At 33.7% G+C, this 113,135-nt stretch overlaps 9 protein-coding genes, 3 long non-coding RNA genes and 2 pseudogenes across 22 annotated transcripts; 5 read left to right on the forward strand and 9 right to left on the reverse strand.

Moving 5' to 3' along the window:
* The first annotated feature begins 6,916 nt into the window (after positions 1-6,916).
* Positions 6,917-12,637, forward strand: LOC105337453 (asparagine-rich protein). The gene is made up of 9 exons (XM_066080358.1): positions 6,917-6,941; positions 9,427-9,494; positions 9,664-9,813; positions 10,021-10,095; positions 10,419-10,565; positions 11,173-11,537; positions 11,665-11,755; positions 11,930-12,027; positions 12,148-12,637. The coding sequence occupies exons 2-9, from the start codon at positions 9,434-9,436 to the stop codon at positions 12,217-12,219; spliced, it is 1,059 nt and encodes a 352-aa protein (XP_065936430.1). The 5' UTR covers positions 6,917-6,941; positions 9,427-9,433; the 3' UTR covers positions 12,220-12,637.
* Positions 12,638-13,562: 925 nt separating this feature from the next.
* Positions 13,563-25,059, reverse strand: LOC105337465 (uncharacterized). Its single transcript, XM_034480380.2, has 24 exons — positions 24,953-25,059; positions 24,686-24,762; positions 24,054-24,311; positions 23,601-23,894; positions 23,462-23,491; positions 22,779-23,327; positions 22,659-22,682; positions 22,485-22,502; positions 21,775-22,335; positions 21,305-21,670; positions 20,989-21,123; positions 20,170-20,757; positions 19,522-20,067; positions 19,328-19,423; positions 18,603-18,896; positions 17,922-18,185; positions 16,868-16,939; positions 16,297-16,476; positions 15,845-16,093; positions 15,432-15,572; positions 14,298-14,629; positions 14,070-14,202; positions 13,891-13,979; positions 13,563-13,758 (listed from the first exon to the last, which is right to left on the reverse strand). The coding sequence occupies exons 1-24, from the start codon at positions 25,057-25,059 to the stop codon at positions 13,699-13,701; spliced, it is 5,463 nt and encodes a 1,820-aa protein (XP_034336271.2). The 3' UTR covers positions 13,563-13,698.
* A 458-nt stretch (positions 25,060-25,517) lies between these two features.
* LOC105337451 (protein PIF) lies at positions 25,518-30,974 on the reverse strand. Of its 2 annotated transcripts, none has more exons than XM_066080359.1 (11): positions 30,819-30,964; positions 30,556-30,630; positions 28,464-29,036; positions 28,215-28,337; positions 27,890-28,090; positions 27,598-27,789; positions 27,328-27,477; positions 26,697-27,067; positions 26,217-26,310; positions 26,032-26,123; positions 25,518-25,794 (listed from the first exon to the last, which is right to left on the reverse strand). In XM_066080359.1, exons 2-11 carry the CDS (start codon positions 30,626-30,628, stop codon positions 25,738-25,740), a joined length of 1,926 nt encoding a protein of 641 aa, XP_065936431.1. In that variant the 5' UTR covers positions 30,629-30,630; positions 30,819-30,964; the 3' UTR covers positions 25,518-25,737. The 2 variants fall into 2 exon arrangements, with proteins under 2 accessions (XP_065936431.1, XP_011440479.3); XM_011442177.4 differs by having other exon boundaries at positions 25,519-25,794; positions 30,556-30,659; positions 30,819-30,974.
* Positions 30,975-33,723: 2,749 nt separating this feature from the next.
* On the forward strand, positions 33,724-41,528 carry LOC105337448 (uncharacterized). 3 transcript variants are annotated; one of them, XM_011442173.4, is made up of 11 exons: positions 33,748-33,815; positions 33,898-33,959; positions 34,118-35,093; positions 35,366-35,672; positions 35,833-35,943; positions 36,114-36,305; positions 37,102-37,374; positions 37,571-37,806; positions 38,700-38,812; positions 39,105-39,165; positions 39,471-41,528. In XM_011442173.4, the coding sequence occupies exons 3-11, from the start codon at positions 34,173-34,175 to the stop codon at positions 39,570-39,572; spliced, it is 2,316 nt and encodes a 771-aa protein (XP_011440475.3). In that variant the 5' UTR covers positions 33,748-33,815; positions 33,898-33,959; positions 34,118-34,172; the 3' UTR covers positions 39,573-41,528. The 3 variants fall into 3 exon arrangements, with proteins under 3 accessions (XP_011440478.3, XP_011440477.3, XP_011440475.3); XM_011442176.4 differs by lacking the exon at positions 33,898-33,959 and having other exon boundaries at positions 33,724-33,815; XM_011442175.4 differs by having other exon boundaries at positions 33,735-33,938.
* A 1,984-nt stretch (positions 41,529-43,512) lies between these two features.
* LOC136273465 (uncharacterized) lies at positions 43,513-44,955 on the reverse strand (annotated as a pseudogene).
* A 409-nt stretch (positions 44,956-45,364) lies between these two features.
* LOC136274110 (uncharacterized) lies at positions 45,365-46,431 on the reverse strand. Its single transcript, XR_010712406.1, has 3 exons — positions 46,310-46,431; positions 45,785-45,898; positions 45,365-45,688 (listed from the first exon to the last, which is right to left on the reverse strand). It is a non-coding gene; the product is annotated as an uncharacterized lncRNA (long non-coding RNA).
* A 3,944-nt stretch (positions 46,432-50,375) lies between these two features.
* LOC136274109 (uncharacterized) lies at positions 50,376-52,211 on the reverse strand (annotated as a pseudogene).
* An 8,732-nt stretch (positions 52,212-60,943) lies between these two features.
* Positions 60,944-73,174, forward strand: LOC105337446 (uncharacterized). 6 transcript variants are annotated; one of them, XR_010712409.1, is made up of 11 exons: positions 61,052-61,069; positions 61,752-61,802; positions 65,642-66,298; positions 66,714-67,020; positions 69,919-70,029; positions 70,179-70,370; positions 70,506-70,775; positions 70,901-71,136; positions 71,766-71,878; positions 72,550-72,626; positions 72,790-72,834. XR_010712409.1 is itself a non-coding variant. In XM_034480385.2 (11 exons), exons 3-11 carry the CDS (start codon positions 65,642-65,644, stop codon positions 72,889-72,891), a joined length of 2,049 nt encoding a protein of 682 aa, XP_034336276.2. In that variant the 5' UTR covers positions 61,055-61,069; positions 61,752-61,802; the 3' UTR covers positions 72,892-73,174. The 6 variants fall into 6 exon arrangements, 5 of the variants coding, with proteins under 5 accessions (XP_034336274.2, XP_034336276.2, XP_065936458.1 ...); XM_034480385.2 differs by having other exon boundaries at positions 61,055-61,069; positions 72,566-72,626; positions 72,790-73,174; XM_066080385.1 differs by lacking the exon at positions 61,052-61,069 and adding an exon at positions 65,311-65,381 and having other exon boundaries at positions 61,784-61,802; positions 72,566-72,626; positions 72,790-73,174.
* A 1,264-nt stretch (positions 73,175-74,438) lies between these two features.
* On the reverse strand, positions 74,439-83,099 carry LOC105325662 (uncharacterized). The gene is made up of 11 exons (XM_034480386.2): positions 82,627-83,099; positions 81,861-82,539; positions 81,632-81,748; positions 80,835-81,148; positions 80,642-80,749; positions 80,347-80,500; positions 80,032-80,215; positions 77,639-79,200; positions 76,194-77,429; positions 75,443-75,961; positions 74,439-75,030 (listed from the first exon to the last, which is right to left on the reverse strand). Exons 2-11 carry the CDS (start codon positions 82,453-82,455, stop codon positions 74,762-74,764), a joined length of 5,058 nt encoding a protein of 1,685 aa, XP_034336277.2. The 5' UTR covers positions 82,456-82,539; positions 82,627-83,099; the 3' UTR covers positions 74,439-74,761.
* A 3,984-nt stretch (positions 83,100-87,083) lies between these two features.
* On the reverse strand, positions 87,084-91,290 carry LOC136273466 (uncharacterized). The gene is made up of 7 exons (XM_066077896.1): positions 91,136-91,290; positions 90,660-90,890; positions 90,513-90,557; positions 90,305-90,430; positions 90,071-90,196; positions 89,731-89,997; positions 87,084-87,217 (listed from the first exon to the last, which is right to left on the reverse strand). Exons 1-7 carry the CDS (start codon positions 91,224-91,226, stop codon positions 87,084-87,086), a joined length of 1,020 nt encoding a protein of 339 aa, XP_065933968.1. The 5' UTR covers positions 91,227-91,290.
* Positions 91,291-91,403: 113 nt separating this feature from the next.
* On the reverse strand, positions 91,404-92,470 carry LOC136273532 (uncharacterized). The gene is made up of 3 exons (XR_010711691.1): positions 92,411-92,470; positions 91,820-92,025; positions 91,404-91,555 (listed from the first exon to the last, which is right to left on the reverse strand). It is a non-coding gene; the product is annotated as an uncharacterized lncRNA (long non-coding RNA).
* A 208-nt stretch (positions 92,471-92,678) lies between these two features.
* LOC105325554 (uncharacterized) lies at positions 92,679-96,640 on the forward strand. Of its 2 annotated transcripts, none has more exons than XR_010712404.1 (3): positions 92,679-92,826; positions 94,762-94,919; positions 96,181-96,640. It is a non-coding gene; the product is annotated as an uncharacterized lncRNA (long non-coding RNA). The 2 variants fall into 2 exon arrangements; XR_899729.4 differs by lacking the exon at positions 92,679-92,826 and adding an exon at positions 94,062-94,510.
* A 1,800-nt stretch (positions 96,641-98,440) lies between these two features.
* On the forward strand, positions 98,441-100,558 carry LOC105325556 (uncharacterized). The gene is made up of 5 exons (XM_011425171.4): positions 98,441-98,631; positions 99,083-99,316; positions 99,432-99,572; positions 99,671-99,924; positions 100,178-100,558. The coding sequence occupies exons 1-5, from the start codon at positions 98,571-98,573 to the stop codon at positions 100,373-100,375; spliced, it is 888 nt and encodes a 295-aa protein (XP_011423473.3). The 5' UTR covers positions 98,441-98,570; the 3' UTR covers positions 100,376-100,558.
* On the reverse strand, positions 100,546-108,895 carry LOC105325557 (arrestin domain-containing protein 3). 2 transcript variants are annotated; one of them, XM_066080361.1, is made up of 8 exons: positions 108,832-108,895; positions 106,577-106,749; positions 106,301-106,420; positions 105,710-105,936; positions 104,472-104,654; positions 104,148-104,360; positions 103,870-104,050; positions 100,546-103,512 (listed from the first exon to the last, which is right to left on the reverse strand). In XM_066080361.1, the coding sequence occupies exons 2-8, from the start codon at positions 106,698-106,700 to the stop codon at positions 103,304-103,306; spliced, it is 1,257 nt and encodes a 418-aa protein (XP_065936433.1). In that variant the 5' UTR covers positions 106,701-106,749; positions 108,832-108,895; the 3' UTR covers positions 100,546-103,303. The 2 variants fall into 2 exon arrangements, with proteins under 2 accessions (XP_065936433.1, XP_065936432.1); XM_066080360.1 differs by having other exon boundaries at positions 106,577-106,766; positions 108,832-108,886.
* Between the last annotated feature and the right edge of the window lie 4,240 nt (positions 108,896-113,135).

The raw sequence follows: 113,135 nt of genomic DNA on the forward strand, positions 1-113,135 counted from the left end.
CCAGTGCACTTTTCATAATGATTAAATTAAATGTAGACATACATTGCACGCTTTTAGCCTGTAGAGATACGCCAGAAGTCTTGGTATTGAACTAACTCAACCAGTGCTTTACAAAGACCAGTGATTGATAATTCCATTTATCTATTGCTACAAAAACCAATGCCATATTTGATGTTTTGACAACCTTATTTTACCTTGACGGCTAATTCTAAAGCACCTATTGAACTGTAACATAAAAACCCTGAAAATATCAATGAATCGAAGGAATTAACAAAGAAAGTCTTAAGCTCTTAAATGTCAATATTAAATGAGTTAGACAACAGGTGTTTCTATAAACAACTTTAACATGTACATTTACAGGAAGTGAATTACAGCTTAATTATAATGAGATGTATATTATTTCATTTAGATTCAGTTTTAAGATGTGTTTTGATTTACAACCCTTTACAAAGGTTAATTAGCCACAAAGGCAGGTAGGGCATTATTACAGTTAAAAAAAATCCAACAAAATGCATAGAGAATGATGAGTGTGACATTTGTAGAGGACCAAATCGAAACCAAGACCCGCGGCGAGCATGTGCCAGCCAACTCCACACACACAAATATACAACTGTACTGCTACTGAGAAACCGCATCCAATTTCATAAAAAGGTTAATTGATTATTTGCGGTAAATACGAAAAACAGCTAGAAATCAGAGAAACAGTTCCAGGACATTTACATCTATATCAAACAATGCAATCTCACGCGTGTGAAGAATAAAGTGAGAAAATAGAGTGCTCGCCAGAGAAAGCCTTACTTTCCAAAGACACGGTTGTCCTTTGAATTGTAATACTTTAATGTAGTATTGCTGCTGTTTCCCGTCAATTGAGAGTCAGAAAGGACTTGGGTTAAATAAGCGTTAAATCTTTGGAAACGGAAGGTCTGCCTCGCATGAAGGACAATTCATTTTTTTCATAAATATTCGCGATTGGCTCCTTCACACTTCCATGTAGAAATCTCACCAATCACGATAATGCTTGCGCATGCCTATGTAAGTAACTTTCTTAACACGAACTTTGTGTACACATATTTTTACACTAAACTAGTTTTGCTTTCTCGTTGGTGCATGAAAATGGGAAATATTCATGAAAACGAGAAAACTTCCATAAATTGGCCAACGTTGCGAGACTGGACGTTGGTGTCCAGCAATTGAGTCAAATAAAATTAGTAGATATTTCATCACGTTTAACTTTATCGTAAACCTGTGTCATTAATGAATACGGATGGTGTTTTTAAAAGACAACAACTAAAATTACAACATGACACAGGTATTACAGAAACATTGAATGTGCACGTTGATGCATAAGATCAATCCTGTCTAGTTTATTCTAGAAAAAGACTCAATAGTTAATGTTTGAATTTAATTGTCATGTTTTGATTTTGATACAACTAATACTAAAGTTTAGTTGAATACTAGAGTTATAGACGGTTCATCAATTTACAACGATCAAATATTGTGCAGGAAGTATGAATGCTAGAATACAGGGAGAATGGCTTCCAACACTATCAACCCTATTCTGCTGGACGAGATGATAAAAAGATCGAGCTACAGGGTACATTGATTTGATTTGCATCTACTTTAACTTAGAATCAATTTATTCAGTTTCAACATATGAGTAGTAATAAAAAGAAATATATGAAACGAGAAATATAAATAATATAAATCAAATACTTGCATCATCCTGACATGTAATGAATTGATGGCAGTTTTGTAAGAAACATTGTTGTAGCTCTATCATTTCCCTAAGTTTACCGAGGTTGAATAATAAAGATTGATCTATTATTTTTCACATCGATTTAAATAGGTAAGTTCTGTTCATTCATAACATAAACCTTGTATTAAGAGTTTGTTACTATAAACACCAAGATGCTTTTAAATCAGGAAATGCGTGAATAGATTTAGATTGAAAAAGATCTACATATTTAAAAATTTATGTTTTAATTGGTTAACTGGTTAATTTCCTCGTATCTTATCGGAGTAAAAATGTTCGATCTCGGGAGCATTTAAACAAGTTTTGCACGAAAATGTTGGATTAGAAATAGGTCATTCACACGGAAATCTATTATATGGCAAAATACCAATATTTTTTTTCGCTTTTAATAAAAAAAAAACTACGTCGTACACATTCGTTTTGCTCGCCCAAAAAACGCAGTTCAGGTGGTGTGTGAAAACAAAGGGTCTTGTGATTTTTGTACAAGCCACTTTGATATCTTAATATTTGTATTTTATGCCTTCCTTTTTTCTGCATGACAAACACAAATATAATCCTGACGTGTATATAATAATATACCATGAAGTGTGTATGAACAAGAAGTGAAGACAAAACACTAGCTTATATCGCAAAAATCTTCTAAAACATGAAAAATATATACATGTAAAATACAAAATTATAATCATAAGAATAAACTTACATGATACACATTGAATTAAAATATATATATACTGTATATATATATATATATATATATACTGTAGATTCCTAATTAACCGCGAGGAATTAATATCCGCGTAAAATCGCGAGAAGCACCCTTCGCGGATTTTAAAACCTCGCTATAATTTTCTAAGAGTTCAAACCTATAAGAAATAAGGATGGAAATTCCGTGTTCGCGATTTTATATTCTCGCGATTTGATCCAAAACTGCCAGATCGCGGAATTAAGTACTCGCGTAATATAAGGAATTTACAGTATATATAAAACAGCGCAAAACTATACATAGAATGTGACAGTTAAATAGATAATCAATAATCAATAAATCTCAAACCTGATTTCTAGTATCTCATTATAAAGCTACACGACAAGTTTTAAATCAATCCAACAAATCATGCCAAAAAGTATGGAAAACAAGGAATGGACAGACTGACTGACAGACAGCGGTGCTGTACCAAAGTGTATCAGCTGTACTTTATTATTATAAAGTCCACACGAAGATCTATAGAAGTGAATTGGTTAAACAAAGTCAATAATTTCTATTAATTGTGTACACTCGTTATTAATCACAGTTTTATTAATCGACCATGCAACATGTGCTTCTTTTGTAAAGAATAGCATTTAACAACAATGCATATCAATAAACCTCTTTAAAGGCCAAACGTCCAGGATTGTTCACCGACCATTTGTTATCTCCTTCTGCCCCTTCATCCCCCTCCCAAGTTTGAGCTGCAAGTTTGATAAGTAAAGGTGTTTCTGATAGAAAATATAATTCCATTACAATATAAATAGTATCTGTTTGGGAGTGTGACAGTATATAAATAGTGCCTGTTTGGGAGGGTAACAGTTGAAATTGACACCCCGAGGAAACCATTGTCAACCGACGCGAAGCGGAGGTTGACAATGGTTTTCGAGGGGTGTCAATTTCAACTGTAATCCTCCCAAACAGGCACTATTTATTTTATTATACTGAATGTCTTAATTTTAGAGGTTTTTTTTACTGATTTTATATAGAAATGACGTGAATTCAACGGCGAACAGTACGCGCATAATTAACGCGCATGTAACAATTCGTTGTGTTACCCGTTTTTAAGTGTGTTGCTAACGCTGAGGGTAATAGAACGGATTATCAACTGCGTCTAAACCAATCAGATTTCAGTATTTAACATGAAAGTATAATAATTGATATTGACGCCCCGAGAAAACCTGTTACCCTCCCAAACGAAGTGAAGGTTGTCAATGGTTTTAAATCTCGGAGTGTCTATTTCAACTGTTACCTTCCCAACCAGACACAGTTTATTTTATTATACTGAATGTCTTAATTTTTAAAGAGAACTTCACTGCTATTATACAGGAATGAAGTGAATTCGACGACGAACCGTTCGCGCATAATTTACGCGCATGTGTAACAATTCGTTGTGTTACCCATTGCCAACTGTGTTGCTAACGCTGCATCTAAACCAATCAGATATCAGTATTTAAGAAAGTATTTAATCATTTCAGTTGCCTTACGGTGAAACCGGGTTGTGGGGGCTATATAGATTTTATAATTCGGTTTGTAAGTCATTTTCTCTTTATTTTACAGACTTTTTCGTCATGGTTTGGCGAATTTATTTCAGTCTTCCTGTATAGCTTCATAATGATGCCATAAAGTTTGACTTTCCTTACTTTTAATCATAAGTTATTTACGTAATTTATTTCTACACGTGAGTCTTATTTACGCTCAGGTTAAATTAGTGTTTCAGTAAATGAAGGTGAGAAAAGAGAAGATGTCCGGGACCTTATCGTACAGGTCCTACTTTACCATTCCATTCAACCGAGTTGGACGTGCTTTACCTCTTATCCACAGGTTAAAAGGTACATTCACGCCTGCGTCTGTTTACCCGAATGGACCAAATGAACCAAAATGAACCATAAGATGATGAAGAAATTTAATTTAAACTATATTTTTTATTACTAAATGGGATTGTCCTAAAATAAAAGATCTTAAACCGAATTTTCTCCAAACCAATTTAAGCAATTAAAACAACGACTTTTTTGAAATTGGAGGTTGTCGGTGGTGAAATGTACCATCAATAATATTGTCAAGGGGGAAGGAGGGGTGATAATTTCTGAGTTGAATTGATTTGAATTTTTCCAGTTCCATCGAACTTGTTTATAGATTACTAAAAAACAGCTGTTGTCAGAAAGAGAATACGTCATGTTATTGTGTAATCGATGGCTAATTTGTCATAACACGAATACACCGAAAAAAGTTATTATTAGTAGAATCACAATTAATCGAGGAATGAACTTTGTCGCATTGATTGATAAGTAGGACGTGTAAAACGGTTGTAGCTTCTGGGGGTTAGTCAGATGTCTCAATGAAACAAAACGTTTAGGGGATTTTTATTTAAATCAAGAGAGCAGAGATTAGGGGGAGGAGGAACACTTCCTTTAAGTTCGCCTTTTTTCTAACAATAGCGATCAAAGATGTGGTTTCTTCGGAAGTAAAGGATTCATTGCACCAAAAACTATCGAAAAATGGGGTTTTGTTCGGTTGAAATGGGAAGGTTTACCTGCGGGTTACTCGGTAATGACTAAGGTTGGTCGCATAGAACCGACGTAATCATTCCCAAAGGAAGAGAGGCACCAGAGAGCCGATATTGTAGACTACTTCATCAAAGTCCGGGGATACACCACATGCTATCGGTAGGTGCTTTAGTTCCTCTTCATAAAATTGTTGCTTTGTGTAGTGCAGAAACATAAATCATTATTTTAATTGAACAGATTCTTTTTGAGATTAGAAAGGAAGGAAAATCTTCAAAAAGATCTAAATTTAACAAGTTGAGTGAATATTTCTGTGATTGATATAATTAATTCATAGAGTCCATTTTGATTTTAAATAACATTGCTATACTACACGACTTGTAAAATCAATCAAATGGTTTTTATTTAAATGATGAAGTAATCTATCAAAATTCAAATATTGTCAACATTTACATTTAATATCAGAATGTAGTTCAAAGGGAATTATTAATCATATATTTTAATTTGTTGTAACGGAAGATTATGGCAATTTGAAAAAACTTGTTTACCAGTTTTCATAAAACCCACCAAAGTAGAGTAGCTACAATGATAAACTACACATCGCGCATGGTTGTGATTTGAATAGCGTGCAGCCAAAGCTTAGCGTTAATTAATAAGAATCAATATGTTTTATCATCACGAGAAGAAAGAGTTCTTAAGTAAAATATAAGTTGAATAATTTCTTAAAGATTTTTAAAATCAAATAATTTTTTAACATATATTTGTGAATTTCAAATATTTCTTATTTTTAGACATATTGTTGTATTTTGTTAGAGAAAAAGGAACATAAAATTAAAGGGAAATAAATCAACGATCACTCAACTATTTGTATAATTGTTCAACTATTAAAGCCATACTTTTACTCGACTACACTGATTCAAGTATAACTTGTGTCCGGTATCAATATTTCTTTCACATTCTGGCGATTTCTCTTTTACTTCTCTTTTCACAAAACATTTTCAAAAAAGACCACTTCCCACCGCCTTTTTTTAGTGACCACCTCAGTATAACAATTAACATCAAATCAACTTGTCACAAGTCACAACAGAAAATTATTCACTTTTTTAACAACCTTTACACCCCCCCCCCCAAAAAAAAAAATTCAAACTAAAACATTGAAGATTCTGATAAGTTGTAAAGTTTGTCCGTAGCGATCACAACTACATTACACACGACCAACAGCCGGTGTGCTGCGTATTTAACAGTTTATGAAACGGAATTTAATCCACGATTATACAAAAAAGAGGTTGTCTTGATAATTAAATTGTTGTACGTTTCTAACACTACATCAAATATTCTTGACGAGCAAAATTAGGTAGACTTAATAGCCTTCGTGTAACCTCCATTAAACTAAAACACCATTTCTCACAACTCTTTTTTAAATTTCAGATGTATGAAAAAAAAAATCAAAACAAAATGAAATTGCCTTTTCTTGCATATAATTTGCATGTAAATTACGCAATCCACAACTAAGGCGTTTTAATTAATGAAGGTAATCAGGGTTTTACATTTTATGAAGAAGAAAGCTGCCGTTATCTTTTCATAAACGCTTTTACTGTTATGCAAACCATTTGTCTTGTGCACTTTTGAAAAAGACAAATGCATTTTATTTTGTTGGACGTGGACCCGCTTCTCTGCTAGTTCACATTGTTTATATGTTTACATGTTTTGTTGACAAAGGGTCAATATTTGTGGTTTCGATACCTACGTCTGAACTGCGTGAATAAGCTGAAATCATGCCTGAAATAATGTGAGATCTATGGTCAATATGATAATTAAAGGAAATGACCTGGAGACGAAAAACGAGGGGGAAATATGCAGAGTCGGGTCGTGGTCTCCAGTAATTAGGCGACGTATGAACAAGGTGGGATTTCGGTCATTCGTGTTCGGGCCCTGTCATACGGTATGTTATATAAGATGCTCGATCCACTCGCCCGGTCTCTGTTCGCTCTTATTAGCCATGACATTCACCGAGGTTGCTTCAGTATTTTTGTATATACTGTAGAAGTTGTATGAATGTGACGGCGAGTTATTTATTGTCATCTGTGTGCGCTATACGTGACGAACCATTCTCAGAGCTCAACATGCCTTACTGAGACACGGACGCATGCTGTGAACAGGTGCCCGTGCATTCTTGATTGGAAAATTGTACGGTCCATTTGATTCAGTCTTCTTCAATTTTTATCTAAATTAGGAAGAGGGATAATAGACCTATTTGAAGGTAACCCTTTTTGACACAATGATTTTTGCATAAAAAATGGAAGTTTTCATTCCGTCAAATCTAGATGATTATTTTTGCTCGCACTTACTGCTTAGTAATCTGAAAAATTCAATTGCTTGCTTTTTTATTGTCGTTTGATTGTTGTTGTAATGAAACCCGAAGGGATGTAATGTGTGATGAGACATGGTGTCTTATTAGAGTAATTAAGAAAATACAAATTTGGATTAATTTTTGCATGATCAGTTTTGCAAAAGCTACACGTAAATGACCATGAAATGGTTTGTAAGATAATCAAAACCTTTGCGTTGGAGTTTATAAGATTTAGCAAGCAATAAAGAGTGTTTTCATTTCACTATAGTTTATGAAGTTTTACAACAATCAGGACATGGTATTCTTTTTACGTAAGGTTTCTATGTATTTTATCCGAACATGATAAAAAGCTCAAACAAAAAGACCAAATTTTGTGAGCATGACAGAAAAACCATAGAGCTCAAAATATATTCATGCTGTCAAAATTGTCGTTAATCTTGAAAGAAAATCAGCTGTTCAAACACACAATAACAGGTGTTCTCTAATTAGATATTAATTAATTTAGCTAAAATGGAAATTCACTGAACAAGAAATATTGTTTTGCAGTTAATGATGGTAAAAAGTCATTATGAGCTTTTTGTACGTGAATTGCTTGTCACAAACAGAAATGTACGCTAATTAATGTGCAATAAACATAAACTGCTTGTCCCTGTATTGTCATGTTTACGGCATGTTTACATATACAATCTGTAATACGTGCAGTATATGTATGTAAGGCTATGCCTGTAAATAGATTAATTTCTCGGAGATTAGCGCAATATAGGAACATTAAGTTCAGCATAACTTTGGTAATCCCAACACAAATTAATTTATGCCTGGAATGTGAATTAAAGAGAAACTTAACAAATAAAAATTACGATTAAAGAAAAATATAACCTGCTTTCAAACTCAATACATGTACATAAGAAGGTAGATACGCTTCTGCCATCAAATTTTTTGATCGAGATAGACTATGTTACTAGGGAAACTAAAAACAAACATTCAATCTAAATACATGTAACTGCGTTTTCCTTCTCAATTAAACGCATCATTTCTCAATCCTTATACAAATTTAAAATTAATGTGCACGTGCATTCTAACGTATTCTTCACCGGTGCATTTTCCTCAAACACAAATATAATTCTTATATTCTACGAATGTGTCCAGTACATTTAATCATATAACCAACAGTTACCGCAAATCATGGTCGCCGTCCATATACAAGCGAAATATTCACACATATTCCCCCAGGGTAATGAGAAGTACATTTATATGTTTATTTTTAGTTTGATCTTTGAGACAGCCATTAATTGTTCATTAAACGTATGCTTGACAGGAATATTATCACTTTTGACGGTTTTATGGCCTAAATATATACTGTTCACAAAGGCAAGCCCGCTCTCTCCTTTGGTTATTTAATTCATTGACCTGTATTTCCTTTGATTGATTTGCAATCAATTAAGAGAATTTAATTCAGTTGATCAGTGTACACCATTCGTTTAATTCACATGGTGATAGGTAAATGTTTATGTATCAAATATTTAAAAAATAAATCATTTATGCAGAAAACTTTTTCAGAGAGGTGTAATCTGCTTCTTATGATGCGAATGAACGTATTTCAGATAACCGATCCATATCGACCAATGTATGAAATATATGCACGTTGGAGTTTAAAAAAATTTAAGAAGGAAGCAGAAATCAATTTCTATATGATTAATGCATATAGATGAGCTATTTTTTTAAAGATTGGAATGCCATGAAAAATCTAGACTGGTAACCCACATATTCAATCACAGACAAAAAAATGTCATTGAAAGGATTAATAACGTAAAATTAATAACGGAAATTAAAAGTAAGAATGATGTGGTTAATAAGACTTTCAAGTACAAGTGCACATCGAACGGTTGACAGATGCTCAGTGTCAGAATGTTTTAAAAATATGCCAGCTCTGACAGACTGACAGACAGACAGGGTACAAATCAGGAAGCAACAGGGGAGAAATCTGTGTAGCTCAACTTAAATTCTCCGCGACTAGCGAGCAAAAAGAGCATTGGATCTCGGATACTAACAGTCTAGGTTTTATTTTGTTATCCAACAGATCAAGAATGTATGTTTTGGCTGTAGTGGTTGGGTCCCTCTTTATCGGAGCAGTAGACTCGCGAACAAGTGAGTACGACTGGCTTTCTTCCTGAATAAAATGGAAACTTCAGTGCAATGGTTGACGAAATTCACTATGAAAGTTTTTGTAAACACTACCTATTTTTACAGAAACGATTTAGTTTGACTAGGATTTTCTATGGTAGTTGCTGATAAATGCCTTTTCTTCTTTGAACAGTTGGTTGTGTGCTGGAATCTGTACCAGGGACCAGGAACCAGTTCACAGTCCAGGTGGTTACGACTGGACAATCAAAGGTTTTTGATTGTGCTAATGGAACCGTTTTCGACCAACAGGCGTGTGTCTGTGTCAACGATATGGACTATACCAGTAAGTGCAGTTCTATGTTTTATGATTATTAAATATAAAAAATTCACTGCCCAGAAAATTAAATAGTGTATGCTTTTTGGTAATATGCAACCCTTTCAATGATTATTGTTATAATGTGCATTTTACATGTGATGGTGACCGATTTACACTTGTCAGTTATAGTGATTGATATCTTTGTGGTCATTGCCAGTATGTTACTGCTTTTAGTGAGACCCACTGTTCCACCAATGAGACGGACAACACGAATTTCAGTAGACCCACTCGTCCCTACAACAAGACCTCGTGAGTATAAAAAATAAGAAAATATTTTTTTTTTACCAAGAATCTTCCACTTAGAATAGATTTTACGCTTCCTTACATATGAGAAAATATATAGTTCCACGACTGTCAAAAGCATTGCCACTTCGCCTATAAGCTGCACAAAGCTTTTACACATATATAGAACCCACATATACACCTTTGCTTTTCACAAATATTGCTTCGCCTGAATTCAATGAAACAAGTAAAAGATTTTCACCGTTTGTCTTCACAACTGCTGGATTATTGTTACGGACCACCAGGGTGATCAGACAGGTAAGTTGACCTTTCTTCAATTATTTTTGCAGCCTGCTTGTTTAAGCCTCACGTAGACCGACATTTTTACCTCGAGTTCATGCACTCGTCTTCTTGGAAGCCCCGTCCTTGTGCCTATGGCACGCTGTATAATGAGGAGGAATGCATGTGTATAGACAGAGCGCCCATATCTACCTCAAGTAAGTCACGTGATATGTCGTCACTTCCGCCATAGAGGAAGGAATGGGCGTAACTTGGTGGAGCTGTACTCATAACCTGTAGTGTTGCTCCTGTCTTACTCTCCTGTGACTTTTTCGACATGAAGAGACTGGGTGGTCAATGGTTTAATATATGCTATTACAAGTGCCTTTTTTAATTCATCAGGAAAAATATCATTTAAAATTTCTCGACATAAACTAAGAAAAGTTATAACTTTAAACATTGATATATCAGGAACGTAAAGTGTATACTCACTGCATATTTATAAAAGGTTCTTCTTTACCCGGAGGTTTGAATATTCCTTAAACAGCAATGACCATCCAACTCTTTTATCGACTCTTATAAATTACTTTTTCGTTGTTAATTGGGAATGTGGTTATTCTTGCATGCTTTGTAAGAAATACACGCACTTCACAGAAGTTTGCTGCTTGCTTTGGTGAAATGACATTATGATAATAGAGTGTATAGCTTAAAAGAGATAAAAAACTACTCAGTAATATAAATCAAAACGTCTTTTTAATAACTATTGTCTCTTTTCTCCCTTGAAAGACCCATGCTCATTTGCTGTAATATACCTTTTCTTTTCAGTATGCAGACCTAGTTTTGCATTAGATTTTAATTCCAAGCCGATTGCTGATTCTTCCAACATGCAAGTTTACGTACGGAACGAGGGCGTAGAATCGGTGGTGGATGCTGGCCAGTTCAACAAGCAAGCCCAGCTAAACATTCCCATGTTCTCATGGCTCGGGCATAAAATGACCGTCAAGTTCCGGTTCTTCGAGTGGGACGGCGGGGACAGAGAACAAACTCTGTTTGCTAACTGTCAGCACTCCATTGCTGGGAGGAGGGGCATGGGATCCATTGAGGTCATGCTCAGGAGCGCCACCAAAGAAGTCGTGTTCCGAATAAAAACCAAGGGCTCTGAAATGCGGGAAATAGCTGTCCCCTATCCTGTAAGAATTGTTCTGTTCAAAGACAAATTAAAATATTCTTCAGTTTTAATATAAATCGGATGAAGTATTTTTGTATATGTTCAATATGTCACACTATTAGATAAACATTCGGCGTTTTTAATTACAGACGAAAAGCTGGAAAAATGTAACAGTCACGTATGATGGGAAATATTTCAATGGAAAAGTGAACGACCGAGAGGCCACTGTACAAGTTCGAGGTACTTCATTACCATATATTGTGGCTGCTAGATTGTTTTCTGGTTGTCAGATTTTGTTTTGAAGTAAATGTCTCGAAATGCCGTTTAATTTTTATTAATATGCATTATAACCTTCAAAAGTCTACTAATACTTAATATTAAATAGATTGTAAATCAAGCATTCTTGATTTAAAGGTAATATAGAGAGTCGCTCAGAAGGAATCTATATAGGACAATGTCCGAGAAATGGACCTGGCGGGTCAAAGCGAGCATACGTTGGATATATTGATGACGTAAGTTTAAACAATATTTCGCCTTTGAAAAATAAATCTAGATTTTAAACACGGCTCTTCGTCCTAGTACATGACAGTTTGGTTTTTTGTCGCACTTTAATTGCTATTTTTCCGTTTCAGCTGAAGTTTTATAAGTGTGTTCTACCGGAAGTTCCTAGCCCGGAGTTATTTGTGGACAGAAATCCGGTCTAACGGTCGTTGACGGATCTTTCCCCCGTGTGATCGTCAGCTGACCTAGTTTATCCAATAGAAGTTCTCCAAGGAATTCCCATATCGTCACGTGGATGAACTATATTTATTTATAGAATACCGCGTTCGATTTTTCTAATGTTTATACTGCATGCCCAGTACTGATTCATTGGAACCGAAAATAAGCTGTTGTGTGTTGTCATGGCAGCGAGTTTGTGAGATACTCAGGTACATTACATGTCTGTTTGTTCGTATGTGTTGTTTATAATAGATGCACCAGTTCAGTTTATCAGTTCTTTGTTGTAGCTGTTTTATTCTGTTATTATTTAATTGTAAATATAACTGTTTGCTGATGATACCTCATTTGATTTCAGATAATTATATTTATCGCCATTTTCCCCATTAAAAATGATATTTTTTACTTGTTTTCTTTTAATATTTCTTTTAATATTATTTGCAACAGTTGAAGTGATATTATTTCATTTGACATTCTACACATCAATAATCAGGAACAAATTGATGCGTTTTATAAATAAACGTTTACATTTATGTATTCAACTTTTTAAACATCAACATCAAGAGTAATGAATTATATTAATAACTTCAAACGTTTTTACTTGCAATGATATGATATTATAGCTTTTTAATTTTGAGGAAGAAAAACAGCCTTTTATTTCAAACAAACGATTCAAATGTAGATAAAAGAACGAAACTTGACAAATTCAACAAAAATTCCAGTTAACAAAAATGGTATTAATTATTCATCAAAGATTTCTGCACCTTAACTGCTTGGCGTTCGAAAAGAAGCAGGGCTTCATCACCGAAAGAATATTGGAAATAATGTTGATGGGCTTCGTAATTAAAGTGTTCTCTTCTACAAAGTTATTAATCCCTTCATTATCTTAAATAACACGTGTACCTAATCCAGAGAGTTAAAAACTCATTTCCTGATAGCCATTTAATTCATTCCACCTATCTAACTTAAGTTTTAAAACACATTTCGAAATAAAATGCTATTTATAAAGAGAATCGAGGTTACACGTCTTCATAAATCTATTGTACATTTGTGTTTGGTGTTAACTTCACAGACCTACAAGAGCTGACACCGAATTCCTGTATAAATACCTGTCTAGCAATATACACTGATTATTTATCGCTTCTATTGCCCTTCATGAAAGGTGCGATGTTGTACTAAGAACAGGACCAGACCACAGAGGTTTACATTCTGCTTACAATTGCTAAAGATTCGTCAATTAGCATCACCCTGTTCCAACCTGTGCAACACGAAACAGCTAACCATCAACTTATCATCTTGGGTTAGACATGCTTTCAAAGAGAACATATGAAAATGCAAAATAATTTATTTAAAACATTGTCATATTTATTAAATTTCACTGAAGCTTATGCGCCAAATAATCTGGGCGTTTCCGCGAGATCTTTGCCAGGTTGATTAGTATGGTGATGCAGGCGAAAAGACGTTGTTTATGCGCGGTTGAAATAGTCCGCCACATCCTCTGGTAAACAGCTGTAGTACCATTGGAACTGAAATATGAACCCAAAAAGACATGATAGATTAAAATAAAAGTTGCTGAAGCGAATAGGCCAGACAGATATAACTTGATTAGAAACTGACAAATTGTGCATACGAAAACGAATCAGTAACTATCTACTTACAAAATCTATTGTTCCTTTAAATGGACGTAAGCTTGGGTCTCCTCCACTCCCCAGGCTCAAAGGGGAATCACAATGAAGGTGTTGTTCAGCTATTGCAAATACAATATGACATCATTTAACTTTGGTTGTGAAGTTTCTTTGGTTCTGACATTAAATTTTAGAATATCTATAAAGACTACCTGGCAAGTCTAAGGTGATGTCTGTCTCGCGCGTTTCTGGGTCAGTGCCAGCGACACGATAGGCGGTCCACATGGCCACTTTATGGGCCTTGGCTGCCAATGTGAGAGTGGTCTGATAGCCACGGAACAGGGCCTGGATGTACAGAACATAGACAGGACAAGTAAAAAAAGGGCATACTTCAGACATATTCTTAATCTACGGAAAGGAGAGTTCAACCTCTAACTTACCGTGGACTGCAGTTGAAATTTAACAAAGCCGTGAGCGGTTTTGATCTGTGCGATGATTGCCATGGATCGCAGCGCCCTTTTCACATACACTTTAATACTTGGCAGGTTTGTTTCTTGGCAGTTTGCATTTTCAAACAATGTCATGTCTTGCTCCGAGTCAGTTTTAAGTGAAACTCGAACTGCAAAGTCATGCGCGTAATGGCCGGCAAGTCGCTTGATGGAGACCACGGATTTCCCATCGAATACTCCCTGGCCATCAGAAAGAGTCACGTTCCAAAACTGCATGGACCGCTCATTGAATTGCAAGTCCACATTAGCTAGGCATATGTCTACTAAAAATGAAACAAGTCAATATTTTGAAAACACAAGACTCTGGATACAAGACACAGTCATGAAATTCGATGTCACTTTGTGATATCGCTAATGAACGAAAAATAGTAATGGAGTATATAAAGCAAACTTTCAAAAAAAAAATAAAATGCAGTGAAATATTTAGATCTTAATTAATGGGGATTAAAACTCAAATAGCAAATAATGGAAGCTTAATCTTCCCTTCTCTCTATTCTATTTGTATCTGACACACGTGAATTAAAATAATGATTGTTAAACACATTGTTCTTCACGAAGCAAATTAATTTTATGAATTGTATTATATCCAATGATTGACGAACTTATTAATGAATTAATTTTTAAATATCTCTTGGTACAAGAGCAATAAAAGGAAAAATCTGTCATCTATCTATAGAATAATATTTTATTTTCAGTATCATTTAAAAAAAAAAGTATGATAGAGCTGACATAACTGTAAATGAGTGACAGTTAAAAAAAACCCAAAAACTTTTAGTTGTCAGAAATAATTATTGTCAGTAATATGATAGGGCTCAAATGACCAGACAACGTTTAACCGATATAAAATAGATTTAAACATTAATGCATTCAAAAAATTCATTTCATTAAAGGTTAGATAATGATTAATTGTCCAGAAATTTTCCAATTCATGAAGAATAAAGCTGTTTTGCAGAATTGACTCTATAAGTTTGCACTGCTAGAAAAAATGATTTATAAAGATGTCAGATTAAATCTTGGGGATGATCACAGACCCTTTACACCTATACCCCATTTTCTCCGAATTACCTCGAGGAGAACTCTCTTCCACACAACTACATTTATCGGAGCTGTACACAAGGTTCTCCGGACACTTCTGCACTGCGTTGGTTTTAAGGTTGATGAAACTGTACTTGGATGATGTCGCTCTCAGATAGCAAACCCAGGTCTCTAGAGGCCAATCAAAATTAACAGCTCTTATTCAAACTATTTTCGTAAATATTTTTGCTTTTAAAAACATCAAAGGAATTATTCTTAAAAGCTTGTTCCTTTTAAAAGCAGTAAATCATTTAATTTATATGTTAATCCTAAAAAAGAACATTGTTTTCTAAAAAAGGTCAAGATTCGTTCAGTGTATTTTTGAGGGGGGGGGGGCGGCTGAAGAAAAAAATGAATATATATAAACAAATTCTGCTGAATGATAACACTGTGGGCCTATTTACCAGGAGTTGTGATTTTCTGATGCCTGTTGTCTATGATTGTGAAGCATTCTCCATCAAGATCGTCCACGCAGTGGTCAGACAGCGGATCGTACTTCCGGTGGATCATGACGTCATCAGCCAGCCTCTCCCCACAGGTACACAGCTTCTTGGTGCGGCCGTTCAGACACGTGTAGAACTGGTCGCAACGCTTCTCGTCCAACAGGCGGAGGGTCGTGTAGTTATAACCGTCGGGTCGGAGGTGGCAAGAATCTGACCAAAGGTTGCATCATAGACAAAATTAGGAAATACTTGGATACTAGGTATATCTTTAAAATATGGATGAATTCTGTTCTTACGAGGCTTTAAGTTTTCTCAAGTTTTTCCCTTTATATATTCAATTTATCTGCGATTCCATAGTTTTTCTCTAGAAACATTAATAAAATATTTTGCTTATTTTTGGTATGATAACATACCATATGCGCAATTGGCAAACATGGGGAGCTGACAGGACTGTGAAACAGTGTCCCAAAACTTATCAGGGTCGCAGTACTCAGTGGCCACATACTTGGAATCCTGGCAGACATGATATATGCTACAGTCGGAGGGGTCTGAAACCGTCACTCTCCCGATACAACTGCACCTTGCACATAGTTCTATAAACGTAAATTGATATAGGATTACAAATTACCAATATAATACCTTGCTTCCGAATACAATTATTCTTGTTTTATTCAGGTTTGTCGCACTGCCAAAATTAAGTACAATTTAGAAGTACACATAGAGAAATCCTTGACAATGTTGGGTGTGTTTAAGTGAAATGGTTCTTCGACTTCGTGAATTGTCCTCAAAAAGTAAATGAAAGAGATCAGTAAAAAGTTATTCAAATTCTTAATAATCACGTAGTGCAGAAGGTCATTGGCTTAAAATAATCTGAAATGTCAACGTTCAAAACTAGCTCGGTAAAATGTCGTAGTCTTCAGCGTTTGAATATTTTCTGAAAGCTAGACAATAAGGCTGAAGTATTGTAACTCAACTAAATGTCACCTTCTGGGCTGTTAGGGTCTTTTGTGACGACAGGGGGCGCTGTTGTGGTGATCAAGTCCTGGCCCTTAGTTACTGTTCAAATAACAATAACACATACTGTACACTATGCCATTACAGCTATATATATATATATATATATATATATATATATATATATATATATATATATATATATATATATATATATATATATATCTCCAAGAAAAATCTCAGTGGTCGGTGAAATATATATAAAATATAAATAAATGAAAGTATTGTAAAACATCTGAAGAAAATGAAAGCGCTTATGTTTTACTCGATCTTCGTGTTTTCATTTATTTAAGTTTATATATATATATATATATATATATATATATATATATATATATATATATATATATATATATATATATATATATATATATATATATATATAAGAGAGAGACAGACAGAGAGACAGACAGACAGTCAGAGCATACATATATCAATTTTTCCGACAAAAATTTACCATAGTCTGTACCATAATATTGATGCTGAACATGTATACAGAACATGTATAGTTTCACAGTCGAGAAACTAGGTTTATCGACTATAAACTATACATTACGGACAGAAAACTATAATCAGCGACGTTAATCTATATTTCATTATATCTACGTACATTTCTAACACATAAAAAAATCATTTGCGAAAAACGGATATTAGCATTCGTAAACTATAGTTTACAACCTTTAAACATGTTTTTACGAATCTAAATTAATATAGTTAACGAATCAGTAACTTTAGTTTGCGGTTCGTAAACTATATAGTCAAAAGTCGATAAACCTAGTTTATAATGGTAAATGCTGACAATTTTTTCTCTGTTCGGAAGTCACTCGGAAAACCTCGCACAATTTTTCAAGGTTACCAAGGTTACTTTCATGACTGTTGCAGTGCAAAATTCCGTAGACTATTCAATGAACATCCCTTGAATTCTGAGGTATAGATAAATATCGAATAATTTAGGTAAATGTGTTCCATAAATATCTTTGGGTAGAGTATGTAAAGAATAATTCAGTAGTAACATGGGTCTTACCACTGCATATTCTTTCATGCAACACTTTTGTCCCGTTCTCTAAGAACGACTGTAGGGTCTTTAGCCATAGGAAGTTGTCAGTAACATTGTTTGCTACATCCATAAGTTCGGTATATGAAATATCAGTCGGTCCTCCGATCCCCATAGCAACCATTGTGACGTTGTTGCGCACTGCTGCTGCAGCGGCTTCGCGGGTTTTTTGAGGTTTCATCGACTTTCCGTCTGTTATGACAACACCTATTCGCCTTGCATTTCGTTTTGGTTCTGATATAAGTAAATTGTAATTTCAGTTAATGTGATAGTTGTAAAAAATATGGGTTATGACCGTTCAGAATAACTTGAAACATAAACATTGATTACGTCATTTTCATTGAAGACAATTTATTAAGGGTGTCCGATTATAAGTAAAACCAAAAAAATAACTTTCAATACTTTCCAATATAAGTTTGATGGTTTTGCTACAACTTTTTCTTAACGCAAAACCTTAAACCTTTAACGTAAATTCAGATCGGTTTTCAAAAGAAATAACAGTGATTGCAAAAACAATACCAAAAGTCGGCATTTGAGAACAACTTCACACAAAAAACCCTCAATTAAAAACACTATGGAACAAGCATTTACTTTTGTAAAAAGAATATATCGATGAATATATATCGATGAATTAAGTAAAGTGTAATAAACCTAAGAGAAGGTACTCCGTTAGTCTTGTGATGGCCAGATCTATTTTTGTCATTCCTTTCGTGTGAACAGCTCCAAATATTAGTTCCCTCAGCAGTACCTTATCATTGATATCTTCTGCAACTTCCTGTACGGTGTCATCAAACGTCACGATGCCTCGTACTCTTACGTCATTGTTAGAAAGTTTCATGTTGGCGATTGTGTTTGCAACAGTCAGTTTGATTGCGTTGAACATTTGCGTTGTAAGGCTACCGGAGGCATCCATGGCAAAAGCAATATCAACAACACCACTGCATTCTGTGTTAATTTAATCTTAGTTATCTTTTGTAAGAAATTAGACAATTTAATATAACAAGGGTTAAATTTGTATTTAAAATAATCATTCTGTGATTTGGGTTTGAAAAATTTCCAGCGCTATTGGTACATGGCCTTCTAATATAGCATCGTCTAAAAATATCACGACATATCAAAATGGTTTTTTTTTTCAAGTCACTTTGGAGTATCATACAACTTGACCTCTTCTCGAAGGAATAACCTACACTTTTTGGTCTCATGGTTCTGAACATGATTATATCCAGCAAAAAATGAACGTATATGCCAATGTTCGAAAGCACTAGTGATAAGTCGACCGGGTAAGTATTGGAACAAATAATTTGCATATAACAAAATTATTTTGTTTGGAGAGTTACCCTCCAGAACAAATAATTGTAATGTTTTTAAAGAGTTACCTTCCAGAACGACCGTGGTATCTGGTACAGAGGGCGTGGTGGACGGGGTAGTTACTGGTGGTACAGTCTCTTTAACGTACAGATGTAACGGCTCCACTAAAACCAAAAACAAAACAAAAGACACGATTGATGTTACCAAGAATGTCAACCGTCATGAGATATTAAAACATCGATTCATGTTAAACAAAACTAACATTTCTGGAACGTTTGTATTGCCCACGAAAACCCGTCCGTGTTCAAAGTGTCCCAGTCTCGGAGTTGCAGGTAATGGTCGCTCTGGAACCTGGCGATTGATGTGACCTCTTGCTGGTCCACGTGTTTACCGACTCCAATAGAGATCAGATTTAGGCCCTTCTCCCAAGCCTCAGTTGAAAACGACTGCAAGTCTTTGTCATTATCCGTGTCGTCATCAATCAGAATAAGACCTATCTTTGCAGCTGTGGACATGGAGGTGTCAATCAGACTATGCAGCTTGTTTATCACCACGCTTGGTTTCGGTTGAATTGACGGATGCCTGGCAAAACCAGATATACTTTTCAAATACGAAACCAGATTTCCACTCTGATAATCGGAATAATCAACAACTTCTTTAATTTGATCAGAAAATGTGAAAACGCCGTATTTGGAAAAGCGCGACGACATCCCAGACGTCAGAAATTGTGTGGCCACTTTCATCCAATTCATGACTTCATTGGAAATAAGAGAATCAGCATCCAAAGCAAATATCACATCCAGTTGACCTACAAATTTGAATGTGTAAATTTCAGATAATTACCCAAACATCATACTGGAACAAACAGACTATAATGTTAAAAGGTCGAAGTAACAAAAATTACATGTACCTTGTGGTAAAACAGACTGCAAAGTAACGTTTAGGGTTCCCATAGCGTTAGAGCTCACGTCACCAAGTGAGTACAATGGAAGGGTGTATGTGAAAGTATCCGGGTATGAGTCAATTCCAATTGGAATCGTTACAAAATGCACGTTATCAGTACGAGCCTCTCTGATTGCAATATCCGTTAACAGGATGTCTACAGGTTCCTTGTCAAACATCATGACCACCACTTGCGAGCTGCCCGGGGAACCCAAAGCCTTCATTGTCTGATGCAGGCTTCTGATTGTCATGTGGAGAGGAAGAGCTTGTTGGGTTCGTGAAACTTGGTGGGAACTGTCACGTGGACTCTGACGTTCAAAGCTATAAACCCGCTGCATCATCTCTGTATGCGTGGTGTCGCTAATGGCCTGGCGGATAAACTCAGGGTAGTAGTGTCTGTTAAACTGTCCAAATGTCAAGTACAGGTTTTTGCCATTAGACCACAGCTTGATGAACATGTTAATCATTACTTTCAGATTCTTTACGTCTGTATCCGTGACATTCAAAGAAGTATCAAGAGCAACGGAAATATGCGTCGCTTTATCCGTGTCCAAATCTGAAAACAATCATCATCCAGTTATGTCATTATATTATAAAAAGGGACTATAGTTGTGTTATTGATATTTTACTCTGTCCCATGTTAAATGTTGGTAATATTTTCATTCTAGTGAATAAATATTGTTTGAATCTTGAGATACTTATGATTGTGAAATAATTTTAAAAAATGTTTCGAATAAACGTCATGGGACAGAGTAAAGTAAACTAAGAAAAGTAAACGTAGTCTTACTGACAGACTCCATCATGTTTTTAACAGAGTTCATTGCTCCAATAATGTCAGATGCTGATGTAAGCTTTGTTATACGTGCTTCATCTCCAGTTATCAAGGAGAGTTCCCTGTCTCTAGTTCCATCTACCCCATAACCTGTCGGAATACATGAACTAACACCGTAAGGTCGACAAACACAAGAGAAGGAGCAATTCATTCTATATATGTACCATTGGACAGACTCTGCATATTATTTCATATACCAGAGAAAGGAAAAAACCAAAATAAAGACATTTTGAAAAAGTGTTGCTCATACAAATTCATATACTTTCCGTACCTAAAGCAAACATTTGGATATTTGCGTCTTGTAAAAGGCGGGCGGTGGATAGTGTAAGACTGGGACTAGAGGAAGATCCCCTTGAAATCACAAAACCAATTCTGTTTTCTGTTGGGTCCTCTGAGAACAAAAAACTCATCAAAATACCATGAAGTCCCGCATGCATGTTTCGCACATTGTCATTAAGCATGTTTCTGCTGTAAAATTGAATATCTGTGATCATTTTCTGTTCGAGTGTGGAGGACGTCTCTCGGTTGTTGACATTTTGTAGCTCCCTAACATAGAGTTTCAAGTTATTTTTTAACAAGTCGTCATTCAAATTCATACTGGATGCTGAAATGAGGATGTCGTTTCTGTTTCCAGTTACTGTAAAGGAAAAAAAAAGACAAAAAGGAAAATAACATGCTTATAATGTATTTGGAAACCCGTGACAAATAAATTTTTCAAAATGTCTCAGAAAAATTACTTACAGTATTTTCCCAATATATTCATTGTTTGCACTACCCCATTAGATCTTAGGTCAGTCCAAGACACGAATAAAGGTGGAATAGCTGTAGACATTTTATTAACTTTCTCCTCTATTCCTTCCTTTGTGGCATTATCATGGTACAATGCAAGAGGCATAATCAAAATGTTTTCGTCGTCCGCCTCTTTTAAAAGTCCAGTCAAATCTTCTTCCATGAAAGGATCAGAAATGATAACGATTGCTATCTTTACGTCAGACTCTACTTCATCATAAACATCCAACACTTCCCTGATGACGTTTTCGGTTGTCCACTGCAGTTGTGTAATCACGCCTCCTCGTTGTAGACCAAACGGCACGTGAAATGTTATGACGTAATCCTTAATGCTGGTGACATAGTTAATACCAGTGCAATAAGTTGCTAAGGTCAGCTGAACGTTGTCGGGTCCCATGTGGATGTTTCTGACCACATTCTCCAGAAATTTATTATATCTGTTGAATTTCTCGATGTTGAACATGTGTGGACAGTTACTATATCCGATCAAAATCTCCGCTGGACCATGGAATGCTGAATGTAAAACAATGAAAGCCTTTGAAATTGGAAGAAGTTGGTAAGTGGGTATTCATTCGTTCAGAGTAAGCCCAGGATATATATATATATATATATATATATATGTTTAGTTAATGCAATGAATAACAATAAATTACGTCTCTTACCTTCATGTGATACATTTACTGCAAAGAAATGATAAATTTATTTGGTCTTGCAATTGTTATTACTTTTTCATTCCTAATTATTGTTTCCTTTCTTAATTTTATTTTGTACTTTGAATAATATATATTTCTCTTCATTCTTCTAGAACAAATTAATACACATGAATTGTAACATACCTGGCACTGGGTATTTGAGGACTTCTGAATGAAAAGAAAATTCACTTTAAACATTGCAAATTTTCTTAAAATAATTGCAAAGGAGTATGTAAATAAATGTAATTTAAATTTTAATATTACCTGTTCCGATTGCTCTGATTATATTGTTGAGTCCGCTTGTCAGTACTGAGGTGTTGGACGCGATGATTCTGTGAGCTACTCTAAAACCAGACAAAGCGAGGGACGAGTCAGGGCTCACCACGGACCCCACCCCAACAAAGAGCACATCTACGCTGTTTGATTCCGACTTCGTCTTAAAGTAGTTCTGTGTATAAGTGAAATCGTCGGTCTGAATAGGTTTATCAGTAATAAACAATGCGATGTTGGAGGAATCACTAGGCGCATACAGAAAGTCACTTTCAACTTTGTCGTAAGCCGCTACAGCGTCAAAATATTGATGAGACGATGTCGTCATGTGTTCTATGAACTTCAGCACTTCAAGCTGACTTGAAGCTTCGTCAAAACGTCCAATGGAGTTTGGTCCGTCAGTTACACTGGCTATAATCAGATTTACCGAAGGATTTTCATACTGGATGTATTCCAAAAGTTTGGCTATTAGTTGTTTTGTCAAATCGAGGCTCTGAATCGTGACGTCAAAAACGATTGTTAATAGGTAGCGTCCTCGTATGGCTGTAATAAAGATGAAAGCGGTCAATTATTTTTAAAGGCAAACTAACGAAAATAAATACTGTCAACTTATGTGATATTGACCCAAACATTTCTTCATGAAATGGGTTTTGATACAGTTACTAGTAGGTATTTACCTCCAGTTCTTAGAGGCCCGTTCTGTGAAACTGAAACAAAAATAGGTTTTCTTTAAATTCAATATGAATCAACATCATATTTACTGCTTCTCTCCACACTCCTGAGTTCAATTTTCCAAGTATATTTTGAAGAACTTACGATAACAGATCTGTTCGACCACCTGGTCCACAGACTTTGTGAGATCCCGGTAGGGAATGATTTGTTGGTGCTCGTTTATCCCGTGGGTCATGTTATCAAGTTCCGTGGGGGACAGGTTCACTTCCTCGCCCACCCCGATGGCCATCACATACACATTGTTTCTGTCGGCATACATTGCAGACTGATGAAGAAGTTCGATACCACTCGTGCTTTTTCCATCGGTCAAAATTAAGGCGACCTTCGGAACACTCTGATCAAGTATAGAACTACTGGACATCATATCTGTCATGTTTCCTGTAATATATGAATTTTGTGTATTTTTCCTAAATGCGTTTTTTAAGCTTAATGATAAAAATCACGTTATTTCTATATCAGAAGCAATTTAATACCAAGCCAGGTTTGTTGTTAAATGAAATGTGTCACACATGTCTGTGATCATTTACAATTGTATACCTATAGCAAAGTCAATCCTGGTGTGGTAGTCTCTATTGGAGTTATACATCATGATTTTATCGCTGTTCAATTCCCCAAAGTCTGTGACGATTTCCACATTATCCGCGAACGACACGGTGGCGATGCTGTTTGTTTGGGTGAACCTCTTCAGTAGTCCTTTCGCTGTGAAGTTTTTAATTTGAAGGAACTGTATGGATGTCAGACTAGAGGAAGAGTCCATGGCAACGACCAGATTCACCCGTCCATTGCAGACAGTCTCTGAAGTAGTTAGCGAGATAAATAAGAATGATTTGTTGTGATAATTTAATTATGTTTTCCTACTTGTGAAAATAAATATACAATTGGGTATCTCATTAAATTAAAACTAACCATAGCAAATACATGTACATGTATAACACAATTTTACTTTACAAGCTTTAATATACTTTGTCAAAAACAAACAAAACAGACGAACTTTTAACACACTTAATGTATTCATAATTACTCTTTGTTTAATTACCGGTATTTACCAAACTGAAAATACGTTTCAGATATGGATTGACAACTGTGATGGGACTCTATACGTCTCTAGAGCTAAAACAGTTCAAATACAGTTGTAAATGTTATATTTATGTGTTTACATGCACCCATACCTGCTAAATTAGACTGCACTTGAAGAAATAAAATACTGAGAAACGTCAAAGGAAGCCCCTGAAACTGCATGGTAAATCTAGCAAAAGAACAAAAATCAAGCAACAGTTTACATTATTAATTTTTGTTTTAAAAATCACTCTGTACCGTAAAATAAAGAACGATATGAATTACTTAACTGGAATATATCATATCATCTTCAAAGCAAGAACATAGTAAAAGTTTATTTCAAGTTTATTCAAGAGTTAAGAAATTCTACATTCCTTTACCTTTCTGTTGACAGCGTTATATTGCAGACATCCCTCTGAGCTCTCCCTGTGCTGTATCCTTTATGAACGGTTCTGGTTAACCGTAACCCCCAAAGCTCGGACACCATCAACGAAACACAGATGTAGCTACTGCGTCGTTCTCGGCAACTCATTAAAATTATCTGATTCATTATCATGCGGAAATGTACATGTGGATGGGGACAAGAATGGTGACCAGATCACGATTTTAAGTTTTTATCAGTTAGAATCTTTTTCAGATCTACTTTTAAAAAAACTTAAGAATTTAGGGTGTTTCAATTTACATGTACATGCATGTGTATTAATTCACCGTGATAATTTTATAACGCATATTTGTCTATATAAATGTATTTTATTTCTAATCATTATAAGTATTGTATGAAATTCATGCTGCATTCAAGTTAAGGAAAAAGCAAAAGAGTGTGTTGTATTAATTGGTGCAAAAACAGTTCATTCCATTTGGAAACTATTTATTGCTCATTAACTTGATCTTTGGACAAAATATGAACACCAAAAATATATTGATATTTATTTATTCAAAATGAGAAAAGCGGTATTTGACAGAAACACATTAGACAAACAACTGGTTTTGATGGCATAGAAACTTTATTAAAAAATTAACATTTTGTTCAATAAATATAACTATAAATATTATTCAGTCTTGTCATACAAAATCACAATCACGTGGCATTTTTTTCTTTGTTATCCAATCACAGATGAAGTTTTACTGTGGCCAATCAAATGGAAGGTGACATATTCACAAGAAATCACATCGAAACCAGCAGGTTTTTGATGTAGTCACTAATACAGCTGTAGACCTCAAACTATTAAAAGGAGAGAACATGATATAAAAACAGTTCTGTGTATATAGTCAAACTTTGATTGGAACGTTATGAAATGAATCGCTATACGTTGTGTAAAAATATCTCTGAATATATTGATAGCTTGAACTCTCGAAAAATGAAATTATGGTAAGAATATGTAAAAAAAAAGACTTTATATAGATCATAAAAAGTATTATATATTTAGTAAACATGTAAATTGAATACATATGCTCTTACTTTTGCTATGATTCCCGACAGTCTATTAATAGAACTCGAAATATCCGCGGGTCTTCCCAGAAGAAAGCCACTTTGTCGTCTCTCTACATTTCCTATTTAAACAACAACAACACAATATTGTTATAGAAATATTGTAATTAAATTCTGGAAAATATATAGCTTCATTCACTGAGAAATGTTCTAACCCTTGAGAGCGGTTGAAGATTCGGTCCCAGAACCCGAGTACACTGCAAACACTGCCCCATCATAGGCGTACACAACCTCTGTAGCAACGCCAGGCTGCAAGGAAATCAAAACACATTTTTTAATAATAATTCAAACAAATACGGCTAAAACGGACCTTTTTAATTCTTCAATTTCATCATATCATCGCGTAAGTCAAGGGAATACTATCATCCTCATTCATCAGCCCCCCCCCCCCTCCTCATCAACCCCAAGGCCCCACAAACCCAAGAAAAACAGGGATTTGGAAGATAATCACACCTCAGTGTTATCGTATTATAACGTAAATCCTGGGGAAAAAATTATTTTATATTAATATCCTCATTCAAAACCCCATGAATAAAGGATTCGGAAGACCTCCAAAAATATTCACATTGACTATATCGATAATTCAGCGTCTATCAAGGTGCATCGACTACATGTACAGTAGCTGATTACGGTACCGTGATTGCTGACGTCAGTGTCTTTGACTGTCCACCCGCTCTGATCGTGTACACTAACTGGGCAGCCGTCTGTGTCTTGATGACTTGAATGTCGACAGATGCTGGCACCATTACCCCGTTAGAGTGGAGACAATTCACCAGAACCTGTTCCGTTCTAGGGCTGGCCGACGTCCCTACCGTCAACTCAAACCTAACGACCAGCACGTTCTGAAAGTCATAGTTGGCCAAGCGCCAAATGTTGACCTCGCCGTTCCCGCCAAAAGCCAGAGAGCCGGTAGAGACGGCAACGTTCGCCATTCCCACGGGTATGATGTTGTGGGCGTCGTAGAAGTACTGGTCCGACAAAGAGTGATACAGCATGGGGGAACACGCTACAAAGCAAGAAATATCCACATAAACGACAAACTATCAGTAATATTATGTTGCAAATTCTGAATTTACCGGGTGGCAGTAAATACAAAATTTACAACATGACAACAAACTTTCTTTTTACTGCCACCTGGCAAATTCGAAATTTACAACATGACAGTAAATCAGAATAAACCAGAAGAGAATCATAAACTATGTTACAAAAAAATGAATTAAAACTTATCAATGTTTTCCTAAGAGTTTTACGACGAGGGGTATGTACCTGTTGATGGTGCTACAGTGATAAGTATGGAACAACCACATGATCCGCTGTCATAGTGAGTTCCAGGAGCACAGCGCCGCCGCAGCAGACTTCCGCTCACATTTTGGAGGTAGTAGCTAGGGTCAGCATCGGCCTGGGTTTCACAGTTAACTGCAAACAAAAACATTAGGTATACATATACGTATATGCAAATGGGAAACAAAAACTTTGATTTCAGATACGAGTACACACTAATTGGAAGTTGAGTTAGGACTGAATGCCTAGACATACATGGTAAAACTGAGGTTTTGGGTGGACACGCCTCAATACACGTCGTGTCGGCTGTACATCCGGTCCCTGAGACATATCTTGTCTGGTTCCCGCAGCACGAAGGCATGGAGTGACCGTTCATACAGGTCCAGTATCCCTGGCAATTTTCGACCATATTCCAACTTGCGCCGTCTGGCTGTCCAATACAGGGATCTAAGCAAACAAACGAAACAACTAGTTTCATTTCAAAGTTCAATAACTTTAATTGTATGAATATGGGCTCGTAATCATAGGAGTTGTTGACGATTATTACCGTACGGACAGTCCGAGAATTCAGAGTGAACACACGTTAGGTCGGATAACGAGAAGAACTGTCCGAACCCGCACTTCTTCTCCACAGCCACCGCCGTCCCATCCTCTAGGTAACACTGCACGAAGCGCTGGCAGCTGGAGCCGTGCCTGTTATAGCCCACCCCGTCAGCTATAATACAGCCCTCACACAGGGGGTTAGTGACTGAAATAAAGCCAGTTTAAGCCACCGTGAAAGATGAGCATATTAAATATCAAGGAAGGAAAGTTCAACAGCAGATATCAACCCCCTCTCCATTCCCATCCCGCTATTTCATCAGTTGACCTACTTTTATCGGTTTGCAGTTTTTGCGTTGTCAGGGGAGGTAATGTCGGTTTCTGGGTTGTCGGGATCGGTGTGGTTGTTGGTGCAGGCGTTGTTGTTGTCGTAGTGCTTGTGGTTGTCGTTATTGCTAAGCAGGACAAAAGTTTTTGGTTTTTTTTTAAATATGCACGCATTTTATTAAATGATATCTATATTTTTGTGTAATTTTTTTTTGAGTTTGTGAATTAAATACTTTATTTTAATTCAAACTGACCTTGACACAGCAAATCGCTAAGTATACTTGTCAGGTTCGTCAACTGGTTGTATCCATTAATTAGTAGAACCTGTGATGGATTTCCGGTTATTGCGTTCAGCTCCGTCGCAGCCGAGGATCCGGGCGTGACGCCGATTCCTACTGCGATGAGCGTAATACCTATGGCACGGGCTGTGATGGCGGCTATCCGGGTCTTGTCAGGGTCGTAGGACTCTCCGTCGGTTAGGACCACGCCCACCTTAGGGGAGGGGACGTTGGGCTGTATGAGCAGTCGAATCATCTCGTTGATGGCTACGTCGGTGAAAGTGGCCATTCTGATTAGATTCAGTGCGTCTAACTTGGCAAACACTGTATATTTTGTGTCTTGGCCGCTGAATGGAAACCCATCCCCAATCTGCTGGCTGAACACAAACGCGGCGATTTGAATATTATTTGCCCCAATAACGAATTGGTCTATATTTGCTTTGACAAACTGTTTTAGTTGGTCGAAATTAGTCGTATTAATGCTTTCTGAACCATCGAGAGCAAACGCCACGGCTCCTGGTCCAACACACTGGCCTGAGAATGAAGCCACTGCAAAAAGAACAAGACACTAGTTTGGCATATCAAATTCATTTTGAGTGAACTGTTAGATTTTATCAAAATTATTTCTTATTGAATGTACTGTTGGTACTCAACGGGCATTGTTGAATAATTAAGGTGCGAATGTAGTTCCCATAGAAAAGTGATACTCAGTAAGTAAAAAAACAAAACAAAACAGCATATCTTACTTTTCCCTAAAAAGTACTATTAAAATCTTAAAATGATGTCATTTTTTTAGATATTCAATGCCGATTGTAGATTTTACGGGTTTGCGTTCAAAATAATATTTGTCAAGGTTTGAGTACAAGAAAAGAAGAGCCTTTAACAGCAAACAATTTCGGCAATAACCCAATATATATTTGATAATTCATTTTGCATAACAATTTGAGTGTTTTTTAAAGCAATATGAGCTGTATTTTTAGAATTTTATTTTGCTACAAAAAGCTGCTAGTATGATAATTCTGCATATAACAAATATTTACAAACGCACAATTTCTAACATTATTCAGTTTTGAATATTTTAACAAACGATAAGAAATTTTTTTTTTTTTAAAGTTTTGGTTGTATCGAACCCACAACCTAAAAACCCTTGCTCTATAGTGTTACCTAATGTCTGGTGCCCTAACCACTGAGCCATTTCAGTCATAACATACTTCATTGTTAAATGCTAAATGCAACTTCAACCACGAATTTACGGACTTGTAGTATTTCTCTAAAACGTTAAATTTTTGGGATATAAAATGACATTTTTAAAGTATAGTGGGTCATCTCTCCACGTTTTTGTTGATTGAAATCTGTTTGATTTCCTTTAAACCTAATATAGACTATCACAAAAATATGGAGCCCAGACCCACTCTATAAAAGAAAAGGCATTGAAGTTCTAAAAATGGCACCATTTGGAGCTTTTGACACGCTGCGCCAATTTAAATCAACCTATTCTAAATATTTAACATATTTAATGGTAAATATACATTGTTTTCAATAATTTAGAAAGAATTATGAGATTTGTTCATTTTTTAATTTTATAGTATCTTATCTATCCACATATGGGCAGTTTACACGCCTTATTCATCCATCTTCTTTCAACATGAAAACTGCAGCTCATATATATGGCTTTAAATAATTGAAAAAAACCCCGCATTTTTGTGAATAAATTTGTGTCCTTGGTTATTGTGACTTGAGTAGCTCAGTGATCGGGTTGTCAGAGAAGCAACGACATTGTGAAGAAACGAAGAGTTTGATAACAACAACAGTTTTGACTATATCTGTTTTCTTCGTGTTTTTGAGCATATTCTAACTAACTTTAGTAAGAATTGTTGCTTTACATTTGCATACTTTCATCATTTTAGAATTATTTTTTTCAAAGAAAGTTTTTTTTTCTAATATAAATTGCTCCATCTTATTAGCCCATATTCTTTGTCTTTCAAATTATGATGCACAGTTTTTCAAAAGAAACAAAGTAAAACGGAAAACTGTGGAAATTCTATGCATTCTTCTGAAGTCGACTTACATGCGGGTATATTTTGAGCAAGTACTCCATGATAGGAGCTCAGCAGCAGCAGGACCGCGGAGATGTGTACCATTCCTGTCAAATCAAACTCCCTTAATTAAGCCCTGCGTGAAAATTAAAAAATATATGTGGGCCATCATCATTGTTCACTTTGAAAAATTAATCTGATTAATCAATAGTATGTTGTACACGTAAGTTACGAAGTTAATTTTCAAAATAAAAAAAAGATGTTTTAAAACTTTAATAAAAAAAGGCGAATTTACCTTAATCTGTTCAATCTGATTTGTGATGAATTAAATCATTGAAGAGTTTAAATGAATTCAATTTCCCGTGGAGGTATCGTCTGTCTCATCCGATGAATTTCAATACACAACTAGTGGACGGTTTCTACTGACCATCATGGGTAGTCCGTTCCCCCCGGGGATCGGCGTTATCTTATCGGGACAGCAATAAATGTCGTAGTTTTGCAAATAGATTTCCACCTTTTTGTCGCCCCTTGCTGGACCGCAATTCAAATACACGTATATAAGTTTACATATAGTGGTCTATTTTGAGAAGTCTTATTATTAATATAATACACTGTATAATTGATTTATCAACGCATTTTAGTGTTACAAAGGTTATTCCATTCCAAAACATAAGATATGTACAATTTATACCTATAAAATTAGTTTTCAATTTGAGTAATCATGCGTTAACGGGTCGATTCAGTTCTAGAATGAAATAAAACATCAAATGTCCTGAAGTTGAGGCCAAACATGAACGAAGCCAAGGCCATACGCTACTGTACAACAGAATGCAGAGCTATCAATTATACCATGTTGTAGTATACATGTATATTAGAATTCTAGATATAATTAACTTTTTTCATTTGGGATATTAAAAAAAAAGTTTTTAAAGTAAAAAATCACAGTTCATATTTATACTTATAGTACAGAAATACAATTATTTGTATATTTATCTATTGAACCCATCTTTCTAGCCGCTAAGGCTTGTAGAATACGTTATAAAGTAGCAAAATATAGTTATCTTTTTAAAAACTTATTAGATATGTTGTCATAAGTTTATTTTATCTATGCAACATAATAAATATTTGTTATAAGTTCAGAATAGATAGATAGATAAATAGATAGATAGATAGATAGATAGATAGATAGATAGACAGACAGACAGACAGACAGACAGATAGATAGATAGATAGATAGATAGATATCTTTAATTTCGAATGGTATATAGAACCAGTTCAACATATTTTGATATGTTTTAAAAATGTATATAAAATCAAATTTATATATGCATGCGCCAGATATATTATACTATGTATGCATATAATCGGCTAGACGAAGGAAAGTCTTTACCCATATTCAAATGTATCAGCGAAAAAAAGCCCCATATACATCCATCAAATATATTTATGCATTTTATATTTGCTTAAAATAAACATCTTGTTCTCTTTATTGGTTAAGTAAATAGATACATGTGGCATGTTTAAATATAAGGTATAAAGAAACATAATAACAGATAAATATGAAAACAAATTCTTGCATTAATTAAAAGTGATGTGAAGTTATAACCTAAATTGTACTAATCTTGAAAAACTTGACGGAAGTTGAAAACAGTTGTATACATATTCCTACTCGCAACACATTTTACCCAGCCCAATTTCAAGTCACTTCTTTTAAATGCAATCAAACGCTCAGCATTTGAGTGAATGGTAAAACAATTTTGCTATTTTTCAATTTAGACCCAAGGCGGTGTTTAGAGATAACGGCACATTTACACGTGAATGAATCTCGTATAATCCGTCTAAAGTTTCCCCAGGCGGGCCACGTGGAATGATATTCAGTCACGTCAGGAAAATTCCCCACGCCTCTCTCTCTCTCTCTCTCTCTCTCTCTCTCTCAGTTTTATTAATTCTAATTTTATTATGGGTTGCAGGCACGTAGCATCGTTTTTGAAAGTGGGGGGAGGGGGACAGACCCATCCAAAAAATCTTGACAAGCGAAAAAAAAAGGCAACTCTTTAAAATCTTCAAAATCCTAATCCGTTTGGGGGGGGGGGGGGGGGTGGGCGGTTATTATATCTATATCTTCAATTTCACCTTATTTTCATTCCAAATTTTTACACACCCACAAAAAAGTGGGGGGTATTAGATAATTCATTTTTTTTTTTATACGTAAATCAAAAAAAAAAGGTACTGCAAGAAAAAATGGGGGCCAGCCGCCCGGCCCCCTTGAAGCCACTTGCCTGTGTTGTATATTTTTAATTTCTTTTTAATGAATTACAAGTTGTTCTTCTCTTGCAAATATTATGTAAATTTAAAAACTAATAGGAAAAACCTATGTAATTCATTGGGTAAAATGGTTAGCTCTAGCGTGTATAAAAAAATAATTAAAGTGCAATTTACATTGACATGTAGTTTGTTGTTAGTTGAAGAATTCTAGAAATTAACCACCTTCTGTAATTGTGCTTGTGCCAAGAAAATATATTTGGCTCAAATTCTTCATTTAATTGTATTCATATATGATCATTGGTTTGTCGATTTATTCCCGACTGGACTAAAATAGTTTCTGTACATCAAAACTCATCTTCCCAAGTCAAGGATTTCTGATCCGCTGTGCTCTACATAAACATACTCTACATTTATGTAGAGTACAGCGGATCAGAAACCCTTGACTTGGGAAGATGATCAAAACTTCGCTATCTAATACATATATTTTTATAAAGAAAATAACAACACGTACCATCATGCGCATATCTAGAAAGGGGGGGGGGGGGGGTCAGAGGGGTCAAGACCTCCTCCTGCAGAATTAAAATTTCTTTAAATCAAAATTATAAAATTACCAAAAATGTGTCTCATCCCCCCCCCCCCTCCCCTTGGAAATATTTTCTGGATTCGCGCATGCACACCGTACGTCAAAAAGTATACCGCAGAGAAAAAATTCTTATGTACAACTAATCATTTTCTTTTCTTTTTTTTAAGTTAAACACGTGTAATTGAGTAAACTTGTATCACTGAGAGTGTGTTTAGCAGCATCGTCGGAACCCACGGGTTTTCTATCCGTTACACTAACGGATAGAAAACCATTGGCTTCCGACGGTGGTTTAAGAGCGACGATCAATATTACAAAACCCGCAATTTTTTTTTAAACGAGTGAGAATTAAGTCGGGTTCGGGAGTCATAAAAATGCAAAATGACATCAAGGTAATGTTTGTTTACATAGTCAACAACAAAAACAACCGGATTAAATCATTTACAAGTAAGGACATTGATATGAAAACCAAACAGATAGCCGATTGATACAGTAGAAGGATTTTTTTTTTCTATATTTTCTACTTCAGCGCACCTAGACCTAGCTACACCCTCAGTGGATGGGTCACAGGTGAATAAACGTGTTGATAAGGTAAATATTGTATCAAACTTTAAAATATTATGATTATCAACTGATTATGTAAGAAATAGTCTAATTTAAAATGAACAGCAATTACAAAAGGAATTGTCTTATTTTTGGACTAAGTCTGAATTTTGTTTGTTTTTATTTTTATTTTTTTGTTTTTTTAGGCTGATTTAGATATTTTGAGTGGTGCATGGATCCTGATGGGAGTGGTTTGATGTAATGGGATCAGGAGCTTCCAAGGGTGACCAGCCTACCAAAATCCAACCTGTGGAACACCCCATTTTAAATCATAAAGCACCAGAAGTGCAAATTTCAATTAAAACCACAGAGCCTTTAAAAAAGAATGATTTAACGGAAAATAAAGTAAACAGCTCGGTGGACAAGGCAGAAAAAACATTGGAAGTGAATAACAAGACAGATGTGAATTCAACACGAGATTTAGATAAGAAAGTTGAAGAAAGCATATTAACCACACCAAATATGTCTGCAGATAGTAAAGCTGTGGATAACTCACCTGGTCATGATAAAGATCAGGCACCATCAAAGAAGGCCGAGAAACCAACTGAGATGTCATCTAAAAAGTCTACTGCAGATCAGAATGAAGAACAAGAGAATAAGAGTGATTCTGAGGAGACAGAGGAAGTGTCAGAGACAAAAAAGGTCCCATTGACAGCAGAGCAAATTGAAGAAAAGAAAACCCAAACATTTAAAGCTCTGAAGAAAAATCTTGACATTCTTTCAGACGTCGATGGGCACTTAAATGAAAAAGGAACTTTTGACAAAGATTTCAAGAACGCTACATTTAATCTTCAAAGTCATCATTTTGCTTTAAAGAAAGCAAGCTTGGATATTGATAACCAATTCAAAGAAGAGCTTGGAGATGTGTTTGTTGAGCTTGGAGGAGTGAAGATCGTCTGTGATGTGGTGGTGTACTGTCAAAAGAAAGGATATTATAATGAAGAGAACAAATTAATTCAGGGAGTGTCAATGCCACTGATCAATTGTTTGATAATACTGTTGAACTTTACTGATGCTAATGCCAGGCACTGTCACTTACTGGTGGAACATGCAGAATTCCTGCCCCAGATCCTGGAGGCTTTACAGAGGCTGTTATTAAGTCATCTCGAGGACAGCATGCGGGTATGTGATCCTACTTCATGTAAATCTTCAAGCATGTTATCCCTTCCTGTACATAATACTTTGGTTCATGAGAGCAAATATCCACATAGTAAACAAAATAAATGCTCACAACAATTTGTATTGGTAGAACCAGTGTCCATGAATTAGAAATGTACAGCATGTTTTAGGAAATCTGTCTAAAATAATTAATACCTGAAAATCAATAATTCTACATCTATAAGAATTCTTTATATTATGAGTATCAGATATAGTTTTTTTTTTTTTTTATGTAGGTAAAAGATGAAAAAGCGTTGGGATACTACCACTCAATAATTCACAATATTGCTCAGAGTGAACTCTGCATCCATGAGCTGAGGGAGATGGGCATTGTTGAGGTACTTTTACCCTATCTCAAATCAAGCAAAGACAAGATCCTACTAACGACCCTGGCCAGTCTAGCAGACATTGTGGATGACTCGGAAGCCGCGCATCTAGAGACCGGAGGAGACTTATTCAAGTTTCTGCTGAAAACTTTGAAATCCGCAATGAATGACCGCCATCGAAGATGCAAAGGCTGGTCTGCAAAGGAATTAGCTAGAAGTAATTATGTTAGGTTATCTACAACTTATTCTTGTAATTATTTGAGTTTCAAGATATATTGGTATTTAAAGAGTATAGAACAATAGACAACTTATACATTTTTTTTAATGCCTAGTAGAATATGTTAAGTATCTATATAAATCATATATTTTCCTTCTAGCCGTAAGAAGAATTGCGAAGAACGATGTTAATAAGAAGTCTCTGGTAGCACAAGGTTCTTTGCCAGTTCTTGTGTCTTTAACAGAATCTAAGTATGAAGATGAACAGATAGGTAAGGGTGAAAAGGATCTCAATTCAAAATTAAGATCCATGAATTTATTCTATGTTATGAATTTCTTACGTTGATGCATTTCTTAACACTATTCCTAATGTCATTGAATTCAAAATAAAAAAAATTTATCTTTTCAATTGTGTGTGAAATTGAATAAATTTATTTGATAGAGGCTTTTGGAGCACTGTGGATGTTGTCATTTGACAAAGAGAACCAGGATATAATGCTTCAAAATGAAGCGGTCATGGAAGCTCTTGTAAACTCGAGAAAATCTCAGAACAAAAAAATTGAGAAATCATGTTCAGGAGCCCTTTGGAATATGAGGGAAAAGCTCAGTGCCATAGAAAAGTATAAGGACTTGGGTAAGTTAAGTAAAGTATTGTTATTGTTTTATGACTTGTGGGTTGGAGAAAATCAACCTTTCTCAACAATTGTTATTTGTTTGATAATATTGTCATTTGTCATTGACTTGCTTGGGATGTTTAGGTTCCATTCCTCTAACCATTTAGCAGTAGTAGCCTTTCAGCTATTGCTTTGATGAAACAACTTACGGAATAATGGATAACTTTTCTTTTATTTTTTATTTATGAAAATGAAGTATACAAATACTCCAAGCGCAATAATCAGCATACAGAAGTATTGTAGAATTCCTTATGTATATAATATTTTTAAATACTTTTATTGATAATTGCATTAAAAGAAGACTTTTTTTCTAATGAGTTGTCTTTAAAGCAACCTATTATCATATATATACATGTACAAAATAAATCATACAGGATATGTTATGAAATAATGGAAACCACCTTTTTGAATTGTTGACAGAGCCAATTAAATCGAATAGGTGATATCACATACTCATTCAGACAGACAATGTGACCTTTTGAAATGGAACCCAATCCATACCATTTAAAAACATTTACAAAAAGTCTGAATGAGGTATTGCTATATTATTTTCTAGCAGAGATGTAGTTTTTAAGCCATCATTAATTCAGCATTGGAATAGCTAGTTGATACATGCATCAATATTGACATTTAATTAACAAAATGACCCTTTGTATGTGCAATGAGCTGAATTTAACACATTTTTTAACACTAGTTGAAGAGGATGATAAGCTTTGAATTTTATGGACAATGTTGTATTAGAGCTTAATTATACAGGTAAAGAATTCAATAGAAGTGAAACGGATGTGACACAATCTAATTCTGCTGGAAGCAGTAGAGGTCACGTGATGCTCAGCTACCAATGGGCCAATCAAAATACAATCAAGAAGATTCGGGACAATCTTCAAGCCAACGGGATCAAGTGCTGGATGGATATAGATGACATGCAGGGCTCCACACTGAACGCCATGGCACGGGCAGTGGAGGGGGCTGAAATTGTTCTGATCTGTTACTCCAAGAAGTATCAGGACAGCCCTAACTGTAGAGCTGGTTTGTACATTGTGTGATGAAGAAAAATCACTTATTTGTTATGATGCAAATCACAAATATCTTTTACATTGCCGATAAAAAAAAATGTAAGAGAACAAAGAATTTGTTGAAGTCTAATTTTTTTCCACAAACCATAGAAAGTTTTGCCAACATCTGAAGCTTCATCAAAATTTAGGATGGTAATTTTTTTTTCCAGAGGCAGAATATGCCTTTCAGCTGAGAAAACCAATAATTCCTCTGAAGATGGAGAGGAACTATCAGGCCAGAGAGTGGCTCGGATTCATCATTGGCTCCAAGCTATTTTTCGAGTTGACAGATAAATATCCATTTGACAGCAAAATGAGTGCCTTGATTAAAGAAGTGCTCAGTCGACAGAAGAAGTCCATCCCAGAAAACCCAGTCATTTCCAGTACACTTCCTGCCCCTACACAGGTCAGTATATTCTACTGATTATTTACTTTCTGTCCACATTCCCACTTGTTTGATATTTAAGACAACTTTTATTCACCAAAACTTTATTTCTGGATTAACCAGTGATTTCAATACATGTATACATTGTATATATATATATACATATATATGTTTGGAATGACTTAATTTTTGTGACCTCACTTTTGTTGATTATTTAAAAATATTGATTGTCAAAGTGGTCAGGGCGATAAATATCTGTGACAAGGTGGTTCTTTTGAAAATCAGAAAATTTCCTAGAAGTGTCAGCTCCTTTGAAAAAAAAAACGTTTCATTTAGGAAACACCAATAGAATTTCTTGTTCGTCGGAACCCTCACTGGTATTTTAATAAAACTGTACAAATAATATTATGATTAATTTCCCGCATCCAGGAAATAATGCGCTGCTTTCTGTTCTATTTCCGCTCTATATTTTTTCATATTTTCAATAGTTTTTAATTTATAAATCAGAAACAAGTAGAAAAAATATAACTGTCTGCACAAATTTATTTATGTACCGCCTAAAAATTTTGCCTAGTTTGATAGAAATAATTTTATTATATAATCGCTCGCCTGCTCATACCTATTTTCATTGAGTGTCCAACGAACTAGAAATTATATTGGTATGGCCTTACAATTATATACACAGTCAAGCATTTTTACCTAATCTTTATCCTTATATATAAAAAACTTTGAAAATACCTGAAGATTTAAGATATATTGTGGTTGATATGTGAAACCACTTCATCAAATGAATGTTTTTTTGAGACATTAAACTTTACCTTATCATTAGATTAAAATCCATCACATTTTGAAAAAAATGTCACATTCTAAAAATATCTTTGTTTAACATTAATGTACCTTCTTTCATGATTTAGAAAGTAGAGACATCAAGTTCAAAACCCAATACCAAAATTCAGGCATCAGAAGTGGTGAAAAACTGGAAAGAAATTGATGTTCTGAGATGGATGAATCATCACAAATTGCCGAGGTAAACAGAAAGCTCATTACAGTTGAATCATTATCCCCTCAAATATAATGAATAACAACAGTAAACAGCAAACTGATACAGTTATATATTATGTGCAACTTTAATGACAACTCTGCAGTAATAGAAACAGCTGTGCTTGTTTTTGAGATTTTCCATGTTATCTATATTCATGAATAATAATTTTTGTGGATTTAATTGGTTTAAAAATCACCCAGTTTAGGAAATCATGCAATTACATGTACATGTATACTCATAATTTTGTTTATTTAAAATCTCTCAATTTTTGTTGTAGTTCCAAGTTTTCTTCACTGACAGGAATTGAGATTGCATTTCTTCAGGTTCTGAGACAAGAGGTAAAATTAATGTAAAATTTCTGTGTTGGATTATGTAATTGTTTAATACAACTATGGTTCTGTTAATTTGAATTGAAACATATCAATCAGACTCTTGAAGGACACTGGTCAACAGATCAGATTTACTTAAAACTAAGATGATATTTTAAACCTTTCACTATTTTTTTGTAAAGAAAATGAAATTCAAATATTTTTGGTTTGTATTTTGAAAATTTTCAAAAGCCCTTGTTTCAGGAGATTTATATCGTTATATTTGTCATTGCAATCTTGGTTTGTTAAAAAAGTTATATCATTTCACTTTTCAGTCTCCAGATTTTTTCTACAAAACATTGAATGATATGTTGAAGATAAAAGATCTTCCAACTCTGGCCAAGTTTACATTTGCTTTAGAGGATACCCTGGTGTAAATACTGAAATTCAACATAATGGCAAATACAATGAGGATGAGAATCAAATGACTTTTGTGAATCTCAAACTATTGGGATCTTTTAAATGTTTTATAATGACAGGGCACTGATCGTGTAATTTTTGATCTTCTTGAAAAGAAAAACCAAGTAAAATGGTCGAGTATAAAATATTTTCTTGCTGCGGCACCCTAATCCTTCTTTACTGCTAATGAATATTTTATTATTAAAATCAGATCATGTCAGATGGACATCTTTTCTCCAGAGAGGAGTTCATCATATCTTGTGAAAAATTCTTGGTATTGAATGGCTCCTTTGCTAAAAATTAACCCTCCATTAATTCCTATCGAGGAATGTATTGCTAATGAACTTGCATGATAGAAGCTAGAATAATTTAATGTTTTTTGACAATTGAATATCTTTTATTATTTTGTTTTCGTACAAGTAATTATTTTTATTTTCGTTGAATATTTGTAACTTTGAAATGAGACCAATTTTTCTGATGTAAATAGGAGAAAGTTTATAACTTTCTAAGATGATTGGTTTGTGTGAATTTTTAGATACTGTAATAGCCAAAACATTGGACCATGCAGCTTTAAAATACACAGACCTTTTATTGGTTTGATTCATTAGAACAGTTTTGTATGGTGCCAAACTTTTATATATCTTTGCTGTTTATAACTAATCCAAAATTAATAATTCATTAATTGTTCATTAAATAATAAATTAATACAAGGTTAACTTTTTAGGGGTAATTTTTACATCACCACTGACCAGAAACTACAAACGTCCTAATATATGGGGTTAACTTTTATCTATCAAAAGTGTCAAATTTGACATATGTGAAAGCAACTCCCATTTAATACCAAAGAGAAATATCTTATCTTCATAATCTACTGTAGTCTTTTTTTGTTATCATATGTAAATCTTTGTTATAATATATGAAGCTGTGTCCAGGGTATACATTTATTTATATTTATACTTTTTATACTTTTTCTTTTGGTATATATTTTATATATTATTTATAATTTATAATATAGATAGATAGAATATATTTGACGTCATCTATATAACTGCCGTTAGGTTAGCAGACAAATTGAAAAACGCTACACATTAAAATCATTTGTCTGCTTTCCTGAGGAAGTAAATAGTTATTTATCAATACCAATATTTATATTCGTTGATGGCCATATATTATTTTGAAATATCATTAATTTATTCATCAAGGTGTGATGTCCCTCAGATAAGAGAGATAACTTCTGTAGAAAATATTTATACTTTTTTTTTCTGATAACTCACAATTATGAAGGCATGCAGCAACAAGAGAGGCGGTACTTGGCCCAATTATTTTGCTGAAAAAAGGCGACATTTATTCAAATTAAAATATTATAAAGATGAAATCTCAACGGAACGAATTTAACTCCAACTTTAACCGGGGGGGGGGGGGGGGACAAAAAGTTTGACAAGTGTAAACATTTTTACAAGAAACTAATAATATTGACTAAATTTTTATGAGGTAATATCTATACCCCACCCCCTTCTCGCACCCCCCCCCCCACCCCCAATGCATTGTTGTTTCTCAAATATAACTAAATTATATGTACTAGAACAGTACATGAACAGTACATGTTTGATGTTTTGGGCCAGAAAATTTTTATATTCCTTCTTAATAGCTCGTTCACAAAGGTAAATGAATTATATATGGGAAAAACATACTAAGACATTTGCAAACTCTAGACTTAATCATCATCATTTGAAACACAACATTTCAAATGTTTGAGGTTTTTCCTATTCTGAAAGATCAGATATGGGAAAACAAAATTGAAAAAAACAACAATATCACATTTTATTCAAGATAATAAATCCCTATATTGAAATAATGCCAACAATTGGAAGATCATTCATTTGATCCCCTTTTTGTGCTATAACAAAATGCTCTGATTTACATTTTTAGCATTCGTATGGAATCATTTATTATTATCTTATCCAAATGAAAAAAAACACAGAAAACCTTTTCTGAAAAATTAGAAACTATGGTAATTTATCATATACTGTATGTAAAACATGCATGTAAAACCTTTAATAGTTCATGATAAAGAAAGATAACTTGCTGATTGAAGCAGTTTTTGTTACAAACCTATAAAACATAGTGCTATTCTGAACTAAAAAGCAGCGCATGTTTTGTAAGATGATTTGACGTTGTATATAGCTACATTTTATTTTCATATGCATTTAATATTTTTAATTTTATGCTGCGATGGTAAAATTTTGGTTTTCTTAATCACTATCATGTCTAATTTTCTTCATAACACATGATCACACACATTATCAATTTTTGAGAAATCTAGAAGCGCTTCATCACTTTAAGTTTGTTTCATTGGAATTTCTTAGTATTGACTTTGCTTAAAATCAAAACGAAATTTTTATAAAAATAAATGGTAAAATTAATAGCTGAGGGATATTACACCTTAAGTTGTTGAAATAAGCATTACTGAATAACTTATTAAGGTTATTTATACTTTTATAATAATTTTTGTATTGTTGAAATAGAATATCAGATAAGAGATTACGTTTACTCAAGGGGCGAAAAATTCCAGTGATAAGAACAAAAAACTACTTATTGTACATTGTAGCCTTACTATTGTGGTGCTATTTTTCACTAAAGAACTAGGTCAGTGACGTACTTTTTATGGTAGTGACATCTGAATGTTTATTGAAAAAAATTCAAAAGAGTCCACATATACCAACGTTTTCTTTATCGTAAACTTATTTGAAATAAAATAATTTGGTGGTTGGAAAATGATAATATACGAATACTTTACTAATTTCATATTTCAATGAATCGGTTAAGCTTTTAATTTGATTTTATGTTAGTCCGAATTTCCTCTCTCAATTTTCAAAATTATACCCATTTCTGGATCGAGTAATTGCAAAACACTGAATAATGGGAGCTCCAATTATTTTTTGCCCAAAACTATTTTAGTCGTCTGTATGCTGCTGACATTAACAATGATCAATGAACAAATTTTCGACATATGCAATCTGTAAATAATTTTCTTTTTTTTTCTGTGGTTATCAATGTCAGTTTTTGTTTATAACATTGTTATATATAGTTTTTAAAACGATTTTTGAATTCAGGCATAGGACTTTGTAAAACTATTTTTTGAAATCTTAATTCCTGGATATACGTAATCCTTAAGTATGATCTGATGATTAAGTTGATTCCAACGTTACATGTACACGTATTTTATTAGTATGTTAGTTCTCTTAACCACGTGATCTGGACCTTGTGTTTACTCATTTTTCGTGTTGTTTTATTTTCATGCTGTTCAAACATTTTTCATGCGCACTTAGACAAAAAATTGTATCTTTCCATATTTTTCATCTTATCCTTTAAAGTTTTGCTCATTGTTCATGTATAGTATATTTTGAATTGGTAGGCGCGCTGGTCGCGCACTGCTTATTAGTAGGTTCTGCAGGTCTAGAGTTCAAACTCTAACTTGGGTAGAACTGAACTCAATCATTTATTAATAAATAGTGTTTGAATTGAAACAATATTAGAATTAGTTCTTTTTTCATAAACGCTCTCGATTTTCGTTGCTGTTATTAGGAATAAGCGGGACATTTAGACCAATCTGTAGGGCATACCATGTCCACCACGATCAAAAGTGTAGAGCTATTCATTGCTGGGCAGATCAATGATGGCTTAACCCGAATCCATACAGAAACTTTAGATACCATTGCAGGTTTGTAAAAATCCAAAATGCTCATTATTTTAGTAAAACAATGAACATTAATATTTAGTCTTGATAAGTCAGTGTCAGTAATCAGGAATAAAAACACATTGCCAGGACCTTGTGCGTACCATGTGTTATTAAGATAATTATACAATGCTACTAGGTATAATTTCGTAATTCATTATAAATAGGATCACTTAACAGCTAAGAAGTTCAACGAATTACAAGTGATATCTAACCAAACACATTGGTTATTTGTGACTCGGTGGCATATTGAGATACATCGATTTCTGAGAGGGAGTGTCTTCTTCCCAATGAATGCATTGCGTCATTGATGTCGTCATAATGGTACTGAACGGACGTCCCAGATCCAGCGCCCCCATACGTGAAAACAAACAATAGCATCAACTTTTTGTCTATGATGAAAAAGCTTAGATTTACACTGCCACCTACAATTTTACTCTCATAGTAAGCTTGGCGGTATGACAAATGGGGCTGACAGGCTCATCATTTTGTTGTTCATTGCATTCAAGTCGTCAACTAGAGCTTTCTCTTCGTAAACAGAGCTCAAAACCGGAAGAGCATGGTGCAGGTGGGTGCTATAGATCTTAGTAAAATTTCTTGGCAAAACTTTAGCAAAAGAGATGGAGGAAGGATCGATACCATGTCAAAACCACCCATGTAGTTGGCATGCGCAGGAACGGGAAGGGGGATAGACCGAATTGACCTCCGCTCTACCACTTCAATATTCATATCGACACATCGTAGGGTAGTATTTATAGGTATGTCGTAATGCCTCGCCCAGACGGCATGGAGAGGAGAAATAAGTGTCCGCTCTATGCTACTGACCTTTGCTGTTCCAAGGTGAAATGCAAGTTAAATCAATGTCATGGGCCCAGCAGTTTGGGTTTCTGATGTAAATACCGTGTATGTGATCTTGTTTGGAGAATATTTTGATGGCCTCCGAAACCTCTGTTTCACTCGACTGAGTTCTTAGAAGCCGACTGAAATAGAAAGTCTCTAAGGACGACTGGGAGTTCGGATCATCATCCTCATCCGTATCAGATGAAAAAGAAACTAAAGAATCATCAATGTTAATGTCTGAACCCGCAGAACTGCTGTACAAATCGTCGTCGGATGAATCAGTTACTTTCGCCGTCACGGGAAGCCATGTTAATTTTCCGCGCTGTTTACATTGTTGCTATACAACCAACATGTGACGTGAATTTTTATTTTTAGACACTGGAACCTTGTTGAACCTGTCGGGAATCTGTATTATTTTTTTTCAATTATTTGTAGCCTAGTCTTTCTTTTTTATAACGCTTTATCAAAGCTAATAGAACGTCAAAATGTCTTGCTTCTTTCTATATCTAATTCCTTTAATTTTGTTTTGAACACGCTTTTTAGATCATCTATTTTCCACGATCAGAACAACCGATTTTCATTAGCGGATATCTTTTTTATTTTTAATCATACAATATCATATCCAATACGAAAATTGCAGTAAAAATCTTAATCGTTTTATATATGGTAATTTCAACTAGAAAATTTGCTCAGAAAATTACAAAACGATAAGATTGGTTAATTATAAATCAGCCCAAATTCTTATATTTCATGAAGTTTGACTGCTTTTCTGCACGTACGTGCATATTTCAATAATATTTTTTGATATTTAGATGACCTTACACAAAAAAAATTCTGTTGAAAAAAAATCCCTTATTTCTCTAGTTTTCAAATATATCAATTTTTTCATTGTACTCCATGTCTTTACATCATATCAGCAGTTTTCTCTCAGCGCGCATAAAAATGCGTCAAAAGGCGCACTTGGCCGTTAAGGGGTTAAGGAGTCGACCGTCTATTCCACGAGCAATTGCTTCGAACACTTTGGTCTCTGTCTTTCTGATAGTTCGTTGAGATGTGGATGTACTGTGGGGGTGATACTATCACCGGGAAAAATAAGGTGTTTTTCTATACATCCGGCAACAATAAGACTAAAATGCTTTAAATGGTAAAAATCACTTTATTTGAACCTAATTACCCTCTTCCGACAATATGATGTATAACACAATACAAATAAGAATTGAAAACAGTAGAAATTAGCACTTAAGCACGAGTGATAAATGTCACAGAGTAAAACTTCAATATGAGGGAGTCAATAAAATCAAAGTGTTAAAGTAAATGAAATTATTAAGCAATTAATACTGAAGTGAATTATTGCCTTGTACAAAAGGACAGGTACATTTATGAATAGATAACAGTAACTCAGATATCACCCCATGATAATACTATGACACACGCCGTTTGAACCAATCCCTATCGCTGATAGAGACTCATTGTGAACATAAAATGCATCACAAATAGCCATCTGGTAGTCACTAGCACCTAACCAAAAGAAAAAATTGTAAAGGTTAAAATGGACATGTGGCAACGATATCCAACAATCATAGAAGAGGTTGTTATTGCTGAGGGAGAACCTACTGTTATAAACCTTCCCGTCGTTGGTACAAATGGTTATGTGAGAATACTGCTGACAGTGTCCTTGTTGTACATCTAGTAGACATTCAGCCAGAGTTCGACCATCAACCGAACAAGCTTTGACACCATACAAAACGATAATCATTTTTTGATTAAAAAATAACTATAAATGTAATTGCAATCATGACTTTTATTTATTTAAATTTGTATAAACAAAAGATGTTAGAAATTGAAACATCCGAGAAAAAACAAGATGATTCTAGTACTGTTTATCGGGTTATTGTATTCTCCAGGGGTTGTAAATATAATAATGACCTAAGATAGTTTTTTGAACCCTTTTTAATGTACTCGAAGTGCAACAAAATTACCGAATTTATTTGAAGAACTACAAATTTAATTGTTCTCTGTATGAAATGCAGAGTTTAAGAAGGAGTAAAACCATATATTCACATTTTCTGCTTTGGACATCTATAAAAAGGACAAAATTTAAAGAAAGAAGGCAGCTTTGAAATTTTCTCACAACTTTACCTTGAGTAGTGAATAAAATCCATGCAACTAATATAAATAGATTTTGAACCCCCATTATGATTTTACACGCCAAGTGTCGCGCAAATATTCTCCAATTCAGTGTTTAGACGAATAGTATTTACGATTCTTATCTCCAAAATCATGGTATATCCTCGTTACGACAGATAAAGAATTATTTCTACAAAGTTTCTAAGTACACGGAACATTACTTAATGGATATAGACTCGATTGTTTCGAACTTAATAGAAACAAAATCGACACTTGCAAAGACCATTGTTCCAAAAGCTGTACTTGCGCTTGCATGAGTTACCAATTTCGCGAAATTAACCTTTTGCTGGAAGTATCGCTTAGCGAAATCATTTAATAAGAATTCGGAAATACCGTATATTTATGTATATTTATGTTTATCTTAATTTCAGCCCAAGCAGGTTAAGTAACCAAGTTGTGTAGAAATATCCTACCTCTGCTTTGCCATATCAGCTGATAACATTCAGGTACATGTATATTCACATGTACATGAATAAACAAGTATCGACTGCTTATAGTTGGTAAAGAAGAGGACAAAGTCATTGTTGCTATTTGCCTGTAGAATTCATCGCAAATAACTGTAACAATAAAATTCCAAGTCTCTAAAATATTTTTATATATATACTTTAAAGCAACATATAACGTTGTTTCAAGGCCATGTTGTAATTATCGGTTAAATGTACAACCGACAATACAGAAATTAAATATCTTATTCATAAATATTAATTTTTGTGGATTTAATTGGTTTAGAAATAACTCAGTTTAGGAAATCAGGCAAATACATGTATACTCATAATTTTGTATATTTCACTTTTTGTTGTAGTTCCAAGTTTTCTTCACTGACAGGTATTGAGATTGCATTTCTACAGGTTCTGAGACTTAAGGTAAAATTAATGTAAAAATTCTGTATTGGATTATGTAATTGTTTAATGCAACTATGGTTCTCTGAATTTGAATTGAAACATATCAATCAGACTCCTGAAGGACACTGGTCAGCAAATCAGATTTTTCTTAAAACTAAAGATGATATTTTAAGCCTTTCACTATTTTTTTTGTAAAGAAAATGAAATTCAAATATTTTTAGTTTGTATTTTGAAAATTGTCAAAAGCCCTTGTTTCAGGAGATTTATATTGTTAAAATGGCCATAACTCTGCTGCCCTCTTAATTACTTTTCTTTAAATAAATCTAATTTTCAACTTCAAAATATAAGTTATCTTTGTATTTGTCATTGCAATCTTGGTTTGTTAAAAAAATTATATCATTTCACTTTTCATTCCCCAGATTTTTTCTACAAAACATTGAATGATATGTTGAAGATAAAAGATCTTCCAACTCTGGCCAAGTTTACATTTGCTTTAGAGGATACCCTGGTGTAAATACTGAAATTCAACATAATGGCAAATACAATGAGGACGAGAATCAAATGCCTTTTGTGAATCTCAAACTATTGGAATCTTTTAAATGTTTTAAAATGAGAGTGCACTGATGGTGTAACTTTTGATTTTCTTGAAAAGAAAAACCAAGTAAAATAGTCGAATATATAATATTTTTTTGCTGCGGCACCCTAATCCTCCTTTACTGTTAATGCATATTTAATATCAAATTCAGATTATGTTAGAGGGACATCTTTTCTCCAGAGAGGAGTCCATCATATCTTGTGAAAAATCCTTGGTATTGAACGGCTCCTTTGCTAAAAATTGACCTTCCGTTAATTCCTATTGAGGAATATATTGCTAATGAACTAGCATGATAGAAGCTAGAATAATTTAATGTTTTTTGACAATTAAATATCTTTTATTATTTTTTTATGCGTATAAGAAATTATCTTTATTTTCGTTGAATATTTGTAACTTTGAAACGAGACCAATTCTTCTGATGTAAATAGGCTAAAGTTTATAACTTTCTAAGATGATTGGTTTATGTGGGGAATTATTTGATACTGTAATAGCCAAAACATCGGACCATGCAGCTTTAAAGTATACAGACATTTTATTGGTTTGAATCATTGGAACAGGGTTTTGTATGGTGCAAAACTTTGATATATCTTTGCTGTTTATAACTAATACAAAATAATTTAGTAATTGATCATTAATTAATAAATTAATACAAGGTTAACTCTTTGGAGGGTAATTTTACATCACCACTGACCAGAAACTACAAACGTCACAATAAATGCGGTTTACTTTATCTATCAAAAATGTCAAATTTGACACATGCGAAAGCAACTTCCATTTTATACCAAAAAGAAATAGCTTATCTTCATAATCTACAGTAGTCTTTTTTTGTTATCCTTTGTAAATCTCTGTTATAATTTATAAAACTGGGACAAACGTATACATTTATTAATGTTTATACTTTTTGTACTATTATTTTTTGTATGTATTATATATTATTTATAATTCATTATATAGATAGATAGAATATGGTTGACGTCATCTATATAACTGCCGTTAGGTAAGAAGACAAATTGAAAAACGTTACACATTAAAATCATTTGCCTGCTTTCCTGAGGAAGTCAAAAGTTATTTATCAAAACCAATATTTATATTCGTTGATGATCATAGATTATTTTGAATTATCATTTATTTATTCATGACGTTGTTACAATAAGCATTACTGAAGAAGGTTATTTATATTCTTATGATAATTTTTGCATTCTTGAAATAGAATACCAGATAAGAGATTACGTTTACTCAAGGGGCGAAAAATTCCAGTGATAAGAACGAAAAACTACTTATTGTACATTGTAGTCTTCCTTTTGTGGTGCTATTTTTCACTAAAGAACTAGGTCAATGACCTACTTTTACCTCTATAAATGTATATTGAAAAAAATGTCAAAATTGTCCACATATTTATAAATGTTTTCTTTATATTAAACTTATTTGAAATAAAACAATTTGAATGGAAAATGATAAAATACGAATAGTTTTACTAATTTCATATTTCAATGAATCGGTTAAGCTCTTACTTTGAATTTATGTAAGTCCAAATTTCCTCTTTCAATTTTCAAAATGATCGAGTAATTGCAAAACACTGAATAATAGGGGCTCCAAACTATTTTTTGCCTACAACTATTTTAACTGTATGCTGTTGTCATTAGCATTATGTAAGGTCAATAATCAAAGTTTTCTTTCAGATTTATTCCATCGCGTGACAGCAAAAATTTGTCCGAAATTCCTCTATTTCAATATTAATAAACCTTTGTCGTAGAATATCTTCATCAAATGAACAAAACATGGTTATCAATATCAGATTTTGTTGATAACATTGTTATAAATAGTTTTTAAAACAGTTTTTGAATTCAGGCATAGGACTTTGTAAAACTATTTTTGGAAATCTCAAACCTGTATATACGTAATCCCTAAGTATGATCTGATGATTGAGTTGATTCCAACGTTACATGTACACGTATTTTATTAGTACGTTAGTTCACATAATCACGTGATCTAGATCTTGTGTTTACTCATTTTTCGTGTTGTTTTATTATCAAGCTTTTTAAACATATTTCATGCGCACTTAGACAAAAAATTGTATCTTGCTATATTTTTCATCGTAGCCTATGAAGTTTTGCTCATTGTTCATGTAAAGTATATATTGAATTGGTAGGCGCGCTGGTCGCGCACTGCTTATAAGTAGGTTCTGCAGGTTTAGAGTTCAAACTCCGACTTGGGTAGAACTGAACTCAATCATTTAAACTAAGTAATAAATAGTGTTTGATTTGAAACAGTATTAGAAATAGTTCTTTTTTCATAAACACTCTCGATTTTCGTTTCTGCTTTTAGGAATAAGCGGGACATTTAGACCAATCTGTAGGGTATAACATGTCCACCACGATCAAAAGTATAGAGCTATTCATTGCTGGGCGGATCAATGATTTATCGCGGCTTAACCCGAATCCATACAGAATCTTTAAGTACCATTGAGGGTTTGTAAAACCCTAAAATGCTCATTATTTTAGTAAATTAATAAACATTAATATTTAGTCTTGATGAGTCAGTTTAAGTAATCAGGAATAAAAAAAAAACCACATTGCTAGGACCTTGTGCGTACCATGTGTTATTAAGCTATACAATACTACTAGGTCTAATTTCATAATTCATTATAATTAGGATCATTTTACAGCTAAGAAGTTCAACGAATTACAAGTGATATCTAACCAAAGACATTGGTTATTTGTGACTCGGTGGCATATTGAGATAGATCGATTTCTGTTAAGGAGTGTCTGCTTCCCAATGAATGCATTGCGTCATTGATGTCGTCATAATGGAACTGAACGGATGTCCCAGATCCAGCGCCCCCATACGTGAAAACAAACAATAGCACCAACTGGTTGTCTATGACGAAAAAGCTTGGATTGCCACTGTCACCTACAATTTTACTCTCATAGTTTGCTTGGCGGTATGACAAAATTGGGGCTGACAGGCTCACCATTTTGTTGTTCATTGCATTCAATTCGTCAACTAGAGCTTTCTCTTCGTAATCAGTGCTCAAAACCGGAAGAGCATGGTGCAGGTGGGTGCTATAGATCTTAGTAAAATTTCTTGGCAAAACTTTAGCAAAAGTGATGGAAGAAGGAACATCGTGATCGAGAAGTCCGATTACCATGTCGTAACCACTCATGCAGTTGGCATGCGCAGGAACGGGAAGGGGGACAGACTTAATAATCCTCCGGTCCACCACTTTATTATTCATGTCGAGAAATCGCATGGGTAGTATTGACAGGTATGTTGTAATGTCTTGCCCAGACGGCATGACGAGGAGATATAAGCGTGCCCGCTCTACGCGACTGACCTTTGCTGTTCCAAGGTGAAATGCAAGTTAAATCTATGTCATGGGCCCAGCAGTTTGGGTTTCTGATGTAAATTCCGTGTATGTGATCTTGTTTGGAGAATATTTTTATGGCCTCCGAAACCTGTGTTCCACTCGACTGAGTTCTTAGAAGCCGACTGTCTATTCCATGAGCAATTGCTTCGAACACTCTGGTCTCTGTGTTGCTGAGAGGTTTGGGTGATGTGGATGTACTGTGGTGGATGATACTATGACATACTCCGTTTGAACCAGTTCCTACCACTGATAGAGTCTCATTGTGAACATAAAACGCATCACAAATAGCCCTCTGGTAGTCACAAACACCTAATCAAAAGAAAATATTGGAAAGGTAAAAGTGGACATGCAGGTGGTATACAAGAGGTTGTTATTGCTGTTGGAGTACCTACCGTTATGAACCTTCCCGTCGTTGGTACAAACGGTTATATGAGAATACTGCTGACAGACTCCATGTTGTACATCTAGTAGACATTCAGCCAGAGTTCGACCATCAACCGAACAAACTTTGACATAAAACAAAACGATATTCAATTTTTTTTTTAAATATCTAAAAAAATTATGTAATTGCAATCATGACTTTTATTAATTCATATTTGTATAAACAAAAGGTGTTAGGAATTGAAACATCCGCGAAAAACAAGATGGTTCTAGTACCGTTTATCAGATTATTGTATTATCCAGGGGTTATAACTAGTATTATGCGCTTGGATAGTTTTTTGAACCTTTTTTAATGTACTCGAAGCGCAACAAAATTACCGAATTTGTTTGAAGAACTACAAATTTGTTCTCTGTATCAAATACAGAGAATATGAAGGAGAAAAACCATATATACTCACATTACTTTGGACATCTATAAAAAGGACAAAAGAAAGAAGGCAGCTGTGAAAATTGTTTTCATAACTTTACCTTGAGTAGTGAATAAAATCCACGGAACTAATATATATAGATTTTGAACCCCCATTTTGATTTTAAACGCCAAGTGTCGCGCAAATATTCTCCAATTCAGTGTTTAAACGAATAGTATTTACGATTCTTATCTTCAAAATCATGGTATATCCTCGTTACAACGGATAAGGGGTTTGACACAACAGTTATTTTCACACATTTATGAAGTACACAGTATATTACGTTATGGATATAGACAAATAAAACCAAGTTCGGGTAAGCTTACTGGACCCTTGTAGGGGTCATAGGTGCCCTCTAACGCTTATTATGAATAGCTCTTGATGTCCTCTACCTAATTCTAATGTTTCCAAGTTCTTTTGGTCAATCTCAAGTAAGATATAAATCCCCGAGTTGAGCCCAAACCCCTGGGAGCCACTTGATGGTACTCCTACAGCCCAAATTTGAGACCAGGAAATAATAGCCCCATATGTCCCCTACACTGCCTTGGTATTCGTTTGATGCACACTTCAAAGATAAGGAAGATAATGGACCATTTGTAACCTCTATTCAGTTTTGATATATTAAAATAAGACAAAGTTTAAAACATGGCTGACACAAAATAATCCCAAATTCATGTTTGAATTTCTTTCGTTTTGGTTTACGATTGAGGCTAATTTTTGAATGAGAATAAGATCACTATATAATTTGTCTGATTGTCGCTTTTTTTTAATAATACGAGGATTTTTATGATTTTTGATGCATGTTATTTTCGGAGAAAAGTACTCGGAGATCAATTTTTAAGCATTCGTATATACAAATACCAATGTATTGTATTGTATATATGTACCAACTACAATAAATATAAGGGTTCATTTTAAGGGATATATAATTTTCCTAATATACTCTGTCTGAGTATTTTGATTGATCCGATTATAAAAAGATTTTCCTCTACTCCTCCTGAGCTTTAGTGATTTGTTTCTATTAAAAAGATTCACCAGAGACTTTACCAGGTATTCTTTAAACTGGGTATACTATCACCGCAGACTTCCCGTTACTGGGTTCCTAACTACGTCCTGATTCCCAACTTAATTCCCCAGATACCAATACTGATGGTGAAACTATTTCTAATTCCCACCCTAGCCTCCACTTTCCTGACTATTGCCTTCCTTATACTTTTCTTCTTCTGCTCAGGCTTCTCCAATGTGTCGCCTTCGAGCTTCTCAGCTAGACTACCTCAGCTGCAGGCTACACTCACTTATATACCATTGGAACAGTTCATTTTAAGGGATGTCCGGTCATACCATTTTTATGGGTGCGTTCAATTCGTTTCACCAATATTCAATTGAACTAAGTACACACAAACACATTTATAATTTTATCCAGGCGAGCTTTACTGCCTCCGAAGTGTGAAGGCTCAGAGAAAATATTCAGGCATAAATTTCCTTGATATTAATTAAAATATGCCGGTAAAAAAGTAAAATATAATTTTCTGTTCGAGTACTCTCATTAGTGTGATGAATTTCCTTATTGGATGCTAGCTTCTACGGGCTTAGTGGCTGCTGTTAGTGGCTGCTAGCTTCAGCCTGGTTTGACCATTGTTCCAAAAGCTGTATTTGCGCTTGCATGAGTTACCAATTTTGAGTAATTAACCCTTTGCTGGTACTATCGTTTAGCGAATTCATTAAATAAGGATTCGGAAAGACCGTTTGTATATAATTTATGTGTATCTTAATTTCAGCCCAAGCAAGTTAAGTGACCAAGTTGTGTAGAAATGTCATGCCTCTGCTTTGCTTGATAAGCTTATAACATGTACTGTACTTATAACGTATGTACTGTGCTTATAACATGTACTGTACATGTTTATATACAATGGTGAAGAGGGGGGCAAAGTCCTTGTTGCTATTTGCCTGTAAATTCATCGCAAATAACTGTAACAATGATATTCAATGTCTCTAAAATATTTTGATAGTCCAGAGTTGGAGATACATTAGATAAAAGAGCAACATAGAACGTTGTTTCAATGCCATGTCATAATTATCGTTCAAATGTACAACCAACGTTTCAGAAATTTAGCATTTCAATACATCTTCAGTTGTATTATTTTCGTAAACGTTTTGATTCGCTTAATTTGTTTGACAATGACACAAAACATTAATGCGTAATTTTAAACTCTTTGATATTGCTAATTATTTCAAATTCTGCTAAAACACACTATACAAAAGATATCGTGCATTGGTTTATTTTATTTACTGTTAATTACAACATAGGTAGCTGTTGACTGGACATAAAGATTTTGCCTGAAATATATTTGAGATTCAATATAAAAATATTTAGTGTGATAGAGAGTGTTTTATAATTCACATGGACTCGTCTCGATGGGGTTTTCCCGACTGGTCTCAAGATAAACAGGTCATATCATTCAACGTGAAGAACACTTACCGAAATATATCTTAACAGGAATTAACGTTGGTAAGTCCAATCACACTAAATATTGCGTCAAATTGATGTTAACGATATCCGATCATCATCCATATACGATAACTCTTAATTATCCAGATTTATTTCTACCATAAATCAGCCTTTTATATAGACAAATTTACTTATTCCTCTTGTGAACATATTATGATAAGTGTTTCAACAAACTACTCGGCTTAGTGGTTCTACTGAGTTATACTACAGATGGTTACAGTGTAAAGGGGTTCGAGTAAAAAGAAATAAGCTCAATGTTTTTCAAGTGTAAAAGTGATGGTCATTACTGGCATTTTAATGGAAGTAATGTAATGAAAAGTAGGTGTAATTACTTGCATTTCATAAAAAATTCATTTTCTGCCAAAGAACAGAACTAGATGGGTTTCATTTAAACCGATATATACAAGAGTCCCATCATACTTTACTCTTGATCCTTTTCTGTATATCTTTTAATTTATGACATATTTGATAATCTGGTATAATACAACAAGGTTTATGGCGGATGAATTCCCTTTCTTTTTGTTGTAGATACTGGTGTTAACAAAGCATCATTGATACATTAGCTTCCCTATATGATTATTTGCCCTATTTTTAATGAGAGTAAATAATCATCTTCTCGTTCATTTAGTTTTGGTGGTATTATTATTAATGAATCTAAATCCAATAGTCATTGGTCAAGAAAAACGTTGTTTGGTTAAGATTGAGTCGAACAAACAACGATCTAAACGTAGTTAGCAGCTATGACACAACTGCTATAACAACGTGAATTCACCGTCAAGTATTAATAACAATTAACCTCTTAAACATAGCGCAGCAAATGACCCCTTCTCTTCTTCTCGAGGCGACGCGAACACAATTGTGTCAGACAACAGTCTTAGCAGTGTTTGTTGCAAGCGATACAAAAAGTATTGCCCAGGTCAGAAAGACCATAAGCTTGTCTGCAGCAAACAAACCAGGCCAATCGATGTACAGCTCAGAATATCTTTTTTATTTCCCACCCAATTTTTTTTGTACAGAAACAACAGCCCTTTTTTGTTCGTTTCGGGCTTCCCTACCTCTTTTGAAACAACTGGATTCCTCCCACCACTCCATACATCCCTTGGCAGAATCTTGGACCAAACTGAAATGGTGGATGGCAACAATCTTGAAATTGAGATTTTGATTATGCTAAATCTGAAGCAGCTCAATTAATTTAGCCCCATTTTGCATTATGATCTTATGGCCGCCACAAGGTATGACGAAAATCTGAGGTGGATCTTGCACCCTCAGTAATGTTTTTACTAAGAGAAAAGCTGACCACAGGTCATGCCCCCTTTGCCTTGCCAGAAAATGGATGCCTTGTGTCTATCGAGCTGAAGATCAGTGCCATAGAAAGACTGTCTTGCATGACAGAAAACATGTTTGATGATCGATGATCCATGCAACAATCCAGATTCTTGTATAATGTAAACAAAATGTTGACATAAATTAGAATAATGACATAATGTCAGTCATCTTCAATATCTTCAGATTGTTTTTGAGAGAAGCTACTGTCTTATATAATTAAGCAAGCACTTTTTTCATTTACCCTTAATTGTAATAGACTGCTGACTTGCTCCTAATGCCCAAACATTAGATGCTGCACCAAAAATAATTATATATATCTTGTACACCTTAGTGTAAACCTAACTTCTCTAATAGCATATTAAAAACTGATACTACCTGGTATCTTGTCACATGACTTCCTAGAAGATGAATAATCTTTAAGTATGTGCAAGCTCTGCAAGATAATGAATGGAAACTGTTGGACAACAGACTGACAGACAGTAGGAAAGCAAAATGCCGTGCGTGCGTGCGCGCGAGTATGCATGTCAATTAATTTTAAACGATCTCTGACCCTCAGCAATGTTCAAGAACATTAATATGACTATTAATATTGTTCTTTACAGTTCATACTTATTAATAAAAAAAATCCAACTAAATCAGTCTACCCTAATAATTTGATGTTGATCGGCCTGCCAATTTAACATAATTAGATCAAACATAGTTAGACTTCTATTACAGCTTAAAAACATAAATTATGTTCATTCTAATAAGTATATACACCAAAAGAATTTCAAAAGTCGGTGTAAAACAATTGGCATAGTTTACTGTAGAACTGAATTCAGAACTACGATCTACCAGTATTTCATAAAATATTCCTATTTAATCAAAATTGACGTCTGATTCTGACAGTTAATACAAATAAAGTGCCTTGTTTTCGTTTCAGAATATCGAGCCCCATCTTATATAAACGAACACATGGTCAGATCACGCTTACAACATATATTTTGATCCCTTTTAAGGGTCCCAGTATTAGACTAGGGTTCATCATTTGTACAATTTAGAATCTGCTTTATATATAGACGTTTTCATGAAAAATATTGGCAATACTGGTGCATCGGTTCTTGAGAAGAAGAAGAAGAAGAAGAAGAAGAAGAATATACTAGTAGTTGCTCGAATAATGAAAAAAGAATACACTTGGGAAAACAACTCAACGAGCAACATATTCTTTAAACAGTGGGAGGATTTGAGAAAATGGGATCTGTATAAATGGGATGTTTCGAGGAATTTTACTAATCCAACTGACATTGTTTTAGATAAAAAGGACGTCATTTACATGGACACTCTCCAAACAGTGCTCAGTTTGTCAAAAACTTATGGATGTTTGTGAAATTTGCTGAGTGAACATTTACATCATATACATTTATAAAAATGCTTTTGACTTTTCAAATGTAGTCAAAAGTTATTTAAAAGAATTGAGCATTCTTAATATGTTAGATGACACCCAGATCATATTACGAAATTTAAATGGTATCATCTAATAAGTTTATGAAATTGTTTTAGAAGTAATGTTGCATTTAAAACCAATAGCTCCAAGCAATTTAAATGCTTTGGAACAATTTTTGAAATCTGATAACGTTTAACGAGGTGACACAATTTCTGTGAAATTTTGTTTCAAAAATGTTTCATTACACCCACTTCTGTAAATGTTTTGTTATGCTTGTTTCTAACACCAAGATAACCATCCTCTCTTATTTTTTATAGTTAAGGACGTTGTTCACTCAGGGGTTGAGTTCTCAAATCCGGATTGTTAAGAAGTTCAATTTAATGAGTAAAATTTGTTTTAAATACAAAACGTATTTATGAAATGAACTATTATTGACATAACAATCGATATTTTTACTAAATTATGGAATTAGGCTCAGACAAAGTTTGACTTTTAGCAAAGCAGAGGAAATTCGGATTAAATTTTTCAGATTTTGTTTTCCACTGAAATATTTTTGATAGTACTATAATATTTAAAGTTAAAATTTTATTTGTTAGTCAACATAATTTTGCATATTTTCTGTTGGTTTTATCTTGCTTTTTCGTTTAGATAATCGTATGGCACACACTACAAAAATATTGAAAAATGCTTAAAAATGATAAAAGACATCATATCTCAAAATTTTGATCATTGACCTCATATAAATTTTATGCCAGGAGAGAAAGGTCATTATACTTAGTTTAATACTATAAATGTTTTAGCATTATCATCATTCAGTTTTTAGCTCACCTGAACCGAAGGTTCAAGTGAGCTTTTCTGATCACCCGTTGTCCGTCGTCCGTCCGTCCGTCCGTCCGTCCGTCTGTCTGTCTGTCCGTCCGTCTGTAAACTTTTCACATTTTCAACTTCTTCTCAAAAACCACTGGGCCAAATTTAACCAAATTTGGTACAAAGCATCCTTATGGAAAGGGGGTTATAAATTGTAAAAATAAAGGGCACAGCCCTTTTCAAAAGGGAGATAATTGCGAAACAGTAAGTATAGGGTGCATGTCTTTAAAAATCTTCTTCTCAAGAACCACTGCACCAGAAATGCCAATATTTACACAAAAGCTTGTATATATAGTGAAGATTCTAAATTGTAAAAATCGTGACCCTCGGACCAAAATTGGGGCCCCAGGCGGGGTTCAAAGTTTAACATAGAAATACATAGGAAAATTTTTTAAAAATCTTCTTCTCAAGAACCACTGCACCAGAAATGCCAATATTTACACATAAGCTTGTATACATAGTGAAGATTCTAAATTGTAACAATCGTGACCCTCGGACCAAAACTGGGGCCCCAGGCGGGGTTCAAATTTAACATAGATATACCTTAGGAAAATGTTTAAAAAATCTTCTTCTCAAGAACCACTGCACCAGAAATGCCAATATTTACACAAAAGCTTGTATATATAGTGAAGATTCTAAATTGTAACAATCGTGACCCTCGGACCAAAACTGGGGCCCCAGGCGGGGTTCAAAGTTTAACATAGATATACCTTAGGAAAATGTTTAAAAAATCTTCTTCTCAAGAACCACTGCACCAGAAATGCCAATATTTACACAAAAGCTTGTATATATAATGAAGATTCTAAATTGTAGAACTCGTGACCCTCGGACCAAAACTGGGGCCCCAGGCGGGGTTCAAAGTTTAACATAGAACTACATATGAAAAATGTTTAAAAATTTTCTTCTCAAAAACCACTTCACCAAAAATGCCAATACATACACAAACGGTTGTATATATAGTGAAGATTGTAAAAATCGTGACCCCTGAACAAAAAAGTGGGGCCCCAGTAGGGGTTTAGATTTTAACATATATAGGAAAATGTTTTAAAATCTTCTTCTCAAGAACTATAGTGCAACTGTTTGGGATATTACTATGCATACATGTACATCCTTAAATAATGTAGATTCAAAAATTTGTAACTCCCGGACAATTGATGGGCACCAAGAGGGGTTCAAAATTTAAACATTTTAAAAAACATAAAGGAAAAGTTTAAAAATGTTCTTCTCAAGAACTACAATGTTTTAGTTTGTGGAATTTCTATGCCTTCGCTCATGTAGATTCCTAATTGGTAAAATCGTGACCCCCGGACCAATACTGGGGCCCCAAGATGGGGTCAAAGTTTATTATAGAAATATAAAGGTAACGTTAAAATATCTTCTTCTCGAGAACTACAATGCCTCAATTTGTGAGATTACTATCATGCATACAACCTTGGATAATGAAGGTTCGACAGTTTTAAAATAGTGACCCCTGGACTAATACTAGGGACCCAACATGGGTTTAAAGTTAAATGTAGAAGTACCGGTATATATGGAAAATGTTTAAAAATCTTCTTTTCGAGAACTACAATGCATCAATTTGTCAGATAACTACGTAAGCACCCTCAAATAGTGTAGATTCGAAATTATAAAAGCTGTGACCTCAATCTAATACTGGGGCCCCAAGAGGTGTTCAAAGTTTAGCATAGAAATATAGAGGGAAAATGTTGAAAAATCTTTTTCTAGGGAACTATAATGCTTCAGCTTGTGAGATAACTATGCAAGCATCCTTAAATAATGTAGATTCCAAATAATTAAAACTTTAGCCCTGGACTAATACTGTGGCCCCAAGAGGGGTTCAAAGTTTAACATAGAAAGATATATTGAAAATGTTTTTAAAAAGTTTTTCTCGAGAACTATAATGCTACAGTTTGTGAGATTATTATGCAAGGATCCTCAAATTGTGTAAACTCTAATGTAGTGGAACCAAGAGTTATCTTTCTTGATGTTCTGTACAGTCTGAGAGTTATTTCTCTTGAAGTGGAACTCTGCTACGTTCAGTTTTTCAGGTTGTGTACGTGCGGTCCTACCGCAGTGCTACACATTTTCATTCCTATGTTACTGTTTATGTTGTTCAAGCCAACCATAAACCTCGGACCATAACTGGGTCCCCAGAAAGGGGTTCAATGTTTAAAATAGAAAAAGCATATGCTACGAAATGTAATGTTACAAGGAACTGCTGTTCAGGTGAGCGATGTGGCCCATGGGCCTCTTGTTTTGTTATATTGAATCAAAAATGGGTAGTAATTTGAAAACTGAAAGAGGAAATTCGGATTAGAATACCCTAAAAAATTGTGAATGAAAACTTAATTCTTTGTATCTATTTAATGTCACTACCATTCATAAACTGTATTTCATTTGTCAAAGAATTAAGCAATTTGTATTATTTTCACAATTAAGAAAATCTCAATCATAGAGTAAATTTTTTATGGATTTTTCTTAAATTTTCAAAAAATATTCAGTGGCCATTAACTCATAAAGTAGGTCATTGACCTACTTATTTGAAAGTGAAGAATAACACTACCATGTAAGGTCTACAACACACAGTAGTTGGTTTTTCATTATCATCAGTGGAATTTTTTTTCATTCTGAGTAAACGTCATCCTTAAGTGATGGATAATATTAGTAATGTAACAATCAAATAAAGAAGACCAACTAACTTTTGCCAAGACACGTAGTTGCAAATCATGTTATGACTGAAATTTATTGATTTTCAAGATTTAAATGTCTGGTCTTACAAAAATCATTTGGGAGGGAAAGCACAAGTTGCAATGGATTTTCTAGGGTGAATGTTATCTAAGAATAGATCTTCCGAGAAATAAGTCAGTGAATATATCATAAACAAGAAAACATTCTTTGAAAATATACCACTTGCAGGAATTTCAACATAGCGTTGGTAAGTAAAATTACACTTCATCATGGTCTTTTGTCAATGTAACATGCGTGCGGGCATACCATAAGTCATACATGTAAGTGGTAAAGTAAACTCTCATGTAAAATCCTTTTTTGTTTCCAAAAATGGGACATTTTGTCAAGTGATTTAAACATTCGTATCAAAGAGGGTTAACATCCCAACAAATCGTATCAGAAAAAACAACTGTAGTGGAGTTAAAAGGACCCAATTGTTGGGTAAAAAAAGGTACAAGCTGCATCTGCGTAATTTAGTCAAGTTAATGTTAACTTAAGGGACTGAACAGGTGACAAATGCGCAGAGTTATGTCACCCAGTTGGCTTTTATAACGATTTAGTCACATTTCACTTAACTGATTATATAAAATTTATCTAGTAATTTAGTTTAGTAAATATTTTATGTTCCAAATTCCATTCGATTTTGTTCAATTTTACTTCAATTTAGGATATGTTTCACCTGTCATTGGTTTTCTTTAGTACTTCTTGGTAGGTATGCAATCCGGCTCTTTTTAATTCTATAAATAGATAATACAAACATTTATGCCAGTTTTCCAATGTCAATCACAATCAACAATCTCCATGTTTTTAAAAACCCTGAATGTTAACTTTACGATCTAATTTACATAGCTATGTTATTCGGTTACCTGTAGTTACCAGTCACATTTCAGTTGACTGAATGGCAGATAATCACCCTGTTATCCCTCCAATAGCGCAGAATTGTGAGTACTTAATCTAGCTTGTAGATCAACAGTTTACATAGACGTGTAGTAAATACTTTTTTAAAACTTCCCTTCGATATTTTTTTAATGCTACCTCAATTTAGGATATCCTGCATCGGCCACTAATTTTGTTCGATTCTTATTGGAAGGTATGTTTGGTTGTATCAATATCTATTCCTTTTAAATTATATATATATATATATATATATATATATATATATATATATATATATATATATATATATATATATATATATATATATATATATATATATATACATTGCAGCCGTTTATTCCATTGTTCGAATGTCCATCACAATCAACAAACTTTCTCTATTTTTTAAGCTTTTTTTAAATCAAACAGTGTACATAAATTTATACCTATTGTTTTCAATATATATGTACTGAATTCCTTGACTCATATTCTTGGTTTTACAAATATTGTTTAAAATTTAGATCAGTATTAATGAAAAAGTTTTTAAAGGATTTATTTTTAAAGAATTGAGTAAGGGCCAAAATTTATGAAACGTTCAAACATAGTGTAGTAAGTAAAATTACACTTCATTTGTTGCTTCTGGTTTGTCTGTTTAACATACATGTACTTACACGGATGCCAAAAGTGTGAAATGAATACTCTTAGGCAATAACCATTTTTGTACCTACGAATAAAAATTTGGTGTTAAGTTTTTCTTTTGACACATATCCAAGAGGGTTGGTAGTGCAACATACCACCCACAATCATGTATGACAACAAAACAGAGGAAACAGTAGTTCTGGTTTTTTAAACTCAAAGAAAGAGGTTTTTTAATATGAATTCTCTCAAAGAAATGTATTTATTGGTTTAGATATAATAAAGCAGATAATGAAGTCAAATTAAAGTTGGGATTAAGATGCTCAATTGAATATAAATAAACAATGGAATCAAAAAGATATAGCAAAGCCAAATGATATGCAAGTCTCAGTCGTTTATTCCAGTTGATTACAAGCCATCAACAACCTCTTATATCAACTCTTTTGGTTGAATATTTTTTTTTATTTTGTGCACTTAACTGATACATGTACAAATGTTTAACTTGAGAAAGTACAACTTGCAACATAGTTATTAAAACATAGTTATTAGATTCCTACAGCTCATATTGTGCAATAAATTCTCAATGAATGCAAAATACAAAGCATGAATTTATCTGAAAAGTTCAATATATATATATATATATATATATATATATATATATATATATATATATATATATATATATATATATATATATATATATATATATATATTGCAAAAATTATGCTTCGTGAAATTCAAAATATCTCGCTAAAGCTAATAATTTTAAACAGACCATAATGTAAACATTGCAATCCTAGCCTTTCGTTCAACAGCACATGGGCATCGATCGTAAATTTTTCAGCATGGCTTTCAGAAAGAGTGCAAAAAGTCAGAATTTACTAGAAAATGATCAAAGGAGATGAAAATAAAGCACAAATAAGAACATGATATCTTGTACGTGATAAAAATAATTATTCTACTTTTGTTATCAATACATCATCTTATCTTAAGAATATTTAAACATCTAGATCTGCCAGGGATTTTCATTTTCTTTCTGTGTGAAGTGTCTCAATTAAAAGAACGTTTTAAGGTTGAACCAGGAGTAGAGATCAAAAATAGGCATCGTCACACAGGTAAATAACCCCTTCGATCTCGTTACACTTAAGCGCACACCTGAACCTTTTTTTTCGTGCTCTTTGCATTTTATGCATTTATTTTTTTATTTTATATGCACATTTTGTTTGTTAATGATGCGTTAATCCATATATTTGATGTTAGTGTTCTTCGAGTTTGAAAAGGAGCGTGAAATTTAATAATTTCATCGCGACACAGAGGAAAATTGTACGTTCACACAGATGAGACCTTTACAGCATAATAATTTAAATTCATAAGGGGTTTGCGGCTTGCGGTGTGTTGGCAAATAAACAAGATGATATTAATTTTACTATGTTCGCGATTTATCATTTTCCCACGAAATTAAACCCATCGTGATTTCTACTTTGTTCTGATCAATTAATTTTCTAACAGCGTGAAATTAAACTAATCCCGATTGGTACTTTATTAGAAGTCGTGAAAGTTTTACACCTTGGATTTTAAACGTCTTACACTATATAGGGGTTGTAGGGATAGCTGTAATAAAAGAGAAATATAGCGGACAGTGCCTAAAGTGTTCAGCTTGAACTATGAAATTTAAGTTTTGACGAAAGTTCTATATTCCGGAACATTTTAAACACACAATCACAAGTTTATTATTGCAGTAAAAAGATTCAAACTTTCGGTATATGCACAATTTTTATTCTTTTATTGAGCCGCGTTTAAAAAAAAAGAAAATATCAAGATGAGGAAAATGAACTATACTGTTTCTTTGAATATAGATGACCTGATATCTATCTTACTTTTATAAAATGCCATGATAGTAGCTTTCTAAATAACTTTGCTATTCTTTGCTATTTTTACAACAGGTATCTTGAAAGCAATTTAACTAAAAAATGTGTGCTGTACTGGAGCTGCAATTACTTTATAAATGTTCTTTCAATAGACAATATTTCATGTTTATTTGAGGAAAAAATAATTACACTATGACAAATTCCACCTTGTAAAAAAACCACCAAAATATTCTGTTGCTCATGGTACACTGGTTATAGTATAATTTTAGTGGTATGGGGCACTGCCATGCTGTGAGGTACTTTTTATCGGTGAAAAGATGTGAACATTTTCCGAAATAAATCTTCGTAAGAAATTTGTTTTCGTTCCTGTAAACTTTTAAGTGAAAAAAAATAATGTGTCAATGAGGATACCTTGAATATTTTCCCTTCCATCTATTTCAAAGGTATATCTTTCACGGGTATGTATATTGTCATTGAAATTCATCAAAAAGTGTTAAAACAATAACCTGGGGCATACTTCAGAAAATAGATTGAATTTTTTTAAACATCTTCTCTCTTCTCCTTATGGAAAAGTACCATTGATATTAACCATCATGCATTATTACCAATTGCTAACTGTCAATAATTAGGTACATGTATTGATTTAGTGTTCAGTTATAAAACGTTCGATACTGTATGTATTCATCGCAACGAAAGTTCCATGGTATTATTGGATAAACTTATATTACAACACAATGTATTGATTTCTCTGAAGAACAAACGATTCTAATGTCAAACATACCAACCAGCAAGTTAACAAACCACCTGTTATAGGTTTACGGTTTCTTCAGAAAATAATGAATAAATGGTAAAGCAAAGGTAGCTAAGTTTTAAAATGAAATCAGTTCTGTTAGAAATTCGCAGTTCGTCTTGTCAGACTTTTACCTTACATCAAATTACACAGATTGTACGTACTTATTTACGTACTTATTATAACATGAATAATCCAAACACTTGCTTTATATCAAAGATTTTACATAACAGAAACTATCACTGTTTTGCTTGAAATAAACGGTAATTTTTTATGCAGGTTATAGGGTAATTACATGTATACAATCTGGTTTCGGAAGATTTCTTATGAAAGCTGTATGAAATAAAAAGGTAGGGGCAATTTATGAGAGTTTCCTCAGTGATATGTTATCAAAAGAAGTTATAATTTCTTGTGCCCTTTCGATAAGATCTACATGTACATATGCTTGCATTTAATTATCAAAGTTATTGATCAATAAAATGATATGATTTGGGTTATTTACCTTTAAATAATGGAACAATTTTGTTGTCTCGAGCAGCTCTCAATGTCGTTGTTTTGACCATAGAACTTACAATGATTTCAGAATAAGGTTTTTAAATTATATATATAGATGGGTTCCGTAACGTCCAAGAAAGAACAAACTATTGTTGTTCAGCCAATTCAGACCTTATCGACTGACGAAGATATGCTAGAAAAGCATTCGAATATGTCATCGAACAAAATGACAGCCGATCAGGTTCTGGAAGAGAGTGATTTAGAGGAAACTGAATCCATGTCGGAGAAAAGTATCTTACTGACAGAGAACGAAATTGAGGAAATGAAAACCAACACGTTCAAATCTCTTGAAAAAAATCTTTATATTCTTTCGGACATTATTGGACACTTTAATGAAAAGGAATTTTTTGATGAAGATTTTGTTCAGGCAGCATATGATCTCCAAAGACACAGTTCTGCTTTAGATCACGCAAGCTTAGAAATTAACCATCAATTTGAAAAAGAGCTCGGAGATGTGTTTGTTCAATTTAGCGGAGTAAAAACAGCCTGTGATGTAGTTGTGTTCTGTTTAAATAAAGGATATTATGATGAGGAAAATGAATTGATCGATGGAGTATCGAATCCACTGAACAGTTGTTTGGGAACACTGCTGAACTTTACTGATGCTAATGCTAGGCACTGTCACTTACTGGTGGAACATGGCGAATTCCTGCCCCAGATCCTGAAGGCTTTACAGAGGTTGACATCAAGTCATCTGGAGGACAACATGCGGGTGTGTTATCGTACTTGTAAATTTTTATATTTATTCAATAGTGATTAATTTCAAGTTTGTTTCCAAATGACAAATATTTTCAAGAATTTATGAATATATCGATGTTAATAGAAATTGTTGTTATCTAGGAGAAAATCGTGTTTTTGCATTTAACTACTACTGTAAATTTTAATATCATTTCCAAAATAGAAATATATTAGATCACAGTTAAGATGACGTAAACCCATCAATACACAAATTCTTTCATAAGAGAAAATGTTTATAGAAAAATTCTTAATCTCTAAATTTTACAATTAAAAGGTCTTAAAGTGTGTTTAAAAATTAAGCAGCCTGCTTGAGACAAGGTATACCGTGTGACTAGAATTGTCTTTTGTCTCAACGTTTTAGTACAATGCATTTATCTTTTTAATCACAGGAAAATGATGACGAACTTCTTGATCACTATATATCCATAATTCACAATATTGCTCAAAGCGAAAATTGCAATACTGAGCTGAGGAAAATTGGATTTGTTGAAGTGCTTTTGCCCTACCTAAAATCCAGAAGTGATTCCATTCTTTTGGTTACCCTAACTACCCTGGCTGACTTGGTCGATGACTCTGAAGCTAAGCATCTAGAAGCAAATAGGGATCTCTTCAAATTTCTTCTGAAATGTTTAACCTACTCATTAAATGATCGCCATCGAAGATGTGAAGGCTGGTCTGCCATGGAATTAACCAGAAGTAATTAAAACTTACATATCATCTCGGGGTTGTTTTGTAGTTAAAAATATATGATCAGGGACAAAACAGTTATGCAGAGTTTTCACACGTTATCAGTTTATAATCATTTATGTGACCTAATACCGCGTTGTGAAGGAAAACGCGGCAATAGGTCACGTAAGTAATCTCGTCTTCGCAAATTGTGCGGCATAAGTCGTCCTTTATTAACGGACCATTTTATCCTCTTGAAAACTAAAAGGCCTAATCATCATTGTTTATGTGAAATTACTTTAAATTAAACAATATTTAGTTTAAAACTGTTTATGACTTTTAAGAGTGAATATATCTAAAAAATAATAATAACATATAAATACTAGTATTTGACGGTCCTATGGAATGACAAAACAGCACCACAAATATCTTTGGTGAGGTTATATGAAATGTTTACCTTTAAATAATGCAATGTTTTTGTTGCAAGAGGATTGTTGTCTCTTGAAAAACTGTAAAGAAAATATATTTGGTAAATATAATTTCAAGGTGTCACCCTTTTTTCAAGCGCTAAGCATAGCTCATTGCTTTATTGTCGTAAGACTTCATCGAAAAACCGCTCCCTATGAGCAGAAATATTCACCTTTTCAACTGGTTAGAGAACCATTTTCAGGGGTTCACGTACATAATTGCACGAGCTATTGTTGTTTGGGCTATTGTGAATCTAATGTGCGGGGCTTACGTACATCACTGCAGGGGATGCCACGAAGTGATAAGGAAATATATTGCGCATAATGAAGCTGAAATATAGAAAAATCAAATCGCTTTTTTTAAGGTCTTTCAATCTATACACCCACAGTTTATATTAATTTTCAACAGAAGATCACAAAACATAATTATACTTATCAAATATCAGAATGATGATAGGAATACTATAGGTATTTTAACAGATTTTTTTAACAGATTTTTAAAATGTTTTTTCGTGTTTTTGTAAAATAATTTAAAAAAAAAATTAACTATCAACAAATTAAGAGATCTTTTATGTCATATGATGGATATTTCCTTCGGACACTTAATCACTTCTTAAATAAATCACTTCTTAACATTAAGAAATGTTATTATTTCAATTTTTTAAATATTTCCCCAAAACATTATTTTTCATATTTTCTTACTCTGCTGACAAATCATCTGAAAAAGCTGCTTGATGTTATAAGAAAATGTATTTTAATAAATGAGACATAAAAAATTGAATGAAAATCATTGCAAATAAACACAAAAAATATTTTAAATTTTATTTGGACTGAAAGTTCCTCAGGTAAGAGTTATCGTTCCTAAGGCCCAAACACTTTGGGGACTTTTCATTTCTGAGTTAAAGAAAATTTTGTGTTGGAATAATAAAAACATAAAAATTTAATCATATGCCTATATAAGTGAATATATTCGTTTTAATACAAAACTAAGTCAAATTAATAAAGGGAAAAATTAACTGATAGGATTTACATGTATGTATCCCAACATGAGAGAAATTCAAAGCCACCCTCCCATCTCCTTAAGGTGGTAAGGAACATCTGTAGATATTAATGTGGATTAAAGTATATTATAATTGGAATACTTTCACAGGTTTAGAATTTTCTTTCACAGCATTCAACCAAGAAATACGTTTTAGAAAATTTTGAAAGGTTAAAAATTTTACATGTAGTGTCCTCAACGGGATTCGAACTCATGACCTACTGGTTTGAAGTGAACCCACTTACTCACTTCGTAACGCTATAATAGGTCGGTAATGGAAAGAAACTATTTAAAAAACTATACTTGATTTTATTGTTTATATCGATAAATAATACGACACAACGTGAAGGTGTCAAATACCAAATTACTTGTAAGTAATGAATTTTCCAATGTAATTTATTCATTTAACAATTTTCTTTAAAAGCGGTCCCCATACAATTCGCGTCAGTTTAAATCAGCCAGTACCGGAATTACATGCTTCCAGATTTACTTTTTTGTGTACTGCGTCATTAAAAAGTGGTGTATAGAGCCACCTTAAACTAAGCTTGCACAAAGTGAATTTCCTTTAGAACCAAACTAGGTTAGCGCTTTTCAGTAGTATCTGTACTTTGATTTAACAATTTGTTAGCCTAAAAGTAAAATGATGTTATAAAGTATATCCACACGTTATACTTTTTATCTTCCTTTAAAATGTTAAAATAAGTGAGCATCAAATTACTAGCTTCCTTACTATGTTTCTGCTTTAGGATTTAGAGGACTGCAAGTTGTGAAATCCATGACCCACATCATCGCCGTGCTATAAAATTTTCTGAAAATATGGTTTAGTAATCATATAGTGATTATACCCTCATTAATAAATAAAATCGTCTTCTCCACTATTGTGTATTTTGCAGTCTTCAATAGAAATGGCAACGATACATTTTTTAAACTTCTGGTAATAAAGATGTCTAAGAATATGGTTTTGATCCTCTGTTAGAACTGGTTGGAATCCTCTGCAAAAAGAAATGTCTCCTGTGTCATAAAGAGGAAAGGGAACCTGGTTAGACAAAACATATTAATATGTCCTCTCATTAAAGTTGAGTTAATAAATAGAAAATGTATGACGGGTTCTATTACGATTTGGTCAAGGTTTCTTGGTGATGGCTTTAGAGGGTCACTATCGGTCAGATATGTGACTTTTAAAAAAATCGTTTCATAACCGAATATCTTGCAAAAAACTTAGTAAATGGATTAGATGAGCAATGGGATTCATCTTAAATATAAGGGTTATTTGGTAACAGGTTATATAATTAGTATGTAACTTAACTGCTTATTTGCAGAATATACTTTTACTTGTTTACTATTCTTTTTTGCAAAATCCGTGTCCCTGTTGTACGTAAATATCAGAGTCTGCTGATTATCTGTTTCTAAATTTTCTTTCAGCTATCAGAAGAATAGCGAAAAATGATGTAAATAAAAAGTCATTGGTGGCCGAAGGTTCATTGCCAGTTCTTGTGGCCTTATCGCAATCGAAGCATGAAGACGAGCAAATAGGTTTATATTATACAATGTTAATACAATGCACAGTTACAACTGCAACAAGATTTTCATTTTATTAAATTTCTAGCATAACTTTAAAAAAAAAAATTGAAAATGATATTTTACAAATATTTAATAAATTAAATTGCTTTAAATTTTAAAAGAGGCCTTTGGAGCGCTATGGGTGTTGTCATTTGACAAAGACAACCAGAATATCATGCTTCAAGATGATGCAGTCATGGAAACTTTGATAAAGTTTCGAACATCTCAAAACAAAAAAATAAAAAATGCGTGCGATGGAGCTCTTTGGAATATGAGAGAAAAGCTCACTTCCAAAGTAAAGTATGAGGAAATAGGTATCTTAAATTTATGTTGACTAGTGGATAATGTTATAGATCGTTTTCAATATCAAAATGCTTATAGATACACTATTTTGAAATATCTAGACCAGCTTACAAATTTTAGCTAGCAGAGTTTACTTTATTATACAGGTTATAAAAGCAAGAGTTATGAACAGGAATTAGTCCTATCACACTCCGAAACTAAAAAGGGCCATGTGATGATTAGCTACCAATGGGCAAATCAAAAAATAATCCAAAACATTCGTGATAGCCTGCAAGAGAACGGGGTCAAGTGTTGGATGGACATAGATGACATGCAGGGGTCCACTCTAGATGCTATGGCTCAGGCAGTTGAGGGTGCTGAAATTATTTTGATATGTTACTCCAAAAAGTACCAGGATAGCCCTTCCTGTAGAGCAGGTATTTTCTTGCTTACAATTTTTAGAAAATCTTATATAATGCAAACAGGCATTCAAAATGACTGATTACTGTGATTTTAATCTTGCTTATTTCTGAAGTGTACTTTTGTGCGGATACTTTTATAGAGGCAGAATATGCTTTTAAGCTGAGGAAGCCGATAATTCCTCTCAAAATGGAAAGAAATTATGAGGCTCGAGAGTGGCTTGGGTTGATTCTTGGCTCCAAGCTATTTTTCGAGTTTACTGATAAATATCCGTTTGAAAGCAAAATGAGCGGTTTGATTAAGGAAGTGCTAAGTCGACAGAGGAAGGCCATCCCAGAGAAACCAGTTATTTCCCAGGCAGCTCCTGCTTCAACAGAGGTGAGTTTTCAATTTTATATTTAGCCCTGTTTTCAGAAATCAATATAGGAACTCTCATGATTTGTGATGGCATATGAATTTTATCCAGCGAGTCATGTGTTTCTATTCCCGAGCCTTGGCGAGGTGATAGAAAACGCACAACGAGTTGGATAAAAATCATACACCATCGGAAATCATGATAGATTCTTTTTATCACGTCGTATCACAAGTTAAACCTAAACATTTTCTTAAACCTCAATCTTTCTGTAAACATTATTATAATTGTGAGCCCCACAACACATACACAAGATGTCAACAACTTTACTCATGGAAAAAAGTTCCCTGAATATTAACAAACAAGCATTTCATTTTCTGGTATATTTTTATCAAATAATAAAAAAAATTGAAACATTATTTTGTTACTTTTTCATTTTATGTCAATAATCTGCCTAAAGCTACGAAATGTTTAATTATGACGTCACGTTGCGTAAGAACACACAGTGGAATATAACAAAATTCCACCGTATATTGAGTTTAACATGTAATAAATATCAATATTGTACTCTGAAATCGTATTAAAAATCCATACTGAACATTAAAACTACCTGACTTTCTTTAGAGCTAATATAGAACCATTTTGTTTAATGCAGGGAACGGGCACATTCACTTCAAAACCAAGACGGAAAAGTCAGGCATCCGATGCAGTGAAAAGATGGAAACAAGCAGATGTCCTTAGATGGATTAATCATCACAACCTACCAAGGTAAACAAAATTAGTGGCTAATTATACATTGTTAAATATTTTAAAGGGGCATGGTCACGATTTTTGTCAAAAATTACTTTTTCGATTTTAATGTTTACAATGCTTTAGTAAGGCAATTTTTATAGGCAACCAAAATTTGAGTGTCATTTGATGACTAATAAGCGAGTTACAGCGCTTACAATTCTTTGCTATGTAAACAAAGCGTTTGTTTACATTTCGAATGTTGAAGTGAAAATTCAAGTTTTAGACCTAAAATAAATATGTTAATCGTTAGGAACTGTTTATTTATGCTTTAAATAAATAACAAGATAGACAAATCAGCTTTAAAAAGATTTTTTACTGATATATTGAACTTATGTAAACAAAAAATGGACCATGACGAAGAATTGTGAGCCCTGTATCTTGTTTAAAACTCAACAACTGGCACCCAAATTTCATTTGATCATTAGAAATGCATTCCTAAAGCATTGCAAATAATAAAAACAGAAAAATAAAATTTGACCAAAATTGTGACCATGCCCCTTTAAAACATATAACATATTTTACCTGTATAGATAACATTTTGATATTTGGTGTTTGTGGTATTTTTATCTGCTAGGTGCTATACATTATGAGTTTACGTCTAATAGTTACGGATGCATTTTCGATATCAATATTCCATTATTCCACAGTTGTATTTTTAAATAGTTCCAAGTTCTCTTCTTTGACTGGGATTGAGATTGCATATCTGCAAGTTCTGAGACAAGAGGTAAAATTGATTAGCCTTTTCTTTTTTACAAATTAGCATTTTGATGTTAAAAAATATAGTTTAATAGGTTGCTGCCAATGAATCTCATGAAGAATTATCGATTGTTTGATTATATATATTTTTCTCTTAATTTTTAATTAATTTCATTCTATTTCATGTTTAGTCACCTGATTTTTTCCACAAGGCTCTATATGAGATAATGGAGATAAAAGATATACTTACACTGGCCAAGTTCAGCTTCGCTTTGGATGATACACTTGTGTAAATACTCACTTAGACGTTAAAGTTACCGAAACAATTAGTGCCAGAAACACAAGAGGAACGACGAGTTTTTTGAAAGATACTTCGATATTTAGGTTTTTTAAAAATGTATTTCATTCACCTGTATGGTGTATTGTAGAAAAAAAATTCTGTATGCTAGATAGCATATCAGAATATTTTTTGCTTCCCCTGTTCATGTTTAATTCCCATATAAGAGTCTACTGAACAATGTATATTTTGAAATGAACTTGTTTTAAAAACTGTTTATTAAAGTGCCAAATTTTTGACTTTCATCTTTGGGAAATAATTGGTCATGTAAAAAGGTTTTTAACCTTAAAAACAAAAACTGGAATTTAAAATATTTTCATTGTTCTTTGCCGCTTTCCAACTAGACAGATTACCTCTAATAATTTCTGAAACCATGAAAGCAAAATGTAACAGGTTTTTCTTGGTTCAGTAGCGCAACACCCTGCTGGTTAAGTCTGTGCATTATTAGATTATTAAGGTTAAAACTCAGATGACAATACCGGTTGTTTCAGTTGCGTTCCTCTAATTTGCAGGTTTATCAAATGACGTACATGTCATAATATTTCGATTGATGTGCGTGCATCCACGTTGCCAATACCGCTCATATTTCGCGGGCATGTTAAGGCTTCCCGATAGATTTTACAGCGATATGTAGAAAGTCACTTGTCTGTACTTCATAAGATATGATGTCATAGTTAACTTTGACGTCACGATCTGCATTCCTGTCGATAGTTCTCAGGGACTGTATCTTAACGTTAAAAGTGAATTATATCAACCCAGTATTATACTGCATGTTTTCTTTACATAGATGCACATATATATTAAAAACCAGAATTAAAAAAATGGCAGTTTTAAAGCTTTTAAGTAAAAGACTATTTATAAAATAGTGGTTTGGAGACTCTCCCTGCTACGTGTAAACAACTCAAATGAAGAAATTCATATGCATGTAAAACCAGCTTGGCGCAGGTGAAAGATCAACACAATTTTATAATATTTTACGTAAAATTGGTAGAGAATATAAGTACCAATGTGAATCGTGTTTGGGAAACCTATGGATTTACCCAAATTTTTTGTAAATCCCTTTTGATTAGTAAAAATGTGCATTATTTTGATTATTTTGTGGAATGTTTCAACAAAATTTTCCATAAACAAAATATCTTTTTCTTTCCCTAGCAAGAACTTCAAAGTATATGACTTACCAAAAGATTTTTCTTAAAAATATGTATGATTTAATGTCATTAATCGCCTGCGCCGATGCGATTTAAATAGATCATTTGCAATATTAGTATTCGCCCGTCACGTGATTACAAAGTACATATGACGTCACAAAAATGCATCAAATATATTATTCAACATCGGTGTCAATAAATGTAACATAGATTTTAAGAAATACTCCCGGTCAAAGTATTTTTGCTATGATTATATATATGAACAGCCCACGGTTTACCCAAACAAGAGGAAGTATGGTGCTGGTATCAATAATTGTAAATTGATTTAAGTCGTTGTTTTATGACAACGTGTTTGATAACAATACATTTAAACTTGAAAACTCTTAATATTTCCATATACATGTAGTATGTGACGAAAACAGCTTGCAACTTTGAAAAAACACATCAAATGGTGATACTTTATTCCTTACGCCTTTTTCTATAAAACAATATCAAAACAGTCACTGCTCAATTATTTGTCTGTATATATGTCACTCTAGTTATATGTACACTGTATTTGTATTATATCAATCAAACTAGCGTAGGTCCTTCAACTACAAACATTAACTACTAGACTGAATCAAAATAGAAAACTACAACATGATACAACATAGAAAGAAATCATGTACACACTGGTTACTATTGTACGATAAGCGCTTCCTTGTAGATTCGATAGGTCGAAGTCGGGAACAATGCTTTGATCACGACATATATCACGTGACCATGTTCAGTTAGGTAAATAGTGCTTTTGGTGCTCTGTAGGCCAACTTCACGCATGATATCACTTGACCCAGGAGCAGACCCAACGCTGACGTCATAGGTGGAATTAAAACTTTCATCTTTGGCGAAAACATTTTCCCAATTCAATTCCATACCTCTAATGGATTTGCTCAATGTAGCCGAATATCCTTCAAAATAAATTAAGTACCTAAAATCTGTGATATTACTTCATATTTAATAAAGGGTACAATATATATGCTTATGGTATACGTTTAAACATTGCACTATCCCTAAAGCTTCGTGCATAGCAGAAATATACGAGCAAGTACTAATTTTTTTGCGAAAAGATATTGAACAATTCGAATTTTTAAATATATATTATCATAAACCGTTTCATATATGTTGTAATTTTATTACTTATTGTTTCTAACAAACTTTGCAAAATGTATCTTGAGATTAACTAACCGATAAGGTGCATGAAAACCATTGTCCCAAAAAGTATTCTAATGTTATCACTTGGCTCAGTAATTGCCTCATCATGAAAATTTTTCTTTAAACAGCAAAATATACGATCTAAGAACATTAATATAGCATCGTTACCTGTAAGACCTGGTCTTTCTGAAGTAGTATAAATCGAGGCATTAATTGGAGAACTTGTCTTGTTCCCAATGTTTACGGCGCGAACAAATACTGTGTAAACTTCTTGACTTCTGAGCGATAAATTGTTAAAAGACGCATAGTCTTTCCTTCCCACATCTACCCAGTTCATTATCATATCCCCTCCTTTCTGCAGCTTGCATTCAAATGATATTATTCCTGATTTGTCCTCAAAGCCAGACCAACGAACGTCTATTTTGGTGAGATCACGTTGAACTAGATAACCCTTCACTTGAATCGATGGATCCGGGACAATGAAATCTAGTTTTGCATTTCCGATGCTTGGATTTTCAAACGAAATGATGCTGGTGTTACCTTTTTGGGTTTTTTCAAGTTCCACATTATTGACACAAATAACAATAGGCACAAATTTAGTTCCGTGTGTCAATTTAAAGTATTTCGACTGAAAATGATTGGTTAACGCGTCATCACAGCGGTGAATACGAAAATTATCTTCATCCCCTGCAACAAATTCAAAATGAGTTTTTCTAAGTGAGTATCATACATACATGTACCTTGCAATAGCATACTTAAAATATAGATATTTTTATTTAAACATTAAAATTTTTAAAAAGGTTTCTATTTTAAGAATGCAATTATTTTGACTAAATGTACATGCAAATACTATAGCATTCAGTTTTTGATATAAAGAACATCAAGTTACAGTTTCTTAGATACTGGGAAATTTACCTACCCATACACAATTTGCAGTGTTGAACTCCACTTTCTAAATCTTCAGCTGAGAAATACACGTTATATTTTGTAAGTGTATTGTTGTTGATGTCTTCATATTCTAGATTTACTGACATGATTTTAATCGTGGGCGGAGTGTGATCAATGATCGTTTTCTTTGATATAAAATATGACTGTAAATCGGCAAAGTTTTCGGCGATAGCATGGGCAAAGACTGGAGATCCATGGGGTAGAAAGGCATGTATAGACGAGTGATGTATATCCCCAATATCAGCAAGAGGACGGATTTGTGTTCCGTTTAATGTTGTTCCTAGTCCCACTTTAATTTGGAATATTCCACTTTCGTCATCCACTGCTCTGACACAGACTTGATAATCGTCTGATGAAAATTGCGTCAACTCAATTGAATCCTTATTAGGGAAAGTAAAATATGGACAACACTGATAGATCTTTATCCTTAGTGTATAAATGGCTGACTGTTGTTGCGTAATTGAAATAATTCTACGACCAGTTGAAGCTGCCATTAAATCAACAGTTAATTCCGCCGATCCATTTGAGTTAATTTTTACCGGCAATATGACTACATCATCTTCAAATTGAAGAAGAATAGTTGTATCCCACGAAGGTTCTTCTATATAAACCAAAAACTTGTAGATAACGCCTTTACGCAAATCAAGATAAAAGTCTGTATTTACTGAATCCGTTATTTCATGATGAATTAAAGGTTTGTTTCTGCAAAGGAAAGCTCTTGGTTCGGTATTGTCAAAAGTAAACGATGGAGAGTAAGCTTTTGTACTAAGATGTCCTGCTGCATCACCAGCTTGTACAGCATACCTATAGATATTTCCTTCACTGCGCGAAATATTCAATCCAGATTGTGATAGTAAAGTAATTGATGTAGTCCCAATAGAATGAAATGAGTTATTTTCATAAACTTCAGTAACAAAAGAATAGTTCTGAATAAACGACTCCCTATCTGAAAAGCCAAACCATGAAACCCCGGTTGAAGATACGTTTGATTGGTAATAATTGTTTGTTTGTAATGGAGTGTTGAATACAACACCAGAACTTGGTTCATTCTCGTCGACTACTAAACCGTTTGACGAAAGGCTAGTATATAACCCAACATTGTTCATAGCTGAGACTGTGAAATAGTAGCGCAAACCAGGTTCCAACGTCAAGGACGGACATATTTCCGTCTGGTTTCCAAGATATACTTTTGTTAGTATATCATCAGCTGTTAAAAAAATATTTTTATCAAATATATTATTAATTAAACTTATTTATGTCAGTATTAATAAACAATTACAACATACAAGTTACTTATCAGTTATTCAGTTATTTTGATTAACTCTTTTGATATCTTATTTTCGTTTATGAAAAAAATAGACAGATCAATTATTTTGATAATCGAAAAAGAATAAATGATTACATTACAATAATTACATTTTGGGGTTGATCCAACGCTGAATGTGTAAAGTAAAGGACCATTATCTTCAAAGACATTTCTCCAGCAACTACAAACTTTCCAACCGATTCCTGCATACCGAATATTTTCTCCACATGCTTTATTTTTAGATATTAATAGGTACTGGCCAATGTTTATTGTAGGAGATGTATTTTTTATCAATATACTGTCACTTTTTGAGACGCTGTAGTCATTTTCTGAAAACCATGACCTCACGTACAATACATATCGTTGGCTGCTAACAAATGTTTTATCTACTGGCAAACAAAAGAGAATAGTTGTTTCCAAATTATTATCATTCCATGGATCCTCGTTTTGGATGTCATATATTCCTTGTCCAGGGTCCTCATCCTTTATCCCTATGGTCCACTCATATCGTTTAATCAGGCTAGAATTTGAAATCCAAGACCCAGTCACACAGGACGATGATGGCTGAACGGCAATATTAGTAAGATTATTAGATCCAATGTATACCTCAGTTGACGATTCATTTAATTTGTTGCAATTGGCATGCTCTTTAGATAAACACTTCAATCCTACAACTCCACATGTACAAAGATTGTTACAGAAAAACGAATTACAAGAATGTCTCTGCAGTACAAGTTTCCCTTTCGAATTAGACTTATTTGACAATGACGTTAGTACTGTAGCTTTAGCTGTTTTGCTTTTAAGTCCTGCGTTATTTACTGCATAAATCGATAAAATAACTTCTCTGAAAACAACAGGTATGAATTCATGTAGTGCAACCGTTGCTGTTGTATTATATCCTGGAATGTTAACGAACCCTTTTGTGTATTCTCCGCCATTGTAAGACGATCCAACAGAAATAAAATAATTTGCTATGTCCGACTCAACGTCTTTGAATCCGTACCATGAGATTGTTACGGATGTCGTGTTCCCAGACGTTTGCCAAAGATGACCAGATGAAAAACCACCCAGATGAGGTGGACTAGAATCAATGACAAAAACGTCACTCTCTCTAACATTGCAAAGACTTGCCAAGTTACAAGCAGTTACTATGATTGAATAGCGGTCTCCGTTAATAAGACGATTGGTTGCATTGAATGTTATTGTCAGAGAGTTTATGTTTTCGTGAATGACCCTTTCATATGGTACTTTTTTCCCATGATGGCTTTTAAGGGACACAACGTGATGGGAGATGCGACTTTCATCATCGACAAACTGCCAAGATACTTGCAGTACAGAATTGTCATACTGGATACTATTTGATGTGGTACATGGACTTGTTAGGATGTGTATCTTTGGGTGCGTTAAGATTTTTGGTGGAGATGTATCCACTTTAAAAGCATGGGAATATGCTATGGTAGAAAGATTGACGTTGTTGAAAGCCCTTACAGATAAGTATAAATGTGTATTTAAAGGCAACATCAGGGACGAAACATATACATCAGCTGACAAGTAGGAGTTTTTAAAAGACGTTATTTCGCAGTTGTCTGTTGCTGTTCCTATGCACCATTCAAAATGGTCGATAGATGAATGGGGGTCTTCAAATCCTACCCACGAAGCCGATATCAATGTTCTGCAATGAACATTTTTTACAAAACATTATAAATAAGGTCACCAACATATTGAAAGATTAATGAGCTTAGTTCTTTTTATGCTATACAACAAATGAAAATAATTTCACATGCAATGTTTTTGTTAATTAGACATATGACTTTTACGAGAAAAAATCAATCCATCGTAGTACAAGTCTAGAATTACAAAGCACACATTCATTTCACTAACTATAAGAGGATTTTTTTTAGGTATTGAGCGGATCATTCTTTTATTTCCCTGTATTTTATAAACTTTTAATCTCTAATTGAACGTGGGGATTTAAAATCAGCGTAAAATCGCGAGAAGAAGATTTTGCGGGTTTTGAAATCACGCTTTTTTTATTGGATGTAATGTAACTGAACTTTATTTATTTTACAACGATTGATAAGCAAGTTCTACAACTTAAATTAATATCTCCCGTTGGCACGGATGTTAGCGCGAGGGGGTCATTGGTGTGGGAAGAAGCCGGGGTACCCGGAGATAACCCACGTGTCCAAGCGGGCGACCGCCATACCCTATCACATACAACCACTGTCGATCACGGGGATCGAACTCGGATGGCAGCGGTGAAAAGCGAGTGCATTGGATGTAATGTAAATGTAAACTAAATTAAATTATTACAAAAATTAAGCGTTTGCGATTTTATATTCTCACAATTTCATGCAAAACAGTGGAATCGTGGAAATAAGTACTCGCAAAAAATTAGGAATCTACACTACTTGATTTTTCTTATATTGTTTTGTCACTTAAAGCTTCATGCATTCCCCTTTGCTATAATTAGAAGTTTTCGGTATAATAGTTGTTTTCTTACCTATCATTTAAATATACCATGCGTCCAGTTATTCCTTTGATGTAGATTAATCCAGCAAGAGGAGGAGAATTATCTGCTATTATTCCATCAGATACCGACACAGTACAAAGATTAGCTCTATTGCACGCTTCAACAAACGTAAAATACTTCAGCCCTGAGGTCAAACTCATATTCCAGCAATATTCTAGTTAAAGAAAAAATCTATAAAAGCAAAATTGAAAAAACTGGACATTTTGCAAGTTCATACGTATTAAACAAGAAATGTTTTTACAAGATTGTTGAAAATATTTCAAATTTTTAAGAATTAAACTCCACCTTGACGAAGTCCTATGTGTCTGTAATGTTTTATATCAGGAAATTTTGGGTTGGTACCAACACCAATGCGGTACGTTATAATGTCTGTATGAGGGTCACTAAACCCACTCCATCCAGCGCATAAAACAACCAAGCTCGTTTGATAATCTTTGTCCTTTACCAATGGAAAGAAACGAGGAAAGTGAATATCAAAGATAACACATTACCTATATCTTGGAACAATATATAGAGGTTACAATTCTTTTTCTTAAATCAAACTAACTGTAAAACATAAGTTCGACAGAGATTTGCTTACCTCATTTTCTCTGGTACCATCAAACACAGTCCCTTTACGTGGAGGCGATGTATCAACAGTGAAATTGTTTGAATATACAACGGTTGACAAAAGGGCATAATTGGTTGTCTGCGTAAAAAATATGAAGGTTATTCCCCTTGAATTGGTGCAAAATGCAAAACAATGTTCTTTCAGAGAAACAAAATGCATGTACCTTTAGTATTGCCCTATAGGAATGGCCGTCTGTAAGGCTTTGGGTTTGATTCATTATTATGTTAAATGAACTTCCAAATGCAGGATAAAATGCCATTACACTTTCACCATTCTCAGAAAAAAGGGCGCATTCCAAGTCTTTGATATGACTTTCGTCGTCATAGAATCCTTTCCAGTGCACCGTTACAGCACCACTGCTTACGTAACTTTTCTGCATGACATTTCCTACATACACTGTACCAGCATGGGGAGGAGTTATATCTACTGTTACCTTGGTAACGACGTAATTACTTTTTAATCCTGCTCTGTTTGTAGCTACAATAGTGTTGTACTGTTTGAATATTAAATCCAGTTACACATGTTTATATTCAAATTGATAAATAATTGTGTTTATATACTTAAGGAATAAGGAATCATTCTTTGAGTATTATGAGGTGATAGTTTTCACTATGCTCCAACAGAAATTATCACCTTATAATATTCAAAGAATGATTCCTTATTGCTTTTCTTTAATTCATGTTGTGTGCAAGAAAAAGAAACAACATTTCAAAAACACTATTTTTTTCATGTAGCACATGGTATGTATTACTACGCGGCGCAACCAATACCGTTTTTCGCTTATGCTATAAGACCCGCCCATTTCGTCTCGCTAATCTTTTTATGAAATTATTGGGCTATAGGCTTCAAAATTGATTCGTCATGTTAACACAGAGAAAGACAGCTGAAAATGTAAATATATAATGATAAATAATATCAATTCCACTCATGTGTTATATGGATTGTAAAAATCAAAATTACCTGAAACACTGACAAAATAGGTCTCTCCTTGGCTTAAACGAAGATGCGGAATATTTATTTTCCCAGGATGGATTGATTTGCGCCAGTTGAAAACATCGTCTGTTTGAGGGTTTGTACCTAAAAATTTGTAACAGAAAACTTTCATTCTTTAATTTGCTTTAATTTAACCAGAGTATTTTCCCACATTTTCTTTAACGTATTATCAGTTATATCACAAAAGCTTTAGTACCTATTGCATATTCATAAAAGGCAATGGATGGTATTTCATCTGTTCCAATTGGCATTGTGTCCTCTAAAAATGGCTCAACGTATAGTGATAAGGCCGACATCGTAAAGATGAAGCCATTTACATTTGGTATTGCTATTCTTCCTGTTATCGGAGGAGTTGCGTCAACCAATATTCCATCACTACAGCCGTACAACTTGTTTTCACCTCGAACGCAAGAGTATAATAAAGATCCATGAGTAAAATCTTTTTTTTTAAACAAGGCTATTCCTGTGTTTGTACTTGTAGCCATAATGCAATCCGTAAGCTGGTGACATTGATCACCATATTCTGGTGTTGACGTCGAAGTCATAAGAAATACTTTTAAGTTTTCCCCGCCATGTCCCAAAATAAGAACAGCTATTTCTATAATGGGTGAACAGTGGTCAATTTCTAGTTCTAAGAATTCGTCATAAAGGCTTCCTAGATGTTCGCTGAATGAAGCATGAGTAATGACATCTACAAAACTCTTATCGAGTTTCTGGAAATCTAAGTCGAAAACTTTAAGGTGATTATCCCTCCTGGTGTTTGCAATTTTCACATCTTTGCACTGATACATCCATTCTTCGTCTCCGATCCAAAATTTCAAACAGAAGTAAAGTTTGTGTGTCCAGCTTTCAAAATTACGAAGCGTTGTTTTAACCTACAATATATTTTCAATTGTAAAAAGATCCTTAATAAATCATAATTGTTACTGAAGTACATTTGCTTTCACCAAAATTAAACTTACTTGATTGGAAACTTTCACTTCTGTCCACTTTGAGAGAATGTCTCTTCCGTTTTCGTCTGAAGTAAGGGCCCAGAATCCAAAGAGCTCGCCACTGTCTAAAACCTCATTTTGAACCTCCCAGTTTACATTAAGTGTTGCGTGATTATCAGAGAAAGTTATCAACGCCTCTTTTATATCTAACAGAAATGTTTGCGCATTGTATATGAATCAAACTCCAAACAAAACTGCCCGAAACAAGGCGATACTCCTATAGTGTACGTTAAATTGTCAACAAGATGAACATTTTTAAAAGAAGCGTTGGCTCTCATACCGGGTATCGTTTGCATGGCAATCAACGTGTTCTTTATTCCTTGTCGTAGTTGAACTATATATTGAGTTGGCTGAATAAGATTTTTAAAGTGCCAGTAGGTAAAAATTTCATCCGTATGTTTCAAGAATTCTTCATCAAGATTGCACTGGTAGAAACTTGCATTGAAAGGTTTATTTGTATTAGTAGTGAAATTCAAAATGGGAGACTTTGGAAAAAATATAAATATTTTGTAGTTTCTCCGTGATATTTCTGTTAAAACCCGAACTTTGGGAGAATTCAAGGTAATTGATTTGGAAAAAATTACAATTGAGTAAACTTTTCCAATTTTTAACGTTTTGTTTATCAATATCTCGTATTCCGTTGTATTCTTCATTGTGTGTACGAAAATTAAATCTGATGAATCTGATGAGCATCGTTTCCCATCATGCACATGGAAGTTGGATAGAAAATAGTTTGGTTCAATGAATGTTAATCCGTCAGATGAAACTACTGATTCTCCACCAACACATTGCGCTTTTACAATTGAATAATATTTAAAAAATGGTTTAAACTCTGTCGCATTAAAACATGTTTTATATTTTGTCGACGGGATGGTATATTGAATAACATCAGCATGTCCTTTTCTCGTTCCGACTCCCACCTTAAAGGATACATTTTCATGATGGTCAAAGCCTTTTAACTTTATGCATAATTTATTTGGGTACAGCAAGTAATCTAGATCAGTAAAGTCCTCGGACTCTTCATTTATGTCTATGACGATTCCTCGACTTGGAGCATCCTGGCTAGGTATTTGAAACACTTTTGTTCGCGTATATGCCGTGTGACCTGCCTTATTTGTAATGATAACCTCTGCAAAATAGTTCAGCAAATTTTCGGTTTTTGCACGATGAAGTCGATCAACAGGATATGCTATGCAGTCAATGGCATTAGCTTGTGGACATAGTTGTGATTTATAGTGTTGTAAAAGAGGCGTAACAAATGTAGACCCAGATCCTACAACAAAATAAAAAACCTTTAAAAGTCTCAGACACACTTAAATCAATATAAAACAAACAGTTAATATATGACAACCAGATACATACCAATACGGAACAGTATGGAAGAAATTGGGTCAGTTTCTTCTTCATCTACAAATGTTTGATTTTCCCATCCAATGTAGATAGTTTTGTTTTTGATATCCACAATCAGCTCTTTGGTTAATACTATTGGAGTACAGTCAATAATTAAAGGTCCAACTGGAATAGTTTTTTCAACTCCTGCTTTGGATTTGCTTTTTAGGTACATCCAAAATCTTTGAGCACTTCGCAACCCAGAATGATGATTGAAATATCTAGAATGGCCTGATGTTTTTTCGAATGACACAAGTGAAGGACTGAGATATTCTGAGAAAGACTGTCCAAACCCAACATAAAAGTCTTGAAGTTGAGATTCACTACCACGGTATTTCCACTCAACATTAATCGAACCAGATGGAATATAGATTTCTTGGTTGACAAATGGAGGAGTTTTTCCACATATTCCCTCAGAGTAAGTTTCATCGGACCCAATATTGTGTAAGCTTGGTAAAGCGTGAATAAATATCTGAAATGTATTATTTCTACAGATATCAATGCATTTGGGAGTTTTTCTAAGTGAAACTTTTGTAAGATCCCGTAGTATAAGAAACGGATTGTGATGATCATCACACGCTATTCCTTGTCCTGTCGTGAATTTGAAACCAGTTAAATTAAAGATTTCAATTGGAGACAAGTCGTATGTAATGCCATCTGAGCAAGCAACATCAGATGGTTCTCCGGCATTGTTGAAAGCAATAACGGATGAGATAAACGTGCCTTCCTTTGGAAAATATATACGTGCGGAGTTTTCCGTAGTATTAATCACAACAATGCTGTCATTGTTTACCCCATTTAGCATTTCTTCTAGTTTTAAACACCAGGGAGACAATGCAACTTTGTAAAGAAGTATTCCACTTTCATGGTCAACGAAGCCATCCCAATTAATAAAAGTATTATTCTCTTCCGTAAAGTCAATGTCCTTTTCACCAAACACGCCTTCTCTAACTACGCCTTTGACGGGAGCGGACTCGTCAACAAGTATGTCTACATGATCTACGGTTCGGAGGAATGCATTATTCGTGACAACGAAAGTAAAGAAGTATTCTCGGTTGTGAAGACCTGTATTCGTATTATTGCCAATTAACTTTGACATGTCTAAATTATACAAAGACTTTTCACAAGCCCCATGTGATAGGCAGTAACAGTCTGTAGAATTATTGCAGTCAGCCTGAAAAATGTAAAGTATTTGGTAGTTAACTTAAGACATGTATCAAAGACACAATAGGGAGGGAGGTTATTTTCTTAATATACCCGTTCAATGAGAATAAAAACTATCATGATATTGCACATGCAACAACTGTGTTCAAATACTAAAGAATAATGTACAACACCTTGTGCTGGATGAGTATACAAATGCTAATTAAAAGTGGAATTTTCGCTTAAACCCAAATGAATATATAATTATATTGATTTTTATAATTTATAATTACCGGAATTGATTGATTTTCTGTGGAAAAATTAAATTCTTATTAAATTTGAATAAAACCCAAATATGATTTTAAAATTCATTAGAATTTTTTTTATTATTTATCTCAATGTATCTAATTTCAAATGTAAACATATCTTATGTCAAACGAAACTCTCAAGCTAGAGTTGAAATTTTACACTCTACGAAATGTTCTATCAAATGATGCATGTATATAAAGTGTTCAGAAACAGAAAAAAAGAGTTTTTTAAAAATCCACTGGCATATAATTATACAACATAATTTACGATTTTGAGTTTTAAATACCTTTTCAGGTAATCGATTCACTCCAAGAGTTCCATGACCAATATCCATTGACCCACCTTTAGTGCCAAAATACCACTCTATAGAGAGGATTCCACTGTGAATGTCCTTAATAGTCAACGTCATTTTCATGTTGGATAGTTCTGAAGTGTTGTGAACAAACAGCCCATTGAAGGCTCCCCTCTTCAAACCCATGTTGGTAATTTCTGGAACTGATGTATCGATGAAAACCCGTGTAGATTCGTTGTTAGTATTACCCATGATGTCTGTGGCTACCAGTTCCACCATGACGGAATCCCCATCAAAAAGGGTCAGATTTGTGCAATGGTTCTGAATTAAGACGTTCTTCTGTGATTGATTTGTTATTTCCTTAACATCATTTACATATACTGTGAATCTAAAGTCGATAATGCCGTCTACATTAGCGGTACCATTTTTCGGCAAAGGATATTCATTGTCATCGTATATGTCCAAAATTGTCGCTTTAGTTTCAATCGGTTTCAACAGATTCGATTTTTTCTGAAAAGAATTATAAAATCGACCTGACCAGTCGAAGCAAACAAACTTTTTATGTGTTTGCCAGATCTTATGTGAACCATTATCAGCTGTTGTGAACTGTAGCCTTTTTGAGTCATCTTTCAACATCGTTGAACTATTGTCAAAAAGAACAAATCTACGAGAAATTTGAACATTTCCTTCGCCGCTGTTATCTTGAACTTCAAGGTTAATTTCATAAAGGCCACACTTTGCAAATTCAATTTCAAATGTCGTTGAATTTGATGATATCCTGGAGTTACTTTTGTCAGCTGTAAGATTTGTTTTTAACTTACTGCCGTCACCATCTATACCATACACAGATATTTCGTATTGGCGAATTCCTGATGCTTTTATTTGTTTACCATTATGTATATCTTGATCTTTCCAGCCATTTATTTCAATGGTTATAACTGATGATTTGGTAATAGGACTGGATATCTGAATGGGATCTAAGTTTTCACAATCCTTTGTAACTTTACAATGCAAAGGTTTCAGTTGGTCAAACCAAAAGCATTTTTCCTTTATAGTTATCGTTTCATTATAATATCTTTTGGGCGAAATACTGCTTGGGTTGTGAAGAGCTGTTGTTTGAAGATACCCTTTACCAACTGCCGTAAAACTGAAGCAAAGCCTTTAAAACAAAATATAATATTTGAATTTTCTTTAAATCAAAAGCAACAGATTTTTTTATAAATTTTTGATTATGATTTCGTATACTTCCAAAGAGTACATATACATATTCTGCATTTCATATTTAACATGTCGCTTACCCATCTCCGTTTTGAAGATCGATATCCGATAAAACAGTATTTGTGTGTCTTGCATTGACAGTATCGTCAAGATTTCCCACACTGATACCAAGTTCAGAGAGAGCATAGTCAATTATTGCAAATGTGTTTCCTGCAACCAAACAGAAACTTTTTTAATAAATTTTCTTGATTTAAATTAGACTATATTTGGTATTACTACATGTGTACAAGAAAAAACGCATTAATGATATTTTACCAAAGTCTCTGGCTACAGTAGAGTAATGATAAATATGAGCGTTTCTCTATAGCTCTTAAACAAAAATGACATTCATGCATTCTTAGCAATCCCCTATCCGGAATTATACATGTAAAACTACCGAGTTGTTTTAGAAATTGACTTAAGGATTACGTTTACTCAGGGTTTGAGATTTCAAAAAATATTTTTACAAAGTTCAATTGCTGAAGTCAAAAGATGTTTTAAAAACACAAAATAACAGCGCTATTAACAAATATTGACATTGATATTCATGATTTGTTTAGCTGAGGAAAATATGCTTCGAAAAGGTAGATTAATATTAAAACAGAGGAAATTCGAACTAATTTTTTATTTTCTTATTTTCTCTTAAAAACTATATGTCGCAATGTTATTGCAAAAGTTAAGTTTCTTTATGTTTTCCATATCATTTTACATATTTTATGGTTGTATTTACTCGTCTATAAATTCATATCATAGGCTGGCACGCGATCGGAAAAATCTTCAAATGCAAAAAATCGATTCAGGATAAAATATCTCGAAATTTTGATCATTGACCTTATATAATGATAATGTCAACATAATACAGGCAATAAAAACAGTTTTAGGCAATCAATTGTTTGGAGCTCCTAATAGTCAGTTTTTTGTAAAATTAATACAAAAATTGGTACAATTTTGGAAATTGATAGAGGGAATTCGGGCTAAATTAAACTTAAAATATGAGCTTCAAACGATTCATTCAAAAATAAAATAAGTAAAGCTATTCATATTTTATCCTTTCCCTACCTACAAATTGTTTTATTATATCTAATAATAACAGAATAAAGAAAACCTTGAAAATGATGGACAATTCTGACAAATTTTGACAATTTTAAAAAAAAAAAATTCAGAGGTCACTAGCAGAAAAAGTAGGTAGTAATTTGAAAGTGAACAATAGCACCACCATAGTGGGGCTACAATGTACAATACGTGGTTCTTCGTTCCTATTAGTGTATTTTTTTCGCCCCTGAGTAAACGTACTCCTTTAGTGTCATTTGATTGTTCTTGCTATTTAAAAAATGCTATTATAACAGTGGAATCCAAGCACTAAGAAAAGAATTGGATTTTAAAGCTATTTGATGTTTGAAATCAAAAATATTCATTCATACAAAAAAATGTTAATAAATGTACAAATGATATTTGTTCTTAAAGACATCGTGTTTGCTCATTTTATTTGACAGGCTGCAGAATATACATTTTACTGCGCTTGCGTAGAAGAGGAAGAGAAACTCAATATTTATGTGTTGGGCCATAAATAATTCAATTTTTATTTATTTACTTTGGAACACCGTCATTTTTCAAAATTATATTTTCAGATAAGACATGAAATATGTGAAAGTCATGTAAAAAATTCAGTACTTCACAAATCATAGGTTTTTGCGTCCCCACATTTCTTTTATAAATGGCCGTTCTTTACAAAAGAAATGTCAGTTGTACATATTTCACTTCAATGTTTTGCGATTTTACATGAAGAATAGTTTTACGTAGTGATGCATTGTCTGTTGGCTTGTCTGCAAGAAAAAAGTTAGCCTTAAGAATTGTTCACTGTTGTAGAGATGAATGCAATTCCAGATTTGAAATACGAAAAAAATAAACAACAGAGTCTTCGTGCTACATGTGGGTGCTTTAAAATGTAATGATGTATGTTATAAGTAGAATGCACTAAAACCGCCTTCTTTTCTTAAATTGGTGCATGGGATAAGGTTTTTTCAAGTGAGAATTAATCTTGTGTACCCTTGTTCATATTGTGAGTACACCAATTCAAAACCTCCCAAAATGGCAACAATTGACGATAAAGCTTGAATGTGATGTATAAACGCAGATATCGTCTGCGGTAAGCCACTTTGATACTAGGACCACATTTTTAATTATTTATTTGATGACACTTAGAACGTTCATAATTTTTTTTAATTTTGCCTGAAAAGAACCTTTTTCGGATTTGGCTATAAAATTTTTTGAATCAAGCCAATCGGTTGCACAGTGCTTGTTGTTGGGTACAACATTAGTAAAATTATGTTGAAGTGTTCACAAGGATTCATACTTTTTTCGAGCACTAATAATATTAAATTCTTATAATCTCTCTTGTTATGAGTAATTAAATATCTCCTGTATGAAACAATTATTTATATACCACACAGAAAATAATCCAAGATTTCTTTTTTGAAGCGCTGCATCTTTCTAGCCAGGTAGATGGATACAGAAAAAAAGAAAAGTATTTTGATGTTTCATTGCAAACGACATAAATATACCTAGATAATAATCTACTTTCATTCAATGAAAAATCTTATAATAGTTTTCTACTTTTTCAAGAGAATAACAATCATGACTCTTAATAATACATCACGCACTATTGCAAACTATTGCAAACATACCTGCACCAACTCTCTTCCATCGAAGTGAAACACTTCCTCCACCTATTCCAAACTTGTACTCTTTTATAAAAGCTGGCTTGGAATGGACTGGTGTAATTACAAAAGAGAACTGCAGACTGAATTCCGTTCTGTTCGGCAAGAAATTTATGTAGTTATCTCTTTGGTCCATGCAAGCAGAGGATGAATTTAATTTTCTGAGCGTGACGTGCTCTCCGTTTTTTCCATGAACTCCAGCAAAACACGTTTCAATAGTTGGCTTACGGGTCACTGGAAATCATAGGTATTGTTCAATAAACAGCAATATTTATGCACCAACTAAACAGGTGTAGAAATTACCTACTGATACAGTTCGCCTGTGCTGAATCTTTGGCAGTTGAAAAACCATCGTCACAGTGGCAATGTTTGGCAACGTTGTCAGGACCACACGTTCCAGGCCAACAATACCTATTTTCTTGTGAACACAGCCCTTTAAATAGATAGCATTCAAGTCGCATTTTCCCAGCATTATTAGTTTGACAAGTATAATCGATTAAAGTTTCTACAATAGATTAAATATGAAAAGTAATTTACATACATGCACACTCTGTACTGTTATTGTAGAGTTTTACTGGACGACTAGAATTGCATCTTTTACAATGACCTCTTGGAGACAAATAACAATCCAAATCTATTTCGGCACAATTCTGTATTTTTGACTGGTCTGGAAATGAATTGCGAAGAATTACGAATCAAATTCACAATAAAAGAGACAATTTGATATGAATTCCTGTCGATTCACTCACCTTCAATATCAATGTAGATAGCAAATTCGTCAGCTGTGGCTGGTCCTAGTAATTAATGTGCATAGGTATTTGTTACAAATATCTTTTTTTTATTCCAAATATTTGATACATGCATATAAAAAAGGACAAAATAAAATCAAACATTACCACAAACATATTCCACTTGTACAACTTTATGTTCTCCTTCGCAAGGGTCAGAAAATAAGGAGTTCTCTGCAGGGGTGCTACAGTCATTCCTGGAGTTACAGCTACGTCTGAGAATATGAGTTACAGAGCCCCAACAACTCCCTAATCCATAGCGAGCACTTTGCACCTGTATCAATCCTCCATTTTCGCACCTCAGGGTAATGGTATCATGTTCTTTGACTTGGATGTTCCCTAGAATCAAATTTATAATTCTAGTATTATTATTGTAAAAGTACCCCACACATACAGTGTAATTACACACACACACACACACACACACACACACACACACACACACACACACACACACACACACACACACTCTCTCTCTCTCTCTCTCTCTCTCTCTCTCTCTCTCTCTCTCTAAAAATAAAGAGCAAAGTGTTCAGAAGTCCAAAAGGAAAATAACGGTTTTATCAATTCTTTACATTACTTACTATGAGTCCATCTTATTGAATAGTAATTAGGACTAAACAGAATTGCTGGAAGCGAAGGTCCCTCTACGTCACGCCTCTCTGATATTCCCATCCAAAATTCACCTGGATCACCCGAAGAACCACCGATCCAACGGCTTATGAAGAAACGCCTTTTTGAAGACCGATCGTTGAAAGACACACAGAGATAAAATAATTGATAATCAGGTTGTTACAAAAAATAGTTTATATTTTCATATGAAATATATTTTACACATACCCTATGATACCGAAAATACTGTAGGAGCCCGATTTTTGCAGATCTCCATAATCTGAGGTATTTAAGTATTCTTTTCTGAACCAGTCAATTTTGTTTGCTGACTTTGGTGGACTAAACATTATTTTTTTCATTTCCAAACCATTTTTGTAGACTGAAAGTTTTACCTATAATGAAAGTAATCAATTTACTAGTTATTTGTTTTCAAAACAACAACATTCAAGAAACTTGTATGATGAAAAGATATCAGATTTCGCAAATTTAATATGAAAAGATTATTTACTTTGTCAAATAACCGTTTTAGTGAAGTTTATTTCAACGAACACCATCTTAAAATAATATAATTTCTTTCGCATAACAAAGGTAAATGCATTAATATATTATATTATGCAAGAATCATTAGATTTAAACAATAGTGTCTGCTTGTTCACCTTGTGAATGATCATTTTGTTCCAGTTATCAACCAGCTTGTTTTTATAGTGTGTGCTGCATCTAGATCCAACGCTATTGGCGCATGGTACATTTTCACCACTTGTTCCTAGATTATTCCACAATGTAAAAATATTATTTGCGCCCCCGATATCTCCAGAAGCTCCACGAAAAACCATTATCCATTGTTGACCATTCACTACAGCCACTGAAAGGGACAGATATCTTTATATCTATGTTTAAAGAAGCAATAAAAATCCAAATAATTTTAATTATCATTCTTGAAAATAGGAAGTGTGTCAAAGCAAAATGTGTAATCAGAAGCCCGCAATTTCGAAATTTCATATACCAAACAATTGATTTTAAACATCATTCATGTACTGAATATAGCATCAAATTAGAGTTTAAACATGGTTAGCTTAACGTGCGAGTTAAAATAAAATTTAGAATAAAAATAAATTAAAGAAAAAAGTTAAAAACTTTGTATTTACTCCTTGCATTTAATTAAGACATATAAAATATAAACATAATTTTAAAAAAGATTAAATTTTTAAAAAACCATCATTTGTAATATATCTTTAGTGTATACATACGTGACACAAAGAACAAAATGATCTCTCTTTCATGTCGGGTACCTCCCAGGATACCCATTTTGACACTCGTTAAAAACAGGAACATATTTGTTTTTATACCTGTACCATTATCTTTTAAAAAGGATCTTAACTGATAAACCTATTATCTACAATGGTGTATCTTATGCAAAGCCCATAAACGGCCCTAAATTCAAAAAAAAAATAGCTGGTTTTAGAAAAACTTGTTGCAAAGGTAGATATTTTATGAACAGATCCTATCTGTACAGATTAAACAAAGTAACAAAATTTGAAGTTTCAAAGGACTACACCTGACAACACAGAACTGCAATGGAAAAAAATTGAAAGTAATCGATAGAATTCTTTGTACACGGTAGACTCTTCTATTTGTGCACACCAGGAACCAATACCATCATTATGTATGTACCTAATAGAAACAACATTAGGAAAATTATCAAATATATATAATTAATGTTTTAACTTTTTCATAATAATTTATAAAAAGGTCAGTTTAAGAGTTGTGATAAACTCAAATAGATCTAAATTTCAAGCAAACAAACGTTTATTGTTCAACTTTAGTTTAAAGTAACCAATGCAATGCTCTTGTACTGATAAAAATCCTACTTCATGAAAGGTAGAGGTCAGTGTTAAGTATTTTGAAATTATGTAAAGAACTTCATTTGACAGGTTTTTTAAAGTTTGGCTTTTTTGGATAAATCAAAAACGCTGTGTCTTATCTCATGGAAAATGCGACTATAGGCTATTTCGACCAATACATACGCAAACATGTCAAATGTATTTGTAGTGATGGTAAAATATTTACAATAATGTATAAAGGTTACATACTTTCTAAAATATTGTCCATTTCTGTCAGATAAGTGGCTCGTACGTCTAATTATTAAATTTAAAAAAATCTACGACTCAGGCTCCGCCTTCATCAACTGTCTCAGCCTCAAGTTAAAATATTCAGTACCACAAGTTTATGCACTTTTCTTCTATGGATTTGAATTGAAATATTTTTTTCATAGTTCAGGGAAAATAAAGGCTATGGAGTCAAGGTTTGTGGTATCATGTTCATTACTGTTCAGAAATATTTAATGTTGTGGTTATGATAGGCAAGAAAAATATCTCTAAATTGATTCTATGGTAGGAGGACCGGGGGTTTTGGCACTACAGCAGAAAATGCCGATAATGCTAATCTTGCAGACTATTCCTCAACAATTTCTCTTCTACTTTATGTTCAAGTCATATTCTCATTTCACAGAGAGCAAAGAAAATATGTTCATGATACACTAATGAGCACTATTGGTACACAAATGAAGATTTTTTAAGTTTTATGGTAAAAAAAAAAAAGAAGGAGGATACTATCGGCAACATGGTGACAAACAATCATTTCTGCATCCTAATTAAGACATTTTGGAGATTGTATGTTCTTATAATGGTTATTAATTGTATTGAGGTCTTTAAAATCACATACAACTGAACTATAATTGCATTGTTGTGTAATATACCGGTAGTAGAGAATAAGTTTATCATTATATAGGCTTTCAATTTCTTAATGTTTTGTTAGAGCTAAAACTGATTGTTCATATATATAGTTTCACTTTTTTTCTACATTACAATGAATGTCGTATACTGACATAGCTTTGTATATTGTTACAGATTGTGCGATTCTTATAAATTGGTTTTTTTTTTTGGAAAATGGCTTAAAACACTGTCTGTTTTAATCTCTGTATATATCTTTCTTAGTTCGAAAGCAGGCTTCAATTTGACATACGAATCAAATAATCATCCATTCCTGTATTGTTTACATAAGGACTTCTGAAATACTACAGCAAAAACAGGAACCTTGATTGTGTCACAAGCAAAACAAACACTCATGAATACGCTTGTTTAAAAAACAATTAACATGGTTATCTTGTTTGTATGTTTTGTCGATGTTTTATCATATCAACTCTTTAAACCGACACTGAAATCCACACACAAGGAGTTTATATCTTCTTCCTAGTAACAACAACTCATGATAACTGTTGCGATGACGAAATTATCCGGCATATCTGTGCTCAGTTTGTAAGAGTTCCAAGAGGCCTCTCTGTGAATCAGGTGATTTATATAGTTTCTATCGATATACAGCTTTGAATCCCATAAGGGTCCATTCAATATCCCTGGAGTAATTTTTAACAAATTTAAATCATATATGTATTGAAGTTTTGATGAACTGGCTCTTGAATACTTGAGTTGAAAATGTTTGAATCACCCCGCCCTGTTTTCATAACATAATAGTTATCTTCCTTTGATGGGACATATTCTGTAAGATTTGAAAGTTATTTAGACCTTCTTTGTGTCAAATATAGAAGATGGCCACGCGGTATTGAGAATATGACGAAAATATTAAAAGCTGTGAACAACAAAGAGGACGACAATAACAACAACAATTTACATCCAAACGTCAACAACAACAACGAAAAACAACAATGACAATTACAGACGCCATAGTAACGACAGGTTTCAAGTGAGCATTTAAAGAATATTTTACAACTAAAAACAAAATAGAAAAAAATCAAATCACGTTTTGTTAAAAAAAAACAATATGAATTTCAAATTACAGTTTTATTCAAGAGGTTTTGCTGAATACTAAAGGGCTAAGACTTTTAAAAGAGACTTTTAAAAGTTTTCGTTAGTGAATTCCGTGTGCTAAGGCTAAAATGCAAGGAACTCTTTAAAAAAGTTAAAACTGAATACTATTTTATGTTTTATGCAAGTTTTAGAGTGTTTTATTGGTATCCTGGTGTCGAAATTATTTGTTACTTTTTACCATTAATTGTTGCCTCATTATTTTTTTTATTCATTCTTATCTTGATAGAGTTTTATAAAAATATAAAGCTAGATACATTGTAACTAATTTTATCATAAACAGAATTGTTAACTAAATATCGCCAAAATGTGGCTGGAAAAAGAGTAAAACTTGTATTGATTTTAGTCACCTCCATTCTCCACCACATGCAGAAATTTTTACTTTTTCTGAGTCCCTTTTCAACCAAGGATGATTTGAACTTATACCTAGTTTGCTTGCAGTTTTATGTCAAACTGGAACTCATCTTGTATCCTAGTTTTGGCTCCTCTTTGACTTCCAAGGATTACAATATAACTACACTTAAAAGTTATCTATACGATATTGCTTTTATTTGAAAGCAATATAAACTGCACTTTTGTGAATTGGTCCATGACAAATAAAAAATATTATATAAATTATATTTTTAGTAAATTAATCTTTGTTGGTAAAGTTTTTCAGAAAAAAATTTCGTCTTTTAAAATTTAACAATTTATTTCATTAATAGTTCTACTCATTATTACACAAAACATATTTTTTCAGCAAAATATACTTCTTAAAATACAGCTCATATTGCTTATGTTGCCACAAAACAATGCTCCAATATCTAATATTTTTGTTAAATTGCCAAAATATGGACCCCTCCGATCCATGCCATCAAGGTTATAACAAACTTGGACCATACTTGCCTCCACAAAAATTTCAAACACTTTAACCCTTTAGGCTCGTATAAATATTTTAAAGTTGTTTCCTTTGTGTATTTTCTGTAACCCTCGTAACCATTGTAGCTTGTTTGTTACAAGACTGTGTCTTAATAGTGGCACTCTGCTTCAGAAAAGATATTTGTAGTGATAAAACAGAACTTAACAAAATAGATTTTTATCTATCGAGTATGATTCATCAATTTCTTACGGAAACGTATCGTTAATTTATCTATCTATAGAAGCAGACGGGACTGATATCTATAGGGTCCATTAATCGATTGGTCGAAACCTACAGCGGACTGAAATCTACACAACCTATTTTTCGATTGGTCAAAACCTACATCGACCTAGTAAGTAAAATCACAGACTGCACAAAATAATATCGATAATGTCAGACTCGAATTCTCATAGGAGACACTAAAGCATTTTAGTGTTTAAATGACCAAAGAAATATGGTGGTTACAAAATTATAGCACTGGGAAGCTATTTTTATGCAATAAACATGTAAATGCTTCAGAACAAGTTTGGTGTAAATCCGCCTAATGAATAAAAAAATGAAAACGTTAACCCAAAGCCCCCTCTTTACATTCATATCTGACGCACAAGAGTAATAAACATTACTTATTATTCTACTGTTATAAAAGAGAGGGGATATATACTTTTTATGCTTGCGTTTCCGTTCATCTATCTGTCTGTAACAAAGTTGCGAAACTTCAATTCATCAACATATGAAATTGATAAACATTTACAGAAAACTAAATGTCGCATTTTTCGTAGCAACTGCATGTATTAATCGCAGATGTTTGAATTTTACCATATCATTTGTATAGGTATGTCACATGGTGGGTGTAATGTTTGTACCACGTCAACGTCTTGTTAAATGACGACTTTGTTTATTTTTGTTAAAAAAAATTAACAAATTTTCGTCAAATGAAATCAATTCATCAAATGATGGAAATTTTAACACACTTTTTGCTTAGGCATGTGATACGGTAGGATTAATTTGTTTTTGTTTTTGTTTTGTTTTGGTTGAATTCTATATCTACTTCCTGTAAAGTGTCGACTTTCCTTATTTTGTATATTCACATCGCTGCCTGGGTATCACTAGTGAGCTTTGGGAGGGTAACAGTTGAAATTGACACCCCAAGAAAACCATTGTCAACCGACGCGAACTGTTATCCTCCCAAACAGGCACTATTTATTTTGTTATACTGAATGTCTTTATTTTAAAGAAAACATCACTGCTTTTAGATAGGAATAACGTAATTCTAAGGCGAACCGTACGCGCATGATTTTCGCGCATGTAACAATTTTTAATGTTACCCGTTGCTAAGTGCATTGCTAACGCTGAGGGTAATAGAACAGATTGTGAACTGCGTCTAAACCAATCAGATTTCAGTATTTAACATGAAAGTATAATAATGTCAACCCGTGCAGGCACGGGTCAAAGTCTAGTTTAAATAATTAAAACTAAATAATTAATGTTGCGTGAGTGAATTGTGCGAGCGTTTCATTTTCATTTTAGGTCACCTTTACTTTATTTTACTATACGTAATTAAATCATCTGAAATAAATAACTTTTGTAAACATTCATCACTGAATTAGGTTTATTTATATTCACTTCATATGATGGAAGACCCCGTCACATATTTATGATGAAATTGGGGTTACTATCTGGTTCCTGGGGTGAACATTTGAACAAAGTCATTACTTCATCTTCCAAGGAGGTAAAGTCGTTTATATACAACATGTAGTAAACGAATTTAACAGTTTAACGCCATTCACTGAAGGTTGTTTCAGGTTCGGTTAAAATTTGCTCAGTAGAAGACATTAAACACGGGAGAGGTACTGCGGAATCCTAAGAGCATTGGACGACGACATTGTCCATTTGGGAAGTTCAGGAAATCTTACATTCTGTTACTCACCCCCCCCCCCGGTATAAATATTGGCTAGCTTCTGGCTAAGTACTTCCGGAAAGTCCTAAGACTCGATCTCCTACGCAGAATTGTGTTTATTATTCTCTCAGTGAATGTATGATCCGATGGTAGCATAATAAAAAAAGATAAATTACAGATGAAGATGTATTCATTTCATTTTTTAACGTAATAAATCGTAATTTTTAAAGAGATAATCAGGGCCATTTAGTGGTTATGTAGCCTGATTTTTCATTCTTAATATATAAGCTTGTCAGTAAGACATGTCTTACACACCAAACAGGAAAAGAGGAAGATGTTTTATTTTATGATTATTTGATTTATTGAAATTTTACTGCTATATGGTATTCAATAAATCTATAGTATGCATTATTTCAAAATTTCAAAAGTTCGAACTCTGTAAATTTTACGACATCTCTATGTCACGAAGAAAAGGATTTATTGGTATTTTGTCAGAAAAGTATATATCAAATCAAATTACGATACATGAGCAACAAACACGCGGAACAGGTGATTCATCGGCATGTGGGGGTACATGTCCACTGTTTAGGTGCAATCTCTTTCAAGGACGATTGTCAATATACCTGTAGTGTATTGACTTTAAGATAACGGATATATGTGACGTATAAGGGTGAAATAAAGACAAAAGCAATCACGAGGTCAGCTGCAAAACAATATTTTGGGGTGTTGGAACCATGTTTCGAGTCATCGTTCTTCTCGCTTTGTGGACTTGTACCATTGGACATACACCGAAAGGTAAACCAATGTTTTGTTTCTTTATCGATCTCTATTGCATAGTGTGTTAGACGTATGGCCGTTTGTCGACATGACAGAAATCGCCAAAAGTTCATTTCAACAAAAAGAAAAGAATTTGAAAAATATTGTGATCCATAATTTTTAGTAGCTTAATAGCAGAGTACATAAACTATGTGGGCTCAGATTTGGCATAAAATATTTTTCCTAAGTCGTTAACAAAATACTCTATATGTTACTAATCTCTCAAAGAAATAAGATAAGGAGATAACACCTGTAGGACCTCTTCATCAAATTTTAATTCGATTTCTTTTCCCCTATTTTTCTCACCTTGTATTAAATCTAGGAGGGGAGGAATACAAAGTCACAAAATAGTGTTTTGAATTTATGCGATATGTATTGTGCATTCTGGTAAAGGGCTTGTACAAAATGCATTGAGTTGTCTTTCTAACAGAATACCTAGAGGATTACTGTGGTAAAACTCTCTACCACCAGGGACCATGGCTACGTCTGAAGCTGACCAGGAGGGACTACCCATCAAACTTCAAGTGTAACACTTCTGTCGTTTTCTCTGATACTAATTCGGGGCAACCCGCGCGCCTCGTGGTGGTTGTCCACAAACTGGAAACTAAATGCCCTGGAGATCGGCTCACTTTGGTTGATGGAAATACCTCCGTTCTTCTTAAAGGTTAGAAATAAAAACCTTTATTATCGCTGGGTCCCCTTAATTCATTGTGCAGTGAACATGCTATCTGATATTGTTCTTCAATAGAAAAACAGCACTGTTATTTTTTCTTCTTTAGAGGCAAAGCCTTACTTGTGCGGGAAACATGAGCCAAAGGATGCAATGTTTACTGTCTCTTCAAGTCTCATTGTAAACTTCCAAAGTGATGCATCTGAAAATGATGATGGATTTGAACTCTACATCACCCGTTTCCATCTTGGTAATCTTCAAATTAAAACGATACTGAAATGTGTGGGTTTTTGTTCGCTAGATTTGACAATCTTGATGGTATATTGCTGGTGTTATTCCATACCCTAGGTATCTGCGACCCGACCGAGTTCCGGTGTGCCAGGGGTCCTTGTATTGATAAGTCCCTTCAGTGTGACGACCACGACCAGTGTGGGGACGAGTCCGACGAGTGTAGTTGGGGATTCGGACTGGTGGCTGCCCTCTTGGGCGCCACTTGCCTCGGGTCTCTGCTCACCATTCTGGTCTTTTGCTGTTGTTGTTCCAAGTTCCGCTCTCGCTGCAGTAAATCAAACTCTCGGGGACGAATTATCCCTGTGTTCAGAGTAAGTGTTGTTGTAGCTCGATCAGTAAAGGTTAACTATCGTCTATAAGGCCATCAAAATTCCACAGTTTAAACAACTGATTACTGTTTAAAAGCTGCATGTACGAATGCAGAGCTATGTTGAATAACATTATTACATCTCGTTTTAGAATTACTTACTATATATTCTATCAAATGTTGAAACTGTTTGCAAGTTGATTTTGCAGAAATACCGGTAAAAGCTTAAGAATATTTTTTTTCGTTGACAATTTCAGAGAAGTGAAACAAACAGAACCCCAGCACTAGACGAACCCAAGAAGGCGCCTCTTGAAGTCCCGCTTTCTGTGTCTCATCTTGAACAAACGCATCCGGCATTCTATTCTCTTTCACCTCCAGCCTACACAGCCATACCCGACGTCACTTCCGGCAATCAGAGTGGCGGACCCCTTCCAACAAAAACCCCTATTCAATAAGAGTTGATGCGAGACAGTTTTTACCTTAATCTGTGATGTGCTCGTTAAATTTCATTTAAAATGTGAAAAACAATCTCTAGAATCTCTGAAAGTAATCCATTTTTGATTGGTTCCGATGTGTCATAAGATATTTCGATTTTTCTTTTTTAATTTTACAATTAATAAAAAAAAATAATGACTGCTTTTTATTGTTTTTATAGTTTCCATATATTATTAGTTTATGTAAACAAGCTACATATGTACATGTGTTGAAAATTACCAGAAAAACGTAAACAACTGGCATAGGAATAATCATATATATGTACAAATAAAAAAAAACCCACTTTATCATTGCACAATTTCCTAAACCATCTCGTTCATCTGCAGTCTGTCTAATGTTCCCATAAATCCTTTGTTTGATCAATATCTATATTCTTATATGTATCAATTCCTTACACTGTAAGAAAGTTCAAATCGATGCATGTGAAAAGTTTTCAATTGTTTTCTTTTGAAAATTTCCATGTTATATGAAGGTTGCAATTTCACGTGGAAAATATTTTTTCGAAAATCAATATGACCGATATGATACAGTTACGTAGAGGTAAATGACGATATTCAAAAAACAAAGCCGTTATTTGCAGATACCTAAAGGTCTGTGGGAACATAAGAAGGCAGATAATCACAAATCATATATCAATAATATGGTGTCTTTGATACATTAGACAAAGTTGTACAACACATATAAAATTATGGGTGAAAAGTAAAAACAATTAAAAATGATAAGGTTCCTTCTTAATTCTTCTCACCATAATCATACTACTGAAGCAAATTCACTTCACAACAAAAACTATGTATGCATGGCAAAACAAATTTATGCTCATGACCATGAGGTGTATATTGTAATAGATATGTACCAATACTGAAAAAAAATTGTGTTTCAAATGCTCTTTTCAACCATCATTCATGTACTTTGCAAAAAACACTTAAAGGGGCATGGTCACGATTTTGGTCAAATTCTATTTTGCTGTTTTTAATATGATTTATTATTATATTATTGATATCTTATTCTAATGATTAAATGAAATTTGAGAATCAGTTGTTAAGATATAAGCAAGATACAGAGCTCACAATTCTTTGTCATGTGAACAAGGCTCGTGCCCTGTTTTTGTTTACATAGGTTCAATACACCAGTAAAAATCTTTTTAAGCTGATTTGTCTATCTTTTTCTTCATTTTAGGCATATATAAACAGTTCCTAACCTTTAACACATTCATTTCGGGTCTAAAATTGCAATTTTCACTTCAACATTCAAAATGAAAACAAAAGCTTTGTTTACATAGCGAAGAATTGTAAGCTTTGTAACTCTCTTATAACTCAGAAAATGACACTCAAATTTTGGTTGCCCATTTAAAATGCATTACTAAAGCATTGTAAACATTAATATCGGAAAATAATTTTTGCCCAAAATCGTGACTATGCCCCTTTAAAATATTTCTACTAACAAGGATTTAAAAAAACATGTTTTGAAATGTTGTCATTGGTTCCACAGTTACAAACAACAGAAAGTTCTAAATTAACCTTTGACACAATCTTTCAAATAGAAGCACAGAAGCACCAAATAAAAACAGCTAAAAAAAACCCGACTTTTATAACATCCCTTTGCATGATTCTTCTTAACAACTGTTACACATAATACCTAGTTAAGAATAAAAGTTTTACATGACAAATAAATTTTATAAATTTGAAGGTTTTCTAATTCTCAGCAAAATATGCCTTCTGTATGGCAAGGCAAATTTATTTCTTTGTCTAAAGATTTTAATTGGCCAATTGTGTGTTCAGTCCTGCAATCGGCCAATCATAACGTTTGCATTAAACACAAAACAGATTGGCCCACTGTAGGATCAAACACCCTCTTGAGCAAAGTTACAACTGAGCTACAGTCACTGATAATATCCACAGTGTAATAAAACAATCTTAGGTTACAATGTACCTTTTTTAGACATAAAAACAGAATATATGTACATAATATAAATACATACATGTATCTGGTAAATTAAAGAGATACAGTTAAACTTCGATATCTCTAACACTGATATCTCAAATATAATGGATATGTCAAAGTGATTTGTAAATCCCAACTACTTATTTTTTAAGTATTTTACCCTCAATATCTTAAAAATTTGGATATCTCAGTGTTAGACAGTCTCATCTTGTTTGAGATAACAAAGTTTGACGGTGTTAATAATTTGCTGAGGATTAAACATTGTTTTATCCTATATTGATCTCAATGTCATTATAATATTTAATATCAAAATATAGATATCTGTAAAATAGAAAAAACAGAGAAAGAGGTCTGTCTACATCTAATTAAAAAAAATATGTATAAAGAAATTTTAGCAATAAGTAAACTTCAACCTTTCGTAAAATTCACCAATGGTGATACATTTTTTTTTCTTAAAAGCCTTCAAATAAATTGATAAGTATAAATACTTTCAATGGTAATTACATATATTTTGGTTTAGGCAAGATGTACTTTTTCCTGAAAGACGACTTAGATACTACTTTACCAAATAGCAGAAACACACTGGTCCTTGACTACCGGTATCTCAAGATAATCAGCAGTTAGTATAAATCAAACTTATCATAATAAAATAGGCTTTTACTAGTTACATGATGCAATTATACACTATAATAAAAAATAAAAACAAGTACATGTAATATGTTGAAAATTTTGACAATTACATTTGTTCTTTAAGCTCTTTACATATCATCTAAACTATGAACTACTGATACACATGTATATAATAAAATAAAACTGCAAACAGGTAAATCAAATAATGCAGTCATTTGTTCCTCTTCTGTCTAAGTTTGTCAAACATTCATACACATGCAAGGTGCCCCCATGACCTGACAGTATGATTCATACAAAGGTCCTGGTGTAGTTGAGGGTTATCTGATGTTTGAGAACTGAATCTCATCGTAGGCCGGTGGGGCGCTGGGCTGCGCTTGATTCACCTGGTTCGTCTGACTGGTGTAATCATACACGGGGTAGGCGGGGGTCCAGTTAGCGTTCGGCATCACATTATTCTCCTCCTCATCCTCCTCCCCACCCTCCAGTCTCACAGGGCCGGACACACACTCTGAATAAGCAGGAGGGGCTATAATATCAAAATAAAAGTTGTGTGTAATCACATACAATAAATACTACTAAAAGCATCTTATAGGTAGGAAGTACAGGGCTGCGTTTTACAAAAGAACTTATGACTTACGACCGAATTAATGAATGTTTTTTAATCACAAACTAATCAATATTTTATTGAAATAGCTGTAAATTATTGTTATGTAAATCAAAATAGTTGTAAATAAATGGTCTGATATAAATTTTGTTCATTAAAGACCGTTTCTTGAGACTGAAAATATTTACGACTTTGTCGTAAGTTCTTTTGTAAAACGTAGCCCAGGTGATTATATAAACAAATCGAAAAATGCTGATCATGAACAAAGAGGATCTTTACCATCTGGGTAGGGAGATGTAAGCCAGAAGCCTGGGTTTCCTGTGGGTGGGGGGTAGTTCTGAATCTCAGGCGCAGTTGGAATGGGTTGGGTCATCTCGGGGGACACAGTTCTTAGGGGTATGCTTCCAATGATAATTCTGTTGTCAACAGAGATTTTATTCCAACCAGTAGATATTCTGAACTATAAAAGAGAAGAAAAAAATGATACTACCTTCAATGAATGTGCACAGTTTAAGTCTTTAAATTACTTGTGTATAAACAGTACTAAGCTGACTTACTGTGAGCGTATATTGAATGTCTATGATGTTGCAACCTTTGAGATAAGACGGGGGAAGGGAAGGAACGGGTATGGCCCGAGTATAAACCTGGTGCTGGCCCTTATCCACAGCTAGAGACTGGTTAACATACAAAGGATAGACTTCACTCTTGGTTTTATATTTGGGATTTCCAGAGGAAAACAGGCTGTTGGAGAACCCTGTGTATGTTACATCCTGAAATCACATTTAGATTACTATAACAAGCATGGATTAAAATTGTTCTCATGAACTGAATGCTAACCAACTTTAAGCATGGAGAATAATGACAACAAACACCTAACTGACCTGGATGAGCTCCACTGACCAGGCTTGCACTGGGCTTTCACTCTTGTTATTTATGTCCATCTCCAAGATGATGGGTTCTCCGGGCACAAAGCCTGACTTGTTTACCTTCATTTGAACAATAATCTCTCCCTCTGAACAACAGCATCCAGTTATCTCTTGTCTCCTGTACTGCATGATTGGCATCTTCATGTGAAACACAAAATACATAGAACAACACATAACACTTTGAAATGCTAACATTTTAAAGAGGTAATAGAGGTTTTTATTAAGTTACTGTAAACCAACTATTATTCGCAACAATTTTATTTCACAATTTCAGAAATGAACTGGTTCGCAGTGACCCATTTACTGACCAAGCTATATTCACACCTGTTTTTAAATTGTTTATAACAACTATATGGCAAAAAAACTGGTCCGCAGCAAGAAATATTCACGACAATGAGGCTCTTGCAAAACTCGCCAAAAATTTTAAGCAAGTGAATAAAAGTTGGTTTACAGTTTACACTCTTGATATCAAAATGTTCTCAGTTTGCCTGATACGTGTAGATGTTCCTTACAAAATGATATTTCAAACGATTTGATGCATTTTCATACATTTGATAAGTTGAAGACCCCAAAATTGTACAGGATCATTAAAAAATCAGTACAAAATATCGCTTGAACTCTTCTGATAAGGTACCTTATTTCTAAACCAACAAATTAATGTATATTGTCACAAATGTCTTATTTTAAATGTTGAAATCAAATTTTGCGCACTTTAAATTTCACATGTATAGTAATTTTTATTACATGCTAGACCTACAATCTCCACTTTGGCACAAGGGTCCTGATACTGGGCCACTGGGGTCATGATTTTTTTTTATTTTTGTAGATGCCTCTTTGCTATAATTACTTAAAAGGTAAAACATGCTTACAGCACTGTGCAAAGAACAAAAAATAAATTGATTCACTCTAAACATAAGGAGTTGTATTACATAAGTGTATGATAGATTTAAAAACCAGACTTTGCTTTATTAATTAACAATGCATTCTTTAGAAGTGTATTAATTAACTTCACTTTACTGTAAAGTACACATGGATACCATTTTGTCTCCTAAATGCTCAAGAATACAGAAAATCATAAGGAATTTAAACATGTTTGCTATCATTCTGATCAATATTGCTCTGCCCTTGTCCGAGAACCTCGTAATTAACTTAAGTTACATAACATAATCTCTTATCATTTAAAATATACACACCACTGCATCAGGGAACATGTTGAGGTCCAAGTGATTTATGACAGTAAAAGGGAGCAGAATGGTTTCATCCGATTTCCATGGCCTGGCTATTTGTCCCTGCAGAGTGTAACGCACATAGCCCTTACGTCCTTCAAATGAGGACGGGAGCTCTGCATAAGAGTCCAGAGGGATGAGAAAGGGGTAAACATGATCTCCAGCCTCCAACACTTGAGCTGGTGTCTGAGATCCTAGTGAACAATTCAAAATTAAAAGACTTGAAGTATATATTCTTGGGGCAAAAATACCCGTAATCATTTTTCATGGTTAAATTACATTATTGGAGTGTCTGTTCTTACAAATGGATGTCTCAAACTTATCATAACTGGCATATAAATGCAATATCAATGTGTGGTTTGATTTTTGTAAACTATGAAAAAAAATCCAACTCATGTTTATGTAAGTTTACTCCAAGTATAATAAAAATCTGAACAGGTAGCACACTTTTAAGCATCAATGATTTATCAAACAAAATCTCTCAAACAAGAGTACTTATATGATAGATCAATTATTTCAAGAAAAGTTTTATTCCATTTGATTTTAATGTGTGCTCACCTCCAAACAGATAAAGTTTGTAATTTATATAAGTTTCCTTGGCTGTGAATTCCCGCTTGTCATTATCAGATCTTCGGTCAAACTTGCATTTTGCTTTTCCAGTCACATACAGACTGATGCCTAAAAATATTAAAAAGATAAAAAAAAATATCATCAAATATAGAAAAAAGAGTTGCTTGTATTTAAATGAATTTGTGGTTTTTAGAGATGGAAAGTTTCCTCAAATAATGATATGTCTTGCAGGAGAAAAGCCTAATGTACTATATGGCTACTTACTTTGAATTTTGAGAGGGTGAGATACATTTACAAAGACAGTTCCACTCAGACTTGTCCCTGATAAAATCACAATATTTCTACTTGTCTGACCATCCACATGAACTTCAAATTTTTGTATTTTCATCTCCTGTTTGAGTATCACATGCCATTCACCATCTTAGGAATGTACAGGTCTAAAAACCAATAAGAGCTAAAAAAAATTAAATGTAAGTTTTGTTTGTAGTTGTTATAATAAAAAAATTGAATATATGATATTTGAGGTAATTTATGTACAAGAGAATGCAGATAGACGATAAAAAGATTGATTTAAAGACCAAAACCATCATTTTTGTTTGTTACCCATATATAAATTGACTGACTGGGAAATATTTGATGCAGGGTTAAAAAAAAATTTTTGTAAACAAAATTTTTAGAAGCATAATTCATTTTTATTTCTGTAGCCATTGGTAGAAAGTTTAACAAAATAGAATTATTTATACTCTGTCACGAGTTTTTGCTTCCACCACTTTTCGCTAGATATTTCGATAATAATAAATACCTTTGTGCTTAAACTACGTTCATCCACTGATATGAAAAATGTCCAGATTATCTGTTTTGAAACGCCCCCTCTACTGCTTCAATTTTCAATACACATCCCAAAATAGAAAGTCTATGGGGATTTTGCATTGCATCAGCCATAATTAAGCACGAATGGTAACGTTGAAAAAGTGTGCAAGGTGTCCCGAAAGGAAAAAGATGTAAACATTACCCATTATAAATTTCCATAAGAAATTTGTTTTTGTTTCTGTAAACTTTTATGAGTGAAAAGGGATAATTTGTCAATGAAGATATCTTGGATATTTTCCATTTCTTTGATTTCAACTGTACTTCTTTCACAGGTATGTGTATTTTTATTAAAAATCTTTAAAAAGTGATGGAAGCAAAAGCTTGGGACAGACTATAGAAAGTCATTTAACTTAAATTCCAATAAAGTGTGCTATAGCAGATTAATATGCTTCCAGCTGCTTTATTTATAAAAATAAAACAAGCTCTCCAAAAAGTGTATAATATTCATAAACATTTGTATCTTTAAATAAAAGTACTCCAGTCTGAACTCAACTGGAGTACAAAACAAAATAAAAAACCAGTTTAAATATAATTTATTTATGCGTGCCATTGCCCAACAACAAAGCAAATTATTGTAATTGAAATCTTATAAAGGAGGAGGATAGGTCAGTTACGCTAAAAAAAAAGTAACAAAATTTCACTTATCATACATTGCCAATGAGAATGTCAATAGTGTCCAACGCAAATTCATGACATGTCTATGTTACATACTGGCACTGTACCAGTTATCGACTAAAATTTAACGTTTTCTTTTCGTATTTCCTTATTTCTTGATATTTTTGGATAACACTTGACATACTTCAAATGGTGAACTCCTTGTTTATCCATCTGTTAGATTATATTATTATTTAGAACCAAAAAACATCTTGTTTTGTGACTTTTAGCATGCCCCGAATTTGCCGAGTTTTCACGATTTACTGTACCAGTTATCTGCTTTGTGATAATAACATAGTAAAATTCCTGCACATGTTGATTTTATACTCTGCAAAATGTAATTTGAATAATGCCCCTTGTGGGGTCAGACTAAAGTTTGTAAGGATAAACAAACCTCAAACAATTATTTATTTGTTATCATACGGTATTATACAAAATCGTAGACTATTCAAATACATATTTGTGCAATCAGGCGTTCAACTGCTCTATTAATCTCTCGTAATTTAGTGAACTCCCTTTGTTTATGGATGTTATATGTATTGTCAAAATAAAAGAAGGGATATAATAACATATCACAAAGAGGTAATATTCTATTTCAAACTTCTTACGTCACATCCCCCACTGCTGAAAGTGCTAAGATGTAAATAAGCGGTAAACAATGATCGTTTAAGCTCATGTTTAAAACATATTCAAGAAAGTTTTCAAGCAAACTTACTTTCCTTTAAACGAAAAAGACGACTGAATTTTAAAAAATCTCGGATAGTCGCGTGCTATTAACCCGAACTCTCAGTTTAGCCGATAACTGGTCTTAGCTTAGCCGATAAATGGTAAAGTACCAGTATTTCCTTATTCTTAAACAGAAAGTATTACTCTAAATAAGCGATCTAGGTAATTTAGTCTGATTGTGTCGTATATGTTTTAATGATTACGGCAATTGTCTGAAAATTAGTGAGATTGTGATGATGAGTAATCCTATTTCACATCAAATTACTTACCAAGCCTTTTCTTGGTTTTGGTTCGTTATCATGTAGGAAATACAGATGGCATAGTAAAGTTTAGTATGCAACGTACAGATTAACGATATCCGGAATAATTCACGTATAAGTGGCGGATACTAGAAGGGGGTAACCTTTCCCTATTCACACTCTTACTCTGGAAACCCGGTAGGCCCAATTTAATGGAAAGTGGGGCTTCTATTCACAAGACTACATTTATATAAATGATATAATTTTCATGATAGTAGACTCTGAATATTTAGAATTGAAATATTCACTTCAGTTATAGGACGACCACACAAAAACAAGTGATAAAACTAATTTGATATTTATAGCAATGATTTTAACATTTAAACATCAAAGAACTGACATAATCTATTCCGAATATTTACAGCACATACATTTTTTATATTCCCAGGAGAACTGTTTCTTGTCTTCATTATGCTGGTATACATGTACCTATAAAGTATTTTAGGACAATGATAAACTTTTTGTATATTAGCAAGGAACTATCATCAAAGTTCTACGACACGTATATCCGGATATTCCGTTATTGCTACAGTTTGTTCAAAATTCTAAAAACAAGCAGAAGAGAGGTCTTTTTCACAATCAAATTATATACATTTGATATAGCTTGAATCTTCTCATACTTATTTTATTCAGATTCACGAAATTTTCACACAGTCAAACGGACAATATTTATAAAGAAGAGATCATAGCAATTAAATCAAAATTTTGTGAGTCGTGTCTTCATAGTGACAACAGAGAGCAAAGGTACGATACTTAAAAAGAATGACTGTGGTAGTCATTTTACTTCTTAACACTTTAAAATCTGTTAAAGTCTGACAAACTTTTAATTATGTATATCAAAGACGGCGGATGACTCACAGAGCACAAAGATGACTCGTAAAAAAGCTAAGAAACAAAGAAAAAACTACAGAGAGTAGGCAGATTTAGATGAGGGGGGGGGGGGGGGCGCCCCCTTTTGTGATCACAAGAGATAAAAATTATACGCCGTATATTCACAAGATGTTAAATTCAAAGTTATGAATGAAAGCTGTAATTGGAGTTTAATTGTTTTATTTAATAATCGAATGTGTTGGTAATTTCTAACTGTTGACAGTTCTTTCCTGTTCCAGGATATCAGTGTCATTTACCCATTCGTTAATGGTAAAAAGAACTATATATGATATGAGTTAAATTTGAACCCCATAATTCGCTATTTTTAAAAGTGTTTCGGGTACAATAAATATGTTATTTATTTTTTAGAAGAGTTGATATAAAATATTTGTTCACCTATTTATTTGATTTATTTGCACTCACTTGCCGTATATGACGTCGAAAGTGACGCTATTCTATAATTCAATCAAAATCGGTCAAAAATTGACATTTTTCTTATCTTCTTACGAATGGGAAATATAGAGCGCATGCTTGAACAAGGAACATTTTTTTGTCACTTATTAGTCTAACATGTAGCTAGATACATCTCTGATGAAAATATTTTGTTTGTTCAAGCATGCGCTCTATGTTTTCTGAAAGAAAAACTCCTTGAAAACAAGCTGTTTTATGCTAAAAATGCAAAAATGGCGGGAAAAGATTGTCTTTACGATGTCATATTTCTAAATTGTGGGCAGTTGCATCAAATTGAACATTATGTAAAAACATCACATTGATATCTGTACAAAGAAAACAAAGAATGACAGTAAAAGGACCAAGTTCATTTTAGGGGGCCATTTTAGGCCCATATCATATATAGTCCTTTATGATTAGATCTTAGTGATTTGTTTCTTTGAAAACGTTAACTTAACTCTTCCTATAAATTAATGTTGTATGGTTTCCCCCTGTTCTTGCATTTCTCTTATCTTTTAGCTAACTGGCTGGCCATTGCTATGTTTAATCAAATCAAATCATCATTAATATCACAGCCTCAATTTATCAATGATCTGTGAGGTGCCTTAAATTTTTGTGTTATTCAGCCGCGATCGTGTACAGTTAGTTCAGTTGTATCAGTTATAATATCTTTGGATGTTAAACTTAAAATGAACCAGACGAATGAAAGTTCATTAAAGGAAATGGAGACTCAGCTCTCAAACTCGTCTAAAGAAACTCGAAAAATATGACGAGGACAACCTACCTCGAGCAGTGCTGCCTGAAGATATTAAAGATGTGCTGGGGGTGGATGGTGTACTTAAACCCATTAGGACAACTGGATATGGGAATTGCCTATTTAATGCAAATTCACTTGCGTTGACAGGTAATGAATCAATACAAATTTCTCTAAAACTCGTTTTGTACATTGAAATCTAGATATTCTCTAAATATTCTCTGATATATCAGTTGACAATTTATTCTAAAAAATGGAGGTTTTTTTTAAAGTTTTTGATGTAACAAAATTTAGATATCTTAACATTTGCGTCAGACAACCTGTATATAACCTTTAAAGGAATTAGTAAGACCAGAATTTAATTCAAATATTTTAAATTATTATTTTAAGTATTTTATTTTAAAATGACTCAAGTACCGGGTGCAAGCATTGCAAATAGCAAATTAAAATTGTAAATACATCTTTTTTTTTTAATTTCCTCTTTACATTGAGATCAAAATTATCCCTTGAGACTAGTCTTTATCACGATTTATTATACACAATTTCTTTAACAAAATATCCATAATTAAATAATTTATCAAAGAATTTTGATGAATTTATTGAGTATTTGAAGAAAAATTAATAAATGTTAAACATTATCATGCTTCATATCTGCACATTTTTCTTGCTTTCAGGTGACGAATCCCTAACCAAAATGTTACGAGTAGCAACAGCGTGCGAATTACATTTGTATGCAGAATTTTATGCCAATTATCCAAAACTTACTGAAAGTTCCAAGCATCACGAAATAATGACGCAAGATCAGAACACACTATTTTCATTTACACTCTCTGATGAGGCTGATAGATTATTTAATGACACAAGATGTAAGAAAACTGCAGTTAAAAAGGAAGCAAGCAGAACCTTAAAAGAAGGATGTTGGTCAGGTTTGCAACAAATATTTACAGTTAGCTCTTTTTTGCAGTCTATCCTGAGTTTAATTTTGGTAATAGGCCTCTCATGCATGGCTTGATAAACCCAAGAGAAGAAAGCCTAATTCTGATATGATAAGTAGTCTTTGGTCTAGAGATGGAAATTTAGACAACACATCAAATGTAACTTTTCAGCAAAACCACTTTGTCTTTTTGAATGTTAGAGATTCTGGATGGAGAATAGCTGGAAAACAAAAACGCAAGTCCAATGGCGACCATTTGAATGGGCCACCATCTTCACCCCGAAAGAAAGTTTTCCAGCCAAACATAAGTGATTTGTTCAAATCTCGACCATTACCAAAAACAATTTCAACTAACATTGAAACAGATCCTGCTCCATGTGGCCTGGCAAACGAAAAGGAAACCAAAAAGCCTTGTGTCCCTTCACAGTCGATACCAGAAGATATCCCTGTCACACATACCATTACCTATGGTGTTAAACCATTAGAAACAATGAATGATGAAATGAAAAACACCATTATAACGAACAGGGTGCCCTCGAAAGTTATAAATTCCCATCGAAGAAATATGTGGACAAAAAAAGAAAAAGGGATTCTGATGGAGGTCTTGTCAGCATCAATGGTTTCCACAGTTTGATTTCATTTCATACCCAACAAATGGTGATGGCGTTTACTGTTTAGCTTGCGTTTTCTTCCCAAAAGAAGGTTTACGATCGAAACAGTTAATTTTTTAGCCATATCGTAATTGGAAAGATGCTGTGACAAAAATCATTCTCAGTGTCACTATCACAAATCCTCTGCGATGTCATGCATCACTTTCTTCAGACTTACAAAAACTTATCCTGTTGAATCGACAATATTTTAGACAGTAAATTACAAGCTCATGTTGCAAAAAATCGAAAAAATCCTAACTACTATCTTCAAATGCATCGAATTCTGTGATCGACAGGGTATTCCACTACGCTCCCACCGTGACGATGATAAAACATTTGACGACAATACAAACATGGGGAATTTGAAAGAATTATTGAAGCTTTGTTGTGACTTAGGAAACGATGAACTTAAGGAGCATCTTCAATCATGAGCGAAGAAAGCGAAATATTCATCTAAAACAACATAGAATGAACTTTTGGGTTCTATTAAATTATATTTGCAGCGTGAAATCGTCAAAAGAGTGAAACATCAAAATTACAATGACTTTTTTTTTGGAATTCAAGCTGACGACGTGTCTGATGTATCAAACAAAGAACAGTTGGGATCGGTGATAAG

This window comes from Magallana gigas, chromosome 3 (assembly GCF_963853765.1).
Source record: "Magallana gigas chromosome 3, xbMagGiga1.1, whole genome shotgun sequence".
NCBI lineage: Eukaryota > Metazoa > Mollusca > Bivalvia > Ostreida > Ostreidae > Magallana > Magallana gigas.

Bases quoted from the DNA above. Each gene is read 5' to 3' on its own strand.
- LOC105337453 (XM_066080358.1), top strand. From the start codon at position 9,434: ATGTATGTTTTGGCTGTAGTGGTTGGGTCCCTCTTTATCGGAGCAGTA. The intron at 9,814-10,020 runs GTAAGTGCAGTT...TACTGCTTTTAG, and splicing joins CAACGATATGGACTATACCA to TGAGACCCACTGTTCCACCA. The intron at 11,538-11,664 runs GTAAGAATTGTT...TTTTAATTACAG, and splicing joins AAATAGCTGTCCCCTATCCT to ACGAAAAGCTGGAAAAATGT.
- LOC105337465 (XM_034480380.2), bottom strand. From the start codon at position 25,059: ATGGTGTCCGAGCTTTGGGGGTTACGGTTAACCAGAACCGTTCATAAA. The intron at 13,980-14,069 runs GTAGTCTTTATA...TATTTGCAATAG, and splicing joins CATCACCTTAGACTTGCCAG to CTGAACAACACCTTCATTGT. The intron at 13,759-13,890 runs GTAAGTAGATAG...TTCATATTTCAG, and splicing joins TTAAAGGAACAATAGATTTT to TTCCAATGGTACTACAGCTG.
- LOC105337451 (XM_066080359.1), bottom strand. From the start codon at position 30,628: ATGGTACACATCTCCGCGGTCCTGCTGCTGCTGAGCTCCTATCATGGA. The intron at 27,068-27,327 runs GTACATACCCCT...CTTGCTTTGTAG, and splicing joins CACTGTAGCACCATCAACAG to CGTGTTCCCCCATGCTGTAT. The intron at 26,124-26,216 runs GTTAGAACATTT...TTGTTTAAATAG, and splicing joins ATCTTCAACCGCTCTCAAGG to GAAATGTAGAGAGACGACAA.
- LOC105337448 (XM_011442176.4), top strand. From the start codon at position 34,173: ATGGGATCAGGAGCTTCCAAGGGTGACCAGCCTACCAAAATCCAACCT. The intron at 35,094-35,365 runs GTATGTGATCCT...TTTTTTATGTAG, and splicing joins ATCTCGAGGACAGCATGCGG to GTAAAAGATGAAAAAGCGTT. The intron at 36,306-37,101 runs GTAAGTTAAGTA...TTAATTATACAG, and splicing joins AGAAAAGTATAAGGACTTGG to GTAAAGAATTCAATAGAAGT.
- LOC105337446 (XM_034480383.2), top strand. From the start codon at position 65,642: ATGGGTTCCGTAACGTCCAAGAAAGAACAAACTATTGTTGTTCAGCCA. The intron at 70,371-70,505 runs GTATCTTAAATT...TTTATTATACAG, and splicing joins AGTAAAGTATGAGGAAATAG to GTTATAAAAGCAAGAGTTAT. The intron at 71,137-71,765 runs GTGAGTTTTCAA...TGTTTAATGCAG, and splicing joins CAGCTCCTGCTTCAACAGAG to GGAACGGGCACATTCACTTC.
- LOC105325662 (XM_034480386.2), bottom strand. From the start codon at position 82,455: ATGTATCAGTGCAAAGATGTGAAAATTGCAAACACCAGGAGGGATAAT. The intron at 80,216-80,346 runs GTGGAGTTTAAT...TTCTTTAACTAG, and splicing joins ACACATAGGACTTCGTCAAG to AATATTGCTGGAATATGAGT. The intron at 75,031-75,442 runs GTAACGATGCTA...TTTATTTTGAAG, and splicing joins AGAAAGACCAGGTCTTACAG to GATATTCGGCTACATTGAGC.
- LOC136273466 (XM_066077896.1), bottom strand. From the start codon at position 91,226: ATGGGAATATCAGAGAGGCGTGACGTAGAGGGACCTTCGCTTCCAGCA. The intron at 90,558-90,659 runs GTAATGTTTGAT...ATTAATTACTAG, and splicing joins ACAAGTGGAATATGTTTGTG to GACCAGCCACAGCTGACGAA. The intron at 90,197-90,304 runs GTATGTAAATTA...ATCTATTTAAAG, and splicing joins TAACAGTACAGAGTGTGCAT to GGCTGTGTTCACAAGAAAAT.
- LOC105325556 (XM_011425171.4), top strand. From the start codon at position 98,571: ATGTTTCGAGTCATCGTTCTTCTCGCTTTGTGGACTTGTACCATTGGA. The intron at 98,632-99,082 runs GTAAACCAATGT...TCTTTCTAACAG, and splicing joins CATTGGACATACACCGAAAG to AATACCTAGAGGATTACTGT. The intron at 99,317-99,431 runs GTTAGAAATAAA...TTTCTTCTTTAG, and splicing joins TACCTCCGTTCTTCTTAAAG to AGGCAAAGCCTTACTTGTGC.
- LOC105325557 (XM_066080361.1), bottom strand. From the start codon at position 106,700: ATGAAAATACAAAAATTTGAAGTTCATGTGGATGGTCAGACAAGTAGA. The intron at 106,421-106,576 runs GTAAGTAGCCAT...TAATATTTTTAG, and splicing joins TCACCCTCTCAAAATTCAAA to GCATCAGTCTGTATGTGACT. The intron at 103,513-103,869 runs GTAAAGATCCTC...TTGATATTATAG, and splicing joins TACATCTCCCTACCCAGATG to CCCCTCCTGCTTATTCAGAG.